The 137,827-nt window shown below is 32.8% G+C and overlaps 9 protein-coding genes across 15 annotated transcripts; 3 read left to right on the top strand and 6 right to left on the bottom strand.

Annotated features, from left to right (window-relative positions):
• Positions 1-1,349: 1,349 nt before the first annotated feature.
• LOC148625700 (toll-like receptor 4) lies at positions 1,350-8,774 on the bottom strand. The gene is made up of 3 exons (XM_088569399.1): positions 6,273-8,774; positions 3,183-5,372; positions 1,350-1,619 (listed from the first exon to the last, which is right to left on the bottom strand). Exon 2 carries the CDS (start codon positions 5,357-5,359, stop codon positions 3,206-3,208), a length of 2,154 nt encoding a protein of 717 aa, XP_088425525.1. The 5' UTR covers positions 5,360-5,372; positions 6,273-8,774; the 3' UTR covers positions 1,350-1,619; positions 3,183-3,205.
• A 610-nt stretch (positions 8,775-9,384) lies between these two features.
• LOC148625699 (toll-like receptor 4) lies at positions 9,385-14,605 on the bottom strand. Its single transcript, XM_088569398.1, has 3 exons — positions 14,384-14,605; positions 11,294-13,483; positions 9,385-9,730 (listed from the first exon to the last, which is right to left on the bottom strand). Exon 2 carries the CDS (start codon positions 13,468-13,470, stop codon positions 11,317-11,319), a length of 2,154 nt encoding a protein of 717 aa, XP_088425524.1. The 5' UTR covers positions 13,471-13,483; positions 14,384-14,605; the 3' UTR covers positions 9,385-9,730; positions 11,294-11,316.
• Positions 14,606-17,569: 2,964 nt separating this feature from the next.
• LOC148625698 (toll-like receptor 4) lies at positions 17,570-24,257 on the bottom strand. Of its 3 annotated transcripts, none has more exons than XM_088569396.1 (3): positions 23,621-24,257; positions 19,407-21,596; positions 17,570-17,839 (listed from the first exon to the last, which is right to left on the bottom strand). In XM_088569396.1, the coding sequence occupies exon 2, from the start codon at positions 21,581-21,583 to the stop codon at positions 19,430-19,432; it is 2,154 nt and encodes a 717-aa protein (XP_088425522.1). In that variant the 5' UTR covers positions 21,584-21,596; positions 23,621-24,257; the 3' UTR covers positions 17,570-17,839; positions 19,407-19,429. The 3 variants fall into 3 exon arrangements, with proteins under 3 accessions (XP_088425522.1, XP_088425523.1, XP_088425521.1); XM_088569397.1 differs by lacking the exon at positions 23,621-24,257 and adding an exon at positions 23,402-23,571; XM_088569395.1 differs by lacking the exon at positions 23,621-24,257 and adding an exon at positions 23,165-23,395.
• A 13,701-nt stretch (positions 24,258-37,958) lies between these two features.
• On the bottom strand, positions 37,959-43,737 carry LOC148625697 (calmodulin). The gene is made up of 5 exons (XM_088569394.1): positions 43,474-43,737; positions 41,257-41,287; positions 40,693-40,836; positions 39,035-39,277; positions 37,959-38,391 (listed from the first exon to the last, which is right to left on the bottom strand). The coding sequence occupies exons 1-5, from the start codon at positions 43,474-43,476 to the stop codon at positions 38,363-38,365; spliced, it is 450 nt and encodes a 149-aa protein (XP_088425520.1). The 5' UTR covers positions 43,477-43,737; the 3' UTR covers positions 37,959-38,362.
• A 2,334-nt stretch (positions 43,738-46,071) lies between these two features.
• On the top strand, positions 46,072-46,488 carry LOC148625696 (uncharacterized). Its single transcript, XM_088571072.1, has one exon. The coding sequence runs from the start codon at positions 46,072-46,074 to the stop codon at positions 46,486-46,488; it is 417 nt and encodes a 138-aa protein (XP_088427198.1).
• Positions 46,489-52,704: 6,216 nt separating this feature from the next.
• Positions 52,705-77,229, bottom strand: LOC148625695 (protein O-mannosyl-transferase 2-like). Its single transcript, XM_088569392.1, has 20 exons — positions 76,695-77,229; positions 76,199-76,283; positions 75,844-75,948; positions 74,437-74,545; positions 73,935-74,043; positions 73,046-73,111; positions 71,459-71,552; positions 71,140-71,246; positions 70,397-70,479; positions 69,959-70,068; positions 69,094-69,221; positions 66,834-66,912; positions 66,088-66,239; positions 64,969-65,057; positions 63,558-63,634; positions 63,114-63,185; positions 62,571-62,727; positions 61,875-62,015; positions 60,452-60,563; positions 52,705-56,096 (listed from the first exon to the last, which is right to left on the bottom strand). The coding sequence occupies exons 1-20, from the start codon at positions 76,979-76,981 to the stop codon at positions 55,991-55,993; spliced, it is 2,268 nt and encodes a 755-aa protein (XP_088425518.1). The 5' UTR covers positions 76,982-77,229; the 3' UTR covers positions 52,705-55,990.
• A 134-nt stretch (positions 77,230-77,363) lies between these two features.
• LOC148625694 (maleylacetoacetate isomerase-like) lies at positions 77,364-92,063 on the top strand. Its single transcript, XM_088569391.1, has 9 exons — positions 77,364-77,481; positions 79,281-79,332; positions 80,744-80,814; positions 81,433-81,513; positions 83,456-83,533; positions 85,864-85,990; positions 86,938-87,040; positions 87,957-88,090; positions 89,327-92,063. The coding sequence occupies exons 1-8, from the start codon at positions 77,473-77,475 to the stop codon at positions 88,084-88,086; spliced, it is 651 nt and encodes a 216-aa protein (XP_088425517.1). The 5' UTR covers positions 77,364-77,472; the 3' UTR covers positions 88,087-88,090; positions 89,327-92,063.
• LOC148625693 (uncharacterized) lies at positions 91,586-115,416 on the bottom strand. Of its 5 annotated transcripts, none has more exons than XM_088569386.1 (10): positions 115,242-115,416; positions 113,189-113,501; positions 101,235-101,370; positions 100,902-101,069; positions 100,353-100,543; positions 97,647-97,717; positions 96,896-96,964; positions 96,307-96,501; positions 95,549-95,665; positions 91,586-94,843 (listed from the first exon to the last, which is right to left on the bottom strand). In XM_088569386.1, exons 2-10 carry the CDS (start codon positions 113,481-113,483, stop codon positions 94,646-94,648), a joined length of 1,440 nt encoding a protein of 479 aa, XP_088425512.1. In that variant the 5' UTR covers positions 113,484-113,501; positions 115,242-115,416; the 3' UTR covers positions 91,586-94,645. The 5 variants fall into 5 exon arrangements, with proteins under 5 accessions (XP_088425512.1, XP_088425514.1, XP_088425513.1 ...); XM_088569388.1 differs by lacking the exon at positions 115,242-115,416 and adding an exon at positions 114,261-114,424; XM_088569387.1 differs by lacking the exon at positions 115,242-115,416 and having other exon boundaries at positions 113,189-113,631.
• Positions 115,417-120,333: 4,917 nt separating this feature from the next.
• Positions 120,334-135,429, top strand: LOC148625692 (uncharacterized). Its single transcript, XM_088569385.1, has 4 exons — positions 120,334-120,485; positions 131,734-131,892; positions 134,542-134,655; positions 135,097-135,429. The coding sequence occupies exons 1-4, from the start codon at positions 120,430-120,432 to the stop codon at positions 135,287-135,289; spliced, it is 522 nt and encodes a 173-aa protein (XP_088425511.1). The 5' UTR covers positions 120,334-120,429; the 3' UTR covers positions 135,290-135,429.
• Positions 135,430-137,827: the final 2,398 nt, after the last annotated feature.

Raw genomic sequence — 137,827 nt, 5'->3', positions numbered from 1 at the left:
CCAGGTGTCTTCCAACCGAATTTTTTCTATGTTATATGTAATATGTGAATGCAACACGTCTGATTTTGTCTATTATATTTGACGGATTTTGGAATTTTGTCTTTCGTGAAAATCGATCTATATAAATGCAAATCATTCGACGGCCTTCGTCTTCTATACTAGTATTTGACGCATTGTGGAATTTTGTCTTCCGTGAACACACAACTATGTGAATGCAACTTGTTCTGTGCCTCTCGTCTGTTGTATTTGATGCATTATATTTTTTGAACATCGATCTATGTAAATGGAATTATGTCGATGTCCGAGAAATTTTTGTGCCAAATTTTACAAAAAATGAGCAAATGATAGCCTGGATCCCACCTTCATTTTATATATTTCTTGGTCGGGCAATTATTTAAAAAAATATATGGGTCCGCCCCTGATTTTCCTTCGGTTATCAATGCAAAACTTGGTCTGTCTTACTTTCAAACTAACGATGTCTGTCTTTGGGAAGCATCATTATGCGCCAATTACATATTCTTGGAGGAATCATTTGCGCCACAAACATTTTTTTCTAATTGTTTGACTTGGACGAAACTGGGGATTCATTTGCACCAGTCTACCTGTACAGGTATTATGCATACCATTTTAAAACCGTTTAAGTCCGGAACAAACATAACTCGTAGAGAGAACTGTTCTTATGCGAATTTTAACAATTTTAACAGTGAAGTAAGTCGCTGAGAAAATGTTTTCATGATGAGTTAATAGTTCCATTCCTTTATTTGAAAAATAAAGGAAGTTTGACTGTATTTTTTGTTGTTGTTGTCCGTGTACAATTTCACTCATGGCTTTTAAGTAAGATGTAACGATGATTAACCTGCAGCTATATCAAATTATTTAGATAAGATTTACTCCACTCTGTTCCCAGCCCGGATAGAGGAGGATGGGTTCATAATAATTTTCCTTTAAAATGGTTGAAACTTCATTAAACAAGTGGTGCACTTGGATACAAATATCATTGCTGAAAATGAGTTTACGTTTTTTGTAAAAGTGGGTGGCACAAATAAGTTGTGATGTTAATTGGCGTAAACGGATATATCCCTTGTCTTACGTTTATTTACGAAATCTCAAACATCGGTAGGGCTACTGTCTGTCTTTTAGATATATTTGTCATTTATTTTTTAACTTTTTATTTAACTTGTGAAATTTAGACATCAAATGTCGTCTTTATAACGTGTCTCTCTTATTTAAAACTTTTTCAAAACTGTTTTTGAATGAAATTATTGTATCATGGTTGTTATTATATACTTTTGTTTATTTTCATACCGGACATGAATGTATGCAACATTTATGTCAAAACAAATACTCAATAATGTTTATATCGATTAATGAACCCGTATTTTTGATACAACAAAGTTGTCATGCCTACTCCCTTACAATATGTTATATACGGTGTACTTTCTAGCAAGGTTTTCAGTCTACTCGTTACGTGTTTTGAATCTATAGTTCGTAGCATAAGTAGGGAGACGTCCTTCCCCTCTCTCCTTTCATCGACCAAGTCTACCTCTCACTGACACAACTCGCCATCTGCAAAGTTATCAAGTCTGATCGCAGGTTCAACTGTTTTAAGAAGAATTCATCTAAAAAAAATATATCAAAAATAAAAAAAAATATATATATAGTTCCATTTACCCACCCTTGTATAAGATTTCCTTAAGGATCCAAAACTTCCAGATATTTCATGAAACTAAAAGTGTGAAATGGAAGTGAACAAATTAACGAAGAAGCAGCTTTAAGTGTTTCCATTTTTTAGAAACACGTGTGTACTGGTTTTTCGTTGGTAAGATATTATGTGAAATGTCTAGGTATTCAAGCTTGGGAGAACTAGAAAACAGCTCTTTATGGTTAAAATGGTCGTTGCTCTCCTTCAATTGAAAGCTGTTGTGCGAAAAGTTTAAATACTTTAAAGAAGCCGTGTTGAAAGCATTATCTTTTTCACTTTTAGTTTGATGGTACCGGATAATCGTAAAGATCTCAACTTCTTCAGCTTTTTAGGTGTATTACTTCGGACTTCGGAAACTGTTTCCATCAAGATTTAGCACATCAATGTTTCCTACACAGTCGAAAAAAAGTTTCGTTCATTTCTGATAATAGGTTATCACCAAGATTCAATACCTTTAGACTAGGAACAAGCGATAAATTGTTAGGCTTGAGCCTAAGTTGAGTCTTCTTTAACTCTTCAATACTGGGAATACTTCACTGTTCACACTAAGTAATTTGTTAGTTGTTATATAGACATTCAAAGGATGCTTGATGTCGCTAAACGACTGGAGAAAGTCATTTGGAAGACGTTTCCACAGATTATAAGAGAAATGTACATATTTTATTCTATTTGTATTCATATTCCCAAACGACTACTGTAGAACATTCAAACGATGCTAAGTAGAGGAAATCCGAAAATGCATCATCGCTAACGAAATGCATATTGCTTTCCACAAATATTAGGTTCTTTACTGTATTGTATTTAGAAATATTGACAAACAGATCTTTTGTCATACTAACAAAACTGTTTCGAGAATGTAATGTAAGCCGTCAAGATAAAACCGGAAGTCGGGGAATGTATTTAGCGCCCTTTGTACCAGTACACACCGCAATTGTTTTCACCGAGTTACATAAACAAGGCTTTTGACATTCTAAACAGCTTGGTTTGCAAGGGAAGTAATGCACCAAGAAATTAATACGCAAGCTATCATTTTTCTCGTGATCCTGTAAAAAATATATTGCGACTTAATAAATGTACAAGAAAATATGACATCCGGTTATAATCAACACTTGAACAGCAATGATCAAGTTTTCAGAAATTAATATTGACTTAGATATTTGTCAATCTTTCAAAAAAAATTACTTAAAATCCTTTTTGAAACACCAAATTCCAAATTGCGAAAAATAATTGTAACACAAATAACTTGAAAAACAACATATTCAAATCTATACATCCAATGTGCAATATTGTTTTCCTCGTTCTTACCTTTTTTGAAGTTGTTCCATTTTACCCCTTTATCTGTGAAATCAACACACTTTACATTCACTCCTTACTACATTAAATTTCAAAGGTTTTTACTAACTATCTAATTTACATAAAATACTACCAAGCGGTAAGAACTGAAATCGAAAGTATACTGTTAAATTAAAACAATACTCACGAACACAAAGTTGGAAAATATAATTATAATACTGCTGCTGGTGGTTGTCCAATGGGTTCCCTCACCCATTTCACAAGCGCTTCCCAAAAAAGTTGTTCACCAATTCCTCTGCAGTATTGTACACAATGCGTACTGTTTAATAAAGTTTTCAATGAATCTGTCATATGATTAGAGTCAATGTCCTCCAGGATGATCAAAATTGAGACAGCCTTTCCTTGCTGTCGCCTTCGTTCTTGGACAAGGTCAACTTCCCATTGACACCATTCACTTTCAGCGAAAGAGTTTGTCATGACAACAATGATCTTTCGACATAGCGACATATACTTTCCTATATTTGCCGTCACTGGAGCACCAAGATCGAAATCTCCAAGATGAATGCATACTTTTATTTTTTCTTCGTATTCCAGTTTGTTAAGAAGGGTCTCGTGTACCCAGGCTCTGTCATTGTTTGCATACACAACAAATGCTTCATACACGTAATCATATGAGTCGAGTTGGATATACCCTGATCTTTTTTTCCTATTGAATTTCACAAGGTATATGTAGTTGCGAATATTTGTTTGACAACTGTACAAGACAAAAACAACAATGGTTGACACAACAACTAACGACACAACCGTTGCGACTATTGGTGCTACCGCGTTCCCATGATGCTTTTCTCTACACGTTTCATCGGTTGGGTTGTAATCTTTAAGTAACACCCCACTTAGTTTTCCCGGAAACTTACAAATGTAATGACTAGGGTAGCCCTTTAGTTTTAGATGTAATTTGTTTGGATTATTAGATTCTATGTTTTCTCTTATCCAATCACGGAACCATTTCAGTTCACAAGTACATGAGAATTGATTGTCTGCAAGATCTAATGATTTCAACTTGGAGAGGAATGAAGTAGGAAATGTTGTTTTGTTAACCAATCGAATGTTGTTGGCTTGGAGATTTAGTAATTTTAACGAAGATGTTTCATCGAACGTGCTTCTGCTCTCATTCCATCCACTGATGAAATTACCTTGCAAATTAAGGGATTTCAAGGTTCTTACAGTCTTCAGTATAAAGAATGGGAAAAATCTAAGTCTGGTATTTGGCAAAGTTAATTTTTCTAAATAGGCTAGTGGCTGAAATATATCTTTGAATGCTTGTGATCGTGTTGAAAGAAAATTGTTTGACAAATCTAGGGTTTTTAACTTTTGACAATAACGAAACAACGACTTAGGTTTATAATTGGCAACTTTTTCAAAGTGAAATCGGTTATTCTGAAAGAACAATAATTTCAATGATGATAAATTAAGAGCTGTTTCCTCTATGAATGTTAGCCTTGCCAAATTTGACAGATGCAATTTTGTAAGTTTTTTCATAGAGGCGAACGTATTGTTTTCCAAACATCGAAAATTATTGTAGTTTAAATTCAAGTATATCACATTTTCTAGACAGCGAAATGACGTTTGATGCATTTTTGTAATTGAATTTCTATCCAGAAAAAAGTAGCTAAGCTTAGGGACTAGGCTTGATCCCTCGGAATCACAAGTCACTGGAACTTGCTGAAGGTCGTTTTCTGTTAAAATCAAAATATTCAAGTTGCTTAGCCCATTCAAGGTCATATGTGTGAGCTGATTGGATGTAAGATCTAAAACCTTAAGATTTTTCAATGGTTGGAATACAGTCCCATCTACTTCTTTAAGACCATTTGAGACCATCGATACATGGAAAATATTGTGGCCTTGTAGCGTTGAAAACATATGTAGAGGAAGTCTATCCCATTCATATCCATTTAAACTAATATTTTGAAGTACAGATCCTCTGAGGCACCCGAGGGAACTTATTAGTTCTTCTATTCCTAGACTGTGTTCTGTTGATATTTCCAGTGTTTTTAAGCGATGGAAATCCTCGAACGCATTCTTGCTGATGTGATGTATCCAGTTATTTGTCATGTTAAGTGTGCAGATCTGATTGTAAGTTGTCAAATTTTCAAAGAATTTTCTATTGATTATTGTGAAATTATTTTCAATCAACTTTACGTATTTAATATATGACGGGAGTCTTGGAATTGAGCGTAGTTTCCTTGAATTACAGACAGCTACCTTTTTAACTGGGTTACAGTAGCAAGGTTTTTTACAATCAAATTCTGCTGACAAAACGATCGCTAAGAGCAGAAGATGGGCTTTGTACAGATTACTGGTCATTGGACTTTTTTTCCTGGAATGAACATTAAGTACATTTACTATGATTTTGAAATGTGAACAAAACAGTATTGTGATTCGAAACATCGGATATTATATTCTAATGATTAGATTTCAGCTGTAGCAAAATGTTTCCTGAGTACATTTAGAAACTTTTTAATTTTTTAATCAAAGCCTTTTTCGCTTGATTTTATTTCCGCCTGTTTCCTAAATTCAAACTGGTACTTGTATATTCATGTTTAATACAATTATTTCCTGGCACTCGTCCTTATCTTTGAGTGTTAACATATATCATGTGAAACCTGAAAATATTACATAAAACCAATAACTGCAATCCTATTGAACAGTTAATAATATTTCATATCATCTGTATAACTAATATCCATGATTCCATACTTTGGGCATGAACAACAGTGATTTTTTAAAATGACAGATAAGTGCAGTTTGAAAGAAAACATTTGTCATTTGATGTATCAGATCGTTTCAGGCAGCTTTTCCTCTGAAACTACTGGACAGATTGTAACCAAACTTTGCATAACTGTTCATTGGTGTATGTTTAAACCTTCGTGTGTAGATATTTTTTATCTTGCAAAATCATGGCGGCCGTTATTAAAAATAGCCCAAATGGGTCAAATTGCAGAATTTGACAAATAACTTGAAAACAGTTGGGTTGAGCTAAAATCTGGCAGGGAGTAAAATTGTTTAATATGATAAGATGGACCTATGCTGAAATTTTCAGAAATGTCCATTGAAAGATGTTGGAGTTACGAGTCCTGAAGTGGATCTTTTTTTTTACCGAATTTTACATTTCCAATTTTGAAACTCTCGAACTACTATATAAATAAGCAAAAGAACTCTACGTCACATAACTAAGATACTGTTAAAATTTATTTTCTACGACTTTATTGACACCTACCTTGTTTAAATTGTTTTAAACGACTTGCTCATTCGTTTAGTCAAACGGCTTCTCCCTAAACATTGAATCGTTAAATTCCGGTGAAAATAGAACAGCAGGGTCATGAGTCCAGCTTTAGAAAGTTTAAAAACTACTTTTGGGCGATTAAGGCTCTCTAGAGCCTCTCGCTGAAAGGCACATGTTAATTTCAAGACAGTTAATGCAGACTGCACGTGACAACATTTTCGCATATTTTTGCAGCATATTATCAAACATGTCCATGTTATATATTATTGTAATTACTTTGTATATAGTAGAAGCTCCTTCTCATAAGTTTTCACTTTCACAAGCTGTCGGTATATTGTCCATTCCGCTAACAAGAGTGATTCATGAAAAAAAATCGTTGCATCAAGAAGCATGCAATTAAAATCGTAAAGAGAGATATTGCTAAATAACACCACTTGTCAAGTACCAATTTAAAATGGCAGAATTAATACTAAATAACCGACTGAAAATTCGAATCCAATTTAATATGTGACTTGAAAGCTGTTTCCTATGAGAACTGACTTCCTTCCTGTACTGCAACTTTTATATTTAGAATCTGATCTATCCATATGTATATAAAACTGCCTCCAGGTTAAATGTAAATAATGAACCGACGAGGAAACCAGTATGTGTTTCATCAAACTTTCTTTTAATGCAAAGCACAGCATCTAATCAACAAGAGACCCTTTTGTGTAAACTATATGATAGAAGATGGGCATACTTTATATACACTCCCGCACCTTACCTTGCGGAAGTAATTATCACGCATGTTGATTGACTTAACGTAAAAGGGTCTCTTACATTTAAAAGTCGTTCCTCCATTTCCTTCACTCATGGTCTCTGACAGTAACCAAGAAACTATGTGAATTTAACTCCGATGTCCTTTCTCTACTATATATCTGACGGATAAATAGAATTTTAAATATTTGTAAATACCAATCTACGTGAAATTATATTGCCCTATGCCCTACGATTACCACAGTTGACAGATTAAGGAATTTTTAACTTTCCTGAACTTCAAACTATGCGAATGCTACTCCTTCGACGCCTTTCATCTACTTAATTTGACAGATAATCTTATATTTAATTTTCGTGAACATCGAACTATGTGCATTAAACTCGTCCAAAGCAATTTGTCTAATAATTGTCGTTCTAGTCATTGAAACACATGTTCCTTTGTTGTTCTTTTTTAAATAATAAATTTCTGGATTCGCCCATGATTTTATACTCTTCAATACTTAAAATTTATGATGGGTCTACTGCTTAACTCTGGTGTTCCTCTCCTTGTTGAATGTTAATGTTCATGCTTGATTGATCATGGGTTTCGCCTTCGTCCGAGATATCTTCTTGTCAGTGGAGGTGTTGAGCTGTGTGATGTGTTTCCTGGCTCATCTTCTCCTCTGTCTCACCATGTTGCCATTTGCGTCGTTCAAGAATTGGTAGAACTGGTCAGCCCATCTATGTGCGATGAATCTTCAAGTCCTTTACCATTCTTGCGTATATTTCCACAACTGCAAACTCTAGACGTATCCATTTCCTGTCTTGTAGTCCGTGTTTCCGTCGAAGTTGTTTCCGCTGATCCTCTTGTTGGTCGTTCATCTTCCCACGCTCTCTCACGACCATGAGGGTGTCTTATCACATATATGTCCATAGCGATGTGATAGGCTCTCCCTTGCTGGACTATTACTCAAGGCTGCCAAACTATTGTATGCCTTTGTATCGGTCTTTCCCACCTTCCCAATTACTAAAAGTCATTCCTTGTTGTCACCATTCTATTCATGGTTGCCAATTAGTCTTTCCAAAATAGCACCGGAGTCTCCAGGTGTCTTCCAACCGAATTTTTTCTATGTTATATGTAATATGTGAATGCAACACGTCTGATTTTGTCTATTATATTTGACGGATTTTGGAATTTTGTCTTTCGTGAAAATCGATCTATATAAATGCAAATCATTCGACGGCCTTCGTCTTCTATACTAGTATTTGACGCATTGTGGAATTTTGTCTTCCGTGAACACACAACTATGTGAATGCAACTCGTTCTGTGCCCCTCGTCTGTTGTATTTGATGCATTATATTTTTTGAACATCGATCTATGTAAATGGAATTATGTCGATGTCCGAGAAATTTTTGTGCCAAATTTTACAAAAAATGAGCAAATGATAGCCTGGATCCCACCTTCATTTTATATATTTCTTGGTCGGGCAATTATTTAAAAAAATATATGGGTCCGCCCCTGATTTTCCTTCGGTTATCAATGCAAAACTTTTCTGTCTTACTTTCAAACTAACGATGTCTGTCTTTGGGAAGCATCATTATGCGCCAATTACATATTCTTGGAGGAATCATTTGCGCCACAAACATTTTTTTCTAATTGTTTGACTTGGACCAAAACTGGGGATTCATTTGCACCAGTCTACCTGTACAGGTATTATGCATACCATTTTAAAACCGTTTAAGTCCGGAACAAACAAAACTCGTAGAGAGAACTGTTCTTATGCGAATTTTAACAATTTTAACAGTGAAGTAAGTCGCTGAGAAAATGTTTTCATGATGAGTTAATAGTTCCATTCCTTTATTTGAAAAATAAAGGAAGTTTGACTGTATTTTTTGTTGTTGTTGTTGTCCGTGTACAATTTCACTCATGGCTTTTAAGTAAGATGTAACGATGATTAACCTGGAGCTATATCAAATTATTTAGATAAGATTTACTCCACTCTGTTCCCAGCCCGGATAGAGGAGGATGGGGTCATAATAATTTTCCTTTTCCCTTAAGTGGTGCACTTGGATACAAATATCATTGATGAAAATGAGTTTACGTTTTTTGTAAAAGTGGGTGGCACAAATAAGTTGTGATGTTAATTGGCGTAAACGGATATATCCCTTGTCTTACGTTTATTTACGAAATCTCAAACATCGGTAGGGCTACTGTCTGTCTTTTAGATATATTTGTCATTTATTTTTTAACTTTTTATTTAACTTGTGAAATTTAGACATCAAATGTCGTCTTTGTAATGTGTCTCTCTTATTTAAAACTTTTTCAAAACTGTTTTTTGAATGAAATTAATTGTATGGTATTGTATTGTAGTTGTTATTATATACTTTTGTTTATTTTCATACCGGAAATGAATGTATGCAACATTTATGTCAAAACAAATACTCAATAATGTTTATATCGATTAATGAACCCGTATTTTTGATACAACAAAGTTGTCATGCCTACTCCCTTACAATATGTTATATACGGTGTACTTTCTAGCAAGGTTTTCAGTCTACTCGTTACGTGTTTTGAATCTATAGTTCGTAGCATAAGTAGGGAGACGTCCTTCCCCTCTCTCCTTTCATCGACCAAGTCTACCTCTCACTGACACAACTCGCCATCTGCAAAGTTATCAAGTCTGATCGCAGGTTCAACTGTTTTAAGAAGAATTCATCTGAAAAAAAATATATCAAAAATAAAAAAAAATATATATAGTTCCATTTACCCACCCTTGTATAAGATTTCCTTAAGGATCCAAAACTTCCAGATATTTCATGAAACTAAAAGTGTGAAATGGAAGTGAACAAATTAACGAAGAAGCAGCTTTAAGTGTTTCCATTTTTTAGAAACACGTGTGTACTGGTTTTTCGTTGGTAAGATATTATGTGAAATGTCTAGGTATTCAAGCTTGGGAGAACTAGAAAACAGCTCTTTATGGTTAAAATGGTCGTTGCTCTCCTTCAATTGAAAGCTGTTGTGCGAAAAGTTTAAATACTTTAAAGAAGCCGTGTTGAAAGCATTATCTTTTTCACTTTTAGTTTGATGGTACCGGATAATCGTAAAGATCTCAACTTCTTCAGCTTTTTAGGCGTATCACTTCGGACTTCGGAAACTGTTTCCATCAAGATTTAGCACATCAATGTTTCCTACACAGTCGAAAAAAAGTTTCGTTCATTTCTGATAATAGGTTATCACCAAGATTCAATACCTTTAGACTAGGAACAAGCGATAAATTGTTAGGCTTGAGCCTAAGTTGAGTCTTCTTTAACTCTTCAATACTGGGAATACTTCACTGTTCACACTAAGTAATTTGTTAGTTGTTATATAGACATTCAAAGGATGCTTGATGTCGCTAAACGACTGGAGAAAGTCATTTGGAAGACGTTTCCACAGATTATAAGAGAAATGTACATATTTTATTCTATTTGTATTCATATTCCCAAACGACTACTGTAGAACATTCAAACGATGCTAAGTAGAGGAAATCCGAAAATGCATCATCGCTAACGAAATGCATATTGCTTTCCACAAATATTAGGTTCTTTACTGCATTGTATTTAGAAATATTGACAAACAGATCTTTTGTCATACTAACAAAACTGTTTCGAGAATGTAATGTAAGCCGTCAAGATAAAACCGGAAGTCGGGGAATGTATTTAGCGCCCTTTGTACCAGTACACACCGCAATTGTTTTCACCGAGTTACATAAACAAGGCTTTTGACATTCTAAACAGCTTGGTTTGCAAGGGAAGTAATGCACCAAGAAATTAATACGCAAGCTATCATTTTTCTCGTGATCCTGTAAAAAATATATTGCGACTTAATAAATGTACAAGAAAATATGACATCCGCGTTATAATCAACACTTGAACAGCAATGATCAAGTTTTCAGAAATTAATATTGACTTAGATATTTGTCAATCTTTCAAAAAAAATTACTTAAAATCCTTTTTGAAACACCAAATTCCAAATTGCGAAAAATAATTGTAACACAAATAACTTGAAAAACAACATATTCAAATCTATACATCCAATGTGCAATGTTGTTTTCCTCGTTCTTACCTTTTTTGAAGTTGTTCCATTTTACCCCTTTATCTGTGAAATCAACACACTTTACATTCACTCCTTACTACATTAAATTTCAAAGGTTTTTACTAACTATCTAATTTACATAAAATACTACCAAGCGGTAAGAACTGAAATCGAAAGTATACTGTTAAATTAAAACAATACTCACGAACACAAAGTTGGAAAATATAATTATAATACTGCTGCTGGTGGTTGTCCAATGGGTTCCCTCACCCATTTCACAAGCGCTTCCCAAAAAATTTTTTCACCAATTCCTCTGCAGTATTGTACACAATGCGTACTGTTTAATAAAGTTTTCAATGAATCTGTCATATGATTAGAGTCAATGTCCTCCAGGATGATCAAAATTGAGACAGCCTTTCCTTGCTGTCGCCTTCGTTCTTGGACAAGGTCAACTTCCCATTGACACCATTCACTTTCAGCGAAAGAGTTTGTCATGACAACAATGATCTTTCGACATAGCGACATATACTTTCCTATATTTGCCGTCACTGGAGCACCAAGATCGAAATCTCTATGATGAATGCATACTTTTAATTTTTCTTCGTATTCCAGTTTGTTAAGAAGGGTCTCGTGTACCCAGGCTCTGTCATTGTTTGCATACACAACAAATGCTTCATACACGTAATCATATGAGTCGAGTTGGATATACCCTGATCTTTTTTTCCTATTGAATTTCACAAGGTATATGTAGTTGCGAATATTTGTTTGACAACTGTACAAGACAAAAACAACAATGGTTGACACAACAACTAACGACACAACCGTTGCGACTATTGGTGCTACCGCGTTCCCATGATGCTTTTCTCTACACGTTTCATCGGTTGGGTTGTAATCTTTAAGTAACACCCCACTTAGTTTTCCCGGAAACTTACAAATGTAATGACTAGGGTAGCCCTTTAGTTTTAGATGTAATTTGTTTGGATTATTAGATTCTATGTTTTCTCTTATCCAATCACGGAACCATTTCAGTTCACAAGTACATGAGAATTGATTGTCTGCAAGATCTAATGATTTCAACTTGGAGAGGAATGAAGTAGGAAATGTTGTTTTGTTAACCAATCGAATGTTGTTGGCTTGGAGATTTAGTAATTTTAACGAAGATGTTTCATCGAACGTGCTTCTGCTCTCATTCCATCCACTGATGAAATTACCTTGCAAATTAAGGGATTTCAAGGTTCTTACAGTCTTCAGTATAAAGAATGGGAAAAATCTAAGTCTGGTATTTGGCAAAGTTAATTTTTCTAAATAGGCTAGTGGCTGAAATATATCTTTGAATGCTTGTGATCGTGTTGAAAGAAAATTGTTTGACAAATCTAGGGTTTTTAACTTTTGACAATAACGAAACAACGACTTAGGTTTATAATTGGCAACTTTTTCAAAGTGAAATCGGTTATTCTGAAAGAACAATAATTTCAATGATGATAAATTAAGAGCTGTTTCCCCTATGAATGTTAGCCTTGCCAAATTTGACAGATGCAATTTTGTAAGTTTTTTCATAGAGGCGAACGTATTGTTTTCCAAACATCGAAAATTATTGTAGTTTAAATTCAAGTATATCACATTTTCTAGACAGCGAAATGACGTTTGATGCATTTTTGTAATTGAATTTCTATCCAGAAAAAAGTAGCTAAGCTTAGGGACTAGGCTTGATCCCTCGGAATCACAAGTCACTGGAACTTGCTGAAGGTCGTTTTTTGTTAAAATCAAAATATTCAAGTTGCTTAGCCCATTCAAGGTCATATGTGTGAGCTGATTGGATGTAAGATCTAAAACCTTAAGATTTTTCAATGGTTGGAATACAGTCCCATCTATTTCTTTAAGACCATTTGAGACCATCGATACATGGAAAATATTGTGGCCTTGTAGCGTTGAAAACATATGTAGAGGAAGTCTATCCCATTCATATCCATTTAAACTAATATTTTGAAGTACAGATCCTCTGAGGCTCCCGAGGGAACTTATAAGTTCTTCTATTCCTAGACTGTGTTCTGTTGATATTTCCAGTGTTTTTAAGCTATGGAAATCCTCGAACGCATCCTTGCTGATGTGATGTATCCAGTTATTTGTCATGTTAAGTGTGCAGATCTGATTGTAAGTTGTCAAATTTTCAAAGAATTTTCTATTGATTATTGTGAAATTATTTTCAATCAACTTTACGTATTTAATATATGACGGGAGTCTTGGAATTGAGCGTAGTTTCCTTGAATTACAGACAGCTACCTTTTTAACTGGGTTACAGTAGCAAGGTTTTTTACAATCAAATTCTGCTGACAAAACGATCGCTAAGAGCAGAAGATGGGCTTTGTACAGATTACTGGTCATTGGACTTTTTTTCCTGGAATGAACATTAAGTACATTAACTATGATTTTGAAATGTGAACAAAACAGTATTGTGATTCGAAACATCGGATATTATATTCTAATGATTAGATTTCAGCTGTAGCAAAATGTTTCCTGACTACATTTAGAAACTTTTTAATTTTTTAATCAAAGCCTTTTTCGCTTGATTTTATTTCCGCCTGTTTCCTAAATTCAAACTGGTACTTGTATATTCATGTTAAATACAATTATTTCCTGGCACTCGTCCTTATCTTTGAGTGTTAACATATATCATGTGAAACCTGAAAATATTACATAAAACCAATAACTGCAATCCTATTGAACAGTTAATAATATTTCATATCATCTATATAACTAATATCCATGATTCCATACTTTGGGCATGAACAACAGTGATTTTTTAAAATGACAAATAAGTGCAGTTTGAAAGAAAACATTTGTCATTTGATGTATCAGATCGTTTCAGGCAGCTTTTCCTCTGAAACTACTGAACAGATTGTAACCAAACTTTGCATAACTGTTCATTGGTGTATGTTTAAAACTTCGTGTGTAGATATTTTTTATCTTGCAAAATCATGGCGGCCGTTATTAAAAATAGCCCAAATGGGTCAAATTGCAGAATTTGACAAATAACTTGAAAACAGTTGGGTTGAGCTAAAATCTGGCAGGGAGTAAAATTGTTTAATATGATAAGATGGACCTATGCTGAAATTTTCAGAAATGTCCATTGAAAGATGTTGGAGTTACGAGTCCTGAAGTGGATCTTTTTTTTTACCGAATTTTACATTTCCAATTTTGAAACTCTCGAACTACTATATAAATAAGCAAAAGAACTCTACGTCACATAACTAAGATACTGTTAAAATTTATTTTCTACGACTTTATTGACACCTACCTTGTTTAAATTGTTTTAAACGACTTGCTCATTCGTTTAGTCAAACGGCTTCTCCCTAAACATTGAATCGTTAAATTCCGGTGAAAATAGAACAGCAGGGTCATGAGTCCAGCTTTAGAAAGTTTAAAAACTACTTTTGGGCGATTAAGGCTCTCTAGAGCCTCTCGCTGAAAGGCACATGTTAATTTCAAGACAGTTAATGCAGACTGCACGTGACAACATTTTCGCATATTTTTGCAGCATATTATCAAACATGTCCATGTTATATATTATTGTAATTACTTTGTATATAGTAGAAGCTCCTTCTCATAAGTTTTCACTTTCACAAGCTGTCGGTATATTGTCCATTCCGCTAACAAGAGTGATTCATGAAAAAAAATCGTTGCATCAAGAAGCATGCAATTAAAATCGTAAAGAGAGATATTGCTAAATAACACCACTTGTCAAGTACCAATTTAAAATGGCAGAATTAATACTAAATAACCGACTGAAAATTCGAATCCAATTTAATATGTGACTTGAAAGCTGTTTCCTATGAGAACTGACTTCCTTCCTGTACTGCAACTTTTATATTTAGAATCTGATCTATCCATATGTATATAAAACTGCCTCCAGGTTAAATGTAAATAATGAACCGACGAGGAAACCAGTATGTGTTTCATCAAACTTTCTTTTAATGCAAAGCACAGCATCTAATCAACAAGAGACCCTTTTGTGTAAACTATATGATAGAAGATGGGCATACTTTATATACACTCCCGCACCTTACCTTGCGGAAGTAATTATCACGCATGTTGATTGACTTAACGTAAAAGGGTCTCTTACATTTAAAAGTCGTTCCTCCATTTCCTTCACTCATGGTCTCTGACAGTAACCAAGAAACTATGTGAATTTAACTCCGATGTCCTTTCTCTACTATATATCTGACGGATAAATAGAATTTTAAATATTTGTAAATACCAATCTACGTGAAATTATATTGCCCTATGCCCTACGATTACCACAGTTGACAGATTAAGGAATTTTTAACTTTCCTGAACTTCAAACTATGCGAATGCTACTCCTTCGACGCCTTTCATCTACTTAATTTGACAGATAATCTTATATTTAATTTTCGTGAACATCGAACTATGTGCATTAAACTCGTCCAAAGCAATTTGTCTAATAATTGTCGTTCTAGTCATTGAAACACATGTTCCTTTGTTGTTCTTTTTTAAATAATAAATTTCTGGATTCGCCCATGATTTTATACTCTTCAATACTTAAAATTTATGATGGGTCTACTGCTTAACTCTGGTGTTCCTCTCCTTGTTGAATGTTAATGTTCATGCTTGATTGATCATGGGTTTCGCCTTCGTCCGAGATATCTTCTTGTCAGTGGAGGTGTTGAGCTGTGTGATGTGTTTCCTGGCTCATCTTCTCCTCTGTCTCACCATGTTGCCATTTGCGTCGTTCAAGAATTGGTAGAACTGGTCAGCCCATCTATGTGCGATGAATCTTCAAGTCCTTTACCATTCTTGCGTATATTTCCACAACTGCAAACTCTAGACGTATCCATTTCCTGTCTTGTAGTCCGTGTTTCCGTCGAAGTTGTTTCCGCTGATCCTCTTGTTGGTCGTTCATCTTCCCACGCTCTCTCACGACCATGGGGGTGTCTTATCACATATATGTCCATAGCGATGTGATAGGCTCTCCCTTGCTGGACTATTACTCAAGGCTGCCAAACTATTGTATGCCTTTGTATCGGTCTTTCCCACCTTCCCAATTACTAAAAGTCATTCCTTGTTGTCACCATTCTATTCATGGTTGCCAATTAGTCTTTCCAAAATAGCACCGGAGTCTCCAGGTGTCTTCCAACCGAATTTTTTCTATGTTATATGTAATATGTGAATGCAACACGTCTGATTTTGTCTATTATATTTGACGGATTTTGGAATTTTGTCTTTCGTGAAAATCGATCTATATAAATGCAAATCATTCGACGGCCTTCGTCTTCTATACTAGTATTTGACGCATTGTGGAATTTTGTCTTCCGTGAACACACAACTATGTGAATGCAACTTGTTCTGTGCCCCTCGTCTGTTGTATTTGATGCATTATATTTTTTGAACATCGATCTATGTAAATGGAATTATGTCGATGTCCGAGAAATTTTTGTGCCAAATTTTACAAAAAATGAGCAAATGATAGCCTGGATCCCACCTTCATTTTATATATTTCTTGGTCGGGCAATTATTTAAAAAAATATATGGGTCCGCCCCTGATTTTCCTTCGGTTATCAATGCAAAACTTGGTCTGTCTTACTTTCAAACTAACGATGTCTGTCTTTGGGAAGCATCATTATGCGCCAATTACATATTCTTGGAGGAATCATTTGCGCCACAAACATTTTTTTCTAATTGTTTGACTTGGACCAAAACTGGGGATTCATTTGCACCAGTCTACCTGTACAGGTATTATGCATACCATTTTAAAACCGTTTAAGTCCGGAACAAACATAACTCGTAGAGAGAACTGTTCTTATGCGAATTTTAACAATTTTAACAGTGAAGTAAGTCGCTGAGAAAATGTTTTCATGATGAGTTAATAGTTCCATTCCTTTATTTGAAAAATAAAGGAAGTTTGACTGTATTTTTTGTTGTTGTTGTCCGTGTACAATTTCACTCATGGCTTTTAAGTAAGATGTAACGATGATTAACCTGGAGCTATATCAAATTATTTAGATATGATTTACTCCACTCTGTTCCCAGCCCGGATAGAGGAGGATGGGGTCATAATAATTTTCCTTTTCCCTTAAGTGGTGCACTTGGATACAAATATCATTGATGAAAATGAGTTTACGTTTTTTGTAAAAGTGGGTGGCACAAATAAATTGTGATGTTAATTGGCGTAAACGGATATATCCCTTGTCTTACGTTTATTTACGAAATCTCAAACATCGGTAGGGCTACTGTCTGTCTTTCAGATATATTTGTCATTTATTTTTTAACTTTTTATTTAACTTGTGAAATTTAGACATCAAATGTCGTCTTTGTAATGTGTCTCTCTTATTTAAAACTTTTTCAAAACTGTTTTTGGATGAAATTAATTGTATTGTATTGTAGTTGTAGTTGTTATTATATACTTTTGTTTATTTTCATACCGGAAATGAATGTATGCAACATTTATGTCAAAACAAATACTCAATAATGTTTATATCGATTAATGAACCCGTATTTTTGATACAACAAAGTTGTCATGCCTACTCCCTTACAATATGTTATATACGGTGTACTTTCTAGCAAGGTTTTCAGTCTACTCGTTACGTGTTTTGAATCTATAGTTCGTAGCATAAGTAGGGAGACGTCCTTCCCCTCTCTCCTTTCATCGACCAAGTCTACCTCTCACTGACACAACTCGCCATCTGCAAAGTTATCAAGTCTGATCGCAGGTTCAACTGTTTTAAGAAGAATTCATCTGAAAAAAAAATATATCAAAAATAAAAAAAAATATATATATATAGTTCCATTTATCCACCCTTGTATAAGATTTCCTTAAGGATCCAAAACTTCCAGATATTTCATGAAACTAAAAGTGTGAAATGGAAGTGAACAAATTAACGAAGAAGCAGCTTTAAGTGTTTCCATTTTTTAGATACACGTGTGTACTGGTTTTTCGTTGGTAAGATATTATGTGAAATGTCTAGGTATTCAAGCTTGGGAGAACTAGAAAACACCTCTTTATGGTTAAAATGGTCGTTGCTCTCCTTCAATTGAAAGCTGTCGTGCGAAAAGTTTAAATACTTTAAAGAAGCCGTGTTGAAAGCATTATCTTTTTCACTTTTAGTTTGATGGTACCGGATAATCGTAAAGATCTCAACTTCTTCAGCTTTTTAGGTGTATTACTTCGGACTTCGGAAACTGTTTCCATCAAGATTTAGCACATCAATGTTTCCTACACAGTCGAAAAAAAGTTTCGTTCATTTCTGATAATAGGTTATCACCAAGATTCAATACCTTTAGACTAGGAACAAGCGATAAATTGTTAGGCTTGAGCCTAAGTTGAGTCTTCTTTAACTCTTCAATACTGGGAATACTTCACTGTTCACACTAAGTAATTTGTTAGTTGTTATATAGACATTCAAAGGATGCTTGATGTCGCTAAACGACTGGAGAAAGTCATTTGGAAGACGTTTCCACAGTTTATAAGAGAAATGTACATATTTTATTCTATTTGTATTCATATTCCCAAACGACTACTGTAGAACATTCAAACGATGTTAAGTAGAGGAAATCCGAAAATGCATCATCGCTAACGAAATGCATATTGCTTTCCACAAATATTAGGTTCTTTACTGCATTGTATTTAGAAATATTGACAAACAGATCTTTTGTCATACTAACAAAACTGTTTCGAGAATGTAATGTAAGCCGTCAAGATAAAACCGGAAGTCGGGGAATGTATTTAGCGCCCTTTGTACCAGTACACACCGCAATTGTTTTCACCGAGTTACATAAACAAGGCTTTCGACATTCTAAACAGCTTGGTTTGCAAGGGAAGTAATGCACCAAGAAATTAATATGCAAGCTATTATTTTTCTCGTGATCCTGTAAAAAATATATTGCGACTTAATAAATGTACAAGAAAATATGACATCCGGTTATAATCAACACTTGAACAGCAATGATCAAGTTTTCAGAAATTAATATTGACTTAGATATTTGTCAATCTTTCAAAAAAAATTACTTAAAATCCTTTTTGAAACACCAAATTCCAAATTGCGAAAAATAATTGTAACACAAATAACTTGAAAAACAACATATTCAAATCTATACATCCAATGTGCAATGTTGTTTTCCTCGTTCTTACCTTTTTTGAAGTTGTTCCATTTTACCCCTTTATCTGTGAAATCAACACACTTTACATTCACTCCTTACTACATTAAATTTCAAAGGTTTTTACTAACTATCTAATTTACATAAAATACTACCAAGCGGTAAGAACTGAAATTGAAAGTATACTGTTAAATTAAAACAATACTCACGAACACAAAGTTGGAAAATATAATTATAATACTGCTGCTGGTGGTTGTCCAATGGGTTCCCTCACCCATTTCACAAGCGCTTCCCAAAAAAGTTGTTCACCAATTCCTCTGCAGTATTGTACACAATGCGTACTGTTTAATAAAGTTTTCAATGAATCTGTCATATGATTAGAGTCAATGTCCTCCAGGATGATCAAAATTGAGACAGCCTTTCCTTGCTGTCGCCTTCGTTCTTGGACAAGGTCAACTTCCCATTGACACCATTCACTTTCAGCGAAAGAGTTTGTCATGACAACAATGATCTTTCGACAAAGCGACATATACTTTCCTATATTTGCCGTCACTGGAGCACCAAGATCGAAATCTCTATGATGAATGCATACTTTTAATTTTTCTTCGTATTCCAGTTTGTTAAGAAGGGTCTCGTGTACCCAGGCTCTGTCATTGTTTGCATACACAACAAATGCTTCATACACGTAATCAAATGAGTCGAGTTGGATATACCCTGATCTTTTTTTCCTATTGAATTTCACAAGATATATGTAGTTGCGAATATTTGTTTGACAACTGTACAAGACAAAAACAACAATGGTTGACACAACAACTAACGACACAACCGTTGCGACTATTGGTGCTACCGCGTTCCCATGATGCTTTTCTCTACACGTTTCATCAGTTGGGTTGTAATCTTTTAGTAACACCCCACTTAGTTTTCCCGGAAACTTACAAATGTAATGACTAGGGTAGCCATTTAGTTTAAGATGTAATTTGTTTGGATTATTAGATTCTATGTTTTCTCTTATCCAATCACGGAACCATTTCAGTTCACAAGTACATGAGAATTGATTGTCTGCAAGATCTAATGATTTCAACTTGGAGAGGAATGAAGTAGGAAATGTTGTTTTGTTAACCAATCGAATGTTGTTGGCTTGGAGATTTAGTATTTCTAACGAAGATGTTTCATCGAACGTGCTTCTGCTCACATTCCATCCACTGATGAAATTACCTTGTAAATTAAGGGATTTCAAGGTTCTTACAGTCTTCAGTATAAAGAATGGGAAAAATCTAAGTCTGGTATTTGGCAAAGTTAATTTTTCTAAATAGGCTAGTGGCTGAAATATATCTTTGAATGCTTGTGATCGTGTTGAAAGAAAATTGTTTGACAAATCTAGGGTTTTTAACTTTTGACAATAACGAAACAACGACTTAGGTTTATAATTGGCAACTTTTTCAAAGTGAAATCGGTTATTCTGAAAGAACAATAATTTCAATGATGATAAATTAAGAGCTGTTTCCTCTATGAATGTTAGCCTTGCCAAATTTGACAGATGCAATTTTGTAAGTTTTTTCATAGAGGCGAACGTATTGTTTTCCAAATATCGAAAATTATTGTAGTTTAAATTCAAGTATATCACATTTTCTAGACAGCGAAATGACGTTTGATTCATTTTTGTAATTGAATTTCTATCCAGAAAAAAGTAGCTAAGCTTAGGGACTAGGCTTGATCCCTCGGAATCACAAGTCACTGGAACTTGCTGAAGGTCGTTTTCTGTTAAAATCAAAATATTCAAGTTGCTTAGCCCATTCAAGGTCATATGTGTAAGCTGATTGGATGTAAGATCTAAAACCTTAAGATTTTTCAATGGTTGGAATACAGTCCCATCTACTTCTTTAAGACCATTTGAGACCATCGATACATGGGAAATATTGTGGCCTTGTAGCGTTGAAAACATATGTAGAGGAAGTCTATCCCATTCATATCCATTTAAACTAATATTCTGAAGTACAGATCCTCTGAGGCTCCCGAGGGAACTTATAAGTTCTTCTATTCCTAGACTGTGTTCTGTTGATATTTCCAGTGTTTTTAAGCTATGGAAATCCTCGAACACATCCTTGCTGATGTAATGTATCCAGTTATTTGTCATGTTAAGTGTGCAGATCTGATTGTAAGTTGTCAAATTTTCAAAGAATTTTCTATTGATTATTGTGAAATTATTTTCAATCAACTTTACGTATTTAATATATGACGGGAGTCTTGGAATTGAGCGTAGTTTCCTTGAATTACAGACAGCTACCTTTTTAACTGGGTTACAGTAGCAAGGTTTTTTACAATCAAATTCTGCTGACAAAACGATCGCTAAGAGCAGAAGATGGGCTTTGTACAGATTACTGGTCATTGGACTTTTTTTCCTGGAATGAACATTAAGTACATTAACTATGTTTTTGAAATGTGAACAGAACAGTATTGTGATTCGAAACATCGGATATTATATTCTAATGATTAGATTTCAGCTGTATCAAAATGTTTCCTGACTACATTTAGAAACTTTTTAATTTTTTAATCAAAGCCTTTTTCGCTTGATTTTATTTCCGCCTGTTTCCTAAATTCAAACTGGTACTTGTATATTCATGTTAAATACAATTATTTCCTGGCACTCGTCCTTATCTTTGAGTGTTAACAAATATCATGTGAAACCTGAGAATATTACATAAAACCAATAACTGCAATCCTATTGAACAGTTAATAATATTTCATATCAAAGAATTTTCTATCGATTATTGTGAAATTATTTTCAATCAACTTTACGTATTTAACATATGACGGGAGTCTTGGAATTGAGCGTAATTTTACAGGCAGCCACTTTTTTAACTGGGTTACAGTAGCAAGGCTTTTTACAGTCATTTTCTGCTGAAAAAATGACCGCTAAGAACAGAAAATGGGCTTTGTGCAGATTACTGATCATCGGGCTGTTTATTCCTGCAATTTACACAAAGCATATTTGATATGATTATTATATATATTTGACATTATATCTAGATTGTATTAAATCATTAGATTTCTGCTGTTTGCAGCAAGATGTTTCCGGACTATTCAATGTTTGAAACAAAGCCTTTTTCATTTAATGTTATTTTAGTATGTTTCCTGAATTCAAACTGGTACTTGTATGTGCAGTTTTAAAATCACCTTTTTAACAATTATTTTACAGTTTTGTTTCCTGACACATTTCCTTATAAATGAAAATTTACAAACATCGAGTAAAACCACGGAATAGCACAAAATAAATCATATGAGCGTTAGACAAATCTCTACATAACTAATATCCATGACGGTACAATTAAGATATGAACAGCAGTGATTTTTACTTAATGGCAAAAAAAGTAGAGTCTAAAATAAAGCATTTGTCAGTTGTTGTTTCGCATTGTTCCTTTTTGAAGGACCATGTCAGTTTCTTATGGTAATGCGCGTGTCAACATTTTCGCATTTTTCTTGCAACATACAAGCATAGTAACCATCTTATACAATTATTGTATGTACTGTGTATACATAGTAGAAGCTCTATCTCATAAGGTTTCATTTAACTTCCCAAGCTCGGTGAATAGACGAACAGTCCATTCCTTAAAAAAGCGATTTATAAAAAAAATATTGTTAATTTACACCATTTGTCAAGTATACCAAGCACGGCAGAAGTAATACATACACAAAACCGTTGTCATTTCTTCTTTCTTGGTATTTCGAGTTTCGAGTTTTATAAATGAGTAACTGCATTATACAGCATTACCATGTGATAAATAAAAGTGGCTATCCCTTTTATGTTGGAAGCTTTTGTTTATTTTTGGTCAAAATTGGAGTAATAATAAACAAATAATAGCCTATATTCCACTCCCTTTTCTGGAATGCCTTTGAAACTACCATATTTGCATAATCTTTGGATCAGCACTGCAAATATGTATCTTATATAACTGCTTATTGATCATACCTTTCAGATTTGCCAACAACCGACTGAAAAATCAAATCCAACTTAATCTGTGACTTGAAAGCTGTTTTCTATGAGAACTGATTTCCTTCCTGTACTGCAACTTTTATATTTAGAATCTGATCTATCCATATGTATATAAATCTGCCTCCAGGTTAAATGTAAATAATGAACCGACGAGGAAACCAGTATGTGTTTTATCAAACTTTCTTTTAGAGAACTTATATAAAACTGACTTACTTCCTGTACAGCAACTTTTATATTTAGAATATGATATGCATATCTATATATAAAACTGCCTCCAGGTTAAATGTAAATACTGAATCGACGAGGAAACCAGTATGTGTTTCATCAAACTTTCTTTTAATGCAAAACACAGCATCTAACCAACAAGAGACCCTTTTGTGTAAACTATGGGATAGAAGATTGGCATACTTTGTATACACTTCCGCGCCTTACCTTGCGGAAGTATCTATCACGCATGCTGATCGACTTAACGTGAAAGGATCTCTTGCATTTGAAAGTCGTTCCTCTGTTTCCTTCACTCATGGTCTCTGAAAGTAACCAATAAACTATTTGAATTTAACTTGTCCGATGTCCTTTGTCTACTATATATCTGACGGAAAAATAGAATTTTAAATTATAGTAAATACCAATCTACGTGAAATTATATTGCCCTATGCCCTACGTTTACCACGGTTGACAGATAAAGGAATTTTTAACTTTCGTGAGCTTCGAACTACTAGTATATGAATACAACTCGTCCGACGAATTCGCTGCATTATGGAATTTTAACTTTCCTGAACTTCAAACTATGCGAATGCTACTCGTTCGACGCCTTTCATCTACTTAATTTGACAGATAATTTTATATTTAATTTTCGTGAACATCGAACTATGTGCATTAAACTCGTCCAATGCAGTTTGTCTAATAATTGTCGTTTTAGTCATTGAAGCACATGTTCCTTTGTTGTTTTTTTTAAATAATAAATTTCTGGATTCGCCCATGATTTTATACTCTTCAATACTTAAAATTTATGATGGGTCTACTGCTTAACTCTGGTGTTCCTCAAGAACCGACTGAAAATTCAAATCCAGCGTTATCTGTAAATCGGGAGACGTTATTTATACTAGTAACTTACTTCCTGTTCAACAACTTTTAAAACGTTTAGAATATATTTGCATGGTGGGATGAAATGTTAATACTGAAACGATAAGGAAACGATGATATATCCGATAATACTTACTCTAAAAAAAAATATGCGAAGCATCTAACCAACAAAAGATTTTTTTTCGTTTGGATGTTTAATATACACTTCCGCTAGAAAAAAAAACATTTCTTTAGTTCTACCAAAAGCCATACCTCGCGGAAGTATATATCACGCAAGCTGATCAGAAACAAAACACGTTAGTTTTGAAATGGTTTTTAAAACAACTGCGCCTCGTATTTTCACAAAACTATTGAAAGAGTACTCAAGGGAACCAAGGTTATAGCGGAATCAAAAGAATGTAATATAGGGACAAAGACCCGACATGGAAACCCGACATATACAACAAAGAACATAAAGTAACTAAAATCATACATACAAAGTAACAAAAGCAAATGAGCAAAAGTAGTGTTTTTCATACCTGAGAAGTAAAAATCCTGGGTTTTGTAATGTTCCATACATTGATGATAGTCTATTAATTGGTAAAAGTTTTGATCAGTGTAACAATAATGTTCTTGAAACAGAAACATTATTAGATAATGTTGGATTTACGGTTCAACTCAGCGTATTGAGTTTCTTTGTTTTAAAAATTGATTCTGTTAAAATGACGATAAGTGTGACCGACAAAAAATCCGAGGATGTTATTAAGCTATGTTCAGATCTGATGGAAAATCTAAATTTTGCCCAGGTAATTGGGAACTTGGTGGCTGCAGAGTCTAGTGTCGAATATGCTGTACTCTGTATTTAGTATCAAATCCTTAGAAAACTTTGAAGTCGAATCATGGCATTTTTTATGCTAAAATAAAATCTAACACCAAAAATTGTTGATTTACAGTGGTGGATAACCAATGCTAATCCAGATCATGAGTTCAAATAATGGTTGTGATGCCATTATTGAAGATACTGTGTTACGAGATAAAAGGTTCTTATAAGGAAAAACAAGAGCACGTCAATTATTTAAAGTTAAAAGCTATTTGGCTAGCTTTAAAGTGATTTTCACATCTATGTGTATCTTGATAACATGGTGGCCAGTTATTACACAAACAAGACGTATTTTAACATGTTACAATTTAATTTGTATTTGGTTTGTGCAAAGGAATATTTGGATAACTGAATGTCATTTGCCAGGTTTTGCAGAGATCTATCAAAGCTGATATTGAGTGGAAGTTACATGATCAGGTTATTCAGGCAATCAACAAACTATTTGGACCACATGATGTGGATTTGTTTCATCAAAAACTATCCAGTATAGTTGCCTCGTTATTTTTCATAGTTACCAGATATCTTATCTGAAGTAATTGATGCTTTCTCAGTTATTTGGTATAACATAAGCGGTTATTGTTTTCTTCCTTTCAGTATGATAGGGGGTCGTCAAAGACAAGGCGAAAATGACAATCATTGCACCAGTCTGGACGACACAGAGTTTTGTTTATTTTTTTTAAAATATAGTCTGACGTCGATTTCACAAAAGTCGTAAGTGTAAAATTGAGCATAAGTAATGACGTCACAACCTAAAATAGCATTGTGACGTCATAGTTTACGATCTTTTCACATTTGCGACTTTTTGTGAAATTGACGCCAGGATTTTACATCACCCTACAATCACTACCTGACTAGATGGTCATGGGGTATTGTAAACATATATATATATGTTTCTCACTATACTATATTTATTTGAAAAACTGCAATTTTCAATACTCACTTTCACTCTCTCACGTCTAAGAAACAATCATTCAATGGTACATACATTTCAATTTACAATTTGATATACAAAAAAAAAAAGAAAATACTGTCTGGACGACACAGATTTGGAATCCACAAAGTTTTGAACAGGATAGTGAGACAGTCTTTTCGAGAAAACATCTTCCACTAGAAAGACAGAAAGTATATGCTCTAGTGAAATTAAATTCAGCGGTTTTCAGGATCTCGTGAAATTCATTTTAACTGCTCAAAAGTTCTGAAATATCAGTAGATGCTCTCAACATCATTAATCTTAGCTCATGGAAACAATCCACATAAAACACTGTATATGACATATCTCCAAAGATGGGTGTCATTTGGTGGATATATTTTAAGCAACTGAAATAGATGTAGTCGAATTTTTTAGTATGTTATACAAAAGATGGCCATGGCTACATTGTCATAAATAATGGTGTCTTCATTTATTTCAGTTGATCAGTATAAAATTGTAGGACAGTTGCCGCTTGTAATAAAATCTTAAAGGGGTTTTCAATATCAAACCATCTTTACCTACTTATTAAAGAACTTTGGATGTAGAGAGTGTGTTACAATACTTGAAAACATTAATCCCTGCAAATCCATTGAGAACGTAGTCCTAAAAGCTAGTCATGTCAATATTACTTTTGACAGATCACCGTATGCAATTGATTCATAGCTGATAAATAATAAAACGATTACTTACAACCAAACTGTATCAATGTGCAGAGTTTGCTCAAATGTTCTAGACCATGCTCACATTTAGAGCCTATAGAATTACCTGCTTTTGTTAAGGTACTTAAAGAATTCATTGATACAACATGAAGAAGACATTTGCATACCAATGATTTGATGTTACCTGAGGTTGATATTACCTTTATTATTTAAACCACACAGTACTAGATCAGCTAGCACATGAGTGGCCTTCAGAATTGACGCATTTAAAGTCTACTGATTGGCGAAAGAGTCTTGGAAATACTATAAAAACCCTATCTATGAGAAATAATATAATGACAATTATAGTGTCGCGGTATTGAGAAGTGGCACATCTAACAAGTCTAATATGACAATGATGTTGTACTAGTTAATAATGATCGCTTAAATGCATCAATATGCTTATGTTTTTTATTGTTTAGGAATATTTCGTAAACTTGTATATATTTATGTTTATCATTAGAGTAGCCAAGTTGAAACGTGAATTTTCTTCTATTGTGCCTTTTTTCTTTTCTAATTCGTCACTGATCACATATCTCTAAAATCTCACTGCTTTCTCTGCATATAAGGTTCAATATCTATGGAAGATACCTTTAAAATAAACCGAAATTGGATAGAAATCAAAACTGAACCTATACATGCTGACAGTTAACATCCCACCAAGATGTTGCAGACACTCCAATTCTAGTCTCAATTTCACAAAAAGTCGTAAGTGTGAAATTGATAAACTATGACGTCACAATGCTATTTTAGGTTGTGACGTCATTACTTACGATCAATTTTATAGTCACGACTTTTTGTGAAATCGACGCCTTGAGATTGGCAATCCTTATTTCTTGTGTTAGACTTGTCTACAAGTATATGTACTTATTTATGTTATCGCTCCGTATACTCTAAAGAATGACCTCTTGACCTTATGTTAACTCTCGGCATCTATAGGTTCAATATAATTTCTATCGAATCTCGGCTTAAGATTTTTTAATTATTGATGGTTCAGTAGATTGAAGTGATCCTTCCGGAACTCTTTGTGATAGTTGACCTGATTTTAGAGCTATATTCAACATTTACTGATAAAATTTTAAACTTCCGTGGATTATTTTGCGCTATATAGATGACGTATTATCTTTAAACAACCCTAACTTCGGGGATTTGATACATAATATTTGTCGTCTGTTTTTTAAAACCGGGTCCTGCCCAATGGTCTGTTCCATAAAGTGTTTTTCTTCCCCTTGAAATAACACTTCACGATCCGATCCTTTGATGATTCTGCTTTACTAAATGTAGTCTTGTCGTCCCAGTATCGTTGGCGTCAAGGCTGTTCTTTTTTCACTTCCTTTTGTTCCTCGGTTTACATGACTTCTGGTCTTTGAACTAGGTTTTCATTGTACATCCCATATAGCTCCTGCTATTTTTTTTTTTATGAAACATTCTCTCATTGTATAATGTCCTGTTATCGTAGATCAATATGATTCATCTAGTTGAACTTTTGTAACTTCGTTGATTTATTAAGGTCATCGAGTCTTATACAAGGATGCACGATACTCCGCTCTGGTTTCCACATTTATTTGATATTCTGGTGTTGTACGTTTTACGTTCTTAATACATCTGCACTATCCTTGTTCCGAAATCCTCTCTATACAGTTCCATTTATAGGTGTCACATTTGTTTTCTGGTCGACTTTTTTCTTTCCTCCAGTTGGTCTACCACGAGGTCTTTTTGGGGCCACACTTTATTTTGTCAGTTCATTCTTTGGTTTACAGATGGCACATTCTTTTGTCTATTGCACGTGTACGGCATCACGACTGGTGACTTCTTCTAAGTGAATTCTTCTACAGGGAACTACCTTGTAAATCTTTACTGCTCCGGGTGCGTCCATCTCCTTCGCTTGTCATTCACGAAGTGAACCAGTATTCTTTTCCATTCCTTTTATTGTCATCTACATTCAGCGGTCGACTGTCGGGTACATAAAATTTCCATCTGCTGGGTTTTTGGATTGCTCATAAAAAGTCAAGTCCGGGGTAGACAAACGAGGAAAGGAAAACTATGACCCGTTGAATAAATCAGTTTGAAAGTATGAAAAAGAAATCGGTTTGCCCGAAAGAGCCTCATAACATGTTCAAAGCAAGTTTGGGTGTACGCGACATGCAAATATCGGAAATACTATAGCAGTAAAAATTTCAAAATCCTTATAAAAAAAGAGACAAACATTATACGTTACAAGTCTCAAACTTAAACAAAAAGGGCGTAGGAGACAAACGACAAATGGAAATATGGAGAGAGAAAAAAAATCCGCAAATCAATGGTTTACCCAAGAACCCTATAACGGGTCAAATCAAGTACACGCAACATGTAAACATAGAAAATATGAAAAAAGGAATTTAACCAGCAGAGCCCCATAACACGGATAAGATCGACGAAAAGTTTGGTGATGAATAAGTCGACTATACAAATCTAATTATAATAAAAATGAAAGGCAATACACCATTCAAAAGCTCTTAACGTTCCGATTGTAAACATCAATTGTAAACCTTACAATTATCAGGATAATCTTTAGTGGTTAGTCAAAATAGAATCTACTATCAACATCTATTCAAATAAATTACACAATCAATTTAACATCGCAAAGAGAAAATTAAATCACAAACAAATAAATAAATTACACAAAAATAATTAAAAAAAAAAAAAAAAAAAAAAAAAAAAAAAAAAAAAACACACACACACATCCGAGTTGCACCCATAATCACAAAAATAATTAAAAAAAAAAAAAAAAAAAAAAAAAAAAAAACACACACACATCCGAGTTGCACCCATAAATTAAATGTATTAATAAACTACAATACAAAGCCACTTAAATCAATACATTAAAAACCCCGATAGGAAGGACAACTGCTGAAAACATCTATTCAAAGTGCCCATTCAATTATTACACAATGACAATGAGATTAGAAACAATTTACAAAAATAATTAAAAAGCAAATAACGTTAATGAAAATGTAGAAATAAAAAAAGCAATATAAACAAAGAAAGATAACTCTTGTCATAATACACCTCCTTTTTTATACTTACCTTTTTACACCATATTATATAATGACACTAATTAGGACACTTGGTGAAGATCCCTATGGAGGTCGTTTCCTCCCTCCTTACCTTTAAGGCCCCCTTCCTACATCAAAAGGTCCCCATGATCCTCTTATTGGTCTCCCATCTAAGTCCACTTCCGGTCACACCCAAGGGTCACTTCCGGTCCATGACCACCAGATGTGACGTCATGCGCATACACATTGGGGTGCTCCACCCGAAAAATACGACTTCTTACTCATACTATAGACAATAGACAATAGACAATTTTATTTGCAGAAACACATTTACAGTAAATGGTTATGGCATGAACAAAAACAGAAATGTAATATACATTACATATGAACTAAATTTATGACCATGGTGCGACTGTGGTGTAAATCCGATCAAAACAGATTAATCTTTAGTTTTAACGTTATATATTAATATAATTTCTGTTAAATTAAATTGACCTTCGATTCCAACATTTACTCATGAATTTGATAGTTATTTTTAGTATTTCTATAGAGCTACTGTTTAATATGTATGATATTTCTATTTCTAGTGCATGTGCACTCAAACGAAATTTACTGATGATAGATCTTTCTATTCTAGATTTACATAAATCAATATATGAGGGTCTTTTAGACGGAATAAATATTTTACGAAAAAATGAGTTTTTCACTCATAGCTATTGAGCTTGCTAAATTTTGCTTAACTAATCGTGTTGTCTTTGTTCTGTTACTACTCATTAGTGTAGTAAGACTCACAATTTGACAGTTTATAGGGTACAATTTAAAATTAAATAAAAAAACAAAACAAAAAACTCCGTTACGATTTGATCATTAAAAAAATATCTGTCAAATTTTGGGTCATTGAAATGATGATTTAAGAAAAATTTCTAAATTAGGAAATATAAAGAGCCTAATTTGAACTTAAAATAAAGTCGAATTTCGAGTTAAACAATCAAAATTTCTAGTTATCAGTATATTCAAAGTGCTTACGTTAAAAGTCACGCAATTAGCTGATCTATTCGATTGTTAACTGGAAGATGTAAACACGGAAAGTGCATTTTATTCCATCATACTTCAATTTCTATACATTTATTTCATTTGGATTTTATTGTTCTACTCATCGGAGACACGTGCAGATCACATGTTTTTACGGTAAAACAATCGATTGCATTTCCTTTATGTTTTTGTTTTGTTGATTTGTTTTGTGTTTGTCAAACCAGGAAAAATGTTAGGTAGTGCTATACTGTTAGGTTCACTGTTTTCATTTTCTCGCAGTTTCAGTTCCTTATTTTTATACGAAATTCACTCTGAAGTCAAATAATATGAAAATAATCCACGGAAGTTTGAAATCTTATCAGTAAATGTTGAATATAGCTCTAAAATCAGGCCAACTATCACAAAGAGTTCCGGAAGGATCACTTCAATCTACTGAACCATCAATAATTAAAAAATCTTAAGCCGAGATTCGATAGAAATTATATTGAACCTATAGATGCTGAGAGTTAACATAAGAATGCGTACACAGGTCAAGAGGTCATTCTTTAGAGTATACGGAGCGATAACATAAATATGTATATATACTTGTAGACAAGTCTAACACAAGAAATAAGGATTGCCAATCTCCAGGCGTCGATTTCACAAAGAGTCTTAAGTATAAAATTGATCGTAAGTAATGACGTCACAACATAAAATAGCATTGTGACGTCATAGCTTACGATCAATTTCTCACTTACGACTTTTTGTGAAATTGACGCCAGAATCGGAGTGTCTGCAACATCTGGGAAACATGTTAACTGGGTGCTCCAGCCGGGCTCCACCCGAAAAATACGACTTCTAAAACTCATACCCTAATGTTTTGTATATACATGTATGTTATCAAGTGATCCAAGTTTCAAATATGTTTTCCGGCACACGTTTTGCCATATATACGACGACAAACATGCTTACTACACATTTTTTTAGCAATTGCTCGGTTTTCTATGACAAATCGCCGGTAACCTTTAGTAGTAACCAATAAAGTTCGAGCACTTGCGATCGGGTTCACATTTCAGGTTTCGGGTTTGCATTTAGTACAAAACAAAGACGTAAGCACTTGTATTGAGATGGCGGCTTTTCAAAAATGGAAATTCGGGAAAACTTATCAAGTTTTTTGAAGACTAGAAATGCCTTTAGAATATTTATAAGAAATCATACCACAACAAACGATGAACAGGATATAAGATTCCAGCACGGAAACAACGTACCACGGACAATTGTGGTATACGAGGTTCGCACACAACAGCAGGAGTTGACTACAGTAGTAGACTAATTACTTTGAAAATCTTTTTAATTGTGAGAAAAATTCTTCGCATGCAAACTAAACAAGGGTTATCCCCAAACGTTTATACCATGCCCCTGACAATAATGTACGTTCTAACAATTTGAAAAAAAAACCCAGACATTTTCGAAAACCAATTGTACATATATCTTCTGTTATTTTACAGCAAGTCGAAATAGATCAGCATCTGAGTAATTTAGATAGATCTGCCCTATATAATACCAATGTTGTGATCTTTAACGTTTGAATATGGTCTTAAACTCTAAATAATTTCATCCACCACTGTGTTAGGGAAGCTTGCACTCTACATTTAAGTGATTTAGGTTATGTTCATGATTTTTCTCAGGCAAAATGACAATTTTCCTTTACGTGTGTAAAATGCACATGTGTTTCTTAATAAAAAAATCATGTGCAATTTTTTTAAAAGAAATCCTAGCAAGATAAACGAATATACTAATGTTTCATTTTTTTTCCAATGCGGAAATATATTCGAGGTGCCCCAAAATGTATAACAGTTACAGTAAAATTGAGTGGCCTCATGAACTGTATATACTAAATAATGAGTGAACATCTGGAAACAATCCCGCAAACTTTTAAATTAAAACCTAAAAATAGGCTTTGTTTACCCAATATGAATATTTAAAAGAATAATCAATGGAACCAAGGTTATAGCGGTAATCAAGAGAATGTAATCCAGGAACAAAGACCAGACATGGAAAACAGACATACATGACAAAGAACATGAAGTAACTAAAATCATACATACAAAGCAACAAAAGCAAATTAGCAACTCGGACTCCACTAAAAACTGGGAGCATGGACCAGGTGCACCAGTAGGGTAAGCGTCCTTTGCTTTTCTAGAAACACCCACCGAGTTGCTCATTACGAAGTCAAGTCCGTGGTAGATGAAAGAGGAAAGGAAAACTATGACACATTGGACGAATCAGTTTTCATACAAATGAACCAAAAAATCTTCTAAAAACATCTAACTTGACTGGATTGACAAAAAAGTGATCTAAACCTATCATACAAAATATCTCTTTTATATTATTTAGATAAGGCCAAGAATTATCGGACACGTTATGTAATTCGTGAAATATTATCATACAAAGTCGATCATCTGGAAGTTTTTAAAATCTAGAAAAATAGGAAACTGTCTGTCCTAATTCAAGCAGGAGAGCACCTTTAGGAATATTCAGTCTTGTATTGAATATTGTCTTTGCTGCTCTGCACTGAAACGATTTAAGTGCATTTGATAAAGTAAGCGAGCTTAGGTTCCAAACAGAACACCAATATGCATTTGCTGGTTTTAAAACCCGAGTTCCATAAAGCATCTCCAAAGCTTAGAATTATAATCACATAATTTAGTTATTGATAGGTAGACCCTAAGTACTTATAATCTTGTGTTTCTGTAATAAAATCAGTACCAAGGGTCCATTTTTTCTCGGGATATGACCAAAAATCATAATTTTAAATTTACCATGATTAAAACTCAAGTTCCACTTACGAGCGAATTGATCAGCCAAACTTAACAATAAATTAAGTTCGTACTCAGATTTTGCAATCAGCACAATGTTATCAGGAAACAGTAAACAACTGGGAGACAATATCAACTCCAATATCATGCTGATCAATCATCGTTCATCAGGACAGAGAACAATGTAGGTGACAGTACACAACCCTGCTTAAAACCATCACCCTGCTCAAAAGTTTCCGCTTCAACATCTCCAAACAAGACTTTATTCGAGACAGAGACATACAATGCTCTAAGAATTCGCCAACATTTCCCTTGGATGCCACTCTTCCAAGAAGATAAAACAAACCCTTTCTCCATACCCTGTAAAAGGCTTTTGACAGGTCTAGAAATGCCAAATAAGTCTTGTCCTTTCTGGATTTTCTGGAAGAGAAAAAGCGCAAAGCTCATGTAAAGCAAATAGGTTGTCTTCTGCCCGTCTGTTCGTTCTAAATGCACCCTGTGATTCCCCTAGGATAGAATTGTTTTCTAACTAATCCATCAGATTATCCTCCACTATCTTAGAGTAAACTTTGTAGACGTTTGAAGTAAGTGCAATGCCTCGGTAGTTATCAAGGTCATAAATGGGCCCTTTAATAATCCCATGATGCAAATCGTCTGGGACCTTTTCGACATCTGTTATTAAAGTAAACAAACCAACAAGTGTCTTCAACGATAATGTAGGTTAGATTCTTCCTATAAGGCTAAAAATAACTCAGTAGCCTACCTAGGTTTGTATTGAAATTGGAACCGGTCTATTTCAACTTAAATGTAAATACATTCTGCGTCTTATCCATGACAAAACCCAACAGTTTCTTCTTCTTTTTTAACTTAAGGCATATTTTAAAGCATATATAGTTGTGCCTTATAAAATGATTATAGGTAAGGAAAAATAACTTAGTATTCTATTCAAACATTCTGGATTAGTTTTAGAAACGTTTACGATATCCCGGGTTAAGTCTTGGACTAGAAGATATCCCTAAGCTTTTTAATATTGCCGTTTCACTCACTATTTGTAAAGTTGTTGTCTAGACATCAGAGAAAATGCATGTTTCTAAAATGTTCTGTCTTATCCCCCACAATCAGTTATGGTATACTAGAATGTTGTGGAACAATATCACAGGCATTCCTGAACTTTTACTGGAGTATAACTAAATAGTTGAATTTTATGGCATGGCTATTTTGCTGACTCAAATTGACACTTATTTTTTTTATAAAACCTGGGAATTTTTATTTTAATATACACGCCCTGATAAACTGTAAGCTTTCTAGAAAGGTTAATCTCGACCATATTACCCAAGGCTGTTAAGGATTTACAGTTTTTGGAGAGCCCTTTTATCTTTTTATTGTGATAATGTCACAAGCAATATAAAAGTCATGGATAGTTGGGTACCGAATTTACGGTTAAACTCAGTTATTCTATGCAATGCTATTTTTTCCCCCAGCCAACCCCCGCCCCCCCCCCCCCAAAAAAAAAGAAATCAATGCTAACATCCTTTTGTGGCAACATGGTTTTAAAATTTGATCAAATCGAAACAAATGTTTACGGCCGACGACAGTGTTATACCATTATTCGGCCAAACATTAGCAGCGGTCGTATAGGAGAGTTCGCCAATCTCATTAGTGATGTCATATTCACTAATTGGCATACAAACGTCAAAATGGCTGGCAAATAAACATTTGATAATTTCATGATTAGAATCCCAATTTTCTTTATAAACTTTATATCCAATTTTGGTTATGAAAAATGTTTCATTACATATTTGCACGTGAATTTATAATTCTTTTACTTGAAAAATAAATGTAAACCTCTATTTTCAAATAAATTATTTACATATTTTAAAAAGTCTATAGTTACTGAATGTTTATTTTAAAAAATCCATGGATAAAAAGATAAAAAATAATTTCAAAAGGTTTTTTTGCAATATTACATTTGTATCTTAAACAGTTACTTATATATATATATATATATATATATATATATATATATATATATATATATATATATATATATATATATATATATATATATATATATATATATTTCCTGTCTTAAAAAAATTAAAAAGTTGATGATTTAAAGTTAATTCTCCATGCCACTCAATGGATTTTTGCCCACCAAAAAGTGAAGATTGATTGATTGATTGATTGATTGTTGGGGTTTAGCGCCCGAGCAGCAATATTTCAGCTATATTCAGGCGATGAACATGAAATGGATGATAAAATGAACATGAAATGATGAAATGAAAAATGGGGTGGGACACAAGGATAATGGGGTCGACAAATTTTGATTGCAAGTGGAAATAGGGAGAAGTGGGTAGGGTCGGGCAATTTAGCCTTATGTGGCGGAGCCTATGGTTCCTACTCCAGGTGAATACCACATAAGGGTTCTTTAACGTGCGAGGAACGTGGCATCTTTCCCAACACGGTGGACCATTATGGTTTGCGGTCAGGTTTTCCGTATTATAGCCTGACCACCCAGCATGTAACACGCCAGGGGTACCCCATTCCACCACCTGGGGCACACAACCCAGTTGCTCTGTGGGCAAATCGTTCTAGCCCCCGGCCAGGTTTCTGAGCACTATTTAGTCGCACTTTACGACAAGCTTAGCGCTGCTGCAGGTCTATTCTTTTGACACCCGGACCTGCACGGGGCAAAAAGTGAAGGCATCTCCTATTGAACAATGCTGAAATATAGACGCAACAGTTTGCACCGTTAAAAGTTGGCTGTGGCTCCTAGTCCACGCATCCTCTTCAGAATAATTTCGTAGTGCATTTCAACAGAGGGGTCCATTTTGACGTATAAAATAATTCCACTGCTTCAACCTCAACAAAACTTCACCAATATATCGTCTTTACCAGATGTTTCAAAAAGGAGAAAGTTCGGTAAAGATCCATTTTGGCTTGATAATTTGGGAATTTTTGAAAATTTCAACTTAAGCCGATTTCTAGGTAGTAGTAGTTTTGTAAAATGATCGCAAACACTGAACGAGATTTATGACTTTATTGCAGTATGTATTTATGCAACTTATACGAACACCTTAACTTTTAATATTTCTGCAATTTTTAAGAGGTTTTTGTGTGGAACGGAATTGGTCACACATCTGTTGAAAAAGATATTTTTACGAGTTGTAACTGTCAATTATACACATAATATATGAAGCATTCGAGTCAACACGCATGTGACCCTTGTTAACAGAGTGGGCAAACTGCGCACGACTTCGAATTTGCAAAATTATGTGCAGTTTGTCCACAGATTTTCCCAATCTCAATCAAGTTTGAAGGACATGTATGACCATATGTGTTCAAATTATTACCATGAACCAATCAAATCAACTATAAAACACTTTAATTAAAGAGCTGGAGAAACTAAAGTTTCTTCATGTAGAATTCATGCCAAATTCTGACCTCACCGAACCAACTTCTTTGTAATAAAATCTAGGACGGAAATGTAAATGTTCAACATAATGCATGGCATGTTCTTAAAAATTATACAATGTATTTAGCAAGATTTTCATGTGATGCCTAGTCTATTTCAGGCACTGTCGTGGCTTCATTGACAAAAAAGAACTAGTGTGAACATTTAAGAGAAATTGTTGGACCAAGACTCACAAGCTTGTGATTGCTGTCTGGAATGGCAGCATTATGTGCCATAATAATCTTTCTGGATGCGCAAACATTTGAAAGTCTTTCAAGTTTGTTAAATGTGTCTTTTGTCATAATTCTGAATGATTTTAATTGGGTATTTTTTTCACAACTTTTATTATATTTCTCACAATTTCTACATTACTTCCGAAAATGGTTTCCCTAAAGTTACATTCGACGATTCTTCTCCTACTATATTATCACAGGCACTTATTTACCCATGCAGGGATAGTGGTATAGTACATGTACCTTGTACGATTTCCAAGAGATCAATTTGTTAATGTTTCTAGTCCACCCTCCAAATTTATATCATCTAACCTTTAATTTATGGAGCATTATTAGACATCCATATCCTTTGAAATTATCCATTCAGTCTGGTTATTGTCTGAAAAATGGGGAAATGTTCACTTCTGGTCCCTAATTCCTACACAGTATAAATAAAAAAAAAAGACAAAACGTCCTTTTGTGGCGTGGCACTATATGGTAGTTACAATGTACATAAAAATCTGTATACTTGTATTCAAGTTAATGTCTAGAAATGGAATGTCTACAGACAAGGAGAGCATGATACCATTACCACAGTAAAATAAAAACATGAAATGAGAGACAAAAGGCTCTGTGTGTTGTTTTTATTTTATTTTTTTTTACATTCATGATCATGTTTTAAGAATAAATACAGCTCACTTCCTTATGAAAAATTGTACATCTACTAAACTGGTTAACAACACAAAATTAAGAAGAGACTTGTAAAAATGACATGTTTTGAGACAAAAACTAGCACTTTCCAATAACTGTCCCAATAGATCTTAACCCATTTTCTTGCGTAGTCTTGAAACAGTGAGCAAAATTCTTTCAATAACCACAAATACTTCAACATTATATTAAAAGATTGTTTAAAGTGCTACAACCTTTTGATCAATATAGTTTGAGAATGACTAGTTGAGTGCAAAGGAAAATACAATGCTGATATTATGAGTGGAAGCAATGAAATATGAAAAATGTGACTGCTTCATCTGTATTACTTCGATGTCATCATTGTCACGAACTCTGCAAAGAAAAAAAAATAAGACACATGTAGTTATCAATGGACTTGTGCTTTCAGTCTAAGCAAATGGCTTTATACATTTAACTTCTCCAACAGTAAGTAACATTTGACACCTTTTCCTATAAAAGTCCAAATATATGTTTGGTGGTAAAGAATGCACGGCTAACAATAAATAAAACCATTAATAAAACCTCTATCTGAAACAAGAAACTTCAGGGTCCTAATACATTATTTGTACGGCCATAGCCAACCACTGAATTATATGAACCCTACAAAAAATAACTGCATTTTTAAGAGCATTAAAGTGAAACAACAAAATTCTGGATATTCACATCTGTGGTTTAGACTAGGCAAGCTAAAAACACAATGTATTAATAGCAACTTTTAAAAGCAGAAATTAACAAATCACTGCAAAATTCAATGTAACCCCATAACTACCTTCCTACACTGCTTTTAAGAGAGCCATATTCCTTCTAAAATTAATTTATTATATGTCAGTGAAAACGAAATACCACTGGTAAAAATGCCCTTGTTTTTTTTAGCTACCCAAATAGAAGTTCACAATAAGAGATTCGGTCGGGTAATCTCTAAACCAATTTTGCACATGCTGATATGTTCACATACATCAATAAAAAATAAACAAACCTTCATAATTTACTTGACCATCACCATCTATATCAGCTTCACGAATCATTTCATCTACTTCTTCATCAGTTAATTTTTCACCTAAGTTTGTCATGACATGTCTCAATTCAGCTGCACTAATGAAACCATTGCCATCCTTGTCAAACACACGGAATGCTTCCCTGATTTCTTCTTCACTATCAGTGTCTTTCATTTTTCTGGCCATCATTGTTAAAAATTCTGGGAAATCAATTGTTCCATTTCCTGTAATTGAAAAAGAAAAAGGTTCATTTCAACCTGTACTTATAAAAGATGTCTTTATTGTGGTGTTGACTTGCATATGTTGTTTAAAAAGTGTTCTAATGCAAAGGAATATTCATTGTATAGGTATACGAGTACCCAGGGATCAACACTTAACAGTAGTCCAGTAGTCCTGTGCCACTCTAATTTTGGAGAGGACTTCTTAAAAAAAATTTCCTATGAACTATCTAAATTTTGCCTTATTTTTCACAATATCTAAGAAACAGAACCGTCATTACCATCTGTGGCCTACCTGTTTTACCTCTGAAGTAGTCCTGTTGACCACCAAACAAATAAAGCGAGTGTGAAACCCCGAGTACCATCAATCTTAAAACATTATGGTTTCAGTGATCAAATTCAAGCGGAAAATCTTGCTAAATGCAAATTGAAATTATTTTTTCAAGAAACTATTTACATTTGCTAAAATTTGATAGTGGAATTCTGTATGTTATATAGGTGAAGTCCAGAAATAACCAAAAAAAATTTAAATTTAGCAAGTGTAAATTTTCAGTACTTGCTAAATTTAGCTAGTGGAAAAAATCCTGAAATTCAATCCCTGGGTTTGGCAATAATGCTAGCCTAAGGCTATTAAAAATCCTGATTTCAAACAAATCAAAACCATATACATGCATCAGATGCAATATGGTCTACATTAAAATTTATACTGAATCCGATAGATTCCCCTCTTTCCAACTGACCCAAAAATTTTCTTAATCTCTTCCTGTAAAAAAAAATCTTGTTTTAATTCACTACATATATGCTAAAAATTGAAAGCAAGTACACGAGACCATACCTGTATTTTCTTACTGCTTTATCATATAGCACACAAGTGGAGTGTAACAACAAAACAACTTCCCCCCTAAAAATCTCCCATGCAATACCACAGATGGGAAATAGCAATAAGAACATATTTGTGAAATGTCCCAATATCAGTCAACCATTGACGGGCCATATCATGCAAGACAACTTATTGGTGTGCTTTTATTGTACATGTATTTTGTTTAGTTCAGACCATTTTTCCATGCAAGGGTAGGTACTATATCTCTCCCTGAAAAAAAAAAAAAAAAAAAAAAAAAGACCCTATCAAACCTCATTCCACATGGAATCATTTTTTTTACCAGATGCAGGCAATGTCTTTAAGGTCCCAAGAATTTAATTTTTCTCGCTACATGTACATGTAATCCTGGCTCAGTGATTGGGATTAGAGGGGACCATGTGCTTTTTATCACATTCCAGCATTTTTTTTAATCTAAGAATGTTGAAGAATGATTGATTGAAAATTCTAAAGATCTTTGAAAATGGCACATCCAATCACTGTTGGCCAACATGAACGAGTAACAATATGTACCATAAGTAGAGTGTATTGTTTTCAGACATACCATCTGCATCAACTTCATTAATCATGTCTTGCAACTCAGCTTCTGTAGGATTCTGTCCAAGAGATCGCATTACTGTTCCAAGTTCTTTTGTTGTGATGGTACCATCACCATCTTTATCAAACAAACTGAATGCTTCCTTGAACTCTGTAAAGCATAATATTCCAGAATATGGCTAATTTTTACAAATACTTCTTAGCTGTTCTCACTAAATGAACATGGTTCCTGCCTACTTTGAATAATCAATAAATAAGAAGTTTTGCCTCCACTTTCATTTTTTAAAAGTTCTTATTTTCTATCGATGGTAACTGGTGTAAAATGCAAGATTTACAACAGGAGCAAAAGGAACAGAACTTAAATTTGAATCAATGCTTTTGAATGATACATGTACATAATTAAAACTGAAACACTTAGATGTATCATACATATTCAGGACCTATTCTCATTCTACTTTATCTGGTATTGTATTCACTCTATACAATGTTGAAGAATTTAGCCTATGTTTCACAAGGCCAAACTTTAATTTTACAAGTCTAGCATCAGACTACTGAACATAATTTAACTTACCAGCAATTTGTTCTTCTGTTAGTTGATCAGCCTGAAAATACAACAAACATCAAAACTAACCAATTGTGTAAACATTTACAGATAAAGTCAGGCAGAAGTTGAAAAAAAGTCCTAAAATTGGGATTAACCCCCAATTTTGGATACTACCCATCTTACCCAAAACAGGGAATGGAAAGGTGATGCGCCATGTGCAATTAGTTTATTCAGTTATTCTGGCACAATGAAATCTGTTGTCTGCGACCTAGTGCACCCTTTGTAAATTGTCAGCTTTTTTTCTATTGGGAAAAGGAGACGTATAGCAACTCGAATAATACAGTGCCCACTAATGGTCTGAGTACTGTTACTGGAGCCATCGGAGATCATGGAATCTAACAACATAAATCTTTGTTTAGCTCGAATGTCTAATTTTGCTCACAATTCTATAATAAACATGGATTTCCCATTTCTACTTTAGGTTGAGTTATTTGTATCCTCCTATAGGATGCCACGATTGACTTGTAACATTCTAATTCTAAATTGTATTTGAAAATATGTTGTCTTAGAGTTCTATTTCCACTTGGTTACATGTACATGTAACACAAGAGAATTTTTTAAATCTTTAAAGTAAATAAAGCAAGAACTTTTGTTTTAACAACATCAAATATTTTACCGATCTTCTCATTGGTGACATTTTTGTCTTGTAAACAATTTTAATTATAGACAACAAACTGGAACCATGTTTGTGTGGTGCAACAAATGACCGAAAAGAATGAAAAACATGTAACACTATGTTACTCACCCAAAATTTATTTTCAAAAAGTTATTGTGGAATATTTTTAACTCATTTGAATTTCTAACACTTTAAATGATAGTCTTGTGTTGATTCAAACTACATAAATTTTAAAATCGCAATCAATTAACAATATAAAGATAGTTAATATTTGTAACACATGCTTGTTTTCCCTTGTTAAGTTGAAGTAAAGTTTGTAAAGGCACTAAATTTGAAATGCCAAAAAAATAATAATAAAAAATAAAATAAAACAAAACATAAAACAACTTAAGTTGGAAACAGGCCACCAAACAGGTTTCCAATATCTTTGTGGTTACTGGGTCTGGTTCATGCTTTTTGGTAAATTATTATGGCCCAATGATTTTTTAGCCCATCTTCACATTGTCAAAAAATTTTTGTCTAATCCCTGGATCATGAAGTAAGAAAGTTTGGAAAATTTCATATTTTAGATAAAAGTGGGAATATTTATATTATTAGAAGTATACGATTTCTGAAGAAACAAACCTTTATATTTGAACACCTAAAAAGATCTTGAAGTACGGATATTGCATTTTATTTGGGTCTGAAGCTTTTCAAAAAAGAAAAATATTCCAAAATGCTTTCTTTGAAAAAAGATATTCAAAATTACACACTTATCCCCACTTTCCAAAGGTATTTCATATAAAATCACTTCACATTTAAGTAATGGGGAAAAAACACCATACATGTACATGCACGAGGGGTTACTGGGTAGTATTCCAAGTCATGGCAGTGAGATAACCCTAATTTCAGGATTAGTTCACTGTCCCAACTACATGTACATGTCTATACTACATGTATATAGACTTTTTACCAGGGCACTTTAAATTTCGAAGGTTGCGTCTGGATTACACGAACTCTTCTCATAATCTTATTACTATTAGGACCAGCTTCTTGTATTACTAAATGTATACACTGCATGTGCAGGGTTTGACCACGACTTCGTTTGGTGGTCAAAAGGACTACTCAAGAGGTATAACAGGTAGTCCATAGACGGTTGCTACAGTTCAGTTCTTAGATCTTATGAAAAATAAGGCAAAAGATAGCACATAGGACTACAATGAATTTTTTTTTCGTGAGTCTTCAAAATTAGGGTAGCACAGGACTACTGTTTGTGTCAAACCCCGACGCAAAATGTATAATGAGAAACTTGATACGGACTTTTTACTTTACCGGGCCACATTAATATCAAAGGGTCGGTCTGGACTACACGAAGCCTATAATCCTATTTCTTCAAAGGGCTGGCTTCCTGTAGTAATATACCATTACATTCCGTAGCAATCCAGGGCGCTAGCCTTGTCCACTATTTTGAATACGTAGCTAAATAGAGGGAAAATTGCAAGAAAATAATACGATAAAAGTACAAATAAATGTTTAAAGTATCAACATTTGTAAAACTAAACCGCAGATGTCTCACTAATCCGACTTACCATGATGGATTGAGATTTTTTGGCAGACGAATGTTCTATCAGGGATGTCGGCTTACTAACTCACTCAAGTTCCCGCGGAAATGAGTGAAAGTTTTCCGGTTGATATCCTTCGCGTTCAAAACAAGTTGAACAACTAAAAACCTAGAAAAGAATTAACAGTTTCACTCAAATTTGGTAATATCCAAAATTCACAGGGAACTACTTTTCAGCAGCAGCCTTTGGTGTTTGTCTATCATTCATCGATTATTCGCCTCAATTATTATTGTAACGAGAAATCTGATTGGTTCGGAGATATCTGCATTGCGACACTTGCACTGCGGCAGACGAAATTTTCAAAATAATGAAAGTTGTTTCGTTTCATTTTGGGGCAGTTTTAGGGTAGAATCAAAAGCAGATGATTCATATTAAGAAAATAATTCTACCGCCACTAATGAATATCACTTTCACAATCATTTGTCAATGTCTACAACATAACGCCCACATATACTTTCATTTTGACATGTTGAGCCTGGGTTGGACCCTGGCTGATCGATTTGCCAAGCCAGGGTCTTTAAGACCAATTCTGACTACACCGTGCAAAGCAAGCAAAAACTTTTTATAGGGTGAAACTTGTGAAAAATAAAGATTTCGTGCAATTTTTTTGACCGATAAAGGGGGGGGGGCGTTCGCCCGGTACGCCAGTCCTTCGATCCGCGCCGGTAATAGCTCGAGATAATAGACCCTGTCTACTGAGACCACGCGGTCCAGCTTACTCCCTACCCTAAAACGGATTTTTGAAGACCTATTTAGCGTTCATCATTGATGTTAACAATAGACAATAGACAATTTTATTTGCACACATTTACAGTAAATGGTTATGGCATAAACAAAAACAGAAATGTAATATACATTACATATGAACTAAATTTATGACCATGGTGCGACAGTGGTGTAAATCTGATCAAAACAGATTAATCTATAGTTTTAATGTTATATATTAATATATTTCTGTTAAATTAAATTGACTTTCGATTCCAACATTCATTCATGAATTTGATAGTTATTTTTAGTCTTTCTATAGAGCTACTGTTTAATATATATGCTATGTCTCTTGGTGTGAGGTGAGGTTTTGATGAAGAAATTAAATTATAGCTGTCCAATTTCATTCTGTATTGATTTCTTTGCGGTGTGTAGTGGGTGCACACCGAGAAGAATGATATTCATCCTCTATGTTCCCACTAATCACATGATTTACAAATACGCTTTTTTTTTCTCTCTATGTTTTTTGTACCGACCCCTTTCTATTTCTAGTGCATGTGCACTCAAACGAAATTAACTGATGATCGATCTTTCTATTTTAGATTTACATAAATCAATATATGGGGGTCTTTTAGACGGAATAAATATTTTACGAAAAAATGACAGTTTTTTTTTTCACTCATAGCTATTGAGCCTACTAAATTTTGCTTAATTTGTTCGATTCTTTTGATATAAAATTGAAGGTTATTAAGTTGTAAGTTAAGATGACAGAACCCTAGTTTATTTAGTAAATTTTTTACATGGGACATCCACAAGTTGTTGTTTTTAACTTCTCTGAAAATTTCAATTTCGTAGACTAGTGTAACAGGGGAGTTACGGATATGGTTTATTTAATCGTATTCAATTGAACTTTTGGATAGAGATGTTCTGTTCAGTTCTGCTAAGCATGCAATGTTTGTAGTTTTACTATTTACTCCAAGGATTTCGTTTATGAATTTCAAATGTAAGTGTTCATATGGGTCAGAGTCACTGAAAGTTTTTCCAGCTCCCAAGACCTCACTTCCATAAAGAATAACAGGTATTACCAAAGTGTCAAATAACTTTTCAAGTAAATTACAAGGAACATCTAATATAGATATGACTAATTTTTTATTTTAAACCAGGCCTTTCTTCCCTTCTCCATTAAAATTCATCACGTTTGTCGTAAAGTTTGGTCAATAGTTTTCCTTTACCATCGATTTTAAGTGTAAGTCTAGATACGAGGCTGACTTTACAGTGTCTGTGGTATCCTTTATCTCGGGTTCTTTGCGGGTAGATACGATGTATCAAATCCCCGAAATTAGAATTGTTTAAAGATAATACGTCATCTTTATAGCGGAAACTGAGATTAATGGATCTAGCCAAACGATAGTCTTTCTTTCGGATCATGTCAGCTATAAAGTCAGCCTCATAAGAGTGAAGGAATAGGTCAGCAGGTAAAGGAGCACAATTTGTTCCCATTGGAATGCCGACCGTTTGTTGGAAAACACGTCCACCACACACATACATATGGACAAATATATTGTCGATTAAAAATTCCAGCATTTTGTAAACATCTCCCTCTGTATATTTGGAAGATGACTTTGAATTATTTCTTACAAAGTATGAGGAATCGCTACCAAGAACTATTTATCTGTATCTAGGTGTACAATCTTCTTTTGGAAAAACAACGATGTATAATGTTTTTAAGTCGGGATTTTAACTGAGTATGGGGAATAGAAGTATACAGTGTTGAAAAATCATAAAAATCATTGGTTTTTCAAAGCCTTCTGGAAATATGTCCAATCAAAAACCAATGTTAAAGAAAACATAGAATGTATTATGGACGAGAATGGGGGAATACATACAAGTCATAGTACGAAAGCTGAACTTCTAAATACATTTTTCCAATGTGTCTTCACAAGTGAAACAAATCTAGACAATCTGCCACCCTTCAATGCCAGAACAGAAGAAACAATAGAAGAAATTGACATAACAGAAGACATGGTAAAACAAAAACATCTCAACAAAGTAAACGAAAATAAATCGCAAGGTGCAGATGCAGTACACCCAAAACTAATAAAAGAGACAGTAGATAGCATTACCAAACCATTAGCAAGCATATTCAAAATGTCTTTAGAAACTGGTAAATTGCCTGAAGTTTGGAAAACCGCCAACATCACACCGATACACAGGAAGGGTCCAAAACATCAAGCCTCCAACTATAGACCAAATAAGCTTAACTTCAATCATCTGTAAAACATTAGAGAGAAAAGTGAGGGACCAATTGGTAGAATATATGGAAACAGCGAACTTTTCACCAAGCACCAACATGGTTTCAGAAAAGGTCGATCCTGTGTCACTCAACTTATAGAAGTTATGGAAAAATGGACGGAAGAGCTAGATAAACAAAATGCTATAGATTGTATATACCTCGATTTCCAGAAGGCTTTTGATACAGTTCCGCACCAGCGTCTTTTTTACAAATTAAAGAGTTATGGTGTTTCTGGGAAATTACTGAAATGGATAGAAAATTTGTTGTCAGATAGAAAACAACGGGTCGTACTCAATGGTGAACACTCAGAATGGACTAAGGTCACAATTGGCATTCCACAGGGGAGTGTGCTCGGTCCTATCCTGTTGACGATCTACATTAATGACCTCCAAGATGCAATCGAAAATATGGCAAAGCTATTTGCGGACGATACAAAAAATTACACAAAAGTGAATACAAACGACGATCAGAACAGCTTGCAAAGGGATATTGATAGCCTAATGGATTGGTCAGATAAATGGCTTCTCAAATTCAATAAATCAAAATGTAAACATCTCCACCTAGGTCAAGATAACGGAGCACAATACACCATGAACCAAGAAATAATTGAAACTACTACACAAGGAAAAGACATTGGCATAACTGTAGACAGTAAATTAAATTTCCAGGATCATATTAACTTACAAGTTAAAAAAAGCCAACTAAAATTAGGAATGATCAACAGAACATTCAAATATATAGATAAAAATATGTTTCTTGTGCTTTACAAGAGTATAGTGCGTCCCCATCTAGAGCACGGGAGCTCAGTATGGTCGGTCATAAACAAAAAAGAAGCGGTACAAATAGAAAACGTACAGAGAAGGGCTACAAGACTACTCAAAAGCATCCAACATCTAAGTTATGGGAAGAGACTGGTGTATCTAGGATTACCGACACTACAGTATAGAAGGGAGAGATCATACCTAGTAGAAACATATAAGATCCTCGATGATATTGATAAAGTTGATATGAAAAGCTATTTCCAATGCGTGAATCAAACACCAGAGGTCACCAAAATTTCCCTGAACGCTCACTGGAAAAACTATCCAGTAAAATTTGTGCCGAATTTCTATGGGCCGGAAGTAGGCATTAGAAGAGAAAACTTTATCAATATGGGTCTGAGACGCGACGAAGCGTAGTTACGAATTAACCGATCTCGGAACCTGATGAAACCTGATGATAAGTTTTAATGCTATTATATTCAGATAATAGTCTTGAACTGATTGTCTCCAAAAGATCTTTCGAATTGTTCAGGATCCACATTGAAATAATACCACTACGGGAGTAACAAGTGTTGTGGTAGGACTGCAGGCCCTCTTTGACAGTTGTGAGTATAGAAGTTGAAAGTTTTGAAAGAGGTTTAGTGGTACATTTTGCAGATCCAGCTATCAAACGTTGTTTGTATGGATTCGTATGGAGTTTAGGAATCCAGTACATAGACGGTAAATCACAATGATCGTCCTTGGTAGAGAGTCCAAAAGAGGATAGCACAGATTTATGTGTGGTAGCAGTATAGGTCTTATCACTGCTATTATTTTCTACGTCTACCTCTGATAATAAACATTGGATGTGGAACGTTTTGCAGACAAAAACAATGTTATATTGGGCATTGTCTGCTGGTACAACAACATATTTGTCATATATAGTAGACAATGTTTTTGCTACATCAGGTCTTTGAAAACTTATGTAGCCTTGGCACTCATTGACCTACGAAAAAGATTTGAAAGAGGTTTGAAACATGAAAATGTTCGATACCTTTAAACGTGCATTTTCAAGCTTTTGAATGAGTGTTAGATTCGTAGTTTTTATCATAAAATTATATTGTAAAATTATAGCCAAACAGTAAAACAAATTATCCCCTCTCTGAAAATCCCCCTTTCTTTGAAAATACCTCGATCACCACGGGACAGCTAGTAGGTTTTCTCAAGCAGGCATAGTTTTAAAGCCTGGTTTTAATAGAACAAAATCCTCCATGTTTGTTATTTACATAACCTCGAATGGAGGTTGGTTCATGGAATATAAGCCTCCCCCATTGCGATTTCAGGCAAATGAATGTACCGTATATACAGGGACTTTTAAGATAATAATTCTATGCCTGCGTACATATGATTTTTGAAATTTCTATGTTTATCATGATAAGAGTATACAAATGTTTGAATTAAATGTTCAAAGAGGCTTATGGTTTTTGTGAAAAAAAACCGTCATGCTAGAAATCATGGACATATATTCATAAATATGTCCCTGTAGAAATGCATAGGATTGCCGTGAAGACTTGAGTCCTTCAATTTTTTACACAATAACAGTTAAGGCGTTACAAATTTCAATAACTATATACTGTTATCTCAAAATAAAAAAATAATGAGGATGAACTAGTAATGAAATAAGAATTACAAAATAAACTAAGAATTATTTCATTTGAAATGGAAGCCTGATGATGAAAAATTGGAAATTTCAGATTAGTAATTTTCAATATTTCTTAATTAAGTTATATTTCTGTAGACAAAGTGAAATAGTCTTAACAATTCTTTTCCTGGAATATACATAGTGTTAGTTGTAATGAGACTGCATAAACTGATTTTTGATTATGAATACAGACGAAAACGACACAGGTGAAATCCTTTACTACTACATATGAATTGTTGGATATTCCAGAAAATTTAAATGGAGAAATATCCAGTGAATGTTTTTTGGTCATTTGTTAGGACACGTTAATCTCTTCTAATCTTAAGCATTTGAAACCTGCTATACCAAGTTTAAACAGCTACTCAAAGAGTTTCCATAGAGGACGAATTCATATTGTGGATATCATATCATCTTTCCTAGTTTTTACTTGATAGCTATAAAGAAATATGCTATAAACTTTTAATAAAGGAGTTTGATTACATTGTCATATATATCAATAATGTTGTGTCAAAACTTAATTTTATCCTAAGTAAATTTATCAAAAATGACTGTTATATCATAATATGTATGTCTGTAGTGCATTATGTGCTTTATGATCACTGTTAGAAAAATATAAATGCAGTTTGTGGTCACAAATATTTTTTAAGCAGAAATGAGGTATTTTCTGCCCTTTAAACATGTTTTGTTAGAACTAAATGTATGAAAATATTTCATTTTTGTTTACCTTTAACAGATCAAACTGTTTGGTGTCTGCTAGGCAATTTTTAAGGGGGATGGGGTAAAATTTTGAATATTATACCATTTTTTTTAAAAAAGTAAGCAACCTTTTTATATCCTAATAGTAAAGAAGAATATCTTTGCTTTCTTATGGTGCCATTATGGCCCTGAAAAAGTTGAAAATAAATATTCTGGCTCACAAATAAATTATTTTCTGACGTCAGTCGACTCCAGATCCTTTTTTACCGTGAAATGGTAATAAATAATCTTGCCCCAATGTGGTTAAAAATAAATTTTCCGATCTTCAAAATTTCAAAAATATTCCGACTCCATAAATCTTGCCAACTCAGAACACAATGGTGATCCCCTATTAAGTCATTCAGAAGGTGTAAACAGCATCAAAAAAGAACTTTTGAAAGTTTCATTAAAATTACATTAAGTAGTTTAAGAGGAGCTGCAGATTAGAAGATGCCCTCTGTTTCTGATCAACCAACGACAGAGTCCATGTCTTCCATTGTAAAACACTAAATGTCATTCAGATTGAAACAATGAAATAGGAGGCAAAAAGTTAATCAAGGAAACAAAGTTGACCTGTCAGATAATCAACTGACAAATAATTAACAAAAATAGTCTTAACACTCCAAATTTGTTCCTTTTTGGGGGGAAAAAAGGGACAAATTTGGAGTGTTAAGACTATTTTTGTTAATTATTTGTCAGTTGATTATCTGACAAGTCAACTTATTTACCTGTTTATTAATATTAAGTAGACTTACATAATTATTTATCTGACAAGTAAACATGAGCAGGATGCAAAATACAGCTTTATATGTCTAGGGAAATAAACAACTTACCATTTCATGGCGAAAGCATTTTTGAGTAATAAAAGGCAAAGTCCTCATAACTGTAATCAATGCAAATTTAACCTTTGACCTTACAAGCTCTGAGAGCCTGTTTTCAGTCTAACATTAATTTGTAATAACAAGCGTAATGCAAAGCAAGGATCTTTTTCAGTTTCATACCTTAACTGTTTTAACGTCTTAAAGTTCTGTTTAATTATGAAGAAAAAAAAAACAAATCTTAGTTGATTCTATTCTGGTTATATTTAAAAATATCAATATATTCAACTTGGTCCTCTTCAGGTTACACCTGCCTCATATTAATAGGAAAACAAAAGTTTGCCCTATATTTGTTGGCATAAACTAATATAACTAAAAATGTTGAATCCCAAATTCATGTATATAAAATCACAAAGGAGCTTATATTAATAGAAATAAACAATTTATCAATGTTTCAAGAAAAAATGGTCCAGACATGTGCAAATATTGGAAATTGCCCATTTTGATGAAAAAAGTAACAGCAGAGCAGAAATAAAATTATTAAAAGGGAGCTTACATCAATAGAAATGAACTTTTTATTAAAGCTTCATGGAAATGGATACAATCATTTTTGAGTGATATATAGCTGAAAGCTGCAAAATCCCCATTAGAATACAGTCCTTTAACTCTAAATTTTAAAGTAAGAAATTTTCAAAAGTTGATACTAGTGCAGCTTACAACAACATGAACAAGATGTTGCAACATCATGCTAAGAATACTCCCACTCAACAATTTCAGTCAAAGCTGGGAAAAAGAGACAGAGTACAATTCATCATGCAGAAGCTATATACCAAATATCTAAGCATTTCCTCCAGTAGAAGCCAGTCTTCACGATTAAGCAGCAGTCTGAGGCCCAAGGCTTGTCAAAATGGAGGTGGGCCTGTAAAATTAACTACTACAGGCCAACAGTCACTATACAAGAATTCCTGAAAAATGTATTTCGGACCTGTGAACTGGAAAGTTAGTTGTGAAAACTGAGAAGCTAAGAAATATGTTATGAAATTTTCTATTATGTAGCACCTTAAAAAAATACAAAGTCTGTCGGTAAACAGGATGTAGATGAGCAACCTACCTGAAAAGGGGAGACACGATACAATTTATCATGAAAAAGCGATATACCAAATATCTAAGCATTTCTTCCAATAGAAGCTGAGAAATCCATCACGAAAATTTCCATTATGCAGCACCCTAAAAAAACTACATATACGTTGATTGGTAAACTGGTAGTAGATGAGCCATGAATCTGAATAGGGGAGACATGGTACAAGTATAATAAGGTATAATAATAATAAAAAATTCACTGAATTTTCATGGACATCGCTGCAAGTGTTTTTGAGATAAAAACCATACCTTTTTGTATGAATCAAATCCCATAACTCAAAAACCAAAATCTGAAATGTTCTAAAATTGAAAGGTAGCTAGCATCAACAGTAAGAGACAATTCATCAAAACTTAAAGTTGGTAACAGCATTTTTGAGGTGTGACAGATATCACTATACTAGAATCAGTAAAGCCCCTTCTATAAAGACAGACATATAAAAACAAATGTAAAACATGCAAGGCTAAAGGTAAATGACAAACCTAGACTCGACTACAGAACAGGGAGCACAGACCTATTGCACTATGGCAAACTCCGGAGCATTGGTCTCCTCCATGCCTGCACTACTTTTGCCATTCCAGAATAGTGGAGGAATGTCAACGGTACGGAACTGGAGCTGCTTTGGAGTTTGGCACTATGGCTTTGATTAATAGATTGATTGTTATTTAATTTCATAACTACAAAGTTCGACCAATCAAAAAGGTCTTGCTTTGTTCTGACACACTAAGCCAGCTTTTAATTGTGCTAGCTCACAGAAGTAACAGCCTGCAGGTAGGCTTTGTCAGCTTTTCTGACTCTGAGACTACCAGTCTATATTCTATCCCAAAAACACTGCTAGCTTGGTTGAGAAGCAGGGACTACCAATTTTAAAGTGTGGGTTGTTGACTTGTTAAGGATCGAACTCACAAACTCACACACTAAAGGCAAGTATGCTAACAAGAGACCAAAGAGCTGGGTTGAAGACTTGAAAGGTAATCATAAACCTTTGCTATTCTGGAAAAATTTATCATGTCAGGCATTTGCAAAACATTTCTAAGTACAAGGTAAGGGCTTTTAAAAATAAAAAAAAAGTTGTCTATAGTTTATTGTATAAATATCTTTAAATATAAAAATGCCCCACCCTTGCATCAGATCACCTCATTTGTTCACTTGGGTCAATGATATGGCATGCATCATCAATAAAACATTAAAAAACAGATCAAAATATTCAAGTGCTATTTTCTGTAAGAATCAGGCAGTGGGTGAATCATGGTGGAAAAAATACACAAGTCTTTCCATGAAATCTTACTCAAAGTTTTTTTAAAATTCAGAGATGCTATTACATTTTTCAAGTGTCATTAATTTTAGGTATAAATTATATGCAATGTCATCAAAGGGAGACAACTCACTATTCCGATATCATTCTATTGTAGCTTGGAAGTCAATTGCAGATCCAGAGATACATCCCCCACTTTTATTGGAAACTTTGTCATTTTCATGTGTAAAATTGACAAAAAAATGGCAAATAATGTCCTAGCATCCCCCCTTTGGATGGCACCCCCTCCTTTTCAAAGTGTCTTGATCTGCCCTGATCTGCTCTCTGATACTTCAATGATAAACAAACTGTAAGTTGGTCTGCAATATATCATAAACTAAGTGCCCACATTGTCATGTGTATTTATATCAGCATGATTCATCATATCTTTCAATTTTGCCTGATTCTTACTGATTCCAGTACTTAATATCAATGAACACATTTAATAAATAAGAAATACCATGGTTTCAATATTTGTTTTGAATATCTATTTTATCATTGCATAGGACATAGTACACAAATAATCACTCTGAGGTTAACAGTACTGCTTTGATCTTTATAAATGTATCAGTTTCAAAATGAATAGCTTTTCAGAAATTTTTGATAAAATATAACAAGATAAAATAATTTGATAAATTTTATTCTAACTTGGTGAGGTAACAAATCTGTTTATGTTGTAAACCTACAATCAGCTGAGTTTCAGGCTATGATACTCAATACTGTATTGGTAAATTATATTTGTACAAGTCCTAAGCAATTTCTAAATCACAGCATCAGTGCATGATGAAGCAACAAATAAAAAAAATTACAATCCCTCACATTAATGATAACAAAAGATATGACTCAAGTACTTCCACAATTGACAAAATATTGAGGCAACATATTTTTGAATCATAGTCCACAGACTTTACCATGATCACATAGCTGTACAGACTGCCCAGGAACAGATCCAGAAATTGTGAAAAAGGGGGTTTTCATGCTGTTTTTTGCCCAACTTTTGCATAAAATTAACCAACTTTTTTTTACAATGGGAATTCCAACCCTCATAACTCTCCCCCTCCCAAACTGGATCAGTCACTACTGTCAGCCACGTTTCTATCAGATTCTCAGGCTGAAGCACTTCAGTGTTGATCTAGAAATGTGACTAATACTTATGTACTTCTATCTAAAATTGCGTAATATTTCAATGCTGATCTTAAATTTATGAAATAAGTATGTGAATATCTGCGACAGGTAGGTGACATGATCCTTGTCTTTCAAACCATGATCAGGTGTTTAACGCAACATTAAAATTGATTTCATAGATATATTTCTTCGAACATGTGTAGATACATACAGCATGATAAAAAAACAGATAACAAATCTTTAATTATTCTAAGTCAATAAATATGTTTAAACATGTTTAATCCCACTTATAACAAGTAAATGCATACTTTGATTGACACAACCACTGACTAGGTTAATAAATATAAAGCTGCATTAAATATATGATTAGAAGTAACCATACATTCATATAAATAACCTAGTAAGAAAACATCATATATTTTTAAATAATTCATTGTAAGCCCATATTTACATGTACACACATTGTTCCATAAAAATTTAACAATGAGACACACAACATATCATTTTCATAGTACATGTACTGGTCTTAATTTCTATTCCTTTAATACATGTCCATGTAAAAATCAGGTAGGTGACATAATAGTTAGTAGACCTATGTTTGTATATAAATTTGACATTGAAACATATACAGTTACATATCATCTCATAGCACTGGCCCATTGACAATGCTTCAATACATGTCCATGTAAAAATCAGGTAGGTGACATAGAAGTTAGTAGACCTACGTTGTATATAAATTTGACATTGAAACATAAACAATTTACATATCATAGCACTGGCCCATTGACAATGCTTCAATACATGTCCATGTAAAAATCAGGTAGGTTACATAGGAGTTACTAGACCTATGTTTGAATATAAATTTGACATTGAAACATATACAAGTTACATATCATCTCATAGCACTGGCCCATTGACAATGCTTCAATACATGTCCATGTAAAAATCATGCAGGTGATGAATAGAAGTAGGTAGACCTACTTTCAAGTGTTACAGGACTCTTGATTATTGAAATAAATTCAATTTTCACACAAATAATTGTGTTTACTATAGAGAAATTGTGTTGTCATGCTAGTAGGTATACCCAACTCTTTCCATATAGTGAAAAATGGCAAAGTCTCACAAAACAGGAAGTGGATATTGGAGAGCAACCAAAACCATATGAAGCCACATTCCAAATTTGAAATCAATCCATAAACAGGGAGTTGAAATATTTGTGACATATTTTTGATGGACAGAATGACTGATGGAACATGGTGATTTCAATATACTACCAACTCGTTGAGTGGGGGTATAAATTTCAGACTGCTTGTATAGGTAAAAAAAGATGACAGGAGATTACTAGTAAAACATTACAACAAATTAAGAAATCCTTCATCCTCCTATATTGTAACTATTGGGTATACATATGTAAGGGTTGTTTCTGGGATCTAAAAGTAATCATGGGAGCCAATATTATAGCACAAATCAAAAGAATGTAATCCAGGGACAAAGACCAGACTTAGAAAACAGACACACAACAATGAACATAAGATAACCAAAACAATACATACAAAGTAACAAAAGCAAATGAGCAACTTGGACTCCACTACAAACTGGGAACATGGATTACTTAATAAATGGACTGAAATGATAAAAAGTTCTGCAATGTATAACTATTTCTACTGGATCTATCTGATTTTTACATGGATCAATACTTCATTGCTCACTATATCCTAAAGAATGCATTGAAAAAGGTGTTAAAATTGTTTGTATTTGAGGAACACAATACTACCTGTGTCGAAACATGATTCAGAGAGCAATGATCTTATTTGTAAAACAAATCAGGAATGTAAACTTTCCACCAACAGATCTAGTATCCTGAGTAAATGTAAACTAAGGTGTGACTTTGCATTTGAACAGGAAGTTCTCTTACAAAAACTAAAAGTTCTATACTATAAATCCCAGGAATCAAGCCATTTGATACTTCTCCACTGACTCCCCTCTTCTGCTGCTGATGGTCCAGACATTCCATATGTTAATGGATAAAACAAATAAAAGCTGAAAAAATAATAATAATGATACAAAGGACTTTAACTACAAATCAGCCACAATAAAGTATATATCATAAGTGTCTTTTAGAACAGAGCAAGAAATTAAACACTATTATTACCATACCGTTATTTACAATCATATAAATATTGCAAATTTCAGTGTACTGTACATGTTTTCCAAGGAGTTATTTCTCACCAGCAGCATTAAAAAACCTCCAAAAAAAAAGAGAGGGAGGGCCTTAGAACTAAGAAATTATTTTTGGATGTACACAATCCATACAAGATCTGCTCTAGAAATACAGTGAGAAAGCTCACAAACAGAATATCCTGGCCTCAAATGCAGTAAAATGTTAGGCTCTTCAGTAGGATTAAATCCTTTGGAGTCATCTTACAATAACTATATTCCTTCATGTCTAACCTCCCAATAAAATTATCATATAATAAAAATCCCTTGAGCGGTTTAGGATGAGATATGATTGAATTTAAAACCTTTGAATTGGCTCATGTCCCTTGGGATTGGTCCAACATAATTATATTCTTCATGCATATCTGCATATGATGCCCAACCTTCTTGTAAAATTTCATAAAAATCTGTTTGAGCAGTTTAGGAGTAGTTGAGCTAACAAGAAGAGTACTTAACAAAAAAACTTTACATGTGAACAGATGGACAGACAGGGAGATTGTTATAAACCTCAAACTTTGTAGACATAAAAACAATATTTATGGTCCTGTGACTGAAATTGACAAACAATAGCCTTAAACCCCCCTTTTCAAATAACCTGAATCAATGTCTGCAGTTCACATAGTTACAAAACATAAGCATATAATGTACTCGGTACAAAAAACTAACATAAACAATAACATAGCCTGTTGAGCAATCAATTGGGTGTTAAATATCACATTTAATAAAGTATGCCATTATAACTTCATAGATGGATACACCTTGTTTAATTGTATCAAACCACATATTTCAGTGGTGAATGATTACTATTATTGACTGTCTACACAGTAAAGCTTTTATCTGATAAACAATTCATATTTACACAATGGCAGTTTCTACATTACACTGGGAAAATATGAGACTAATGTTTACACTTGTTAGATAGATCATATGACAATAAGACTATGCATCTATAGAATTATATGTAATAGTCTTTATAAAAATCAGACAGGACATTAGCCGATTCAGACACTATGAAAAAGAGGAGTGCCAGCCTGGGTTCCTCAGAAAAAGGGGAGGGTGCTTGGACAGTATTTGCCATTTTTTTGTCAATTTTATACATGAAAATGTCTAATTTTCTTTAAAAAAAGAGGGGGGGGTACAAACCCCTTGCATCCCCCTATGGATCAGTCATTGCAGGAGGTAATTCATGTATGTCTAAAAATCCACAAAATTCAATTTTATTCTATTTCTCATTCAGAATCAGTTACAGACCACAAAACCGTTTTTTTTTTACATTGTTATTTGGTTATTGTAGTTTTGAGATAAAAATTGAACAGATTGTGTATGAAATAGTCACTTTGCAAGAGTTATGGTTACTGATTTGGTTGAACAAATGTGTTTTTTTTTTCTTCTCAGATCTGAATACAGAAACTGAAAGAACTATTGCTGCATAAAAATATAGGAAATGTCATTTAAAAACATTATTTGTTTGTAGGGTTTATCTTCACCTTGAATAACCTCTACCATTTAAAGTGCCTGAATTTTAAATGGATTGGTATGTAAACTTGAAAGGTATTACCTCCTGCATGCATTTACCCTTTGTTCACAAAATATTCATAGAAGGGGTAGTATAAAGAACATGGTTCATTTAGTCCACACATAAAAATTCAATGTACCAATACAACCATGTGAACTTAATAGAAAACAAAACCAAAAAAAAACTGGTCAAAATTAAGTTCAACTTAAACCAAAACAAAACAAAAAAAAAAAAAAAATTTCCAATATCTAGCCTTAAAGACTAAAGCATGTAGAATGATATTACATAATTATTACTTTATGAATAGACTTCCTGCTGTCCAGATTTATGTTTGTCATTGCTTTATCTTCAGAGATCTTTCAAAGGAATTTGATGACTAAAGAATGACTTGCTACGTGTATGTTCACATACCTACATTGTTACATTGTGAGGGTTGGGGGGGGGGTGGGTAAAGCATTAAACTACTAGCACTGCTAGCAAACATTACTGCTTATAAAAATATATGGTAATGAGTTTGTTGAAGTTGTGCAATTCACCTTTGACATCAGCAATAAATGAAAGCAAAAAAATCTCTGAATTAAAAAAAAGATAAAGAGCTTCAAGAAGTGCAGCATGATTTAACTACAGCATGGTGACAGAATATTAGTTTCTGACTACATAGGGACTTACAGTCCATTATGGACACAATACTGCACAAAGTTAGAACTTCAATTAAAGGTGAGAGCTATTCTGCTTTTTTGGGTGCTAATCAAAGACCTTTGTGGGATTGAACTACTAAACTGTAGATATATCTGAAATCTGATTGTAAAATGTAGGCAGGAATTTTCACGAGGAATCTTATACATATTCTATTTTCAAAATTGAACAAATAGTTAACTAGAAGCTCTACAGAGCCTGAATTGCTCACTTGGTCAAAAATAGTCTCTTTAGTTGTCTGAAGCTGGACTCTTGACCCTACTGTACTATTGTCACAAGAATCATTCAATCAATTGAGAGCATTTTAGTTATCCAGCCGGTTCTCTTATTATAAAATAAATCTCTCATAATCCTTTTTTGACTCTTCAAGGGTAATAACTCCAACATCCATCAACAGATTCAGCATAGATCCGTCACACAATACTTATCACTTTTACCCAATGAAAATTTGGCTAAACCCATTGGTTTTCAAGTTATTTCCACAAATCCTCAATGTTTAATAAAGATGGTCAAGTTTTTTGACAAATCAAAAATCTTCACACAGATTATTCAAGATATCCTAACAAACATTCATGCCATGTTAGGTTACAATCCATCGTAGTAGTAGTCTCAGAGGAGAAGATTTTCAAAGTTGGAAATGTAAAATTCGAAAGAAAAAAAAAAATCAATTTCAACACCCTTTACTCATTCATCCGTCAATGGATCTTTCTGAAAATTTTGGCATAGGTCCAAATCATCATGCTAAACAATTTTACTTCATGTTTCAGCTAAATCAAACTGATTTTAAGTTATTTGCAAAATTCTTAAATTTGTTTCTATGGTCTATTCATGCTAAGTTTTGTTTCAATCCATCTAGTAGATTTTCAAAGTAGGAAATGTAAACTTCAGGAAAAAAATCCATTTCAGAACCCATAACTCATTCATTTGTCAACAGACCTTTCTGTAATTATGGCATTGGTCCGTCCAATGTTTTTCATTTGTTTGCAAAGTTCTGCAATTTGTCTATTTTTAGTAACAGTGGCAATGTTTTTTGCCAGATCAAAAATCTCCACATAGATGGTTAAAATACCCTAAGGAACATTCAAGCAAAGTTAGGTTACAGTAGTTTCAGAGGAGAAGATGTTTGAAAAAGTTAATGGCCAACCACTGGTGATAGACACATAGTGATGGCAGTAGTTGAGGAGAGATGCAATTAAAAGATGTATCAGTCATGTGCTTCTGGAAACTAAGTTCAAAGAAGCAAAACTACCACAAAATTTGAGGAATTAACATTTCCTGGTAACCTGCATATTGTGCCCTTACTACATACCACGTTTCATGAAATTTTGTTTTGTAATTTGAGAGGATTTGTTATATACAAAGAAAGATTGAAGGAAGGGAATGACATTGCAACTTTGTTGCATGGGACCTATTTGGTCAAAATTATTTCTGGAGTTTCATATTTATATCAATGAATTTAGAGGGGTAGGTTTACTGTGACCATGACCTCTGACCTAGAAAATTATCTATATACAACTGACCATTGTAGTACATTTTGTACAGAATATTATGATACAATATCATAGACATTCCTATGCTTTTACTGGAGTTGTATATGTATAGTTAAATATGAAATGCTTGTTCTAGGCCCTTTTTGGCTCCTAATTTCAAAACTGTTTGGGCTGTAACCCCATAAAGTCAACACCAACCTGTCTCTGGTGGATTGGAACCTTAAAATAAACTTTTATGAAGATCAACCAAATAATACTCAAATTATCGCACATAAACCAAGTGTCTATGGACGACAACACTGAGATGACGACACGGGGGACAACAGGGATGACATTAACAGCGTCATACCAATACACAACAGCAAATTTTTTGCAGCCATATAAAACAAGCTAATACCCACAGCAAATAACAAAATGCAAGGCTTTACTTTAATTAGTCAATTTATACAGCAAAAAAAATCCAAACTAATACCTACCTCCAACATAAAACAATATAGATGAATGCTATACCACCCTTGAAAGCCACCATTGAAAACTGAACAGGAACTGTTATACAGAACAAAGTAATCAGGTAGTCTAAAATTACACCTATAAATAACAAAGTAATCAGATAATCTAATATTATACATGAATATAGCAAAGTAATCAGATAATATGTTATTACACATGAAAATCATAAAGTAATCAGATAGTATGTTATTACAGATGAAAATAATAAAGTAATCAGATAGTATGTTATTACACATGAAAATAACAAAGTAATCAGATAATATGTTATTACACATGAAAATAACAAAGTAATCAGATAATTTACCATTACACATGAACATAAAGTAATCAGATAATCTGTGATTACACTAGTAAACAATCAAAGTGGTAACATAATCTTATATAATACAGTGAAACCTGTCTAAGTTGAACCCTGAATAATCTGAAGACCTGTCTAAACCAGACACTTTTTTAAGCCCCTTTATATCAATTTAAATGTATTTTGAACCTTGGTAAACCAAACACCTGTCTAAACTAAACTAATTTTAAAGTCCATAGGGGTTTCAGTTTAGACTATACCTTCAAATAACAAAGGAACCCGAAGTTTTATACTATACCAGCAAGTTACATGTATTTAATAAAGAACAAATTTTCATGATAGTTTACAAAAAAAAAAAAAACAGCTGTAAGCTACAACTTTTAGAAAGATATCTACATATTCACTAAACATACATATAAGATATAAAAATACAAAGCATATGTAAATGAGAAATGTATATATGTAGTTCTGGGCACCTGGTTTCCAAATCATGAAACACGTACTAGTGTTTTATCATTAGCTATTGCAAAAAAACGAGACAGTATGCACACTGTGGTAAATGGGCAGCCCTAAAAATATCATAAATGCCACTAATGACATCCTAATTCCTTTTATCTATCATGATGTTATAACTTAAGACTAAATTTACGGCTTTTTACAAGTATTTGTAATATTTTTGGTGATATCTATTACCTGAGTTTGCCTTTCTATCAAGATAAATTTTCATTTGCAGGATCAAGAGTTAGTCAACTCAGTTTTGTTAAAAAAAAAAGCATGCAATATTTTGAACAGGCAGGGAGATTTTAAGGTAAAATTTCACCTATATAATAATGGGTACTGGTAACTGATCATGCAGGGCCTCCTTTCACCAAACAATATTATTTAATCCTACATTAGTATTGATCTCATTTAAAAATCCCAGGGATGATTTTAGGAGGTCAACAAAGTGGAAATTGTCAAATTATACAATATAAAAAGAATCATAATGGTAAAATTTGGATTTTAAATAGTGAAATTCCGCTAAAAAGTGGAAAAAATCATCCCTGAAAGTCATTACAACCCATCATAAGGACACTTTAAGTTATGCCTACCTGATAACATGGCACTAAAGAGGAATGCAGGAAAATAATGATGAAAATATAAAACTCTGGTCATTGGCCAGAAAGGGAGGTAATGCAGAGCCCAACCTAGGAATAACCACCAACCAGCACTAAACATCTTGGTCTTGTAGGCTGAAAATAACCAAATTAAATGAGTTTAATAAATAATTTAAGATAACTTTTTTTGTTTTTCAAAGTCCTCAAGACAGGAAAGAATATAATTACAAAACAAAAATCATTCAAGGATGCACAATATATTTTTACAATTACTTGTGTCAGGTGAAATGTAGAATTGACAATGTTTATTAGTATATTTGTAAGTTTGTCTTTGTTGATTTTGTTTTGAAAAACTCTATGGTAATCTTTCCCATGGAATGCAGGAAGTTTTTGACAATTTTTTAAGCAGTTAGACTTTTTAGAAAATCATTGCTAGTTTTAAGCTCTTATTGATATTTTACCTATTAAAGCATTCAATATATTAAGCAAAAATGTTAACAATTTCCCCCCCCCCCCCCAAAAAAAAGAGTCAGTTTCTCAGAGCATAAGTTAGTGAATAAATAGAAAAATCAACGATCACATGTTAAAAGAATGTTTACCACTTATAACATGCTGAAAATAGAGGTTCACCTGAAATGTACAATTTTTAGGCATGTACTGAAATTTGAAATGATATAATGAAGACATTACCTTTCCAGTATAAATTACTTTTAGTCCCTCTCTGAGCTCTAATAGTGTCTAAACTATAGGCTAATATAAATACAACAGTTAATCCAAGACAGGCCCAAAATATTACAGGGTTGCCTAATAGATATATTCTATGGTCTTTTCCAGAGAACACCTGTCCCTGAAAGAGATAAATACAGCCAGTATTATGTGTAAAACTGGAATAAAACAGGGATGATTTTACGAGATCAACCAACAAAGTGGAAACTGGCAAAATTGAAAGTAAATATACAGTAAAAAAATAATTGTACCAGTAAAATCCAGAATCGAAATAGTGGAATTCTGCTAAAAAGCAGACAAAAAATCATTCCTCATAAATAGTGCTAGAAAAAATAAAACATTTAAAAAACTGTGTACTTACTAAATTTAAAAAAGAAACAAAACTACACGATTTCACCAAATTCGCATAAAATGATGAAACAAAATATATTGTGCTTGCTGGAGTCAATCACCTATTTTATATTATATTGAGAGTTTTCATTATACAACAAAAGTTTTACTACTTACCCTATAGTCAATAGGCCATTGCCATGGTCTTGAAGTTATCTCCCCTTCCTTTGGTTTCAATCCACTATTGCCCTAAAATATTAAGTGTAAACCTACCATTAATTTGCCTGAAAAAAATTCAGGCGTTACACAAAAACAAACATGAAATCTGTAATTTTGCGGCTGAAGAGATCTTTTTTAAGAGAAAAAGTAAAATGCATAAGACCATTTCATGAAACATTGAGAAAGTGAATATATTTTTAATATTATCTAACACAACTATTAAATTGCATTAACCAGCTTCAGCAGTATCAACAAATATGAACACGAGACATGTAATTTAATGATGAAAGAGAACAATTAAATTCAAATAACATATAACCATTGCAGAAAACATTGAGAAAGGTGAATGGGTACATTTTTAATGTTTTCCACAAATATAGTACAAATAAAGTGCATATTTACCTGTGTCATTACAGCATGGCTTTCTAAGAATTTCTCCAGATAGCTTGGGGAATATAATTCAAAACTGGCATTTGGCACTGAAGATGAAGCATACATTGTTCTTGTTGAAATATATTTTTAGGGAAGGGTCATATGAAATTTATGCTTTTACATTCAGAAACTATTTATTTATACAATTTTACAATTTTAGTTGAAAGTGTTATTTTATTTTTAAGAATTCTGAAAAATAGCCAGCATCAATGTTAAAATTTCATAATGCAAGCAATATGTCTTTGAGCTGAAGAACCAAATATCAAATATTAAGTAGCAAATTTTGTAATATAATATACATTCCACAAAAAGGCTACACATTTTTATTTCAATTAAGTTGTTTTATGTGTCTATGTGATGAAATGTACAATTATTCATTCCACTTTTCATGTCATTTACAGTTACCTTCCTTAATCATAAATTGTACAATACATTCAATGTAATTTATTTATCTAAGACCAAGGGCTACATGAAAAGCCACATGTTAATTTCTGTTTACTATAACATTGTAAACATGATACCAAAATTAAAAAAATGTTGCTTTTCCAACCATGTATCACATTTTGCATGATTCGTAGCTGGAGTGCTACTTAAATGAATAAGGATAGTAAGCAAAATAGACTTTTGATCAGTAAAACTATGTAGTGGGGTAAAAGGAAACTTTGCCAGACATGTTTTTTATATGTTCCGAAAAATGAGTGTAGGATATAAGCCACCAAGACAAAAGCCCCCTCCCCACTCTTATAACATGCTTGATGTGTAAAAACATATTTTTGGGGGTCATTTTGGTTTTTCTTTTTTTGTTATTTTTTACGTGGTATATTTCAGAAGTATTTGAATGATTCTTATTTTTTTTATTTTCTTTCTTTTTTTGTTGTGTATTTGAATAATTCATTTTTTTTTGGTATTTTCTTTCCCTTTTCTTTTTAAATATCTTAAATGTCTTAAAAAGAAACAAAAAGTAAAAAAAATATATTAATCATATATATATATTATATTATTTCAATTTAAGTCATTTTATAATGATATTTTTTTTTTTACAAAATTAGTAAAATAATTTCTAATGGGGGGCTTTTGTCTGAGGGACTTGTGAACTGATTCACTGAAAAAACATGTTTACCAAATCTTTTTTCACATGTTTAAGACCACCTTGAATAACATATGGAAATCATATGGACTAACAAATTAATTCTTGAAAAAAAAAAGAAATAAAAATCATAAGGTAATTATATGTTTAAAAGGGTATGGTTTTCATATAATTTTCTAAAACATGTGTTTTTATAAACATATATTACAACAATGATCCTAAACATGTGCTTCCATATGACAACATATGTAGCAATTTTGCTTATGTAACAGATAAAATAAACAAGAGATTTACATCTGGTATCTGTAACTTCTTCTATACTCCACAATGCCTTTTTGTCTTTTATATTAGGGTTACATGTCGCTTCAAGTTGTTCCCAACCCCTACAAATAAATGTGTACAAGGCTTAGACAAATATATGTGTAAACTTAAAAAGACATACAAATAACCTTGAAATATGTAATTACAGCAGGTAATATACAAAAATAAGATGACAAAACCCATACTATAAAGCAAGCTGTAAAAGGCCCCAAAATTAATGAAGTGAAACTATTAATATAGTTAGCTTCAGGGAGTTGGTCTTCCAAGGACTGAATGACAATTATCTGATGAAACATCTTTGGTAACTTGACAACAAGGAGATTTAAACTTTCTATTATTTCATAGGCGTTTTAATATAAGTTTGATAGAAACATTAAATCTCTTCGTCTATTGTCTAGCTAACTACCTAAGAAAGTTAATCAGGTAATAGTCATTTAATCAAGGGAAGACCAACAATATTTTGTGAAGTGAACTATATTACTTGCTGTAAATGATAAATACTTAATGTTTGTCATTTTAAGTTTAATTTTTAATACTTACCCAATGTACTGTGAAAGTACTTATATTCATGGTATCAATTTTCGTGGTTAAGAGGAAAAGCAAAGGTTTGTAGATTATTGAATTCATGGTTTTGATGATCCTGTCATACAATTTAAAGTAAACAATCCTTTTCTTTGGCAATCAAATTTCGTGGTTTACCTTACCCATGAAATCCACGAAAATTGGTACCCCACAAACAATAGTACTTTTACAGTATAAAGAATAAATCAAAGATTATAACAGCCTTTTCACAATATTAATTTCTAAAAAAAAACATCTGCTTCTGTCAGGAAATAGACCATTTTGTGCTAATATTCTGAGCAGGCTCAGTCGGTACTTCCCTGAGGTAAATGCTGCTTCTTTTCAACAAAATTTTTACGGGAAAGTCTTGCACCTACCTAGTGGAAATAGCTAAATAAGCCTATTCAGGAAATTTGCATGAAAGGGTCAAATGTTTAACTTACTGGCTTGAGTGATTTAAAAAGTTAACCATAATGATCTTAATATGTCAACACAATTATAGAATAGGAGATAATTTTCTAACTAACTTACCATTTCGGTAATTTTTTATCATGAGACTGAAGTGCACATCTGACATGGTAATGTATCAGCCTAATTTGTGACCTCACGGTCTGTACCAAGGAACCAGTGGACCCACCTACTACTTCTATGATCCAAATATCATTTGCATCACCTGTACCATTCTGAAATATAACAATAAGTAGAGTAACATGTATAATCAGGTGGTTTGATGACAATTTTTTTTTAATTACATAATATAACTATCATTTAAGTAGTAGTCTTTGTAAGAATTATGCTAAATCTGAAAAATGTGATACACCCCAAAAAAGGCTACATATTTTTATTTTTGCAATTAAGTTGTTTTATGGGTCTTTATTATGAAATTTGTAATTATTCATTCCAATCTGTCTGCTCTTAGGAGATAATCAACATTGAAAATCAAACATATTCTATTGTATTTGAGTGTCATTTACAGAGTTACCTCAATTATTTTTTAAATCTACACTACATTCTATGTAATTTTTATCTCCTAAAAACATGGGTTATATGACAAACTGAATGTTCTGTTTACTATGGCAATTCAATCAAAATATCAAAAATAAAGATATGTAGGCTTTTCACCCATGAATCACATTTTGCATGATATTTAGCCAGAGTGCTACTTAAATACAAAAGCAGTAGAGCTAAATTAAACCTGAAGAGATGCCTATTAATGGAAAAAAGTATAGAAAATACTATTAAATATGATTTAACATTTCTATCTAAATCTCACATACCATTCCATAACATGAGACTTGATAATGTCTTTTGGTGATTGGTGCTACCTCTCGGTGGGAATGTAAAAGTCTTCTTGTGCTGAAAAAAAATTCAATGCTGATGAATTATCATAATTTTCAGCATTATAGTTTGGTTACTAATGTAATGTACAAGATGACAAGCATAAATCTAATTTTCACATAAGTCTCCTTCCCTCCCCCAACAAAAAAAAATCCCCACAACAGATTTCTTGGAAATTCAATCCCATCTTAGTTTTAAATGGGTACCAATACTTCATAAATATTTGAAGTAAAATATGACAAAAATAAAGGTGCTCATCAAACAATAAACAGTTCCTATCCATAGATTTTTACCTCAGCCCTCTCTCTAGAAATTTGCCCCCCTTAATGGATTTTAGTGAAAATAAAGCCAATTCAACCTTTCATGGTTATCAACAATTTATCCAACATTATGAAGGAAATCCGATAAAAAAAGGGCTGTATCTAGGAAACAATAGTGATGACAAACAGACAGATTGATGGACCAGTCAAAAATATAATATCCCTTTTTCATAGTATTTAACAACAAGGTTCAAAGTGATTCTAGTAATGTTAAGTTCACTTTAAAGATTCTTTTTTAGTTACTATATATTTTTTAAAATCTTTTGAAAGAAAACAGATGTTGCATGCTATGTTCTGCTAAGATTACCCTCACTCAACCATTTCTGTCAAACATGGAAAAAGGAGACATGGTACAATCATGCAAAACCATAATATTAAATATCTAAGCATTCCTTCAAATAGATACTGAATAAAGAGCTGCACTTTAAGCACATGATACACCTGTTGACCTTTCAACTTGTCCTTATGCTTTTAATGAATTTATATGATCAACTAGAAATACTGTGAGCCCTGTCAAATATCCTTCCCCCCACAAAAAAGTAAATAAAAAATGCACAAAAAATTTGGCACTATCAAGGCTACCTCAAGTTTAACTAAGTTTGCAGTCTTGATTTTCACCCATACATTTCAATTTTGTTCAAAACACACTTTTCTGAAAAGGTTACCATGTACCTTTTATATTTATTAGTCGATCACCAATAGTTTGTTTTCAACGAAAAAATTTCCTTGGCCGTTTCCACCTTTTTTTAAGTATAAAAATTCATTACACGGAAATGAAAAATCTGAAATTTACAAATTGAAAGGGAGCTTACATCAATAGATATGAACAATTCACCGAAGTTTCATAGAAGTTGGTTAAAGGGTTTTTGAGTTATTGTCCGAAAACTTGAAAATCCCCCCTTTTTTAAGTAAAAAAATTCCTAACACAGAAAGGACAACTCTGAAATTTATAAAATTGAAAGGGAGCTTACGTCAATAGATATGAACAATTCACCAAAGTTTCATAAAAGTTGGTTAAAGTGTCTTTGAGTTATTGTCTGAAAACTTGAAAATCCCCCCCTTTTTTAAGTAAAAAAATTCCTAACACGGAAACGAAAAATCTGAAATTTATAAAAATTGAAAGGGAGCTTATGTCAATAGGTATGAACAACACCAAAGTTTCTTAAAATATGGTGAATGTGTATCTGAGTTATAGTCCCAAAACTAGAAAATCACCTCTTTTTTTAAGTAAAAAAATTCCTAAGACAGAAAGGACAACTCTGAAATTTATAAAATTGAAAGAGAGCTTACGTCAATAGATATGAACAATTCACCGAAGTTTCATAAAAGTTGGTTAAAGTGTCTTTGAGTTATTGTCCGAAAACTTGAAAATCCTCCCCTTTTTTAAGTAAAAAAATTCCTAACACGGAAACGAAAAATCCGAAATTTGTAAAAATTGAAAGGGAGCTTATGTCAATAAGTATGAACAATTCACCGAAGTTTCTTAAAATTTGGTGAATGTGTATTTGAGTTACTGTCCCAAAACTAGAAAATCACCCCTTTTTTTAAGTAAAAAAATTCCTGACACGGAAAGCAAAACTCTGAAATTTATAAAATTGAAAGGGAGCTTACGTCAATAGATATGAACAATTCCCCAAAGTTTTATAAAAGTTGGTGAAAGTGTTTTTGAGTTATTGTCCGAAGTGTTGACGATGGACAGACGGAGAGACAACGGTATACCATAATACATCCCGTCTTAGACAGGCGTATAGAAATTAGAAAAGTGTAACAAATGGACAAACTGATGGACAGAAAAAAGTGACTGCAATATAGCCCTAGCCCCATTCTAATGAGTGGGAATACAATAATTATATTCTAACAGATAGAATTATTAACATACACAACATGTTCAAGTCTGACAAGGTCTCCACTTTTGACCAGTTCAGGTTCCTCAGGTTTGGACCATTCAACATCTGCTGGTTTGATTATCCAGTTATTGTTTTCATCTTTATGAGCATAGGTTGTCACCTTTTTGAAATGAACAAATAAATTATTGTATGTGTAAAGCATTTCTTAAGAAAATCAGACACTTTCGTTTTTAATTACATACAATATAGCTTTACCTATAATATCTAACAGATGAAAATAAAAAAATATGTTGTGAATTCTGTGTTTATACAAATTTTTACTGGGAATGTATTATTGTTTGTGGGGTACAAATTTTTGTGGTTTTTCATACTTTTAGTAAACCATGAAATTTGGTTCCCAGCAAAATGGAAATTTCCCATGAAAGAGTTGACAAATCAACAAATTCAAGAATCTAGGAACTGGTGTTTTTCCCCTAAACCACTTAAGGAGGTAGACCTAGGGTAAGGGACATAACTCTTGAAATCAGTGATATGTTTGCATCATATTCAATTTCACCAAAGCCTATCAAGCATTCATTTGTAACAGAATGAAATCAGTCCAAGTTACTTTGATGATGTAAAATGCTGAATACAAACGTTCAAATGATTTGTAAGTGTTGTATCCCTTACCCTTGGTCTACCTCCTTAAATTGGCATCAACAAACGAAAGTACTTCACAGTATTCATATCAAAGCATCTTAACAGATTAGCCAATGAAACTGTCTATTATTCAACTATCGATTACTCATTGATTATTCAACAGCTGACTTTTACAGATTGTAACACTATCTACATCATTGATCATCCAAGTGAACTGATATAGATATAAATAAAGCTGTTACTACAGAAAAATGCTACCTGCTGTTGTTGTGGCGGATGTTCTTCTGGATACAGATGCCAGTGAGAATGTAAATAGGCTCCACCAGTCCTTCTTTGTTTCAATGTGAATACACTTCCATATGCTAAATCTAAGATGGAAAAATGACATATATAGCAACCATCATCTTTCTTTGATTTCACATAACAAGATGATTGACTCATTTTCTTCTGGAATATGGAAAAAGTTCAAAGGGACATAACTCCAACAAAAAAAATAAAAAGGCACCACTGTTTAAAGGACAAATAACAAGATCACCGTTTAAATCAAAATTGTATAGCATTTTGACTATGCCACTACAATATTGGAAATTAAAGATGTATTGGCAGACTTATTCTATATTTGCTGACCAAAGAAAAAATTTGATGTTTTCAGTAAGGGTATCAAGGGTGTAATTGCCAACACAAAATATAACTTACTTTCAGGCATGCTAACATTGTATAATCTGTTTCCTTTGAGTTCGGACTGGAAACCAGAACTATAAAATCCATCCCCAGAACCACTAAAAATAAAATGTGTTTATTCAGTGAAACGTGTCTAAACTGAGCTCTAAATAATCTATTGTTACTGAGAATTTACTATCGCCTTGTGGTGTGTGATGAATGCTGATGTTAACATAGTTGCATCACTTTCAAATCAACCAGATTACAAACTATTTTAAATGCATTCTCATGGTCTTTTTTACATGCACTTTTATATTTCCTCCGTTTGCAAACAAATGACTTATGTTAGCTTTATAAAGAGACACTACCAAAAGAAGAACCAACATATTGTAAAGGTATCAATTTTTGAGGTTGACAGATAAGTGCGAAAAATGGCACCCGTAAAAATAATTTTTAACACTATAAAATGGTTATCATTTTTTGAAACCCCAATAATTAATACCATTTTATATGTTTAGACAGAATCTGTGAAAATAAACACAGACAAAAATTCAATATGTTTACAGTATTCTGTTAAAGTACTATTGTTCATGGGAAATCAATTTTTGTGGATTTCGTGGGTAAGGTAAACCATGAAATTTGATTCCCAATGAAAAGGATTATTTACTTTAAAATTTATGACAGAATCAAGAACTTGTGCTTTTCCCCTTAACCATGAAAATTGATACCCACGAATATAAGTACTTCCACAGTATGTTTTTTATGATATCACTACCCACCTATGATTTAGGACTTTTAAATGAATAGCAAAAATGATCATGTATACTATTGCTGGTAAGATGATGAGGCACAAAACTCTAGCCAGAAAATGTTTTACCAACAGTACCTGAAAAATCAGAATGATTTTATCTAGTGTACAATAAAAAGAAAAAAAAAGCTTATTTCAGTAATGTGTGGAATGCATAAAAGTTTTGTACATGTTTGGAAATTCACATCTTTTACATAGACATGTACAATAATTTATAAACTATTTTCAAACTTTGCAATATTTCACCAAAATTGCTAAAAATGTTTCAAAATTGATTAGACCATATTTACCATATCTAAACACTTCTGCCCAACCAGAAACCACAGGTCAGCAGCTGTAGAGTACCCAGCAAATAATATAATGAACAAACCAACAAACTTTACTCTGAAAAAATATTTGTTTGTTGGGGTTTAACGACCGAGCAGCAATATTTCAGCTATATTCAGACGAAAAAGCAAACGATACTGTAAGTTCTGTAACCAATTCTGTCAAGTGAACTTGTTTGTGGGTTTCAAATAAATTAACTTCCAAAAGTCTTTGGATTTGACAATTTTTTTCTCACTATAATGAATACAGCAAACAACTTCACTCTAAAAAAGCTTTTTTCCCCAGTTTTGAAAATGTAATTGTACCTTCATGAAACAATTTGTGTAATTTTTGGGATTAGGTGACTTTAGCTTTGTTACAAATTATATCCAATTTTGAGTTTCAACTGACTATCAACTTCAAGTACACACAGGCCTGATTTTACGAGGTTAACAAACAAAGTGGAAGAAAATCAGGTTTGTATGAAACAAATTTAAAAGACTCTTCATCTACAGTACTTTGACACCATATGAAGTTGGGAGAAAAACTGCTTCAATAGTTGTTATTGTAAAGTTGTATTGAAAAAGATTAAATGTTAAGTAACAGTCTTTGTAAGAATCATGCAAAATCTGAAAAATGTAATGCACCCCAAAAAAGGCTACATATTTTTATTTTTGTAATTAAGTTGTTTTATGGGTCTATACTATGAAATATGTAATTATTCATTCAAATCTGCCTCCTCTTAGAAGATAATCAACATTGAAATTTCAATAGATTCTATTGTATTTGCGAGTCATTTACAGAGTTACCGCCCTTAATTTTGAAATCTACAGTGCATTCTATATATTTTTTATCTCCTAAGAACACAGGTTATACGAAGAACTGAATGTAAATTTCTGTTTAATATGGCTATTCAAACAAAATATCAAAAATAAAAATATGTAGACTTTTTAGTCATGAATCACATTTTGCATGATTCTTAGCTGGAGTACTACTTAATGCTTAAATGAACAAATTTGTTTCATTATCATTATCATTAGAACAAAAAATTATAATGAATGAATCAAATATTGTAAGTTCAATTTCAAGGTCTTTCATATGTTTTTTTTCACTACAGATTGACATCATCAAAGTGAAGCAGTAGAAAATAAGTTTACGGTAGACCTTAGGTAAGAGACATAACTCTTGAAATCAGAGATATATTTGTATCATATTCAATTTCACGAAAGCCTATGAACCTTTCCTTTGGAAAAGGATGAAATCAGTCCAAGTTACATTTTTGCTTACATGACATTGATGTAAAATGCTGAAAACAAACATTCCAATGATTTGTAAGAGTTGTGTCCCTTACCCTCAGTCTACATCCTTAACTGATATCTAAATATATAACTTTCCATTTTATACATTGAAATAAAGATCCTGCAACAAAAAAACTTAAAATACTTAGAATACTCAAGTCAAAATCTTAGGGTCATACAACATCATAAATAATTAAAATATTCTCAGACCTATGTTAAGTATTTTTTTCCATTTTTTGTGGCACTTCAGCCTGTTCTCTTAATTTTACTTACCCCATCGCAAATGCTAAAAATATGCCAGTCTGGGCCAGCCAGAACCACCATAACAAGCTAAAAGACCTGAAAATAGACTAAATATGGTTAGTATTGATGCTTTACTTCAGAATTTGTCAAAACCTTTGTATTGTTTTTCCATTGTTCTTACTGTCTGTTATTTTTTATCTCATGCTGTTACCATGATACAAAAAATATTGGCAATTCCCAATGACAGGGACACACCAAATCTACTGTGACATTGCCAATAAAAGGAGCAACTTCAGTTTTGAAAGTCTTTACAGAAAGTCACATCTTGTCCTAACTGTAATGTTTTCTTTCTCAACTTCAAAACTGCAGCTTTTAAAAACTGCTATTATCTTTCATACTGTGATAAAATACATATTTTATTTAAAATATTTCAATGGAAAGTAAATTTTGGTTTCAATACAACTCATCAATAAAAATCAAAGATAAACTATACAAGCCCTAGCTTTATATTCTCCAAAAATAACCCATGTAAATGAATCTTAGTATAGATAAAATACATTAACTGATAGAACTATTTTTTTGCATGTATTACAAACTTACAATATTAAAAAAGAAGAAAGAAAAAAGGATTGGACCACATCACAGTTTGAACATGCTTAGGCAAAAAAATGTGTCTGTTTTCTGCTACCCTACCTACCCTTTATGTGCCCATTTGGCTCAAGCACTGTTACAGTCTAGATTATTGCCCCATTAACTCAATGTAAACCTCCCTACCTGCCCTATACTTTTCTTGCAGGTAGAGCAAGAAACAAGACTATTATTATTTTTGGCTTTACCAGAAGAATAAATAAAATCAGACATTTATGTAAACAAACCAAAAAGTACAAGAATGTACTGAATGACAACATAAGATACTCACTCTGTTCTGTATGATGAAAACTTTAACACACAATAAACTGACATCATGATAAAAAACAATAGTATTGGATCCAACAGGATATGTCTTGACAAGGTTAATGTCCCTACATCTGAAATAAAAAAGTTCAAAATTAATCAAAATCTATAGTTTTCATTAAAATATAGCATTTTCACAAAAAAAAATTCTATATTTCAACCTTCTTTCAAAAATGACAACTGAATGGTGCAAAATGATAGGGTAACAATAACCAGCAGATGAATTAAAGGGCTATAACTCCTGATAAAGAATTCAAAATATACAATTACCAAACTTGACTTGAATTTTATGGTTTATACATCTTTGTGTAAAGGCCTGTGACAGTTTGAAAATATCTGATTGAACAGTTCATAAAGTATCATCTGCTTACAGACTGACAGACAAGCAAACATAAGGAATATCCCCACATATGCTCTATCCTCATTTCTTGTCTTGTTAATATATATAAAAACAAATGATTTTTTACCTAGTAAAATAAGAGTTGCTGATATAGAAGAAGCCACTAAAGATTCTGTTAGTAACCACACAGACATGTAACTCAATGGCACTAAGCTGGCTCCCAATAATGCACAAAACTGAAACATAATGAAAACAAATCATAATACACATATACTTGATGCACTGATTTTGCTGTTACATTTAGCATTTACACAGTTAAAGCTTTTAAAAAAAGTTAGCTTCAATCACAAAAGAATATTTAGGTCATAATAGTTGTTCATCAAAATACCTCAGTGTTTGAATACTGTCCAATCATATGCATAGTATGAGGCTATAGTCTTTGTTCTTAAAAAAACTCAGGCATGTCAAATACCAAATTTTGCTTCCAAAAATTTTCCCCCATTAGCGATCACAAACTCATTTTTTTAAAATGAATGTTGGTTTATAACTGACTAAGAATTAAATATCACACTAAAAACTTCTAAAATGAAGGGAAATAACTTAGTTCACAATTATATTTTATTGGCTAGGGAACTTTAAAATATATTCTGAGTCACCCCTCTTTAATACCAAAAATCTCTGTTCTCCCTAACATCATAATAAATTTAACATAACATCAGAAAAAAAATGTGGAATAACAATTACTCTGTGCACCCCCCCCCCCACTATCAAAGAATATGTCTGGTTTCTATATGGACAACCTCTTCAAGAAAGAAGCAGTGCATTTTGTGATTTACTGATAATAAAAAAAGTTCATTTTAGTATATTTTGTTTGCATTTTATTTTCAAATTGTGAAATTTGGATGATGGTACAAAACCTTGAATTTGTAGATGAAATGATTAATTTTATAGGGAATGTTAATTGTCATAAACATTTATCAGTGTCCATACCCATATCCTAACCTTCTACAACCAATTGGGAAATAGTATTTGGGATTATTTTTAGCCATTTTTTTTACAAATTGAGAAGCCCTGATCCTTATTACAGTGGTAATTTAATACAAACAATATCACTGACAGGAGACTTGACAAAACAATTTGGTTTTTCAACTTTTGTTATAACTGTTTTGTAATACCCAGCCTTGGATTTTCAATCTCTGTTTGATCAAAGATAAATTTCATAGACATGGGGAAGTCAAAAGAATAAAAATGACATACATGTAATTATTTAATGGCAACTAAATATTTTTCTATTGTTCTTACTGACTGATAATTTCACTCTCAGGCTACTGTCATGGTGATAAAAAATATTGATAATGACAATGATATGTCAAATCCATTTTGACATCGCTGATAAACAGGATAATGTCCAACATAGTATCACATCTCGCCCTAACAGGCTTACTGTGATATTTCCTGTCTTGACCTCAAAACTGATGTTATTCTGTATATACTGTTCTTTATACAGAAATCTGACTATCACACATATACTTACCATTCTCATGCCAATGTAGTTAGTATCTCCAAATTCATCACCTGGTTTCTCAAAAGGAAAATTACCATCGTAACCAGTAAGGACGCCTGATAATGCTATCAACATCTAGTTTGAAAACAAATTCATTATATTAGAATTTACAAGACAAATTTTAAAATAATCTGCAAAACAAAATCATGTTTTTTGATATTATACAATGCAAGTATGTACATATATCCTTAACAATTTATACTATAACATGACTTATTACACATAAATGTACAATGTACATGTACTATTTAATACAAATGAAAATCACTTTTTAAATACATTTTCCTTTATACCACATTACTTTCATATTTATATAAACTACTACCTTTCCAAGTGGTGGATGAACATCAAAGAAGAAAGTCCTTTTAATGTACCAACTTCCCATTTTCCCAAAATGAGTCTCATCCCAACTGAAATAGAAATCAAACTTTAGATATATGTACTTGTATTTACTATTCGAATCAATCAGAAATGCTGAAACTATCAGTCCAATAAAATGTATAATAAACTGATATTACAGAGAGATGTCTCCACCGTCGTACATGGACACTGTTATTACAAACTTTTTAATTTTATATGTTTAAATTGAATGCTATACAATATCACATTGTCAATTAACCCATTTGTCACCACCAGAAGTGGACAAATCGATTGATGAATTTACCCTTGAGGATGCCATTGCCAAACATGTTTTCCCTGTTTTTTTTCATACTGTTCTCTCCTTCAACTGAAGGATAACTCATCTAACCTTTAAAAATAAAAGAATGAAACCCACATTCTGGTGGTATTTAAAAACATAACTTGATTACACACAAACATACCAAATATGAGGAGGGTCTTCAATGTTGTAAAATCTGGTAGAAACAGATAAAACAGCCACCAAACACAGTAACAGGTAATAAAGTTTAGTATTTGCTGAACCATTCTTGTTCTCATCGTTTTCTTTTAGTTTCGATGTACTTTCAATAAGTTCATGACTTTTTACTATCCGAGATTCCTCAGTCTTTTCCTTGTACAACTCATCACTTGATTCCTCTGCTTTCTTTCCATGTATAATACGCTTCTTATCCCCACCATCTTTTCGTTTTCTAACTCCACTGGAAGACATATTCGGTTTGTTAGTATTTACACCCGGTCGGACAGCCTTAGGAAATTTGGTGGGGCTTCCAAAACAAAACGGGACGCGGACGGGCAACTAACACAAAACAACAAAAACTAACATAAAGGTAAAGAATTCTAAAGGACTAAACAATGACAACCTTAAAACTTATCACAACTTAAATCAACCGCTGAAATTAATGAATTTGAATTAATCAATCATAACTCATAGAAGAGATGCAGGATATCGAAATAAAAATACAGGATAATAAATTCAGCGTTATTTTCGAAGATATGCAAATGATAATATCAATGTATAAAATGGACTAAAACATACAAACAAAAACAAAACACTTTATATGTCATAGTTTATAAATATGAATCATAAAGAAAATGGTTGTAGGATATTAGACCAAAATTGATTTATATTCGAAACAGAGGGTTAAGCAACAACTTTCAGGGTCGTAATTTAGATCGCCACCTAGCCCCGAACAAGCGACAATGACCAAGGTTTTTAATAATGTTAAGGCTAAAATGACTGCTCAATTCCGATATAATATATTAGCCGATACAATCACAGAAAAATTACACTATGCTATACTGTTGTCATTTAGTACTTCATCATTTGGTTAAATCATAAATTTGATTTTTATTTATGAAATGGTCTTCAGAATAACAATTGGCTTTTCTTCAACATTCTTGTAAAGTAAAATCTGATTTTAAGCAGGAATGTGTTAAAAGCACAGGGTCCATCCATTCCCAATCACTACTTATACATGTATAGATAGTCCGAATTTCCTCTGACCCTGCAACCCTCCTCTTTTTATTTGGATATTGATACGTCGGGTTGGGGTCAGAACGATGTGCCATACAAAAAGTTGAAGATTTGGTACCTTTGGAACGGAAGGGTAGCGGGCACATAATTTTTCAGCGGAATTTTGAAATATTCTGTTGGATTCTGGTTATAAAAATTGTTTCTACTCCGTTCCGTTCCAAAGGTAACAAGCTCCACCTACTCTCTATAACGGTTCAAAATGTCAAGAAAACAGGGTCTCTCATGGAAAATTATCGGAACTTCAATAATAAATGTAATTTTTGTAGCAAATTTGGTATCAGCATGCAGGAAAATGATTCCAGAATCGAACTAGGTAGGTATGACATGCACAATTTCAGCTTGAAAGTCGTTACAAGCGGTTGAAGGGTGATACTCTAAATCTCTAAATCTCGCTAAATCTCCAACTTTTTCTATGGCACATCGTTCTGACCCCAGCCCGACATATCAATAACCAAATAAAAAAGAGGAGGGTTGCAGGGTCAGAGGAAATTCGGATTAATGTATAGAATGTCACTTTTGCTCTGTCCCTTCATTTTGTATGAACCTAAAGGATTGCACAATGATACCGATAAATATGTTAATACACTATAATAAAACATATAATGAGCTAATTTTTCGGTCAACTAATGACCTTCTTCAGTGCATTAAATAAACTGAGTGTGTATGAAAGTAAATGGTCTGTGAACACAACTCACTACCTAATCGGGTGAATACCTGTGACATATTAAAATTTTATCAACAGTTAACAAAGATCTTGAACATTGTGTTATATACACTACACTGCTCCATCACATGAACAATTCCCAACTTAATGTTTCTTATTAATTCAGTGTGGGTGTAAAACATGGAGTTCTTCTTATCCGAAATCCCTCCCACTTCACTCTCTGATGTAAAGCGGAAGGGATTTTGGATAAAAGAACTCCATGTTTTACACTCACACTGAATTAATAAGAAACATTAAGTTGGAAATTGTTCGTGCGATGGAGCAGTGTAGTGAATAGAGTCGTCACATTCTGAGACATTTGTATATATATATAGATATATATTACAAGAAAGAGGAGTCTTTTTATCCCTGTATTGATGCATGTTTAATATGATGAAGGTGTAACCAGTAGGAAGGCAAAGTTGAAAATATTGACATTTTTATGCCTTTTACAGTTAAACATTTATTCAATTAAGATTTTTTTTAGCCATAATCTAACAAAATTTTAAGATGTGAACAATGAACATTTTTTGTTGTTAAAGATACAAAACTAGTTGATATCCTTACTGTGTATTACGAGTTAACTTCCCATCAGGCTGAATCAGGCTCTCAATTTGTGTATTAGTCAGAAAAAACTCTTAACAGATGTCATGATTGTGTGAGTTATAAACCACAGTATTAGTTTGAGTGATTTTTTTTTAGTATTTACAATGACCATTAAAACTGAAACAAATTGTAGTAGAATTAACATATTATTATTTTATATTGTAGCCAATTCTATATTCCTACTTTAGAAGTTCCTGTTCATGGAGAGTAAGAATAGGTACATGTACATTTATTTAGTTTTCACATATTGATGTATGGAAGAGTTCTTTGTGATGTCATCACTTACCTGTAATTTGGTGTTGGTTGGCAAAAATCCATTGAGTGGCATGGGAAATCAACTTCAGATCATCATAGCTTTTTTATTTTTAAGAGATAATTTAACAAATTCTTTTGGTTACCTACACTGCCAAAAAAAAACTTTTTATCCGTAGAAATTTTAAATAAATATTCAGTAATTAGACTCTATGAGCATGATATTTTTAAAATAATTTTATATGAAAATAGAGGTTTACATATAAATATCATTTCAAATTTATTTTTCAAGTAAGAGAGATAAAAATTCACATACAAAATGTGAATTACTTTATCTAAATGAAACATTTGACAAAAACAAAATTGGATATTAAAGGACAAAGTAATAAAGTTTTGAATATTGGGATTCTAATCATGATATTGTCAATTGTTTACTAGTTTTTTATTTGCCAACCAATTTGACACTTAATGATATGCAAATCAGTGAATATGACATCAATTAATGAGCAGTTATCTTATCCTTAACCACATAGACTTATCATCTTGGATGAAAAAACATATTGTGTACTCCTTTTTTATTTAGTAAAGAATTTCTTAAAGATTTCAGGTAACGGTACTTGATACATGAAATTCCCTTAGTGATTATCATCTAGCTGTGATACCCTTAAATTGTATCAATATTACCAGTAAGAAAACTAAATTAAATCAACCAAAAAAGGTCTGATAAGAAAGATATGGTGAATATGAATGTTCCATGGTAGGCAAAAAGGTTAATGAAGAAATCAAAGAATATGACATGAATAGATATGGTGAATATGAATGTTCCATGGTAGGCAAAAAGGTATATGAAGAAATCAAAGAATATGACGAGAATAGATAAGGTGAATATGAATGTTCCATGGTAGGCAAAAAGGTTAATGAAGAAATCAAAGAATATGACGAGAATAGATATGGTGAATATGTCAGAGACATCACCACCATCAGGATTAAAATGTCAGCCCAAGGCCACCCAGTGTCTTCAATGAACAACAAGGAAACCTCACTCCACAGGACTGGCTGTAGCTGTCCCAAAAACATCACTATACACAGGTACAGTGAAATAGTTGCCCTTATATACACAAGTAGCACAAAAATAAACTTCAGGTGAAAATGAAACAAGACATTAGGTGGCCAGAAATTTCTGACTTGGGACAGGCATAAAGCCTTTTTTCCGCTCATTGTAAATACAGACTGTTTTTTGTCAAGCCGCATCAAATACAAATATATATATATATATGTAGCTAGGGTGGCATGTGAATTATGTTTGAATTGCTTATTTCCACTTATAACAGAATTATCTTTTATTAATCCTTATGTATGTTATCATTTCTTTCCAGCGCTTGCTATGAAGAAAGTTGACTATGAATACTCTGCAGTTAATTTGAGGAATGATGGGGGGCAACAGCAGGTAATGACATAGAATTTCTTTAAGTAGTACTCCAGCTAAGAATCATGCAAAACATGATTCATGGTTTGAAAGCCTACACATTTTTATTTTAGATATTTTGTTAAAAAGTTATACTAAACAGAAATTAGCAAGTGGTTTTTCATGTAACCCCTGTTCATAAGAGATTTAAATTATATAGAATGTACTGTAGAATTAAAAAAAAATGGCACTAAAATACAGTTGAAACCATTGGATTTGCAATGTGAATTATCTGAAACCATTGGATTTTCAATGTGAAATTGGAATGTATATACATTTCATTACGTAGACCTATAAAACAACTTAATAACAAAAATAGAAATAGCCTTTTTTGGAGTGTATCACATATTACAAAATTTGCATGATTCTTACAAAGACTGCTACTTTGATCAAGTCAGCATGGTGGAACTAATCTTATTTTTGAAGTATAAGACTTTTTAGTAGACAAATCTCTCATGTGCAGGGAATCATCTGTGTCTCCGCGACACAATCAAGTTTCTAGAGTAGTCCTCCTTTGAGTGTTTTGGCTAAACAATTTTTTCCATGTGGAGTTCATTGGCATCACTTTGTTTAATTTGTTTTAATATTACTTGTTTTCAGATGTCTGATGACTACACTAATCTGAACCCAATGCAGCAAGTTCCAACCTTGGTCATCAATGGATGTGCCTTATCACAGTCGGTATGTATTCTTCTTTATTTTCTAACTGCACCATTATATATACGTATATTAATCAAATGTTTAGAACCAACATGAAAACACAAAAATTATTTCATTAAAAAGGTTTGTATAAAAATCACATAGTAAATTCATGTTTTCTGTAGGACTATATTAATGAAAAGAGTATATTTTTCATAGGATTTTGAAAATGATGCAGCAGCTGCAAAACAATTGTGGTCATTTAATGATTGCATGCTGGTGTTGTCTTCCATGTCTTAGGCATTATGTTGTCCAAACTATAACTTGAATATTATTATATGGATCTCTTTGAAATTGTACCACAAGGAGCCACACCTCAGGTTTTAAACTTGGCATGATTGTTTCTTAGGGATTGTTCATTTGTTCAGCATCATGAGATGGACCCATGCCAAAATTTTCAAAATGATTGGTCAACTGATGTAGGAGTTATGACCCCTGAAACAGTTTTTTTTTTTGCATTTTTTGCATGTGCAACTTTGAAAATCTTCTTCTCAAAATCCATTGCACAGAATTCAGTGAAAGTTGGCATATTTGTTCCTTAGGGTATCCCACACAAATTGACTGTTGGAATTGTTGATTCATGAAAAAATATGGTCGCCATTACTAAAAATAGAACATAGGGGTCAGATTGCAGTTTTTTGCAAATAACTCAAAAACCGTTGCCTTTACCGAATATCTGGCTTGGCTAAAATTGTTAAGCATCATGAGAAAGACGTATGCTGAAATTTTCAAAACCATTCATTGACTAATGTAGGAGTTACGACCTCTAAAACAGTTTTTTTGTTGTTTTTTTTCCACATGTACAACTTCTTCTCTAAAACCATATAAGATCATTGAATGAAAATAAGCATAATAGTTCCTTAGTGTATTGTGCTCAAAATGACTTGTTATTTTTAATCCGTGAATAGATATGGCTGCCTATACTAAAAATGGAACTTAAGGGTCATAAGACAGGTTTTTGAAAAAAATTCAAAAATTGTTGCCTTTAGCAAAATTCTGGTTCAGGTCATGAAAATGTTATGGAAAGCATTTCCAGCATTTGACATTTTAGTTGATTTTAACTTAGCCTGTCTCATTCCTCAAGTTTTTCAAATAAGCAAATGGTTAACCAGGTGAGTGATTCAGGCTCTCTTGAGCCTCTAGTTCTTGTGTATAGTGATTCATTTACTAGTAATATGATAATCCAGAGAAATTTTTTTCTTGTTTAAAATTTCAATTGTATTCAACATGAGACTTTTTATGAATAAGAATGCCTTGTTTTAGAGGAAGATCCAAATATAATGTCAAAAATATAGAATGTACATAACAAAAAATATCTATCAGTATCACTTTTTTAATGTCAATAGAAGGAAATAAGACATGGTGAATATGTACCATTGTATTTTATTGTAATTTCAAACATAGTTTATGGTCAATAGGGACAGAGGATTAGCAACATCCTATATATATATGTAGATGATCTGTAACATTAATGGCACAAAATCACTCTGGTGGAAGTGACATGTTTCAGAAATGACATAAGCAGTTAGGAAGTGATTGTTTGAACTTTTAACACCGATGCACATCATTTGTCATAGGAAGTCTTGCATATCCCTGCTGGTCAAGACATCAGGGGTATGACAATATAGTGGTGCATTATGAACAACGTCAAAAGTTTCTTTTTACAGTGAAACCTGTCTTAACCAGACCCTGAATAATCTGAAACCCCAGACACTTTTTAAAGTTCCTTTTCATCAATTTAAATATATTTAGAACTTAATAAACTGAACTTCAGTTTTAACTAAATGAATTTTACAGTCCAAAAGGGGTTCAGTCTAGACAGATTTGACTGTAGTACAAATAGCTTTGTCCTTTAAATGGCCTGTAAGCATTTTTATACACATGTTGGTACATTATAATTCAATGTTTAATTGATCTATTTAAGGTTGCAATACTAGAGTATTTAGATGAAGTGTACCCAGAACCTGCTTTACTTCCTAAGGACCCTCTAAAGAAGGCTCAGGTAACAAGGACATAAAATTGTATTCTTAAGTGAATCAGGCAAAATGGGGAAAAATCAGAAACATGCATGTCAAAAACCCATGGATGATATCTCTAAATGAAGAGGCCACTAATTGATCTCTTCATCACTGGATTTATTCAGAAATTTTTCAATACAATGTTAGATAAATGTGTTTTTGGACAGAGTTACCTACTCTTGACATGTTCATTTTCCGTGCATTTCAATAAAATTATAACTCAATTTACCAAAATGATAAGGAAAATTGTCCTTTTTTCCTTGATTCTGATGTTGCAAAAAGTACACTTTCAAAATGTGGGATTTTTTATACCATGTCCACCTTCTGCCTGATTCTTACAGAGACTGACACTTTCTATTTACTCATTGTTAAACCTAACATAATCAGTTTCGCCTGAAAGTTTAATACTCTCCAGGTGTAGACTCAAAGATGGGCAGAGTATTTTTACATGAAATGTTGACTTTTAGCATGTTCTACTTGCTTTGCTCGGCCTTTAATTCAATTTACACCTCCTAAAATCCTGGATCTGCCCTGCTCTTGTAAAGAAGACAATAATGTACATCTAGTTCATGGTTGAATTTTACTCCAACTTAAATACCACCTTGTTAAATTGTAATGGTTCGTATTTATTTGTTTATGGATGTGTTTCACTGTCGAATACAATATTTTACTCTAATTTCTATACAACCTCAAAAATGTTCTGTCGTTGTTGTCGTCATTTTTTACTTTTGTGTTTCTGTGCAATAATCTTTAGCTGTAGTGATCCAAATGTCATAAAATTTTGGTAACGGTATATTGTTACCTTACTGCAAGAGGAAGCTTGTTATTCCCAATGGAGTCACTGGCTCAGATCGATCTTGAAAAAGAGACCAAAAGTGGTAAAAAGGTGTTAATTTAAATTTGATGTAGAAGGTTTATTTTTCATTCAATTTTGACAATTTTTTTTCAAATTGTTTCTTGTAAAAATATGTTTACTTACCAGATTTAAAAAAGCATTTAGCATTTTCAGTCTACAAATGGGGGGTGCATAATGTGGCCACACCCTAAAAATCAAAACAGAATTTTTTTATTTTGGAAAACTGTATTTTTAATTTTTCAAATCATTTCAATGATTATTTTTATAAATTGTCTCTCTTCACAAGTGTCAGCTTTTCTCTATTAGTAATTATTTTTGAGATAATGGCGTACAAAGTAATCCATGAAAGCCCCCATGTAAGCAGAACTTTTACTTAATTGAATTTCAAAATATTGTGCAATATGTATCGAAATCAGTTGTTGTGCCCATAATGAACTATAAGTCCTTATTTTTAAGTGTGTCAAAAACTTATATTGTATCCACTCTTGCCCCAAGTGAAAAGAATTCAACTGTCTATGGTTGTATCATGCTGTGCTCAGTTAAGCTTTAGAACTCATATCTATTGGTGAATTTGAATTTACACATGTTGTTGAGCTAGGTGTACCCCCACTCATACAGGAAGGTGATATCAGGCAGCTGCCAATATTGCTTATAACATAAACCTATATACATGTATATAAAGCCATATACCATATGTGAAATCAGTCTGCCATATTAGAGCTGAGACTTAGGTGACAAAAATTTTCTCTATGATTCAATGTAGTGAAAAATGGGAAAGCCCCACCAAGCAGGCAATTGATATCGGACAGCACCCAAAATCACTTACAATGTATGAACCATCTATATAAAGCCAAATACCAAATATGAAATCAATCCATTCATTGGGAGTCAAGATAATTGCATAAAAAATTTGACAGATGAAAAGGAGAATAGAATGATGAACAGAAGGTATGATGGGCTGACAAACTGACAAGGTGATTCCAATATATCACCAATTTGTTGAGTGGGGATATAAAGAATTTAAAAGTTTTGTTGAACTAATTTTTTTGTTTTTTACTGCTGAGTTGTATGAGAAATGAATTTAACTAGTTATTTTCTTGTTAAGTAATTTATGTAAGGTATGAATTTCTGGCCTCTGTTTGTCCTGTTTTGTTTTCACTTTCAGTTTACTTTATGTTACTTGAGCATTTAGAGGAAATATTAAGCTGTGTCTGTGAATAATGTTTTTTTTTGGCCAACTACGGCCTGCCCAGTGGTATGAGAGTGTCCTCATCATTTATTGAAGATCCATTGGTAGCTTTGAGCTGACATATTTCATCCCGGTGGGGTTGTTGTCTCCTTGACATGTTCACCATATCCATTTGAATACATAAGATTTTTGAACCATTAGTGCACCATTAGACAAGTGCAAATAATTGCCGAAACCTACACATTCATTTTATCATTGATTTATTTCAGGTTAGAGAAATAGTTGAAACAATATGTTCTGGTATTCAGCCATTGCAGAACCTATCAGTTCTCCAGAAAATTGGTGATGAAAAAAGTAAGGAATGGGGAAAGTTTTGGATAAATAAAGGATTTATAGGTAAGTTATGATTTGAAAGTAATACTATGTATTGTAAAATGTAACCTGTTATTGAGTAATAAAAACTAGTCGTTTAAGGAGATAGACCTAGGGTAAGGGACATAACTATTGCAGTCAGTGATATGTTTGTATCATATTCAATTTACCCCAAAGCCTATCAAGCTTTCATTTGAAACAGAATGAAATCATTCCAAGTTACTTTGATGCTTACATGAGATTGATGTAAAATGCTGAAAACAAACGTTCCAATGATTTGTAAGAGTTGTGTCCTTTACCCCAGGTCTACCTCCTTAAATATATAAAGTGAATAGAAATGATGAATAACAACCACACCAAGATGTAAAATGTCATTTCAAGGCCATCCATGGGTCTTATATGAACAATGAGGAAACCCTCACACCACAGGGCAGGCAGCAACTGGACCCAAAACAACATTATACACAGGTACAGCGAAATAGTTGCCTCTGTATACTCCAGCAACATAAAGTAAACTGAAAGTGAAACAAGATATGCAGAGACCAACCAGAAATTCCTGACATAGGACAGGAGCAAAAAATGTGGTGTAAGAAGTACTTTGGCATGATCACCACCCTCCCCCTTTTAAAACTAGCATGTACACTTTGTCCCCATACTGTGAAAAAAAAATATATATATATTTTCTTATGCTGAACTAACAAAAATAACTGTACAATTTGTTATTATTAAACATTTAAAAAATATCACTTTGACTACAACTTGTCATTTGTAGAAAACAATGAATGAATTCCTTGTGTGCTAAGTAAGAAGAACCATTAAGCTTTACAATAGGAATTCATTTTGAATACCTGTATTTTCAGTAACTTCCTGTGACATTCAATTCCAGTGGTAAAATATAAAATATAACTCAGTCCAACAAATTTTTAGTTGCAACAAATCATATACTAGTAAGAGTTTTTTTTTATTTTAAGCATTGGAAATCATGTTGAAGAAGACAGCTGGAAAGTACTGTTATGGCGACCAAGTAACTATGGCAGATTTGTGTCTTGTTCCACAAATTGGCAATGCTCTAAGGTATGTACTGTGTATCTTGTCACTTCACAATTTGGCAGTGCTCTAAGGTAGGTACTGTGTATCTTGTCACTTCACAATTTGGCAATGCTCTAAGGTATGCTCTGTGTATCTTGTCAATTCACAATTTGGCAATGTTCTTAGGCATGCACTGCATTTCTTGTCACTTCACAATTTGGCAGTGCTCTAAGGTAGGTACTGTGTATCTTGTCACTTCACAATTTGGCAGTGTGCTCTAAGGTATGAACTGTGTATCTTGTCACTTCACAATTTGGCAATGCTCTAAGGTATGCACTGTGTATCTTGTCAATTCACAATTTGGCAATGTTCTAAGGCATGCACTGCATTTCTTGTCACTTCACAATTTGGCAGTGCTCTAAGGTAGGTACTGTGTATCTTGTCAATTCATAAATTGGCAATACTCTAAGGTATGCACTGTGTATCTTGTCAATTCATAAATTGGCAATACTCTAAGGTATGCACTGTGTATCTTGTTAATTCATAAATTGGCAATGCTCTAAGGTATATACTGTATTTCTTGTCACTTCGCAAGTTGGCAATGCTTTAAGTATGTACTGTGCATCTTGTCACACCCATGTTTCAGTTAAACATATTTTGGTTTCAAAACTGTGAACTTTAGGTATTTTATTTATTTCTTTGTTCATAAAAACACTTTGTTGGTGATTAAAGTACATACACATTTACAGTAATTTTAAAATAAAAACTGTAAAGTGGTTTAGTTTTCTTTTGAAGGGCAGTGTGGTGTTAAGCCCCAGATATGTTACCTAGCTAGAAGTCCCCTTTTTTGACAAAAAAATACATTCTTTGGAGTCAAATCTTTAGAGACAATCGGTGAATCTCTGTTTTTTTTTGTGAGAACAAACGTAAACAACTTGATCAATTTTATTCATTTTTTTAGGTTTAGTGTTGACATGAGCCAATTCCCAATTATAAATAGAATCAATGATGAACTCTCTAGTTTAGAGGCTTTCAAGGTTGGTCATGCATTTGTACAGCCAGACTGTCCTGAAGATCTGAAACAGAAATGAGCAGGTATATTTTCAACCTAAAAGAGATTTTTTAAAACCAAATCCATTCTTGTAAATGATATCTTTTTTCTAATGCTCAAGTAATTGCTTCATTTATATTTTATTATATGTCTTTACCATTTAAACCATGAAAAACATCTAACTTTTTCCCGGTAACCATGTCTGTCAACATTTTTGTATTATTTATTGAAAGTATACCTTGCACTGTTATTTTATCACTGTGTAGATGTGTGATTTCCAGTTTAAACCTATTTACCTTTTTGTATAAAAACATAATTAGGTTTCTTGTCTTTGTTTTACCCCTTCCCACATGAAAAGCATGAGGAATAAAGTGATCATGGTGTCCATCTGTCCGCCCCATTTCTCCAGTTCCAATCTGCAACCACTCTGAAACTGCTGATTAGAATTTGATGAAACTTTCACAGAATCTTAACGATGTGATGCCATTATGCACCTTCTACTTTGTTTTTTTGGTCTAAATGACTCTTCAAATTTCTGGATGCAAAACATGGACTTTGTCATTTGTTGTACAAGGATGGCCATCTATTAATCTGCAACTCCTCTGAAACTGATGAATGGAATTTGATGAAACTTTCACAGAACGGATTCTTTATCACATGATGCCATTGTGCACCTTCAATTTTTCCTGTCTGAATGCCTTAAATCACTTATTTGCATTATCAAACAATAAATTCTACATCAACTGTTGGATGAATGTCATATGTTACTAACTAGGACCCACTTTAATATTTTTTAAAATTATTTATATTAACTTATTTGACTATTTTCTCCACAAGTGTTAAATATCAGGAATGTAAAAATACATTTCCATGATCCTTGACAATTACTATCTTCTTAGGGATCTTAGTACGACAATTTACGTAGTATTTGAAGGGTGTTTAACTTGTTATCTGAATGTAAGTAAACTTAATGCACAAAAATATTGGAATGATTGATAGATTGATAGTATGTGACATTTCAAGCTTGTGGGCTGCATTCCTTTGTTCAAAGATGTAGTAAGTGCTCTGTCAAGTCTTGGATGCTGATATTTTCCTGATTTTGATTGATGGGTATATTTAGATAACATACATTTGATTAACCTATACATCTATGTTAACAGTGCAAACTTCTGCCAGCAGTTTAATAATTTGATGGTTTTATTGTAAATGATTAATGCTTCAAGAGAGAGTGTTCTTGCTTATTTTGTCACCAGTTTTAATACTTCTTCTTTTTGTTGCAGCTTCTCATGTATGCGGAAAACAATTTTGAGGTAGATGAGCAGGACTCTGTGAGAAAAACTTAATGAGATCTGATAATTGTGGCAGCTATCCCAATGATTTGAAAGTGCTAAATAAATATTTTATTATAGAAAACAATCTCATTTTTATACGAACACAAAAAAATCCTTGTTGTTGCCATTCTTGTTTATAATTTTTTTTTCAGTGCAATATCTTTAGTTGTAAAGAACCAAATGTCTTGATTTATTCTTATATAGTTACTTTTTGCTAGAGGAAGCTTGCTATATAAAATGGGGTCACTCTGGCTCTAACCATATTGGCAAAAGGGGCCAAAAGGGGTAATATAGGAGTTTATAGATAATTTATATAGAAGGTTTCTCATTCAATTTTAACAATTCTTGTTTTAAATGATATGAATAATTAACAAATTTGAATAGCATTTAGCATTTTGAGTCTGTAGGGAGCAAAAATGGGGCCACACTCTAAAAATCAAATTTTAAAAAAAGTTTGGATTCATTATAAAAACCCCTGTCTTTCATTCAGATTTCAGATATCTGTTATGGTTTTTGAGCTATAAGGGGCCAAAGAGGGTCAAAAACATCATTTTTTGGAAGATACTTAAAATCTAATTTTAATGATTTTTTTCAAAATTGTTCTTCTATACATGGGGTTTTAAGATGTATACTTATTATTATTTATAAATTTGCTATGCTATTTCCACAGGGCTGTGTGGTTATGTGGAACTAGTATTACTGGCACCTATTATTCTAGTCCCTAATATACATGTACTACACTACCATATACACATATTCCTTCCTTTTTGTTTTGTTAATATTTTTACAGTGAGTTTCAGTCTTCTTATATTGTAACAGTTTTATGACATTTCAACACATTGTCAGTGTTTTCCTCAGAAAATTCAAATAGCATCCTAGTAAACTAGAAAATTTGAATAGCATCTTTTCTTTTGAGGTTGTGTTCCTTTACCTAAAAATATGTTGTCAACACAGAAAATCATGAGATCCACTGCTTGTAGTAAAATAGATTGACAAATTTTTATGGTCAGGAAATTCAGACTTTAAGTAAAATCTCAACATTTGCAGATTGATTAGGAATGAATGTCGCTCAAATCCACATTTTTCTTGTCTTCCCTCTTTCACTGGTTGAGTAAAATGTTTCCCTGCAATAAACTGCTGTACAGCCATTGATTCACTAGGTTAACTAACCCTCCTATATTGGGGATGACCTGTGGCATAATGGTTGGCATGCTGGACTTCAGTAGTGAGGCTGATAGTGCCGTAGGGCAAGAATACTTCAAATGGATAAAAGGGAATGTTATCCCTACCAGTATTCCTTATCTATGTTTCCAAATTTTTGGTGGTGTTCAAATTTATGATCATACAGTAGTTTTAGTTTCAAGGTTCTCTTATTCATATTAGTTAACCATGGGGGTTATAATACTGGATACTCCACTTACCTTAAATGTTAAAAGTTAAAAAAAATATGTTGAAATTATAACAAGATGTTGCATGCTAAGTCATGAGAAGAATACATCCACACAACCATTTACACTAAACAAGAAATAGATAATCTAAGAACATGGAAAGGGGAGATACCATACAAGTCATCATGCAAAAGCAATATAAAAAACGTCTAAGCATTCCCTTCAAATGATAACTGAAAAAATCTGTTACTGAAAAGTGTAACATTTGGACACTTCTGAATCAATTTTTCTGCCTTTCTAAAACACCCTACTCCAAACAGAAATCAGTGATATTTTTGGGGTTTTTGATCCTCAATGTCACCAGTCTATCACTGGAACTTTACAACTATTTCTGAACACTATACAAAAATATAGTCCAAATTAATTCCTTTTATATCATTCAATACCTCTTTTATAACAAGTAAATATGTTTCTTGTAATTTATCAGCTCAGTATTATTCTACTATTTATGCATATAAAGTTAAGATGTAGTCTTCATATCAACTCAAGATTTGAGGGACTCCTTTTTGGTCTTGAAAGATATTTAGTAATAAATTTACATTTAGGGAATTTATTTCTTGCAGTAATGTGTCTGGAAGGATAAAATGTGTTAAATATATAAGTATATACCCCCACCCAAAACTTTGTTTTGTATAAAAAGAAGTAAATTGCTGTAAAGTTGCTTTTTTATTCAATGGTATCAGAAAGTTAAAGAAAGTTTTACTATAACAAACTCATGGGCAACATTCAGCTCATGGCAACATAAAGTAAAATACTAAACTATTGTTTAAGAAGACAGTTTATTGAATGGATAATGAATGAACTTTCAATGACATGAATTATGACAACAATAGCAAAATATTTAAGTAGTACTCCGGCTAAGAATCATGCAAAATGTGATTCATGTGTGAAAAAGCCTACATATTTTTATTTTTGATATTTTGTTTGAAATGCCATAGTAAACAGAAATTAACAGTTGGTTTTTCATATACCCCGTGCTCTTAGGAGATAAAAATTATACAGAATGCACTGTAGATTTCAAAATTAAGGGAGATAACTCTGTAAATGACACTCAAATACAATAGAATCTATTAGATTTTCAATGTTGATTATCTCCTAAGAGCAGATTCAAATAAATAATTACACATTCATAATATAGACCCATAAATCAACTTAATATCAAAAATAAAAATATGTAGCTTTATTTTTAGGTACATCACATTTTACAGATTTTGCAAGATTTTTACTAAGACCACTACTACCAAATACTGATCAAAATCAAAACAAAAGCACCATGTTTTTGACAAACTTAATATAAATAATGTCATATGAATATCAATAATTGACAGCATGTCATCAATATCAATATATTAAATGCAAAATAATCATGGTAGTTCAATGTTAAACAATTGTTTTATCTGTGCTTTCAAATTATCAACTGTAGCAATCTTGAAAATAGTCTAAGTCAATCTAGCAGAATATGACCCTTAATTTAAACAAATAGCAACAGAAGATTTTTAAATTCTAATCAATAGCATTATGACCCACTTAAACACAAAAATGTGTAAGAAAATAATAGTGGAAACCTCAAAATATGCATTCCTAAGGAAATTAACATTGGAAAGGGGAGATAACCCCATAAAAAAAATTGCTGAAATAACATCAAAATTATATACATAATCATAATTATGCATAATCTGATAAATAAAATGTAGAGGGAGTAGACAATTAGCATTGATAAGAGGATCATATACACCTAATAGGGTTTTCATATCTTATCAAACAACAACCTAGATTTAGCAACTAAATAGTAAACCATGTGTCTATATTTTTAGAAGATGAAGTTTGAGAATTCCAGTTTTGATGAAACTGATTAAGTAAGTCTACTTTTTGTAGTTAAAAGATTATTTTAACAGTTACAGCTGTGGATAAAGGTATACAGTTATAAACAACTCCAATTTTGAATTTTTTTCAAAATGATTGAAGTTCTAGAAAATAAGCTTTATCTGTAATTAAAAATTACCCAAAAAAATAATTATATGATACATAAGATTTGTTACTATCATGGGCAGTCTAATATGTGATATGGTCAATAAGAAGCAAAAACTCCATCAAAGTATCATACTTAATATGAAATTGACAAAAATGGAACAAAAAACTGAAAAAAACCTGTATATTTCATAAAATTATCTCCCTTTTCCAATGTAAATGTAAATGCTTATTTTGAGCTTTCCGCAAATTAGAATTTGTTAGACCTTTTCTGAGTATATATGGGGAATAATATTTGAATCAAAACATTTTCTGTTGCAATTTGTTAAGTTTATTTTGACTAAAAGGCTCAAATGTAATCAAGTTTCACTTTGTAAATAAATGCATTTTTAAGTACCAATCCATATAGAATTCTACTTTCATAGCTAGTTTGGTTTTCACAAATTGTAAACTGAATTAAAACTACCAGAAATTTGGAAAAAATTTATTTTAAGTACCAATCCATATAAAATTCAGACACTGCCTATGGTAAGGTGATTCATGGTAGAGAAAAACCCATGAAACAAACGATGCTATTTTGGTCTACATAATTTTATGCTATATTTTTATGTGACAATAACCCTTTCTGTATTTAGAAAACTACACTTCAGACTCCCACAAAAATCAACCAAATCAAGAAAGATAACTCTTGCAAAATGCTAATTTCTTGTACAATCTACATAAATTTCATCTCACAAAGTGCAGCACCCAAATGAAAAACTAAGACTGATTATGTGGTCTATAGCTGTTTCTGAGCAGGAAATAAAACTAAATTTGGTGAGTTTTTGACATACATGAATCACCTCCAGTCTGATTTTTATAAAGACTGCTACTTAAGTATATATTTATGCAGGGTGTACTTGATTGAAATTTGTAGTAACAATAAGTTTACAGGTTTATTTTAAAATATTTTCCTGTATGAACTCAACTGCTGGCTAAAAAAATCATAGTGAAATCAAAGCAACTAAACTATAGTATCGTTGAACTTTAATATCTCTACACTACATTGTTAAGGACAGTAATGACGGCACCTAATTTTGTCATGTTTCCACCCAAGATGGAACTAGGGTAAATTATAACATTTTGATACAATTTATTTACTGAGTTCTGTTTTCTGTACACATTTAAAAATCAAAATTATTCAATTTATTTTGGCACAGAAATATTTAAGTATGTAAGCAAAAAGGAAAATAGCTATATATTATATTCATATTTCCAAATTGTGCCTCCACTGTGCTTAGTGTTTACACTTTGACTCCTTCATTTAGAGCGGAGACAACAAAATTTATGCTGACAGAACTGAATCACGGTAGACATCATGTTGCAGAAAATTTTAAGCTAACATAAATTTTACACAGATGTGCAAAAATAAGTGAAGTACATACAAATTCAGCTTGAAATTGACCAATATTAGGAGAAAATTTTAATAAGGTGTATTAAAAAAAATGAAATTATCTCCCCTTAGATAAATTACTTGTAGCTTGAACCTACAAACTATTTTTCTTGAGAAAAAAAAAACAAAGTTCTATATACCCGTCTCTGAACACACTACAACCTACTGAGCACATTATGACTTGGAATTTCAATGTAAAAGTTATTTACGAAACAAGTACAATGCCCATATAAGACTTAATGTCAGCAAGAGGTTGTATTTTTGTCACAGTGACATTTTACTGAATGGCAGTCAGTACAAAAATGACACAAGTTAGAATTTAATTTAACCAGAGTGTTGGCTGGTTGACAAGAGTACTGTCATGTCAACAGATGGTAGAATCACATTGAGATTTTAAGCCCAGAATAACAATAAATTCTCTCAGGATCCTCCAAAGGTCTCTCTAGGACAGTACCACAAGTGTATTTTACAATATCTGAAATCTTGTCCTGATTCTTTTCCTGAACACACACATCTGTATTTAACTGTTCTAAAGTCTGAATCTACTGGTCTATCAATCTCTACTCGAGTATATTGACCGTACCGTACTGTACAGTACACGGACATCACAACTTGTGTCTGCAATATAAATGCATTATGTTTATAAGACAGGAACTCAAAATACAATTAGATAATATACAGATGCTTAAAATTATACTCTATTGTAGTGCGAATAATTTGGGATTGAAAACAATTTTGGGGGTTAGGAGATTTAAACCAATCCAATTATGTGATAACACCAGGTACAAGACATTACACACATGCATGCATGTACATACATCTTCAAAACATTTTTTTTTTAAAAGTTAGTAATCAAGTATACCGGTAGTTACTATCGAAAAATAATATATGTTTGAAAAAGAAGAATAAACCTGCTAAGATAGTACATTAATGACTACAGATACCCCATTCCATATTTTCAAAATGAAAAAAAAAGGCCACAGCTCCTGGTTGGCTAAAAATATTCATGCTAATAAAACATGATCTGTGCTTCCTGTATCATAGCATTGACTATTGTCAAGTTTGAAAAATATGATCAAGGAATTCTTTGTATTATACAGATAGCAGTGTTTTACTGAATGTTCCCAGAGTAATAAATTTGAATAATTCACTCTGTGAAATAAATTAAGTAATTTCACTTTCAGACTTTCTCCCCTCACAACCTCAATATCAGTACGCCTTTCACAAAATTTAAAATTCATGCTGAAAAAAGCAACAAATAATGGAGGAAATCTATATAATAAATAAATATGTCTTGATATCTTATCTTTCTCAATCAAATACCTTAAGATCTTCATCACGAGGGAAATAAGCTGTTTTGGTATTCTGTTCGGCATTTGTTGATCCTACAGAATACTCTTGCATAAAACATGCTGTCAGGTTACCAACACCTTGAGGACCCTAAAAACATCAAAGATTTCTGATTAATTGATAATTATTTACATGTACATATTTCCTAAGATGAATTTTGAAAAAAAAAAAAAATAAATTATACAATAATGTTACTCTACATGAATCAAGTAAATGAATTAAACATAAAAATACTCACTGAAAATGCTAAATAAAGCTTCTACAATGAGTTTTACAGCAATATTTTTAATCAAGTTATCTTTGCTCATTCAATACTCTAAAAGGTACATGGGTTACTCATCAATTGTTCTCATTGTTAACACTTGCATGATTCTCAAGGTGGTTATGGCAAAAAATGCTGCATATTTTTTATGGTCTCCTATGACTATATGCTAGTCTAATTGTTATTTTTTTAATTTTTGTGAACCAAAACCGTCAGTTTATACCCTGATTATGTTTGGGGGATCTAGAGTTGGTTTTACCTCCCTCAAATCACAATCACCGGAGATAAAGATTCAAACTTTTTATCAAACACAGGTCTAAATACCTATAGAATAACAGCAAGTTTAAATCACATTATCAAACTTGAGGAATTTATCAGATAATTGTCATTTAAACAAAGAAAGACTAACTCTATCCCCTGAACATCATCATTGCATGTGCTATAATTAAACTAGTCTTGAGTAACCTACCATTGGTCCAGGCATTTTACTAATGGTATCTAACTGGTATTGCACTGAGTTGTTCATTGATGTTAGACTAGATGTATAGTTCTGATGAACTGAAAATATTCTGTCTTGGTTCAAATTGGCTATCTTATCTGTCACTTTAATTTTGTTATCAAAGCTTGTAAAATTTGATGACACTGAATTTTCTAGATCTAATACCTGTCAACATAAAGTATCAATACATAACATAATAATACCAAAAAAAAACAAACAAATAATGAAAACATTGTTACTCAACATTCTTTTTGATACTTTTCAATATAAGGGTGGTCTACTTCACATGACATGAAAATATATAATTAATCATTCTCAAATTTGGATAGTAATAATCTCAGTATTTTGTTCCTAAAATTTTCACAAAAATTGCAAACATACAAATTAATGATGACAGTATTAGCCCAGTATTATTGAGAAAGGTGTATATATAGAGGTAAAAAATAAAATGGTTCAAAAAGTCTGGTTGATTAAATAGAAAAAACCAGTAATTACTGGAGACCCTCTTCTCCTTTTTGGATTATCTGGAATACATAGATTATAGTATACATGTACTTACTTTTTGACCAAGTTGAGCAAGATGTTCAAATGACAAATTTCCCGCCATTAAACTTTCTACTTGTGATATCTAGAAAAATAAAAGGTATTATTAGATCTAAGGAGGCCTCATTGCAATGGACCAATTCAGGAATTCCACTTTCGGAAACAATGTTGCATTGTCACAGCGTACTCATGAAATGCATTTTGACCAATCAAATATGTCACGGACATTAGCATCTCAGAATGTGATACAGTTTCTGAATCTGAAGTTTGCTGTTTTGTGTAATGTTATAAAATTACATATTGGTATCACATGATCGTTTATTATTTTTTTTCAAAGCACCCTAACTATTTCAGCAAAACACAATCTCTAGATTGAGAGGGGCAGACCAAAAAAAAACACATACATAAAGAGGAACATACAGACAGGTGTAAACACACAGAGGGACTCACAAATTTACATTACGCCTGCATTGTGTTGGGGCACACACAAACAGAAGGACTCGCACTATAAGTAAAAGCCTCCAATGTTTAGGGGTATGTAACACCCACATTAAGTTGGACAGACAGAAGCACAGACACACATACACACACAAAAATGGACTCCTCCTATTAATAAAAGCCTCCATTGTATTGGGGCATTAAACATACAAAAAAGCAGACAGATGCACACACATACACACACATGAACACACACAGAGGAACTCACACTAAGTCTCCATTGTGTTAGGGCACTGAACAATGAGCATGGGAAGAAGTATCAGACTCACCCTATCCTGTAAAGTATCTAAACTTTTTTCTAAAGAAGAGACTTCTGTCTTGAGATTCTTGGCTGTTGAATCTGAAAGAGCACAAAATATTTTTTATCTAAAACAGCTATAAATATATATTTTCTAGGTTATTTCATTGACAATTTATCTTTTTTCTATAGTAGTTCATGAAAATCATAATCATCAGACCATAGCTAGATCATGATATTTAAGTACCATTCTGTGTAAGAATCAGGCAAAATGTGCATAAGGTGTGGCACAAGAATAAAAATACACAGAGATTTTATTGCATTGTCCAAGCACTTATACATCATAACCTCCAGAAATGACCATCAAAGTGTTTGTTAAGTTTGCCTTTTTAAGATATTGATGTGTCATTTTTAGTTAAAATGCATATTGAAAAAAATTTTGTACTTTTATCCTATATGAGAAGTCAAAAAATGTCTTCATCACATATGCCTCAGGATAAATTTAAATAGCTTTTCAGTTGTTTTCTAAATGTATTGAATATATTTGAGGCAAATAGACCAAACTGAGAATTGTGCCACCCATTGCCTGATTATTACACAGAATGGTACTTAATAGTCCATCCCTAATGATGAGTGAGGTTTGTATATTTGAACAAAATAAACACAATGTAAAAAATTACAATGTAAAATGGGCAATTACAATGGATTATCTCCAAATGAAGAATGATAATTGCTGAAGTAGTGTCAACGTCCTACATATCCCACATTGATGCTGTAATGGAGTGCACTTGTTTACTTTTTTTTTCTCAAGGAAAACTAGTAATAATATTTTGCAATAGTTTTAATGATCTTTCCAGTGATGTAATTTTTGTAAATGTCAATTGAATCATTAAAATCCAATTCAAGCTTCATTGATGTAGGAAATACCCCCATATTCCAGATGTATATAATGATGATGAAAAGGCATTTCCTAAAATCTAGTCTTTTGTCTTATTAGCAAAACCAGTGGATTGGAAAGTTTAGATAAAGTTTGATTTTTCATATGCCGATGAGAAAATCCTTTAAAGTAATAATTAAGCTGATTTCAAAACCATCTACTTGCTAGAAAAATATATTACAAAACAGTAAAAGAAATAGCTCTTCGAGGCTCATATTTCTGACCAGTGGAAAGATAAAAAATGGATTGAAATATCTTACTTTCCAGGGAAAAAGCATACAGCCGATTTTTGGGGGAAATTTTGCTTTAGTTAACACATAAAGCACATTGGTGTTTGTTACTGTTTCAAATAACTCTAATGTTATTGTTTAATACTTCAGTTGGTTAAAAAAGCCTCAGCAGTCATGTTTGAGTGACTTTTCATGTAGATGGAACACTAAGCAATATTCTCCAATACTAACTTGTAAACATGTTTACTACAGATATCTTGATTAATTCGGCTGCCTTAGTAAAACGCTGCTTACCATAAAAGGCCAATAACATTGATACTGATGCAAAAATGATTTGACTTTTTGTAGAATTTCGAACACTTAATTAATTTGAGTGTCATGATAATTTTGATATGTGGGATAGTAATCAATAGCGTTACATAACATACAAAACTGCTATGAAGGATTTAATTGATGCCCAAGAGATCAATATTGGAAACCATAATAGCTAGAACTGCCATTAAAATCTATTTTGTAGTTAGCAATTTGTCAGGAATTCATTACTTTGTCTTGTCAGACCAATGAAAGACAAAGCAGGGATAATGAGTACATTTATAGGCTTTTCTTTGAAAGGATAAAAAGTTCTATAACAGAATGAAAGAACTCGTTGTAACTTTAATGTTTATGATCTACACTTCAAAGCTGTTGGAATGGGATGCATTGGGTGCAATTGCATCCCTTTCCTTTGCAATTTATGTAAAATCAAACTTATAAAAATCTATTTCAAACAGTGACAGAAATCTCTAAAATTGTTCATTTTTCAGACTTTTTATGAGCAACTCGGCAGATGTTTCTAGAAAAGCAGAAGATCCTCACAGTACCAGTGCACCTGGTCCATGCTCCAAGTTTTTTGTGAAGTCAGGGTGTCTCATTCACTTTTGTTAACACAGGCTATAATATTTCACATGATTTTCATCTGAATTGAGCAAATAGACTTTGTGACAGAGTTCACATGAAATTCACATCAATTGTTCCCATGAAAGTCATGTTAAGTGAATTTCACAAGAAAATCATGTTAATTTCATAAGAATTTCACGTGAAGCTCCATTAATATGAATTTCACACAAAAAATATTTGCCTGTATAGTTTGTATGTATCATTTTGGTTATTTTGTGTTCTTTGTTGTGTGTGTCTGTTTTCCGTATCTGGTCTTCGTCCCTGGATTATATTCTTTTGATTTCCGTTAGAATCATAGTTTCCTTGATCAACTTTCAAAAATATTCTAAAATCTGCATGGGAGCAAGGTTACCCCTCTCACATCCTTCCCAGCACCTCTTTGCCAAAACCTCCAAACAGCCCTGTACTCCCTAATTTTAAGTCTCCAACTAACAACCTCAGCAAACTAAGGTTAACATTCAATAAATCAATAAATCAATAAATCTTCAAAGTCACACAAAAACTTCATTGCATGCAAGTTGCACTGAAACTTATCTAAAGAATCATTGAGTAATGTCATGGAAGTCAATATGGAAGGACTGAATGGCTAAACAAAGAAAAAGAGGAAGATGGCTAAACACACTTAGAAACTTACCTGATGAGTTTGAGATGATAAGATACAGACTGAGAGACAATGAAGTACAGGAAATGAAGATTAAGATGATAACAATCACTCTCAGGAGTCGGATCTGGGTCTGTAACATGCTTTCCCGTGTCACCCTAACTTTGTTGTATACATTTGGTGGTGTGTTGATCATTGTATCATACAGGGGATTGTATCGTTTTCTGAAATAGCAATATATAATCCTTAAAAAAAAAAAAAGAATCATGCATTATCTTGGAATTCATCAAGGATAATGTACTGTGAATTTTGCAGGAGAATCCTCAGTAAATGACAAAGCTGCTTTCTTCTTTCCAAAAAATACAAAAAGACACTGACTTATCTTGAGAACTCTACAGTAGTTAAACTTTAATTTGGTTTGAATAAACTGTAAACTTAATACAGAAATCATAATCATTTAACACTTACAAACAATAATTACCAAATTAAAAGCAAATTGCTTAACCACAAAAAAGTATTCACATATATTGATAGCAGCAATAAATGTTTCTAACTCGTCTTTTCAACACAACAATCACAGACCTCTGTTCCTCATCCTTCTGGCTCTGACTTCGGACAATGTTGGCAGTGTCTCCGGCATCAGATGGTACATCTGAGATTGTAACTGTGGTACCAGCTGATGAGTGGTTATCCGAAGATCGGGAATCAGTAGATCCTCCTGGAGACATCTGCATCGCACTTGGATTAAGTCTAGGAAAATTAAGAAATTACTTTTGAAGATAAAAAACATTGAAACAAATGACCGCAATTTCATCCATTGAAAGGTTTAACACATTTTCTATATAACTAAGTTAAATAGAGACAAGCTCAAAAGGAATAACATGAAGAAGTTACTAAACATAATGAAACAAATACCTGGAATGTGGGAGTTCTTCATACTGATGAGATCCATACTCAGCATAGTCATAAGTCTTGGTGGTACTGATAGGACGAAATGTGTTGACTGGTGACGGGGTTCCATGGACAGGGGACTGTTCTAGGTCTGCTACACCTGAAAGAATAAAGTATGATAGAGTGATAACAGATCTTTTTTCAAAGTTTTAATTTGCATTTTTTAAAAACATGTAAGATATGAGATTTTTGCAAGTTGATACATAGTTCTTGTATCCTTTAAATATGTGTTATAAGATAAACTTTAAATGGAATTGATCTCTTTAAAGTTAGAAGGAAAATTCCATGTGAGGCCTTCCCAAATGTAAAGACCATAATGAAACATGAATGTGATATTTGGAACTATTTCTCATTAGAAACAACATGTTTTCATTTTTTGTTCTTAGTGGTTTTCCTTTTGTGGGTATGCTTTATCTTAGATAAACTTATTACGTGCATTTAAGTGTAAGAACCAACTACCTGTATCACATATCAACATTTGCATACTAAATGCATAGCATATAGTAGTGATACTTGTATGCATAAATGTTTCATATTTTGCAAGTAGTGGTAATTAAATGGGGATAGGTTCCTGTTTAAAGTCTGCTGCTTCTTAATGTACAACTGGCCAGTGATCCAGCTAGAAAACTTGGACACAGGAGCAAAATCTTGAGCATGAGTTTAATTCATGCATAATTGGTAAAACTAGGTATTTATTGTCGATCCACATGCCAAAAGTTACAGCAAAGGCATTAAAGTGAAGAAAAAAAACACCACAAAATTTAATCATAAGGTCAAAGTTCAAGGTCAAAAGTCAATACCCCTGATATTGCAACTCATTATCTTGATGTTGTCTACCAAAACACCTAATATCAAAAGCCTTTTTAGTACACAAGATGGTTACACATCGCCATATGTCCCCTGCCTCAGCAAAAAAAGTTGAAGTGCAAAATCCCTGTAACTCCTGTAAAATTTGTAGAATCAACTTGGAGTGCAATCTGATCAACTAAATATTATAAATAACAGACTCCTAAGATTTGAACTACATATAAGCAGCAGTGTCCAAGGAATTGAATCTACAAAGTGTTCCTATGATGTAGGATGTGCAATTCAACAAAGCCCAATAACTCCTGTAAAATTTGTCATACCACAATGGTGGCTCAATATGATAAACTACATATAGTGACTAACCAACCTACAAAATTTGAACAAAATCTGTTGAGTGGTTTCTGAGAAGTTGCATCCAAAAATGACAGATGGACTGACGAAGGGACACCAGTATTTCTATGTCCCCCTCCACTTTGTAACAGGAGACAACAAAGTAATCACAGATTGATCAGCCAAATGAGTGGAGAAAGGCCCTATATTTAAAAATGCTACCATAATTTCACATTTTCTTGGGTCACATTAGGTTTATATATAAAAACTCATAATCAGACAATGGATGAAGCTTGAAATGGTTTTGGTGCACTTCTGTTAAGACTAAGTCCCCAAAAATCTAGCAATTTTGAGGGGTATTAAACCGAGTAACTAACAATTTCAAGACTAATTTAGACAAGCAAGTTTTTAAAACAAAAGGGTCAAATGTTGGCAAGTGACTGTGAATACAGTGCAAATACTCTACTCTGTTTTGGACAAGTAGAAGAACAATACTTCATAAAAAGATAATAAACTGAGTCTGTCAAGACATTCTGAAACATAATTGTGTTGTTAACAGACAGGGTTCTCTTTTGTTTCTAGAAGCTTTTATCTTTCAAAAGTAGCTCCATTGTTTTTTTTTTACAAAGGCATTTAGTATGCTTGTATGGTAGGAAAAATGCATTATACAGATTCCTAATTAACATTCCATCAGTCACCAATCCTTGAAGAACAAAAACAAGTCCTTGAGAGGAAACAAACAATAAAAAACCAATAAAATAAATACAGACCTATTTTTAATAGGAAACCTGCTTTTTATACATCTGGTGTCATTAAACAGTAAAATTACATACAGGGAGCCTACAACATAGTAGTAGGTGGCAGCATGATAAAGAGATAACCTGACATTTGAATCCATTATGTGGGTGTACTAGACAGTAAGAGTCAAATAGCATTGGTTTGGCCATGCCCATCAATTTTAATCCTCATGAGTCAAAACAAACTTTTGACCTTGGGTAAATTCGTCCTCATTTAGGGGAAGGGGGTTTCTTTTGTTGAAAAAATTTGTTAATTTCATGCCAATTTTTGGCAAAAACAAGCAAATAATAGCCTGAAACCCCCTTATTTTCTTGACCCCCTCTAGATCCATCCCTGTAACTTCATGCATGAGTTGGGCACTGACTTAATGAAGAGCCTAATAAAACAGCGTTCAGTGTTCATGGAATAGAAGGAACAGATGATGTATGTGGTCAGAGACATATTTGACAATTCAGATCACATATAAAGTTTTAAAACCCATGTGATGACTTCATCATTCAATAAGTTATTATTATAACATATGAAATACTAAAAGCGTTTCTAAGTTTTGGACGTACAAATATATTTATAAGTACTCTAAATTGCACATAAAGTGCCCATGAAATGGAGATGGCCAAAGACAAGTCATGCACTTCATTTTACATAGAAATAACTAAATTTTCTGAAAGGGATGATTCAAAATTTTGAGCACTTTCCAGATACATGTATAATGTTAAGTAGCTACTGCTCTTGATGTTATGAAATATGATAAGGTTTCTGTAAGTAGCAATTATCTAAGGTTAGATATGGGTCAAAAATAGATCACATCATCAAGAGGACTTAGTCAATATTGTAAATATATTAACCCAACCACTGGCTACATTAATGTATGATTTGATTAAATGGCTAACCACAAGTCAAAATAATAGATATATATGTGATAATAATTTGAGATGTATGAGCAAATAGACTGACCGTGGAAGCTTATTTCAATTATCAAAACAAAGAACATTTCTGTTAGAAATTGATAACAAATGAAAATCTTCATGTATACAGGAATGGGCTGTTATCATAACAAATCTTAGGAAGAGAGGTGTAAGATATATAAAATAGCTGTACATCTTATACCATGTGTTTGATTTTTTTTTAATTCTGAATAAGTTTAATTATATATGCAAACTAAAAAAGAAATGCACCAAATGAAAAGAAATTAAGTACAGTTGTACTTCAAAACATTACACATAACAAAAGGTTATCTCTTTACCACAGACTGAATTTTGTTAAACTTTGAATGATTAGTCTGAGAAATATCAGATAAAAGAAAGTATGCTTCAACTGATTGCTCCTATATGGAAAATGCATAGTCAATTTCTAAAAAGAAAAAAATATTCATTCTCTTTACAAATTGATCAAGCACAAAGATTCAGATTTTTCCTGAAGAGTACTCTACAAAATAATAGAAAACTCTTACATGAGCACAGTTGGCTTCTATATGGCAAACACTTGGTAAATTTCTATTACAGAATATATGTATACTTTTGGCCCAGCACCTGCTTCAGCTTATGTGCAGAAGCAATACTCTTTAAAAGAAGTCAAAACTCTCAAATGAGCATAGAATTTTGCTAAGAAAAGTTTGTTTATTGAAAAATATTAGAAATTTAAAGGTTAAATTCATATCAACACAGTGAATCAGCAAAATATTGTCATAACAAACACCTTTAACACATTTATAAGTACAAAAGAAGCAGGTGGTCAAAAGATAAGTTCGTGATAATCAACAACAATAGTGAATTTTTGTTTTAAATCATCATTTCAATCCTTCAGTAAAAATATGTTTTATATTTCATTTCCACATGAAAAGAATGTGATGCATGAAATCCAGTTTACACCCCGTTTTTTTTTTTTTTGACTTAAAAACTGGTTCAGTTAAGACAGGTTTTCAGTTAACCAAGGTTCAAAGTCTATTCAAACTGATATAATGAGTCTAACAAAAAAAAAAGGTCTGGTCTAGACAGGTTTTTCATTTTACAGGGTTTGGTTTAGACAGGATTCACTGTATGTGAATACAATAGTAGGAGTATACATACACACCTAGTTTGTTTAATGGTAGTTCATTTAAAACATGTTCATTTAACTGCATGCAACATGACTTTTATATTTATTTAACGACCCAGGTCATGTCAAATCAAGGACTACAATACCCTGAAAATGAAGATTTAACAAAAACAGAAACTGCTAAAAAGATATTTCTCTTTGCTTCTGCTTCTACTCAGAACTTGTCAACCCTTTCATTGGCTTATCTCCCTTGACAAGCATAAAACAAATTTTGTCCATATGCGAAGAACATAGGAGAGGGACAAAATTGAGCAATTCATACCCCCTCATCTTTTTAATAAAAAATCCACCCTTTTATAAATTTCAGGATACCACACCCTACAACACCTCAGGGGTACAGTTATGTTTTGAAAAAATTAACCGATGGGTGGACCAAATGACTGCACATGCAACCATCCCCTAAAAATAAACAAAAAAAAAAACACAAAACATTCACTTGCTAGATAATAGAATTATAAATTTACAGTAATTTGATAAACTGGTAACCATAACACATACAACAAACCTAATTCAAATATTAAAGAATCTGTTAAGTAGGTAAGACAATTTACTATGTTCACCCCTGCTAAAATTATGCTGCATACATGACTAATATCACATAACAACTTACCACATTTTTCATAAGGAATAGCACTTTTATTTCTTGAACGATAATCATTATAATACTCAGGCATGCTTTTTATGCTATAATATGATCACAAATGAATCTAAATCCTTCTCTCATAACACCAATGTGCTTAACAAGCAGTACTGCGATTAACCCACACAACTATTCACAGATATTTATGATTTAGTAAGGAACAGTGAGTACACTATCAACAAATCCGACAACTGTCAATTTCACTACAAATCAAATAAACAAATCTACCAAAATGAATGCCACGTGTAGTGGAGTGACTTGTTTACCATTTACATGGTATTTGTACTACTGTAAGTTGTGGGCACACTTTGACAAAAGCTTATCAAATAAAGTGGATTTGTATAGATTTATGAACTTTGACCCTTATCTTTATTGTATACTCCAGTGACTATTGAGGGCTCTAATTTTATTTTTTACCTTGTGCTTCAGGTGAAATATTTACCAGAATTAAAGGACTCAATTTGTAGAAAATTAGATCTTAACACTTCTGACTGTGGTCTTATTCAGAACCATTATCATTCAGCCGAGCAAATGATGAAATGTAACATGTACAGTTTAATGAGGTTCAACACAATCTAAAAACCACAGGTACTTCCGAAATAAGATTGGGACTTTTAGTACATAATAGTGTTCAAAGGAAAATGCTTAATCTGGCACTTGTTTAAGATGAAATACAGTGAAACTTGTCTAAATAAATCCTGAATAATCAGAAAACCTGTCTAAACAAAACCCTGAATAATCTGAAAACTTGTCTAAACCAAACCCTGAATAATCAGAAAACTTGTCTAAACTAGATATTTTTAAAGTCTCTTTACATCAGTTGAAATGTATTTAGAACTATAAACTGGGTGCCTGTCTAAATCTAGACTTGCCACAAGTCTCGCCGTAATATATATATATTATTTTATTAAATATATAATTACTATCAAATATTCATTCACTATCAAGCTGCAGCTTTTTGATAGTAATGATATTTAATCAAATAATATGTATATATTACAGAGAGACATGTGGCAAGTCTAGTCTAAATTGAATCAGTCTAGATTTCAATGTACCACGTATAACTTTTACAACAGTGAACTTTCATACTTTCCATTTTTAACATTTCAATTAGTTAAAAAGCCATTTCCTATATACCACACACTCTTCTTAAATCAAGTCATGTGCATACAAAAAAAATCATAATGCATATTCAAGTACATGTACGAAACCTTTTAAAAACATGTTCACCTCCAATTGGATAAATTTATGCAGATAAAATTTCCAGTCATAGATTTTAATCTGAATGAATTAAATGTTTTTTTAAGTTTTACTGATAAAAATCAGAATTACTTTATACAAAAACAATTATCTCTGACTGACCCAACTTTTATCACCATGTTTAGTCTATGTTGATACAGTTATATTGGACATCAATATAAACAATAGACCCCTGAGGAAAGTTTTGACACTGATAATGTTGAATTAACTGTAATTATCCCGTCTAAAAGGGGCTTATAACGATTGGTCAAAGGGCTTAAAGAACTTAAATTTACACACTGCAAAAAATACATTCTTTTAAGGGTTTGATTCATTTTTACAGCTTAAACATGCCCTGCATGTACATGTATATATAATATCATAGTTAATTAATATTAATGGTTCCTTTAAATCAGTATTTCAATCAAGTTCAATGACCCAATACAGCTGATAAAAAGTTTGATATCCAAAATGTTGGAATGGTTTAGAAAGGCAAATTTAAATTTTTTGTTACTATAAAGTCTTATGACTTCTGTTTTCTCATATCACAAAAACTTTTAAGCACATTAACCTATATCATTTTCAATTTTTCCATACTCTAGAATTTTTTGTATCAAAGATTTTATTTTTCATTTTGTCAAAAGGGATGGGAGTTAGTGAAAGAAACAGACAGATAAATAATCAATCATATCGATTATATACATATCATCTTCCCTATAACTTAGATATGAAATCTTATAAGGTCATAAGAGACCTCCAAGTACCATAAATGGTTTAGATAGAAGATGTATCTCCATACAAATGATTTACAGATGGAAGATCCAATTGCCAAACTTAGGACTTCTTGATTACTGAAGTATACATAAAGGAAATCAATTGCAGACAGGAAAAAAATGTAATGATTTTCTAGTCTTCACTTCCATAGCAATGTACAAAATGTCAACACCTTTAACCAATGTACCTAGCTAATACTCTGAAGATCTTGAAAATAGTTTTTTTTTCATTTGTAGCACTAGATTCTATGTATTAACATAAACATTTTCCCCTCCTTTGTTTTGTTTGGTTTTTTTTTTTTTGTTTTTTTTTTGTAGTTTTAAGATTTCAAGTTTGCTTCCCACTTTTTTATTTTTCTTAATCAAAAGAAGCAGTTTAGTGTATGAGAAAACTAGAAATAACTTTTGTACACATTCAAAAACACTTGTTAGTTAGTCATTATCTGAAGTCTCACACTGCAATGGAAGAGGGAGGGTAAGTGGGCTGTAAAACCTGGATTTAACCCACCATTTTGTTTGAAGTGCCTGTACCAAGTCAGGACCATTGTGGTACCAGCTGCTCTGGTGGTGTAATATCTATTTTGTCAGATTTATTTTGGACTTGACTAGATTATAAATCGGATTAGTGTTCAGTAATTTTGTTGTTACCCTTATTTATGACTATAGAACATATTTGGCTGTTGCAGATATAAAATTTGTATTCTAGTAAAAACTAAAGGAATGGTTAAGTTTCTTTTAACCTACTTTAACTTCCATAGACTATAATAAAGTTATAAATACCTTCAATACATGTAGTTTAATTTAATATTACTTTAATTTGAAACTTTCAATCTGTGAAAAACATCAGAAATGAAGTGTTTTCCATTGTTTATGTGTGACAAAGGCAACATCTGCTGTTCCCTCACACTATATGTAAAATACTTGTAAAATAACTTGTGATGATTTTATTCATATTAAGTCATTCTATTTTAGTTGTATTCTAAAATTATCTAAATTTGATTTGTTAAGTAAACATTTATGGTATACATGCAGGGCATACTTATTCTATGCAGTTCTTTATAAGTACATTGTCTTCAATAAAGATGGCCTAATTAGGATATACCATAGTTTAGCCTCATTATACAGTGAAACCTGTCGATACCTAATGCTAAATAATCCAAAAACCTGTCTAAACCAGACACTTTTTAATGTCCCTTTACATCAATTTTAATGTATCTTGAAGTTTGGTCAACCAAATACCTGTCTAAACCAAACCAATGTTAAAGTTCAAAAGTGGTTTGGTTTAGGGAGGTTTCACTGTACTAACTGGAACTATCAACCCAAACAATACTTGTATGTACTTATAATGAATTTGTAATAGAGTCAAGTATTCTCATAAGTCATGAATCCTGGTCCTGAACTGGGACTACATTTTTCCAGAAACAAAACAACCCATGACTATTCACATGATCAAACTCTGAAAAAAGCCGTAATTGAAATATAACCCTGACATTAAAGTGGCACCAGAATAACAACTGATAGTAACATGTATATTGATAGTCAATGCCGTATCATGGGTTATTTTGGCAGGTGTAAAATTTGGCAATTTTAGAACAAAAATGTATAATACAAAAAAATTAAGCCTTTCAAATTTTGGCAGATTATAAGTGGTGCACTAAGAACTTAAGCCTAGAGATCATATTTAGCAAAATGTATTTGGCTTTTTTGGCACACCGCTAAAACATGCAAAAATTAGCACCCCATGAAAATTATCCACTAAACAGTAATAATATAGGAAAGAGAAGTGTAAAATCACTGAAATCCTTGAGATCCATGTAAATACACTAAAACTGCTGTCTTTCATATTCATATTGAACATCAACTTGTACGGCAGCCATTCTATTTGAAAAATCAACATGCATTGACTGTATCTAAATGAAAATACAGTATCACAATATACTTTCATTTAATCTAATTATGATAATTGGCTACACAAATGCAAAGCCATGTGCAGGTCCGGGTGTCAAAAGAAATGGCCTGCAATAGCGTTAAGCTTATCGTAAAAGGCGACTACTGGTAAATAGTGCTCAGAACCCTGGCCAGGGACTAGGACACTCTGCCCACAGATTGGATTGTGTGCCCCAGGTGGTGGAATTGGGTATCCCTGGCATGCTACATGCTGGGGTTATCAGGCCATAATAAGGAAAACCTGACCACAAACCATAGTGGTGCAACATATTGGGAAAGATACCACAATTCCCCCAATGTTAAAGACAGACGTGGGTCCAAGGACTGGCGTGCCAGGTGTTTTCCTTTCTTAACATGTTCTATGGAAAATTCTTTTGCAGTATAAAGACAATAATGATATCTTTCATACATATACCACAATATGGTAAATAACTGATTAAGTTATACTGTGTCAATGCCTCCGCACTGTTGAATTTGGCCATTGGGTATGACAATATCTTGAGTTTCATTTAATAAAAAAATTTGCTACTGTATAGCAGAGAGTAATCAACGGAACCAAGCAGAAATCAGAATAATGCAATCCAGGGACAAAGTCTAGATAGGGAAAGAAACACTCACAAAAAAAAACATGAACTAACCATAATAACATGTACAAAGAAACAAAATTAAATTAGCAACTTGGAATTTACTAAAAACTGGGAGCAATAGTAAGCCCGAAATAACAAAAGCTCTGACAAAAGTAATATTTTTTGTTTGTATTACATCAACTTGAACTTTCATGGTCAAAGAGTTATTAGATGATGCAGCCTCAATATGTCCAATGAAAGTAAAATTACCAAGATAATTATCAGAGGGATCATAATCAATTATAGAGTGGAATGAGGCTCAATTTTTATTTTTTATTTTTTCATTTTTTTTTTTTTTTGGGGGGGGGGGGGGGTACAAGGGTACAATTTCAGAAAATTCCAAATTTATGGATATAATATATATAATATACAACTTTTCTCAAAATATTGGGATTTTGAGGAGATGAAAATTTATATAAAAAACAAATTTCATGCAAATATATTTAAACACCCCTCCAGACACTTGCTTAAAATCTCCCACTAGTTCAAAAAGAAGATTTGGTCATACTAAAAGCTATTTATCTATCTAACAGCAGTGATATTGTTGCCTTACATTCTGAAATAAAGCTGTTTTACAAGATAAAAGTTTCCAAATTAGTCAAAAAATTGCTAGAAAAAATTTTCCACTCCGTAGTTCAAAGGTAGGCTATAGTTTTCTTTTCAAAATTTAACTGATTAAAAGTTGATTACTCATCTTTTTCTTGACATCCTCTATAAAATTATTCATTTTAACTACAAATACAAGATTTCCAAATTTCCCACTATAAAAAATTGTTCATATTTTTCCAATAACAAAAGGATGATGACCAACAATATAACTATACAGTATAGTACTACCCCGGTAGGTAGTAAGTTTTATAATGAAAAGAAAAGAATGATAGAATCAACAAGTTTCTTTAGTACATTTCTGACTGATGTGTTAAGAATGGATTGTGACAACGATTATAATGTACATGTACTAATGATCAGATAATACCCCATCTCAACAGAGGTATTACACAGGTAAGATCTACCTACATCATACAGGTCTCCAGGTACAAAAGGTATATTAACTCTGTTTTAAAGTTGACATTATGGATAGAAATAAATACTTTGACTTGTTTACATATGGAAAAATGATATAAGATATTGATTACCACGTTAATCGAAAAAATGTACATTACAACATCGATTTACCTTAAGTGGTATTTACAACAATACAGGGGAAGGCTACTTACGTGGGTCATTTAAAAGTGGAATTTGAACATGATTTTCCATTTCATAGTCCTCATCTGGTAATAACTCCAAATAAATTCGAGGTTCATCCATACAGTTTTGTATTGGTCCATGAAAATCACATGATATTACCCCTTTTTTTAACTTATGCAGATATTGATTTTGTTGTTTATATTATTCTATTTTCTGACTTATCTAAAATGATGTATAAACAGTCAACTGTAGTCAATTTTTATCACAAGAATTTTACCCAGTAGTTCACAAAATTTTTGCACGGAAAAGATACTAATCAGGAAGTAGACAATTGATTAGAACATGCAGCTCTATTATTTAACTGGTTATAATGCATGGCATTCACTACATAGCTTTATTGGCTCCTGTTGGAGAATGAGGGCAATGTTCACCCTACGCAAATCTTATTGTATTAAGTAACGTGGGATATCCCAAGTCGATTAATTAAGGACTGACCGCTGGTTTAAATAGCTTTGTTTGGATAATATCCAGTTTCATTCATATAGAATAATTACAATAAAGGTGGCCAATAATGGTTAAATAAGGCTATTAAAATGTCTATAACTTTCATCGAGTCACTGTGCTTCAGAAAAATAACATTTAGTGTTGTAAAGCACAAGAATCTTTATCATAGTGACCTTTAAACTTTTACAAAACACTGGATGCGTAGGTTTATTTTTTTATTTTTCTTTATTCTTCAAAATCATGTTATAGACAAGCACTAAATAGAATGCTGTAAAAAGAGTTGTTTAAAGAGAACAAAGATTTAAAAGTGGGAGAATTTGATTCTTTTAAAAATATTTATTTTTCAAAAATTATAACTTGTCATGTTTATCACCAACCTTGTTTTGAAATATTACTTTATTTTACAGGTACCAGTATTTCTTTTTGATGCCATACTCATTGATGTATTAGAAACCCCTAAGCTCAAAAGATTTAATGTAAAAGCAGCAGTTTTTACAATTGTTTGTTGACTAACGTTCCAATATTGGTCTAATGTAATAAAATTGCCAATACAATACAAAATACAAAAGTGTGCCAATATGGGATATAGCCGTCCAATACAGCTTTTACCCATCCAATACATCATATTAAACTCAGCTACACCTCATTCCAATATGGCTAGCCTCAGACCAATAACTAAGTCAATATGGAAAGCCTTACGCAATAATACTATATTATTTTTTACATTCTGTCATACCTGATTACTTTTGGGAGGTATAAATTTTGGCAATATCCTGAAAATGATACAATTCATAGTATGAATATAATATTTTGCATGTTTAAATTTTTCCTAGATTTTCCCCATTAGAAATTCAATTTTGTAGACCAAAAACATATGTTCACATTAGCACAGAATGCAGTGCCAAGAAGTTCGGGTATTTAACTGTTGCTGAGTAAAATGTGGATTATTTTCTATACAGCTGGTTTACTTACCAGAATCAAACCTAAGTTCTCTCATATTGACTGGTTTTCCTGCAGATTTGACTTGACTCTGTTCTTTTCCAGTTTTATTTTCCGCGGCAAGGGACTCCTTGGCTAATGGATGGAGGTATTCGGCAAACTTAGAATCAGTATTAGATGTTTTGACATAAGGTTCATGTGAAAGATATCCACTGTAGTCATTTCCCTGGGAAGCTTTACCGATTTGTGGGTCGTGTTCGAGGTAGCCACTATAGTTATCAACTGGTTTAGCCTCATCCTTTGGACTCTGTATTGTCCCACTTGACATTGTGTCGTTGAATTAATCCTATTTAATAATATATGTCAATGGAGCATCAAAAGTAAAAGAAAAACAAGTTAAGTACGAAATAATTAGTCATAAAATATAATCATAACTTTATATGAATTGAAGTTGTCCACTAATCTAACCACAAATTATGGTACGGTTAATATGTACATGTAATATGTCAATTTATCTTTATAATCTCGATATGATATGATAATGAAATTTGAATAACTGAAATAGAACAGAAAAGTGTATTTTCTGAAAAGCAAATCAATTTTAATCAAGATGTATCACAGATAAAAACATAAAAATTAACAATACAGACATTATGTTTCATTTAAACAAAAGTAGTGATAAAAATCAAGCTAAGGGGAGATAATCCCACTTATCATTAATTCATTGTTGTGATATACAATGAGTTTTGTATTAAGTAAATGGTAATAAAAGAATAATCAATCTGATAGGCAAACTCTAGGAAAAAATCAAAAAGAATAATTAAAAGCAAAAATTCAATACATGTACAACAAATTTTCATCAAGGGAAAAAAATGGAAAGTTAGAAACCATGTACTACAATGGTCCTGATTTCAGACTTTTGACAAAAAAAAGTAATTTATGAAGAATCAAACTCAGAAAAAAAATTATTTCATTTGTTCTTGTTTTATTCACTTATGTATATATATTCAAACATAACTGTTTTCAAAAAAATCAAAATTTTATATATATAGTTGCTAAATCTCTTGCCAGGTTCAAAATTGATGTACATTGTAATGGATCTTACCTGAGGAGTTTTAAGACGAGGATATAGAAGTGATCGACATTTATTGTCAGTAAACCTCAAACTACTAATAATGGTTGCACATGACTACTTCTGAAAATCGTTCCTAGTAGGGACATATATACATTTTGTGTAAAGTTATTCAACTTAAACTGCCGTCAATCCCTATACAATTATACAAATGTCAAATGATTCACTTAAAATTTAGAGATTTATACTGTTCAGAAATAAAGCAATTGCTACAGTGAGTGTATGAACTATAACTGAAATGACAAGTTTGATATAGTTGGCAAAAATCAGTCAATCATCCTCAAAATGCAATAAAAAATATCAAAGAAATTTGTTAATGAATTTTGATTGTTTTGGTTGTCAATTAACAAAAACTACAGTGTACAAATTTCAAATTTGATGTCTGAAATTTAATGTTTTACAGGGTATGACATTAAAGGTTTTCCTACTGGGACAAGTAAAACTACCATTTGGACAGGTAAAAATTTAAGTAATACTTGCCCAAAGACACCAAATCTCTTTTTTTTTATTTTTTATCATGCATTTACTAATGGACTACCTAGATTTCAATTTGGGCAATTAGAATTTTCATCAACTTGCCCCAAAGGACAAGGTTAATAAAATTTTATATACTAGTTTGTATATTAAACTTTTTTTAAATGGCAACTCCATTGATTTACTGCATGTATGAACATGTTTGGGTTTCCTGTATTGCTTATACCATACTCATGTACCCCCCTGTGGGCCCTTAATTGGCAATATGTTCTATGTTCTGTGTTCTATACCAGTATTGTGACTACATGTATTAGTAAAGTATTCATGCTGTTACAAAAGACCTTCAAGAGTTAAAATAAAAATTGTAAAATGGTCATATACATAGTCTATTCTTAGTGCACAATTTCATATTTCAGATGAAAGGGGGAAATCCAAGACAGGTGACACCAAAACAAAAACAAATGATCATTAATTTCTTACCTTGAATCCAAACCAATCACCTTGTAAGTTTTGGGTGACCCTAGGACATTTAGAACCAACACTGCTGATCAGCACACCCCTATAACATCAACCAGTTATATAATGATTTCATTCCAAGCACAAAAGTTTCCATGTTCACCTACACACAAAGTTTTAGTCATTTTCACCTGATAGTCAACGTTGACAGATTGATGATAGCTGCAGGCAGAAAATAGTAAAATAATCTACCATAATAATGTATGTAGTTATCGCTGTTATTCATTGTTACAGGAGGTTAATCTGTCTCACCTTTCATGTAAATTGTGACATTTAAAATGATGAAGATGTAACTACTTCTGAAAATTGAATGTAGCAGAAAAATTGTGAATCAAAATGAACAGAGAAAAATGCTTCTTAGTCATTTAGTACAAAAGAAATTCATTTGAGGCTTTACATATTTAGGTCATTTCAAAGGAAGAATCAAATTTAATATAATATGTAGATATTATCAATGTCTTCCAAAGGGCAGTTCCAGATATTTTGAAATAGGGGATTCCAGAATATAATTTGTTCACTTTTACCCAATATTTGCACAAAATAAACAAATTTTCAAAAAGGGAGGGTCCAGCACCTGGAATCTCCCTCTCCCTGGACCTGCCACTGCTCTCAAAGTTATATAATATTTATTAAATTGCAATTGCCTTCATAATTTTTGGTTAGACTTGAAAGGAAAGGGAGAGAACTCATAACATGCATGTCAAATCCTATTGTATGTTCATTCACCTATCAAAGTCAATAAGTTGTCCTCAGATGATTGTCATTTTTTTCAATTGTTCCTTTTTCATAGTTACAACTCTGTTAGCATTTTTATATTTAGAATAAGAGCTTACCATTTATAGAAACGTATTTACGTCTTGAACGCAAAAATCAGAAAACAGAAAAAGATCAAGAGCTACGCTTTCACAGCTATACCATTTAGTGCAAGTCAAACTCAAAGGTTGTCCAGCAGAACCTTAAAAGGTACAATATGAAAAATAAAACAGGTAAAACGGGCTGTCCAGCAGAACCTTACAAGGTACAATATGAAAAATAAAACAGGTAAGAGGGCTGTTCAGCAGAATCTTACAAGGTACAATACGAAAAATAAAACAGGTAAGAAGGGGCTGTCCAGTAGAACCTTAAAAGATACAATATGAAAAATAAAACAGGTAAAACAGGTAAGAAGGGGCTGTCCAGTAGAACCTTAAAAGATACAATATGAAAATTAAAACAGGTAAGAGGGGCTGTCCAGCAGAACCTTAAAAGGTACAATATGAAAAATAAAACAGATAAGAAGGGGCTGTCCAGTAGAACCTTAAAAGGTACAATATGAAAAATAAAATAGGTAAAATGGGCTGTCCAGCAGAACCTTAAAAGGTACAATGTGAAAAATAAAACAGGTAAGAGGGGCTGTCCAGTAAAACCTTAAAAAGTACAATATGAAAAATAAAACAGGTAAAACAGGCTGTCCAGCAGAACCTTAAAAGGTACAATAAATATGTAAATAAAACAGGTAAGAAGGGGCTGTCCAGTAGAACCTTAAAAGGTACAATATGAAAAATAAAACAGGTAAAACGGGCTGTCCAGCAGAACCTTAAAAGGTACAATATGAAAAATAAAACAGGTAAGAGGGGCTGTCCAGTAGAACCTTAAAAAGTACAATATGAAAAATAAAACAGGTAAGAAGGGGCTGTCCAGCAGAACCTTAAAAGGTACAATATGAAAAATAAAACAGGTAAAACAGGCTGTCCAGCAGAATCTTTAAAGGTACAATATGAAAAATAAAACAGGTGAGAAGGGCTGTCCAGCAGAACTTTAAAAAGTACAATATAAAAGATGAAACAGGTAAGAGGGGCTGTACAACAGAACCTTAAATGGTACAATATGAAAAAATAAAACAGGTAAGAGGGGCTGTCAAACAGAACCTTACATGGTACAATGTGACAGTAAAAGTACTAAGTATAAAAGAATTTATTTTAAAAGTTGCTTCAAATATGGTTCATTGTTTAGTAATAGGTTTTTGTGGTTACTATATTTTGCATTTTTCAAAGGTTCAAATTAGCTCTTGGTCGAGGTCGGAGGTCCTGGACCTTCATTTTCTGATGCAACTACAATACTTAGGTTAAATCTTATTGAGAGTCTTTCACTTTCTTACAGAGGACTTTTCATAGAGAAGAAAAAAAAATCCAGGGCCTTTCACTCTTGAAAGTAAATCTGAACCCCTGCTTTTGCATTCAAAATCAAGCAATTGATCAAAGAAGAAAATATAACTCAGGGGAATATGTGAGATAAAGATACTGAAACATTTATTATAAAAACTAATATACCTGTACACATAGTCCTCACACTTATATATTCAGAAATTCTCATGCTGTTTTTTTCTCACTAGAAGCTCTCTATTTGCACTTTATCTTTATTTTCATTCTGCCTCTCTCCATTCTAACAATTCAAATCAAGATTTCACTATCTTCCCAAAGTAAAGAGTTCAAGAATTTTTGTTGTTATTTCTTAAGTGTACAAAGGTAGATAACTCTAACTTGTCAGTCAGAATGTCATGAAATTTGATGAACAAAATTCAAATTTATATGTCATTTATTTTCATACTTTCATACTCACAGACAAAAATCTAATTTAAGATCCAATTATTTGATTTTTTCATATCCCAGTTAAATGTGACTGTGCAAATACAAAAAAAAATAAATCACTCAAGAAATGGTTATTTTCAATTGAAATGTCAATGCTTGCTTTTGTTTCAAAATAGATACAACATAAAATTCAGTGTGTAATAATCTATCTACTTGGAAACTATTAACTGAAATGTCAAATGCAATGAACAGTAGTTGCTAATCAGGTCATTTTCATTAGACTAAATTTCAATTAAATAGTACTGTCAATTAGGAATATAATGTTTTACCAGGTAATTGCACTACAGGAAATGTATGTAGAAGTAATGTAAAATAATAAATTGAAAATCCTTTTAACCAAAGATTTCTTAAAGTAGATTTTTTTTAAATAAAAAAAACTCTTGTTTCAATGATTGGTTGAAAAGTAAAAATTGACTTAAAAGGTTTAATATATATCTGTATATTTTTTATATAACTGTAAAGAGGGAGTAAACTACCTTGAAATAATTTGGACAAAATCCAAGGTAATTAATCAAAATAACCTAATATAAAATATTTTCTCAAATGAAATATCTTGTGGCATAAATTCAACACTTAAAAAAAAAAACTTGTTTATAATGATTTTATATCATTTCCATTTCATTATGAGGTATTGAAATCCATGCTGAAATTAAGGCACAGATTTGAAAACCTTTCAAACCAATCAAGTTTCCACTTATGTACTTCTCTGTCTAAGAATCGGGCAATATATATATAAGGTGTGGCATATGAAAGAAAAAAAACAAAGGTTTTATTGCAATAACCAATTAACTATACCTGATAACCACCAGAAATAACCATCCAAGTGTTCGGAAAATTTGCCTTTTTAAGATATTGATAGGTCAAATTTAGCTGAAATGTATTACAGAAAAATGGCACGAAAATTTCCCCACACTCTTTCCCTTATATAAGCAGTAAAAAAATATCTACATTACAGATGCTTCAGGATAAACTTAAATAGCTTCTTGGTTGTTTTCTAGATGTACTGAATATATTGTATGCAAAAATGACTAAATTGGGGAAATTGACATGCCACCCATTGCCTGATTCTTTCACAGTATGGTACTTAAATAATTAGAGTATATCATGAGTTTTTGGCATCAATAGACTTTAGTTAATTTATTCCATCAAAACATAAATTTTAGGAACATTATACACTTTTTCATTTTCTATTGTGTTCTGGCCAATGAAAGTTATGTGAGCACAATCCTGTTCCACTTTTTTTAATAACAATCATTTGCAAAATACAAAAATACCACTCACGAATATCAGTATTGAAAATTTCACAGTACATGTGTTTCAAGGAGTTTCCTCTCACCAGCAGCATTAAATATCAGAAAAAAATAAAATATATGCAATAAGTATTCATGCAACAACAATTAAGGCACTGAACATTTTTATACAGAGGGGGAAGGGGCTCTCGGATAATTAAAAAATTAATAATAATAAATTATGCCCTAGCATGAAAAAAAATCTAACACATCAAATCCCAGGCCACCCCTCGAGAAGAAAATAGTCTGCCTAAAATGAAATATGAAGCAAAAGTTCTATAATGAATGAAACCTCAATGTTTTAAAAATTAACATGGCTTTTCAATTTTGTAAAACTGCACAATTTGGTAAATAATATTTTATATACATGTAAACAGGTCAAATAAGTCTGACATAAATGGCCTGGGCTGGTGAATAACCTCAGAAACCTTTGATCCACCAGTAAATTGTTTCTAAATACAATATTGAGGTTCAATATTTTTCTGATTAATACATTAATTTCATATTATCCTTTTTACAATAGACAGTAGCTGTTAAAATATGTAGCTCTGAAGGTTGCTCTTTTTATAATTAGATTTTTTAGTTGTTGCAAACATCCAAATTTAAGAGAAACATTCAGAGCAACATATTTGCAGCTTAAATTAGACATGTACAAGGTGTATTAACGCCAACTCCTAAACTTAAAAGTAAAAAAAAATAATAAAATATTACAGGTTTCTCTTGCATATAATGGTCAATTCATGTTTAATATTTGGTAGTAAACATATATTTATTGTACAAATTTCTTATCTTGTAAAAACTCATGCATTTACAGAGCCCATAGAGCCCATAATGAAAATACTCATTCAGTAAGTTCAGGGACTTTATTATAGTTTGTATTACAGTTCTAAAAACTCATTTCAAGCATTTTTTTTCATTTTTTTCTAGCACATTTGGGAAAATTCAGTAAAACAATCAAATACTTTCAATAAATTTTATATTTTCTGACTGCTTTGAATAAAAGCGAGATACACCTAGTGTTATCACATTACCTAGAATTTAATTAGTAGATTTTTGCTCAATCAGGTAGGAATACATGTCAAGTTCCTGGTGATCTGATTTCAGCTGTCACCGGATTCGAACATCCAATGAAACAGTTATACGGTCATCACGTGTTTCCCAAGCGCGAAGCCCAAAACAACAACTTCGTAACGTTGATCATCTTTTATCGATTGATCGAATACTTTTGTTTAGAATATGGATAGAAGAACTTCTTCTGCATTAGAAAACATCCAGAATACATATGAGCAAAGGTATATTTTGGTAACACCATCAAATTTTAATGAATTCAATGTTGTTTATAGTCAATATCTCAATGTGCCTCGTTCTTGCCATCGGTTTTGTTCCGTCATAACGGCAAAAACGGGTTATCCCTCCGTTCTCGACCGTTTTTTGGACCTGAAAGTCTGAAATCTGGTTGAATTGGAAAACTTAAGAGATGCCGCTTGTGTTGTGACTATTTGAAGAACAAACTTAGGGTCGCACCCCCTTTCTTGAAGATCAGCATAAAATTGTGTCTAATTATTCAGTGCTTCCTTTGCCACTAACTATACAGGTCAATTTTGTAAAGTAGTCAAGGTCCATTAGAACCTGTTCACCTCATTATTTTTTTCATTTTGTAACTGGTTGATCAAAATATATAACAGGACTGTCATCAAGAAGGTTTTTTAGATGCCAAATTAGTGTGTGAGATTTGGCTGAAAAGATTGAAAGATCAAAGGAAATACTGCCAAATCAGCTTCAAATTGTGTGTCTCTCATTCAGAAAGTAAGATTTAGCACAAATTTATTTATTTCCAGGTTTATTTTTAGTTGGGCCAATTAAATTAAATTAGTTGATACACTACACTCAACAACTTTTGTTTCTCTAACACTCAAGTAGGAGTTTTAAATCAGTGTTAATTGGTGAAACACCACGTCAGTCAGACTTTTTCATGATAAAATGTGAGTGTTACACCCAGCAATCTGGAACATCGTATATTCTGGTTGTTAATTGTGTATGGAGAATCACTGACCTGGGTGTGAAATTCACCCAACATGGTGAAGTTAATTTCATTGATGTCCGACAACGTGGACGTTAGTCATGTTAGTACCCGAGATCCCAGGTCACTGACCTCCAAAATTCATTGGAGACCCCTAACAATCACATCTGAGGAGTCCAAGGAACTTGTGAAAATTCTTAATCTAATCGCCGAAATCTATACTAGTAACACGAGTCAATTAATTCAAGCAGTCGGCACCACAAAACAGCGGTTGAGACGATTAGCATGTGGTATTAACAATTGACAAATATAATGTGAAAATCTTTAAAAGACATTTATCATTGATACTTACTTCGTAACTGTTCGGTATTGAGTTATAATTATTGCAGTCCATTTGATAACCAGACACACAATGGAGACATTGAAAACAATGTGTTCATTTGCATGTAAATTTCTATAAAAAAGACAACTATATATGTGCGATGTTTGTCCTGGGATTATTTTTATACAGGAGTTAACATCAGTCAGCGTCAATGAAAGTTCGAAATCATTTAACAAATTTTATCTTCAAAATAAAGATATATGTAGGTTGTATTTGAAACGTACATTAAATAAGAAATGTCTCTGAGTTAACTTGCAGCATTTTAGCAGTAGAAAACTACCGGCTGAGGTCGCTGTCTCATCCTCGTTTGGACAATGTATTGTTATTTATAATTTTACTGACAATGTTCGCAGTCCTGATTAAGGGCTTTACAGTTTTTGTGTACACATTTTATGGATGTCTTGGTACTTGTAATTAGTTTCTTTTATTTCTGGAAAAGCTGTTCAATTATTAAAACTATCAGAAAAGATCTAAAAGCGTCACCAGACTGTTTTTACAAGTCCATCACTCGAATCAGATTACAACAATCAATATTTTCGAAGCGTTTTATTTATAATTATCAATAGTAATTATAAATTTAAAAGTGCAAAATTGAAATATCAAAAGATTGCATTATTACTTGATAAAAGGACGAAGTAATATTTCTATATCTCCCACTTATTAGATGTAGCTGTAAATAAAAAATAACACATCAACAAATGATTATCATGTACAAAATAAAAAAAAATAGATAATGCCGAATTTTTAATGACATGACTAATTTTTTATCTTAACTGGAGTGCTTCGAATTACCACAGAAACAGAATATACATTGTATCTTACAATGAATTCCCCATTATGCTTCATTGAATTTTACGACTATTACAATATACAAACTGTCAGTGTTGACTAGGTGGAATTTGGGTGGTGAACACTCAATATGTCGGTGTAACACTTTGTTTCATGCAGGTCAGACTTGAGTGTTAGAGAAACAAATGTCCCTGAGTGTAGTGTAGATTTTCACCCCCACACACCCTGATTTTTCTTCTTTTTTTTTTTTTTTTGGTCAAATTTATGATTTGGGGATTTTTTTGTGTGGAAGTGTCCGATGTGGTACAGTTTCAAAGTGTTTATTACACATCCTTGTAACTAAAATGGTGTTTTAAAAAGAGGATGGTACATGTAGGACCATAAAACATGGTTAAATATCAATATGTACGGAAAAAAGATTTCTCTATGTATGTTATAGGTGTTTAATGGTTTAAAATGACAATTCCGTCTGCATCTTGTGATTGTAGACAAGTCTAAGGACAAAAAAATAAAATCCTTTCACCCACCCCACTTTTTTTGGACCCCTGGATGAAAATCTACATGCAGCTATATTTGTATTAAATTTTGTTGGCCTTAAGTAAGAATATGCTGAATCAGTACAAATAATGATGATGTTTTGGAAGGCTATTTTTTATTTTGCTTGGTAGCCTCCCTAAATGTCCGATTATAAAATGCCTAAGTGAACCTCATGTTTTTATGGACTTTTGTCATATATGCTCAGAGTTAAAAAGCTTTCAAGATGCAAATGGATGAGATTTGGCAAAAGTTTGAAAGTTCAAAGGGGAAAAAAACATACAATGTACATGTACAGTGTTCTAGGATTCACCTTTCCTGTCACCCGAGACAAGTGAAATTTGGGTGAGGGAAAGTTACTTCTTAACTGCTTCTTTCCTTCGGGAAGTAGGAATTTAAGAATTTTTCATATGACATTGTAAGCTTCAAAAGCAGATTTTGATAAATGGAAAGCAATTTTCATATGGAACTTTCCTTTGGAAAGTTAGAATTTTCAAAATTCCTAGAATACTGATGTAGATTGCAGAATCAGCATTAAAATGTGTGAGTCTCGGGTGGAACTTTTTGTGGTATCTGGAGCAGAGTGATTACGCAGTGGAAGCGATTTTACGATTGTTTGTTCAATTATGTAATTGGGAAGCTAGACGACGAGCACTATAACTTTTGTCTACGACAATGATTTCGATTAAAAACGATCTTTCTAATCCTACGTTTATTTACATAATATATACATTCACATATTTGAATACAATGTTTACCGATCGAACTCTGATTTCTAACTGACCATAATTATGTGCCGAATCTGAACAAATAAACCCAATTAACCTAAATGTAACTCCCCAAATTACCAATTTGAACTTTTACCTTCTCATTGTCTGTCTGATACAGATCATTAAATATGTTAAACAGCTGACCGCTATCAAAATAATTAATTAGTTCCAAGTACTGGATGACCAGACAAACAACGACTATCTTATCTTAACTAGATCAAGGTTACAATTCGATTTCTATGTAAAATTATCAATGAAAATTAAAAGTGAAAAGAAATAAAACTAGCTAAAAAAACGTTATCTAAAAACATATGAAAATTGAAGTCAAAAAACATAATTGTCTTCTAAACATTCTCCCCTTCTTGATTGAGCATAGCCAATCAACAACAACAAAAAAAATAAAAAAATAAAACGAAATAAATGAAAATATTCGATAGTCTATAATTCATAACTATAGCGATAGTCCATGTAAACGGAGAAAATTAAAGTCACTGCTTCTTGATAGTTATTGCACGTTAAATTTAAGTCAATTAACTTCCAACGGGCACAGTTTGGTAATTGGTCGTACTAAAACAGTTTGTCCAAGTCTAATTTTGGCGACTCGAACATGATTGTCCTTTCCTAAGTACACCTCGATGATTCTGCCTAACGGCCAATGTCCTCGTGGAAGATTGGGATTCATTATAAGCACAATGTCATTGGGTTTCAAGTCCTTTTCAGTTTCAGTCCATTTATGTCTTCTATTTAGTCCTGGTAGCCACTCTTTAATCCATCTTTGCCAGAAATGTCTAATTCCTGGATTCGACGCCATCGTTTACGTGGGTTAAAGTCAGTTGTATCAACGGTCTCTGGTGCAAACGCTCCTCCGATTTGTCCATGTAGGAAATAGTTAGGCGTTAACGGTAAGTCATCTCTGGAATCTGCCGACTGGTATGTAAGCGGACGCGAATTAATGACTGCTTCGGCACCAATAAATGCAGTTAACAACTCTTCGTCAGTAATGTCCGCATTTCCTAATATGGAATAAATTGCTTTCTTTGCGGCTTTTATCATCGTTTCATGTACGCCTCCAAAGTGAGGCGCGAGAGGAGGATTGAAATGCCACTTCACACCTCTATTCGACGTATTGTCACATATTTTGTCTTTATCTAATAGTGAAACCAGTTCCTGTAATTCCTTGTTTGCACCGATAAAGTTTGTTCCATTGTCCGAAACAACTTCTTGTGGCATTCCACGTCTACTGGCCATTCTATAAAACGCATTAAGAAAAGAGTCAGTATCTAGTCCAAAAGCAACTTCCAAGTGCACGGCTCTCGATGCCAAGCACGTAAATAAACACAAATATCTCTTTTCACGTCTCTTTCCTCGACCCTGCACTGTTATAAATGGACCACCATAGTCCACTGCGATACGCGCAAATGCATGTAATGGCGTTCTGAAACGAATGTCCGGTAAAGGAGCCATTACTTGCTCTGCTGTTTTTGCCTTTCTCTTACGACACGTATAACACTCATTTTCACACTCGCGTATTTCCTCTCTGGCGGATATAATCCAATATTTAGATGACATCATGGATAATGTTTGATTTGTCCCGCACACATGTCTACCTTTGTCGTGGTAGTATTTCACGATTAGTCTTGTCACGCGATTTTTCCTCGGAAGTATTATAGGATACCTAGTGTCATACGGCAAGAAATCTGCATGTTCAAGACGCCCGTCACATCTAAGTAGTCCATATTCATCGATTTTCGGTTTTAAACTTAGAAGTTTACTGCCCGACGGTAACTGTTTTTCTTTCATAATTGAATTATAATCCTCTAGAAATTCACACCTCTGCGCGTCGCGCACGATTTGAGTCTCTGCCTCTTCGATTTCATCTACACTAAGTCCACCTTTTCTATGCAAGTCACGCGTAAGTCTACAATTTTCAACGAATCTGTTAACCCATGAACAAACACGAACGAGTCTCAACCAGCTCGAATAATGTTCTGGATTTAAACGCCAATCCTTCTCCGATACAGACACAATTTTCATTGTAAATATTTCACTGTCCTTGGCAGTCTCTAATTTAGCACCCGATTTAGCGCTTTTAACTTCTTTTTCGCACGATAGTCCTTTGTTAATACGACATTCAGGCCAGTCACATTCTTGTTTTGATAGAAAGTCTGGACCTTCCCACCATATAATGTCCGATTTCAGCTGAATAACAGTCCTGCCTCTCGATACCAGATCCGCGGGGTTTTCTTTCGTTGGTACGTAGCGCCACTGTGTTGGACTCGAAGCCCTGTGTATCTCTCCAATGCGGTTCGCGACAAACGGCTTGAAGTCTCTGCTTCGACCACGTATCCACCATAAAACATCCATAGAATCTGACCAAAACACAAGTTGTTCCGTCGGTATTCTAAGCGGCTCCGCAATGGAAAGTGCAAGTTTTAATCCTAAAACAGCAGCCATCAACTCTAATCTCGGAATACTAACTGCAATAATTGGTGCAACTTTCGATTTCGATGCAATAATCCTTGTCGAAATTAATCCACTCTTATACTCGATTCTCATATACGAAACGGCACCATATCCTTCTTCAGACGAATCAACGAATGTATGAATATTAGTATGAATAATTTCCTCATTTTGATCCACAACTTGTAAACACCTTTGAACTTTGATTTGATTCAAATCATTTAGCTCTTTAAACCAAGATTTTGCTTTACATATTAAATTTTCGTCTAGTAAATTATCCCAATTATATCCAGTTAACCACATTTCTTGAAGCAACATTTTAGCTCTCACTATATACGGCGAAATAAATCCAAGAGGATCGAATAACATAGCTACTTTTCTAAAGAAATTTCGCTTTGTGTACACAAAGTCCTCGCCTGGAGGATTCGCTTTGAATGTGAATAAATCTACATTCGCTTTCCACATAATTCCCAAGGTTTTCACAGTAGGCAAACTGCCATCATCAAGATTAACTTCGGACGCGCGATCTTCCTTAGGAATAAAATCTAACACTGCCTCTGAATTTGATAACCATTTGCGTGCGTACATTCCAGCTTTCCACCATAAATCCGACAATTGATTATACAATAATATTCCCTCATGTTCATTCATTACTGAATCCATGCTATCATCCATGTAAGTCGAATGAAGTACTGTTTCCGCAGCTCGCGGATGCGACGCTTTCATGCACTCGGCATGCTTCTGCACAACATATTGGGCCTGAAATGGCGAAGAATTAACTCCGAAGACAACACTATTGAATTCATATTCATCCGGTTCTAAATTTAATTCCATTGAGCGCCACAAAAATCTGTGAAATGGCCTATCAACCGGAGCTATATTTATCCTCAGATACATTTCAGCAATATCACAAACTAACGCAACTGGATTCTTTCTAAATCGCAATAGAACATCAAATAAATCCCTCTGTAATTTTGGACCTTGATGAATGACACTATTTAACGATGCATTTTCACACTTTGCAGACGCGTCGAATACGATCCTTGTCTTTGTAGTTTCCTTGTCTGGTGTTACAACTGGAAAGTGCGGTAAATACCATTTTCCCGATTTCGGCACCTCTTCTTCAGCTGGCACTTTACGGACGTAACCTTTGTCAAGATACTTTTCAATAGTTTTAACGTAATCGTTCTTCACAGTCGCATCCTTAATTAACCTCTTCTCAGTATTCTCAAGTCTGCGATAAGCCATATTATAATTGTCCGGTAAATTAGCAGGGTCACTCTTCCAAGGCAAGGCTACTTCATAGCGACCATCTTTGAAACACATTGATTGTTCAACGATTTTGACAGCTTGTTTCTCTTCGGCACTTAACATCTCATTCTTATCGATAGGTTTGACGTGTTCAATGTCCCAGAATTTCTTTAACAATAAATCGTATTCATTTGATTCATTGATACTTCCGACGAAGTATGTGTAATTGTAATGTGTCAGATTGCCATCAGTGTCTGGATTCCCAATACAAGTCCATCCAAGGGGAGTTAATCTTGCTATCGGCTCGCCTGGTTTACCACGAATATCCTTGTACGAATAATGTAAATCGGCATAATCCAAACCAATTAACATATCAACTTTAGGCTTCGAACCTATGTCCGGAAACTGTATGCCTTTCAAATGTTCCCACTTAGAACTGTGCTGTCGCCAATCTATATGTTTCATATTCCCGGTCACCTTGTTTGTCGTGAAAGCTACGATTCGATTTCTTGTTCTGCCATTCACACTTTCAATTTCGAACTCAACTGGCATTGTTTCAAACGATTCACATTCATCATTTAAAACATTTACTGTCATAGTTTGTAACTGTCCATGGAGACCTAACTCTGCGGCTACATCCGAATTAATATAAGTCTTTGTACTAGCATCATCGAGTAGTGCGTTCACTTTCAACTTTCGATTACCACTTCTGACAATTACTGGTACAGTTCTTAAAATTACATTATTTACCTTTTCTCGGTCTTTAGCGATCATCGTTCTGTTTTGACGCTCCCCTTCAGTGTTCGGCTCTGTAACACTTTTGAATATTTCTGAATGTCTGTGCACATTGTTACTGTCCACTCGCCTGCGTTGATTAAAATTGTTAATCCTTTCATAATGTAACATTCTATTATGAAGCTCCCTACAACCATCGATTCCACACCTTCTACTTCTTGGACACCTTTGTCCGAGGTGATTATCTCCTAAACAACGATAGCAAAGTTTATGCTCCTTTGCAACATTCCACCTTTTTTGCAAATCCATTCTTTTGAACATTTCGCAATTCCACACACCATGCGGTTCATTACATACTTTACATGGTCGTCTACGAGCATTTCTATTTGTGTTTTCAGTGTTACTGACGAAAGTTCTGTTTGTACCCGGTCTGGGACGCCTGACGTCATTGTTGTTCAAGTTGTCTAATCCTCGGACTGTTTCGCTCGCGATAGTTTGGAATTCCGCTTCCTGAATTATCCACTCCCTTAACGATTCGACTGATTCCGGTCTCCGTTTCTCGAATACCCATCTATGGTACTGCGCAAGCATAGACTCGGGTAACTTTTGCTGTAATTTATTGTATAACGATCCATTACCAAGTTCTTCACTACGACCGGCATCCCTTAGATTCACAACAGTTACGTCAATTAAATCTGCGAATTTGTCAATGTCTCTTGAATTTCCCACTCGAATTGGTTTGAAAGTTTCTAACTCTTCTATATAACGTGCGATCTGTCGTCGTTTACCTCCATATTTACGCTCCAATCTGTCTTTTGCAGCCACGTACGCTGATTCCGAATATCCAAGATTTTCAACCACTTTTAATGCTTCTCCCGATAAGTATTGTCTTAACTGTAAAAGTTTATATTCAGGTGTAGCCGGCGCTTTGTCCACACACGACATGAAGGCGGCCCTCCATGCTTCATAACTTCGTTTGTCACCCGAAAATATTGGAATCGCAATTCATTTCAACTGCTTCCACATGTCATTTCCGATTTCGATACGATTGTCACTTTGAACTTCAACTGGTATGTCACGATTAATCCGATCTGCTAATTGTCCAATGTCATCTTTAATTTCACGTCTATCGCCACTATCGTCGGTAACTGGAACATCTTGTCTATCTATTTCTTCTCTATAGTTCGATGCACGCGATGAAACACTAGAACCGTCTTTTGTACTTATCAAAAAGTTTTGACATTCATTTATCGCTTCAGAAAATTCTGATTCCATTTGTTCTAGTTCATTAGCTGTTTTCCGTACATTTAATATTTCGTTTCTCTTCTTATATTCGTCATATAATAATTCCATAATGTTCATAGCATTTTCTTCTGCATCTGTAAGTTTTTGTCTTATTTCTCTTATGATATCACGATCTGGAATTTCGCCCGGTTCATCGATTAACTGGAGAAGGTTATGTCTCAATTTTGTGAAAGCCGATTTAGCTTTTGCCTTGTCCTTTTTAATATCCTCGATTTTTTCGTTTTGTTGTTCGATCATTGTCTCTTCCATTTTTTCGTTTCTAAGATCTAGCTCCCAATTGCTCATTTTCGATAAACGATCACTAAATGTCAATATTAATTCCGATTATGAATTATAATTTCGATACGATTTCGATAAGTCCGTTTTGTCCATATTAACCACGCTCTGCTACCAGAAAATGGAGCAGAGTGATTACGCAGTGGAAGCGATTTTACGATTGTTTGTTCAATTATGTAATTGGGAAGCTAGACGACGAGCACTATAACTTTTGTCTACGACAATGATTTCGATTAAAAACGATCTTTCTAATCCTACGTTTATTTACATAATATATACATTCACATATTTGAATACAATGTTTACCGATCGAACTCTGATTTCTAACTGACCATAATTATGTGCCGAATCTGAACAAATAAACCCAATTAACCTAAATGTAACTCCCCAAATTACCAATTTGAACTTTTACCTTCTCATTGTCTGTCTGATACAGATCATTAAATATGTTAAACAGCTGACCGCTATCAAAATAATTAATTAGTTCCAAGTACTGGATGACCAGACAAACAACGACTATCTTATCTTAACTAGATCAAGGTTACAATTCGATTTCTATGTAAAATTATCAATGAAAATTAAAAGTGAAAAGAAATAAAACTAGCTAAAAAAACGTTATCTAAAAACATATGAAAATTGAAGTCAAAAAACATAATTGTCTTCTAAACAGTATCCTTTTAAACCTTAAAAAAAATTTTGACCCAAAAGATTATAAAAGAATAATCAGTATTCATACTTTTTATATACAACATGTAAATCTCATATATTTGTACATAGGCCAACATCAATACAATGTACTTATGCATGCTTTGAAGCAAGTACATGTATTTTTCGCAACAACTGGATTATTTTCCTAATTTAGAGGAAAAAAATGACTCCAACTGGTAAGGCCAAGAACAAATACACTGCAGAATTATGATGGTGTCCATATACAATGTAAGACCCAGGCAGTGGAGTTGCACATGCTAATTTTGTTTCCTAACATTTTTAATTCATTTGAGATTAACTCGTGTTTCATAAAAAAAAAAGGAATGTTGGTTTTTAATTTACTGAATTAGCTGAATAAGAATGAAAGACATGTACATTACATAGAAAGCAATACAAACTTTTAAAATATATAAAGGGATGTACATGTACAGACTAACATCTTGATCTGTACATAATTTATGTGATTTGTTTGAGAACTTTGAAAGCATACATGTTTTTTCAGAGTCCTCTTGATACAGAAAAATCCCTTTTTTCCATGATATCACAATCAGCATGCCCTCTAGTTTTAGTTAATTTGGGTGTTCATGCACCCCCTGACCTTTCAGTTTTGGGGTACAGAGGGTCTTTAACAGGTTCGAATACGTTTTTTTCAGTTATGGAGATGTTGTAATGCAAAAGTACACAGTAGAGTAGATGCATAAAATTTTAATATGTAACATATATTGTTTGGAAATGTTTTTCTGCACATATTGGTTTATGCTTACTACAGATTTGATGCATGATAGAAGTTCTATTAAAAACGACTTCAGCAATCCAAAACAGATAGAAAGCGGACAATGAAATTACCAGACAAAAATGATGATACTCAGACTAATATTTCACTTTTGATGTAATCTTATATTAGTCTTGAATATTGACTATTGTTCCAGAAGACCAGAAACTCAAAGTAAAAATACAAGTAGAATATTGTTAATGTACATTTGTACATGCATAAAAGTTTTAACTTGTGATATTGCACATTGTATGTACATGCTTATTATTGTACATGAAAAACATATTGCAGTACGTGAATGGGCATGCTGACAGAGTTTAACAGTTCAGTGGAACAACAAAAAATGGTGGGATAAAATTTACTGTGTGCTAGCCATATTATAGGAGTTTAAATAAACAGTCAGTTGAACAATGAAATATTTTTTTAAATTATGGGAAAAATCATGCAATTTAGCTCCCACAGTTAAAATTTCTAAGTAAACAAATTAAATTCATGTTATTTTTTGGTTATTAAAATCAGTTAGATTTTATTTTTACAGATTTAATTGTGGCATTTGTATGTGCCCTAAGTTAAAGATGGTATATGGAATTTGTCAACATAGAATTTGTGTAGACTGTTTGTACTGTGGTAATGTCAGAAGACCCAGTATGGAGAAATGTCCTACTTGCTTAAGGGATGATGCTTTTCCAGTGATGAGGTAAGAATTTTCATGTGGTGAAACGATCTGTCCGTGATATGTTGTATAAGAAAACATACTGCTTTTGGCTGTTTTTCTTCATCTGTTACCAATATTAGTGCATATAAGTGTCATTATTTTACAAATGTACGCTACTATCAACTAAAATTTTAATTTCTCCACTCTTCACAGTGGAGTCACTCATGTCTTCCACTGTGACTCCACCAAAGTAAAAACCAGGATAAAATTGCCAAATTTCAATAGATTTCAATATTTTGTTCTACTAGAACCATAAAATATCTTGGCATAAAGACAGGAGAAGTTAATTACAGACAATTTTGGAAACGGTGACTCCACTGTGGAGAGTGGAGAAATTAAAATTTGTGTTGACAGTAGTGTATATATCCCCTGTGTGCAAAGTGCTTTTTATCTCACCTGTGGGGCATCTGTTCAAACTTTTTTGAATTTTATATTGACATCAATTAATTTTTAGATAAATAAAACTTGACCGTCTGTGTTAACCAAGGAGATCACTCGAAAGCTCTCTGAAATTTTTTTTTTTCAACTTGAGATGTGTCCCTTCATCAGGTAACTGGAAATTGGTATGCCGCTTTTGTCAGGCATCAGCTTCCTGTATACTGAACATCTTAAAATTTTATAGGGATTGCTCCTTATCGGCTTATTGACACATTTGATTTTTTTGTGTGTAATAAATCTTATTGTACGAATTTGCGTTATGTTGACCCAGGGTTCTCCCCAGGATTTTCAGATAGTGCTGTATTCAGTGCATGTGACACAACATAATATATCCTGTGTCGAAACGTGCCACTTTGTATTTAATTTATTGTATAAAGATTGATCAGTGTATTAAAAATGTACATTTGTACATTGCTGTTTATGTTTACATGAATTATTTGTACGTAAATATTTTACCTTTTTTATTCTTTTGCAGTAATTATAACTTTAATACCATTTTTTATTTTTCCTTTTTAAATTAACAGAAAAAATTAAGATATTCTATCAAATTATGATAAGTAATTCTTCATAAATATTTCCTCTAATTCATACACACCCAGTGTGCTTCAAATTTTTGCTGACAGCAGACCCTTGGAAATTACAATTTTTCATTTGTTTTTGGGGCTTCAATGGCTCATTTGAATGTGATATTCATTTGATTAAGAGCAATCTCTATGAAGCTCTTTTTCTAGTCTTAGTAACTTTCAATGTATCTATATATTATCTAATCAAGTACATGTAAAAGACTACTCTGGTCGTAATATTCATGTCTCCGAAAATTTTCAGGAAGTAGTGTGGAGTTGACCCAGTTATACTAGGAAAAAACATAAATCTTATTCTTGTTATTTAAAGTTGGCACACTAGTTGTTTTGTTTTGTTTTTAAATATTATGTAGTTTATTCATGACAAAAACCCCATTTCATGATTTCAAAAAAAAAAAAAAAAAAAAAATTCCCCACACCTGTACTATTTTTAGACTTAACAATCTATTTCTTAACTAATTTTCCTGCCAAAAAATGTGCTCTTGATACAAAACATGGCAATGTAAACAAAAGACGGCCATTTCCTTTTTCTTTTCAAAGTGTTTTGGAAGTATCTGATGGAATGAATATTGTTTGGGAATTTAATATGTTTCTTTATAAGGTAAATCAGCTTCTTAATGTTGAAAACATCATGTGATTGTGCAATTTTTCAACTTTGCATTTATAAATAGCCACATGCTTTTGGCCAGGGATGAGTGAATTTTTACCATAGTCAGTTTGGTTCAGTATCAGATATTAATATTTGATTGACACCTTCATTAAAATTAATTTGTGGCCAGGTGTGATTACTACTAAAGAATCTTGTTGGCAATGTCATAGGATAGGCTTCAGACACCTGTGTGGTCACGCGGTGATCAACTGACCATAGCATGTTAACTGCTAATTACCTTCTAGGATGCCATAAATGATCTCAGGGCACACACGTTTCCTGTCGTAATTGATTTTTAATCTTCAAGTTTAAATTTATAGCGCAGCCCTGGTAGCAAGATACATTATAGCACAGTACCGATCTCGATAGCACTGTAAAGCACAGCACTTTAAGGAAGGCCTGGGGAGAACACTGTTTTGACCTCTCATTATTGGATAAAACCATTGGTCCAAATAACTGAAGCAGCAATGTGCAAATGAGAATGGTAGATATACTTGTACATGTACATGTACATAGAAAATCCATTGTCCAATGAGAATGATGAGACTGATATAGCACTACCTATAAAATGATGCACGCTATATGTTCAATTTCAAACAATTAGAGCTGAATGTCGTGACAAAGATTGTTCAATCATGCCATTGGCCGGTGTGTACATTTGACCTGGACACCAAGACACATAGGTATTCAACACAACTTCGAAGACATATAGTTTGATACAGAGATAAATTTATTTCCCCATAATATATATACATGTAGATGAGCAAACTCATACAAAAGTGTGATAAGCTCCTGTAACCGTCTGATTATTTAGATGGGTAGATATGTTGAAGGGATTTGGCTTACTCCTCAACCTCCAACAGAATCTACTGACTGTCTAAATAACCACAGACGGTAACCTGGAAGCTTACAACTTATAATGGATCTTTACATTTGTATGTAACATGCTATCACAATTTACAGACCAGAAATTCCTGAAGACAACATTGAGAGCCAGAGAAGTCTTGGTATCAGATCATGCACCAATAAAGGCTGTACAATTGAAGTTTGGGAATGGGAATTAGAAGAACACCTTTTGTAAGTTAAATAGATGTTATCAATCAAGACTCACTGCAATTTGTGATAAACCTTTATTTCAGTTCCTATCATGCATGTGTCCTGTTCAATACTAGTACATGTACATTGACAATAAGTACATGTATGTTTAATATCACCTTGCCAGAAAAAATGTTGTTGGGATGTAGTGATGTTTCCATCCTGGATATGTCCTTTCATAACGCCTTTGGATGATTACAACTGAATTAATATTTGAAAATTTGGATTTTAAGTCACGAGGATAAACTAAATTTCCTTCCTTTTCACATTCATAGATCCAAGGTCACTGAACATTCTACCATGAAGTCATGATAGGTTTCAACCGGTTCAGTTTTTACAGTTTAATCTTTATATGAATTTGTATTATTCACCATTATATATTTGAATTACCAAATTGAAACTCTCTTTTTTTTTTTATTTCAGAACATGTCCAAACAGAATAGATTCTCCTGTTGCACCTGTTAAACGTAGGCAGTCGTACACATCAGATTTCTCTAATGACAGACAATACAAGAAAGTTTTAAGACACAGAGTAACTAGGAGTTCAAGTACAGTTAGTGACAGAACAAGATTAAGACCACGATCTTCTCTCATGAGAAATGTTCCGTTATCCTGAAGTGTTCTCTTCAATAATGATGATGATGATATTGGTGCTTACTGTGTTAATTAAGGCATTTCACAGAACGAAAGTTATCGGTTACAAAGGAAAGACTTTAGACCATTTTTATCAAGTAGTTGAATTGATGTTTTGTAATACCAAAGATGTTACTTTTGACTTTTGTGTATCATACAGGGTCTTGCCACATGTATTGTTTGTAAGAAAACTACAGGCAAGTCTGTGAGATTATGTCAAGATTTTTGTACATGTACAAAAAATCAAGAACATGTGGACTGTATTTACATGTATTGTCTTTCAAAAGATATGTTACTGTCTTTAATGTATCAAAAATAACATTTACATGTATTAAGAGTTCTTTTGTGTTGTGTGTTTTGAAAGTGGAAAAGTTAGCATATCAAAATGTACGATTTATTATCTGACAATAATCTGTATATCAATTTTTACATGTACAAATTGTACATAGTACAACCTTACTAAAATACGTAATACAAGTATATGTATTAGTAGCTGAAATACATTTAGTAATAACCTACTGTAATTCTTTCACCTTACTATCTAACCCAATCTTCCATCTTCCTTAGGCAGAACAAGTTTCTGCTTGACCTTATTTCCTAATTTCCGACTTGACAAAGTTATATTGGGCTTTGTCATTGGATCCTCAGGCTTTTGTAATCAGTGACTTAAATCTTACTTCTTTCTTCTCTTTCCCCAACATCTGATTTCTTGATGTTTAGTTCCCATGAGACTTTAAAGGTTATTATTCATTTACATGTACATGTAATGTATTATAAGACCCTGTCTTGAGCTATTTCTTACACTTTAAGTACTTCTCTGGCTAAGAATCAGGCAATATGTGTACTAGTTTTGGCATATGATTGAAAAAAAGTAGATTTTATTGCATTATTAATGTGTTTGTCAAGTTTGCCTTTTTAAGATGTTGATTCAGATAGGTTGATCTTAATAGAAATGCACTATGGAAAATTTTTCCTCACTTATTCTGTAGATAAGCAGTAAAACAATATCCATGTCACAGATACTTCAGGAAAAATTAAAGACCAAATTGAAAATAATGAATTGCCACCCATTGCCTTATTCTTACACAGAATGGTATTTTAAGATACAGTTTGCAAGTTTTTATGTTAGTTACTTATTTTTTGGTAGAATTCATAAAGAAATAGCTTTTAGGCCATACTATACAAAAATATCTAGGTTCTCAGACCACTTTTTAAGAAAAACATAGGGAAGACTGCCTTTTTTTTTTCTTTTTTCTTTTCAAATATTTTATGATAAATAATTATTATACAGTTAAGAAAATGTGCATGTGGAAAAGTAGTGTATTATATTCCATGGCATCAAAATCTTTCTAGAGAAACAATTATTAATGGCCAAGTTATAATCTTCTATACTCGGCGTCACATAAATAACATACTGTTAAAATTTGAATAAAAATATTTTCTACGACTTTATTGACACCTACCGTCGTTTAAATTGTCTTAAATGACTTGCTCATTCGTTTAGCCAAACGTCTTCTCCCTAAACATCGAATCATTAAATTCCGGTCATATTTTAATTCTCGGTGCCAATATTTACATTGTAAAAAGTCTGCCATGTTTACTGTGATCGGGTTGCTAGATGTTGTTTACGTTTAAATGGTTTGTCCAAAAACCTTAGAACCCAGAATGCATTTCGGCGTTAGTTCGGATATCTCGGATTTATTTTACGCGAACAATGTACAATACCGAGAAGTTGATCAAGCAGACGATTGTCACCAGAGTTCGACGGGAACTTACGAACTTCGTTTGTAAACAAATCGTCTCGTAGAAACCAACATGGCGGATATTAGTATGGGATTTTCCCATAAGGATTTGTTACGCATGATTAAAGCTAATAAGCGACTCATTGGTACTAACACGTCATGCATATATGCGAACTATCTTAAGATTAAATAAAAGAGAGACAACTCTAGCGGTAAGTCCTATCTAGCAAGTATAGTATGTCAAGTAACTGCATCTGCAGATTAAAAATCTCTGACTTGTATTTCCTAATCTTTACCTCTGTAATGTGTGACAGGATCATAAAAAATTAATTCAAGAATCCTTGAACTTGTGCTTGTCCCTAAACCAAGGAAATTGTTACCCACATGTATAAGTACTTTCAAAGTAAGCTGTCTGCAGGCCCTTCCATACAATAACAAGTAAATTTTAATTTTTATTTATTATTATATAGATAGTCGTGATTTATCAAATGTGCTCTTTGTTAACAATTTAGATAGTTCACATTGTGAAATGAATTTGGTACTTTTTTGGTACTTCCTCCAGCCAAATTGTCTCAACACAAATATTGATCGACTGGTTACAAAATTTAAAAATTTTGTTGGAAATAGCATTAAATTAAGGAGAAATCTATATAATAAATAGGATAATCAATTGGTTATCATGAAAAACAAAGATACATGTATGATTACCTTAAGCAAGATCAGTTGAATATTTAACTTGTGTGCAGAACAAGTTCTACACTCATTAAATATAGGTGTTC

The sequence above is a fragment of the Perna viridis genome, chromosome 2 (assembly GCF_037379345.1).
Source record: "Perna viridis isolate PV_CMFRI_1.1 ecotype Kerala chromosome 2, ASM3737934v1, whole genome shotgun sequence".
Taxonomy (NCBI): domain Eukaryota; kingdom Metazoa; phylum Mollusca; class Bivalvia; order Mytilida; family Mytilidae; genus Perna; species Perna viridis.
The sequence above is the reverse complement of the archived record's forward strand: the minus strand, read 5'-3'. Positions and strand labels throughout refer to the sequence as shown.

Bases quoted from the DNA above. Each gene is read 5' to 3' on its own strand.
- LOC148625700 (XM_088569399.1), bottom strand. From the start codon at position 5,359: ATGACCAGTAATCTGTACAAAGCCCATCTTCTGCTCTTAGCGATCGTT.
- LOC148625699 (XM_088569398.1), bottom strand. From the start codon at position 13,470: ATGACCAGTAATCTGTACAAAGCCCATCTTCTGCTCTTAGCGATCGTT.
- LOC148625698 (XM_088569396.1), bottom strand. From the start codon at position 21,583: ATGACCAGTAATCTGTACAAAGCCCATCTTCTGCTCTTAGCGATCGTT.
- LOC148625697 (XM_088569394.1), bottom strand. The intron at 40,837-41,256 runs GTAAGTTAAATT...TATGCTTTACAG, and splicing joins AACAGAAGAACAAATTGCTG to AGTTCAAGGAAGCATTCAGT. The intron at 38,392-39,034 runs GTTTGTTTATTT...TTTTCTTTGCAG, and splicing joins TGGTCAAGTAAATTATGAAG to AGTTCGTGACAATGATGACA.
- LOC148625696 (XM_088571072.1), top strand. From the start codon at position 46,072: ATGGACGAGAATGGGGGAATACATACAAGTCATAGTACGAAAGCTGAA.
- LOC148625695 (XM_088569392.1), bottom strand. From the start codon at position 76,981: ATGTCTTCCAGTGGAGTTAGAAAACGAAAAGATGGTGGGGATAAGAAG. The intron at 63,635-64,968 runs GTAAATCTCTTG...CTTCATCTTCAG, and splicing joins AGAAGTTACAGATACCAGAT to TGCCAAATGCCAGTTTTGAA. The intron at 60,564-61,874 runs GTAGGCATAACT...TGTTATTTATAG, and splicing joins CTTTAGTGCCATGTTATCAG to GTGTAATTTTAGACTACCTG.
- LOC148625694 (XM_088569391.1), top strand. The intron at 80,815-81,432 runs GTAATGACATAG...ACTTGTTTTCAG, and splicing joins ATGATGGGGGGCAACAGCAG to ATGTCTGATGACTACACTAA. The intron at 85,991-86,937 runs GTAAGTTATGAT...TTTTATTTTAAG, and splicing joins GATAAATAAAGGATTTATAG to CATTGGAAATCATGTTGAAG.
- LOC148625693 (XM_088569386.1), bottom strand. From the start codon at position 113,483: ATGTCAAGTGGGACAATACAGAGTCCAAAGGATGAGGCTAAACCAGTT. The intron at 101,070-101,234 runs GTATTTGTTTCA...TAATTTTCCTAG, and splicing joins GAAGAACTCCCACATTCCAG to ACTTAATCCAAGTGCGATGC. The intron at 96,965-97,646 runs GTGAGTCTGATA...TTATTTTTCTAG, and splicing joins TAGATACTTTACAGGATAGG to ATATCACAAGTAGAAAGTTT.
- LOC148625692 (XM_088569385.1), top strand. From the start codon at position 120,430: ATGGATAGAAGAACTTCTTCTGCATTAGAAAACATCCAGAATACATAT. The intron at 120,486-131,733 runs GTATATTTTGGT...TTATTTTTACAG, and splicing joins CAGAATACATATGAGCAAAG to ATTTAATTGTGGCATTTGTA. The intron at 131,893-134,541 runs GTAAGAATTTTC...CACAATTTACAG, and splicing joins GATGCTTTTCCAGTGATGAG to ACCAGAAATTCCTGAAGACA.